Consider the following 122,830-nt stretch of genomic DNA (forward strand, 5'->3'; position numbering starts at 1 on the left):
CAGAAAAAGAAAATTTTAAAAATAAATTACACAACTATACTTTACGGGAGCATTAAAGTCCGTGCCGCGTCCCCGTCCCCCAATGTATACTACTCAGGGGGACGGAGGGAGTATTAATATAGCTGCTGACGCGATTTTCTTACACTCATATACACACTCTTTTTTGCAAAATATAATATTTGTGTGAAATTTTAGTTTGCAAGTATAATTTTGTGTTTGTTTTTGTAATTGCTGCTCTTTTAAAGTAAAAAAGCTTGCCGCTCTTTAGGGTAAAAGTTTTAGGAAGAGCATGAGTCTCTGATTTTAAGATAAAAATTATTAGTTTTGTAGTACTAAGTTTAATTTCATAGACCTTGATGAGTGGATACTTGATTATTTAATAACTCTGTTATAGTATATATTATGATTTTTTTTACCTCAATTAACTTATAATTTATATTTATTAACAAAGTTATCTATACGAGCCTATTGATTTACAGAGATTTTTGTGGACAAATACTAATTTTTGTCTTCCATCGTAAGTAGCTCCCATATTCTTTTTATTTTGTGTGTGTTTGTTAGGGTACGTGGCCAACAAGTAGGAGGGTAGTGAAGGATTTGAAAAGAAAAGGAGAAAATGAATAATTTACTAGTGGTAAAATCTTGACTCTACATATGGTCTTTCTCTAGATATATAGAAAGTAAAATAATGGAAATATTTCTCATAAGATGAGCCCAAAATTTTATTGTCGAACACATTGAATTTTCTATGCCAAATCCCCACGGCATACATCTCTGATATCTTTAAATTAGTTTATGATAGATTTTTTTTAGCATAATTCACCTACCATATTCTTTCATATTCATCATCTAACATCTATTAATGAAATACTTGAAGCAAATAATGAAGAAAATACTCCAAAAATGATTGAGATTCATATGTCCATGAGTCTGTGACATTGACAAATATCTTAAGGTAATATTATTTTACTTTCATAGAAAAATTATTCCATGTTAATTGATTATGAATTTATGTTGAGAGTTAATATGTTTATGCTATTTAAAAAAAATCACTTATACATGTTGTTGGGTGCAAAACTTGAATAATAAAAAATAAAAAAAACTTTTTGATAGGTTTGATTATATGTTTTTTGTTTTTGCTTACATATATGGGGTTAGGGAGATGAGCTCTGTAAAGAAAGAGCAAAAGATTATGCATGATAACGGTAAAAATCTTGGAGCTAGATACAATCATTTTCTAGTGTTATTTGAATGCATAGGTTTGTGATTCCTAACATGCATTCTCCCTTGAATTTCTCTACATTGTTATGGACCTCATGTACATGAGCACCACTAGTAAAATGCCTAACATTTTTAAACTGAAGGTCATACTTATATACATATAGTTTTAGGATAATTAAGATAAAAACTTCATAATAACAAAAAATATGTCATATGTGCACATGATAAACAACAATTCTAAGCTAAAGATGCTTGAAAAGTAGAGCTTCTGACCTCTGCCACGATATTATGAGGTCCCCATAAAGCAAGCCCTAGTGTGGTATTTCGTCCCAAGTACTTGTCGAATGCTCTTCCCATGGTTTCACTCGGATAATCGAAAGTGAGAAGTTAGATAGGATCATGCAGTTAACTAAAACAGGATAGACAACCATTCAAAGCATAATTATTAAATCCCAATTAAACATTTATAATTAACAAAACAGGGTAGACAACCATTCAAAGCATAATTATTAAATCCCAATTAAACATTTATAATTAACGGCAATTATCTTATATTTAACATTCAATAATTTAAAATTCTAATTTTGGAATTGAAAAGGATATGTGAAGAAGCCCCAATTATCAATTACTCAAGAACCGTAATGCAAAACCAATTGCCGAAGAACCCTAGCTAACTCGGATCCACAGCAGTAGAATCGTTCCTTGAACCCGTTAATGAAGAATCCAAATTGATTCAATACCGTTGAAACCCCTTTTTACAACCCCTTGTACAATCTGTTGCTCGAGATCCCTAATTGAAACCCATTGGTTGAGAAGTGAGCAAGAGAGAGTTTTGAGCGAGAGAGTGTTGAGACAAAGCTGTGAGAGAGATTGGGAGAGAGATGTGCGAGAGAGATTGGGAGAGAGAGATGTGCGAGAGAGATTGGGAGAGAGAGATGTGCGAGAGAGAGCGGTTTGAGAGCGAGAGAGAGAGAGAGTTGTGAGACCGGGAGCGTGTTGTGAGTTAGTGGAAATTTTGTTTAACCCGCTACATTGAAAATTTTACCATTTTAATTATTAATCGCCTTAGAAAAAAGATTTATGTCCCACCGGTTTTTCATTAGTTTAGTTACACCGCTACGGCTACATAGAGTTTAGCATTTCCGTAGATATCAAATCATTTATACGGTAACATCTATTCATATTAATTGTAATGATAAAAAACAATGTAGCCATAGATTAATATGGCTTCCGGAATTCTACATACCGTAGTTTGAAGAATATAGCTAACACCATATTCTAACAAAATCTCCCGGGTAGTTTAATTTTAGTAAGTCTGAAACAAGAATACACCAATACGCAAAGATTAAATATCAATACTAAAACATAAATCAGTTGCGTAAGCATTTGGAAAACCGGTTCCATATTTGCTTGTGAAAATTACACTTTAGTTAATTTGTTATTTGTTTTTAAATACATTTTTTAGGTGTATTTTTAGCTTTGAATTAGTTATACTATGTTATTGGTTATATCTATAAATTAGTAGTTTGTAGATTTCTACAAGGTGTATATATGTATTCATAAATTGAACAGGGCTGCCCTTGAATATGTAAAGAAGATATTCATGTTGTCAACGATGAGATGACTCAGATTTTGGAGGAGAACATACGTTCTATGGAACGGGAAATTCCGAAACTTATGGCTGAAGTTGCTAATGCTGAGAAGATGGAAAGGGAAGCTGCAGCTCTTGCTGGTGAGTTATTTGCTAACATGTATTTGTATACTTGTTCTTATTTTCTAGTTATGCCTATGCATCATCAAGTGCTTTGAACATATGTAGGATTGCAAATGATAGATTATTTATTACTCTTTTGATGTTCGAATCATTCTTGTAGGATCTGTATATGCTTCTAGTATATGCTTCTGATGTGGGATATACTGCTAATTCTGCTGGTACATTGCAAGAAGAATATTAATGGACCTCAAAGGGAAACTTTCGATGATAGGAAGTTCTTATCTCTGATCTATGATCTCCGAGAGGTAAACCCTGATGAGGATGTTTTTATGCATGCCTTTGGCTTTAGAGCTGGAATATGTAACTGTTGTTGTTAGGGGTTTGCTTGAAGAATGGGAGCTGGTTGTCTACACACAGAGGAATGGTTCATTCAGACTATCTATCGAATTTCTCACATCAATCTCTGTATCTGAGCTCTGGGTACTTCGCAACAAAGTCAAGCGTTGCTCCAACTTAAATGAACTTCTTCGTGACAAACTGTTGGATTGTGCTGTTTTCAACAGTCCTCAGGTTGTTAAGAACCCATACTGTGTCAAGTTCGTTCACAAGGAAATCTTCTGCACTGTCTATCTAAACGAAGAGGCTTTGCCAAAGTACCCTGCCAAACGTCTGGCTCTAGCATCCACCTTACTAAAGACCAAGGGCTTTGCTTCTAAAGCCAAGTCTGATGCTAATGATGTAATCTCATCCTACTGCACCCGAAGAAATATTTCTCAATACTTTCGGAGGATGAAGGGTGTAACAAAATCTCAGCCATCTGATTTCCGTGAAGACCCTGTGGAACTGGAAGTACTTCACCAGCTGGCTCTGGCTCTTAAAAGCAAGCATATATAGTGCCTGTTTGGTCACCGATCTTTCAAAAAAAGAAGCCCTTATTTATTAAAAAATGCATTTTTTATAATTTTTTTTGGATATAAATGTTAAACAGGTGTCTCATATTCGTTATTTGACAAAAAAAGGTTTTTTTCATAAAAAAGTAGAATTTTATGTACTTCTCTCCGAAAATAAGTCCTTATTTATGAAAAATATGGTTAGCCAAACCGCCCCATAATTGACGGCGCTTCCACCTTCCCGAACTTCTACTGCAACTCCAGGTTGTTAAAAATAGATGATCCATTTTTTTACTGTTACACGTTGTATGTGTTCATAAACATCTGAACTATAAAAATAGATATTCATTTAAATATATGATAAAAGAGCACGGTTTGATAGCTCAGGTGATTAAGTGTTTATCCTCTACTGTCGTCTCACGTCCTGGATACTCAATTGTAAGGGTATAAGTCATACATATATATGTGTGTGTGTGTGTTAAAAAGAAGTTGAAAATGAGCCACAAATTTGCATATTCTCATTCACCTAGCAATCAAAGAGCATACCAATCTTTTAAAATGGCATGTCAGAAATTCTCTGAAGTTGCATATCATTTATAGTAAGAATTTGCATATAATAGGAATTCTCCAAAATTATTCTAAGTGCTAATATTGTGAAGGACTTCTCTACATCTTCTATTATGGACTTGTCGATAAGTTGATTTTTAGACTTATCAATAAGTCACTTTTCTTAAGTTTTCTCGACTTGTTGATAAAATTTCCACTCCTCAAATAGCATTTTAGACTTTGCTCGATGAGAGTTCACGATATAGCCTTATGACTTTGCTACATGTGACTTTTCGATGCAGATTTTAGGTGAAAATGCGTATTACACGACATCCTAGCATGTTTAGGATTTTTTCTAAGAACCTGTCGACTAGCTCCATAACCAACACAGGTATGTAATCGGACTAACCGAGCAATAAGGCCTAGCTAGTAAGTGGGAACTCCGTGCCATACATAGGGTTTGGGACCGGATTTCCTTTGATAAAATCTTCCCACTGTCTCTTCAACTGTGACCCTTTGGATCAAGGCAAGGCTTGAGTTCGTATGAGACTTCTATATGTAGTTCTTTAATTTCACTATATGAAACTTCTTTACTTGCTATTTCATTTGTCGTAAGAAGTGGACTTGGCAAGACTTAGACAGATCTCTAATTTTATAAAATTTATTCTCCCAAGTTTTAATTCTGTGTTACGAGTCATGAGGTATGAAAAATTTCATAAATTTCTTTCGAAAGTAGAGAAATTATTCTTACATTTCTTTAACTTATATCTCTAGAATCAAAAATTAGAGAATCTTTCGATCTTTACATGTATTACACACTTTACTCTGATCATATTTCGAAGTTCTCAACATTTAAATGGCATACGTGAATAAATCTCGATAAGTTCAAGATGACACTAATGCTTGTTATGATGTAGGAATGTCTTATACTTGGCAAATTTTATATTTAATATGTTTTAAATAAGTGCATAATATTTTAAACAGTAGCTTGATAGCAAGATATTCAAAATTTAAAATACTCTAGATTTTAAAGAGTAAGCTTCACAGTTGTGGCCAAACTTTACACCAAGTTACAAAAAATTGGTCAGGTTTTCAAATTCTCAAAAATGTGCCTAAATTTTATCTCCGCTTTTTAAAGGAGTGTCTCGTGTTAAAGTGCCGTTAAAAACTTGAGGTTAACTGATATAATTGGATTTTTTAAAGGGTATTTCTAAAATATTTATAAAAAATATATATTATGCGTAAAAAGAAAATTTGAACAAACTTTATCATTACCGAACACTAATTAAAAAGAGGAAGCGGTCAGTATGAATGAGAGGAACTTGATGGATACTATTGTTGTTGTTGCACATCATAGGAACCAATGTTATGAGAGGAATCTGAGTAATCTTGGGTCACCTACTTGTGGGTTTGAGAGGGTAATGCCATGTCTTCTTATCTAATGGGCTTCAGTTATTTTGTGTTTTTAACCGGTTAATGATTTGATTGTTACTTTTGCTGGCATGAGTAGTGGCCATAGATCTGTATATTTCATTGAAGCACGCGTGTTTGATAAAAGTACCTTAAGAATTAATTGATTTAGCAATCTTTGGGATCACTTATAAACACTGATATATTCATGATGAGAAGATTTCTAGTGTAGTAAGACCTTTCATACACACACATTTTATTTTCACTTTCTAAATCATATATGTATAAACAGATTAACATATGACTAGTGTGAACTTAATGATGACAAGGTTTAATATTAAAATCACATAGAGCATCCAAAATCACATGCAAATAATGACAATTAAAATTGAAACATGTCAAACGTGACAAGTTTTTACAATGAAACATCCCTCTAACAACTTAACCAAAGATGCCAATTAAAATTTAGGCTAGTCAAGAACGGACAGTTGTATCATGTGTAACGACATTCGTCCCACCAAACAAATGTTGTGTATTATTTTATTATTATATGTTTCGTGTTAATTACTTAATATGGACAAACCATTTTCATACCTATTAAATATAAAATAAGCATTCAATTTAGCCTTCTTTCTAAATCATGGATGATTTAGAAGAGTTACTATATAAACATACTATCACCACTCCTGTTTACCGAGTTCCCGAATTATATCATTTTCGACATCAAGATTGATTATTGCTTTAAAACTTTTAGGGATGGTGAATATAAAATACACATGATGCTCTTATAAAACAATTTTTTTTATTGAAACATAGATTTGTAAATACTACATGACCTAAAAACTATTTAGGCAACACCTTATTGTGCGCCGTGAGGTGTTTTATTTAAATGTTTTTGACTTCTTGGAACATATTTTCTCATCCAAACATGTTTACCATTAATGGTAAACTTAGCCTTCGGCAATCCATTGAGGATGGTATAAATTATGTCAACTCCAAAGAATACAATTCTTGCAAATAGTGATTGATCTCCGATCTTTCTCACTTCTTCCATGGAAAATTATTCAATGCAGTCTCCAAAATTTTGCACAAGAAATTCTCGAATTTCCCACTCGATCACTGGATAGCCTTTGGAAAATGTAGCAAACATAGTCCGATTTTCATGAGGCAAAACACTACTGCTAGAACCATTAGACAACATTAATTGCATGTAAAGTTGTTGTTGGCTCTCAGCTATGCGCCAAGCTTCATTTTGAAAAATAGTTTGTTGCATTAAATCACTAAAAACGTGCATACAAATTTGTGTTCGAACTATTTCCACTCCAAATATTGCAAGTGTTTGATTTTTTTGCAAATACTGGAGTGAAAATCCATGTATGAAGCTTTGTGTAAAATGAATTTCATTGACTTCATTAATGAGAGGTTGTTATGGGTTTTTGATAAAATTGAGGCATATTTTAGCCTCATCTACAAGCTCACTAATGAGTTGGATTGGTAAATGGATGATTCTTCTTATGATGCTTAGGAAACCCTCAAGCCACAACCAAAAGGACATGGTATTCATGGCATCCATGGGATCGCAGAAGAGTTCTGTCAAAAGGATCATGTATAACATGCGACCCATGGTGTGAAACACACGAAAATTTGCTTCGGAAATATGGACTTGCGTAGGCCAATTAGAGAAACCTTCCGTGACTGATGTGTAAGTGTGTTAAAAGTCTGCATTCAAAAATCAAAAAGGACAATGTATTAGTATTTAATCTAGCTTTTTTTAGTGTGTTATGGTGTCAAACCTTCTTGGAATCAATCCATTCTCAAGTGGTATACAACTATATTTGTTACTTATAAGATCTGTAAATATATAAAGAGAGGTATAGTAGGGCTTGAGATACATATTGTTGAATCAAACAAACATTGAGAAAATATATGTGGATATTAAAAAAAAAGAAAAAAAAACTTCATGAATGAATGAAAATAAGTTTTATTTTGATATCCTTATGAGTTGAGAAATATGTATGGTCAAGAGTGTAAAGAGATCTAAACAATAGAGATGAAAAGAATGCCAACTCAAAAAAAAAAAACAAAAAAAAAACAAGCTTACTAGTTTTGAGTAGAAGAGATGTTGATGCTTGTTATGAATAAAATGATAGCCCCTTTTATAGCAAATTGGTGTAGTGTTAGATGACTTCGAGAAATATTATAATAGAAAGATATTTACAATTTTCAAATATGTACAAAGATGCCATTAAGGCATTTACTACTATATTTTTATCATTGTTGTGAGCATGCACACACACACATATACACACAAAGACACACATATATATCCTCCTCCCTAGCCTAGTCTACTCACCGAACAAAATCATTATGTTAGTTTCTTATTTAATAATTAAATGTTAATTTTGGTAAACATCGTTGTAATCTTATAAATTTATATGTGTTAACACATCAAAGTTTTATAACATTTTCTAAATTGATGAAATTCCGTCATATATGTAACATAAATCATATCACGAAGATAAGTTATAGATAAAATACATGATAATACAAGGTATGAAAGTTATTTCACAAGAAAAGTTGCATAAATCACTACGGTAAAATATCTTATATTCACATATTATATAAAAACAAATATGTACATAGTTGAAAATATCACTTTATGCGTACGAGAGTCGAGACCGCTATTTAACTATTTTTTTTTTGAAATATACCAGCGGAAGTGAAGATCCAAATAGAAATAATATGAAAAAAAGTCATAGTTGGGGAAGTGGTGACATTTCTAGTTATTAATTATCAGTTTTCCTCTTGGTGTGTTCATGAGCACATGCTAAACCCTGAATTTTATAAATTTAACTTGTTTCGATTGGTTCATACTTTTTAATAATTAAATATATGACCTGAGTTTGAAATAATTTTTCTTATTTAATATTCTCCCACTTGTTCATTCTTCCTTTTTCATGTTTATAACCACTACGCCATAGATGGGCAAATAAGACACTTTTCTAATGTAATGCCAATTTTGTGTTACAGTAGCCATACTTTTTGGACCTACCGTAATATTAATCAATTCAATGTTACCTTACATCACTACCAATTGTTACTTTAGAGCGTTTGTGTTACAGCAGTATGCTGGTGTTACGTTATATCATACATGTTGTAACATATCCCGTTACTCTTATGCTTATATTTTAATTCATAATTATTTTCAGTGGTCCCCACAACTGTACACGTCAGCTCATGTGGGACCCACAGCTGTACACATCAGCATATGGGCTCCACTATTGCTGACGTGGCAGTGGTGGGTCCCACATCCTCCGACGTGGCAGTGGTGGGTCCCACATCCTCCGACGTGGCAGTGGTGGGTCCCACTACTGCTGATGTGGCGGTTGTGGGTCCCGCAACCGCTGACGTGGCAGTGGTGGGTCCCACATCCTCCGACGTGGCAGTGGTGGGTCCCACATCGGCTGACGTGGCGGTTGTGGGTCCCCCATCCGCTGACGTGGCAGTGGTGGGTCCCACCACTGCTGACGTGGTGGTTGTGGGTCCCACCACTGCCTGGGACCCACGGCTGCTGACGTGGCAGTGTTGGGTCCCATGGCTGCTGACGTGGCCGTGGTGGGCCCCACAGGCTGGGTCCCATCTTTGATTAAAAAGTTATCAACAAATTTTTGAAGGCCAAGGGAATCGAACCCTTGACCTCACACTTAACAAAACTCATTGCAAACCACTATAGCAACATTTCATTTGTTTAAAATTTTGCATTACTAGTTTATATCGGGTTCCTTTCTTTGCTGGGCTCTCACTTATCTAGCCCATTTCATCCATCACCGTGTTTCATCAATCTGGCCCATTTCTTTGCTTTTTGGTTTAAAAAAATCTTTGATTTGTTTAAAAAAATTATTTGCTTTGTTTAAAATAACCAGATTAATTTTTCAAAGTCTGCCATGATTTATTTTAAGAATAATTGTAATATAATTTGAAAAAACATATCAATTGGGTTTAATTTATTGAAGCATTGTAAAAATATTTTATGTATTTAAATATAATATATTGTAATATAATTATAAAAAACTTATCAATCGGATTTAATTTATTGAAGCATCGTAAAAATATTTTTTGTATTTAAAAATAATTGTAATATAATTTTAAAAAACATATCAATTGGGTTTAATGTATTTAAATATGCAGTGTTTAAATCAAAAAAATAATTGCCTTCAAACAAAAAAAAATAATGTTGCAAAAGAAACAAAGAGGCACCGAGTGTGATTAATGTGCCGTGTGTAATTGGTGATTGCACCACAGCCGAGGGGGTTTTTTTCACTGCCTTTATATAAACCCTCCAGCCGAGGGGGTCTTTTTTCATCTTTCTCAAGCAAAGTCGAGGGCCTCTTCATCTTCATCTTTCATTTTTCTCAAGCATCTAACTCGAGGGTTTAATTTCTCATCCTTTGAAAATGGCGTCTTCAAGGTAATCTTTCTTCATCTTCTACTTTATGCATGTTTCATTTTCGTTTCCTTTCATTTTTTTATCACTAATATTTTTTCTTTTTCATAGCAATCACTCTGCCTCCAACTCGGTAACACAGCAGCCCATATACACGGAGAATGTGGAGAAATCGTTGTGCAACCTGAACGGTCACTTGGCGACTCTCCGTGAACAGATGGTGGAGCTGAACCAGATGACTGCTACCCTGAACAAGATGGTGGAGATGCTCGGGGACGATCTGAAAGCTGTGATGGTGGAGCAGGCGGAACTGGTCCGGCGTCTGCGTCATGGGCGGGGATGATCAAAAGTCAGTTTGTTTGAAGACTTTTGATTATCAAAAGTATGAATCTTTTGATTTTATCGTTTTAAGTATGTTTGAATCTTTTGATTTAAGACTTTAAGTATGGTGGTTTAAGACTTTAAGTATTGTTTTAAGACTTTTGATTGAAGTTTGTATGGTGGTTTAAAGACTTCTGATCATTTTAAGGCAGTATGTTTTAAGTATGTGTGTTGATTTTAAGTATGTTGGTGATTTGATGATTTTAAGTATGTTTTAAGTATGGGTTTTAACTGACTTTTGTTGGGTGATTTGATGATTTTAAGTATGTTTTAAGTATGGGTTTTAAGCATCTAGTTTTAAGCATCTGGTTTTAGTATGGTTTTAAGCATCTGACTTTTGTTGTTTAGGTTTTGAGCATTTGGTTTTAGTATGGTCTTTTGTTTAGGTCTTTTGTTTCTCAGTTCTGTTGGCCAGTAAAAGCAAAAAGTGGGTTTTTTGGTTCATGTTGATTTAGACAGTAGCCATTTAGACCAAAAGGTGGGTTTTTACCAAAAATGACACACAACCCTCTCCAAAAATATAAACTCAACCCTCTCCAGTTAGTGTTTTCCATTTAGACACACAACCAAAAAGTGGGTTTTTACTAGCAACCTATTTTCCAGTAGTTAGTGTTTTCCAGTACAATTGGTAAGTTAGTAATGGTTTATATGGTTTGTAATGGTTATATGGTTAGTTTTCAATGAATTTCTTAAACAAGCTTTACACAATTTCACACATATTTCTTAAAAAACAACAGAACATAAATTAGCTTTACACACAAGCTTTTCAACACAAGCTTTACAACACAAGCTTTACACAAATTACAGCACTACTCAGTTTATGTGAATTCGAAGTAACATAAATTACAACACCTTCTCGACTTAACTCAATCAATTTATGCCAATTCGAATTCAAATTAGCACAAAAATTAAAATCGAATTCGAACAAAAGATTAGCACAAAAATCAATCAATCACAACTCTGAATAATTAGCACCTAAACTGAAATTAACTCAAAAATTAACTCTGAATTCGAAATGAAATTAGCACAAAAATTGAAATCGAAATAGAATGAATAATTAGCACCTAAACTCACATAGAATCGAATCGAATTCGAATAAATTGAAATAGAATCGAAATAGAACTGAAATTAGCACATAAAATTGAAATAGAATGAAATAGAATCGAATTCGAATAAATTGAAATCGAATTCAATTAGCACATAAATTGAAACTCACCTGGGCTCATGGTTTGGACCTCAAGACTCACCTGGTCAACTCTGATTTTTGAGCTTCGAGCTCCTCCATTCCAATCTAAGTTTTGAGCTTCGCTTAAACATCTGAGTTCCCCTGCAATAAATCTCAAACGAAGCAGTTATAATCAAATTCAAACATGAGAAAAAGAAATTCAAACATGAGAAAATGAATAAATTGGGAGAAGAAGCTCGGAAGTTCGGAAGAGTTGAAGGTCGGAAGGTCGGAAGCTCGGAAGCGAAGAGGGGAAAGAGAGGGAATGATAAAAGAAAATGAGAAAAGGAAATGATAAAAGAAGATGTGGCTCGGGGTGTGTGTTTTAACAAATGAGCAACGAAGATATTTATAGCGGAAGTGGGCCCCACATGTGCTGATGTGGCATGTGGTCCCCACATGTGGGTCCCACTTCTGCTGATGTGGCACTTGTGTCGGGGAAAAATAATCAAAAAAAAATAATGCCCGGATCGTAGTCGGATTGTAACATAAAATGTCGAATTATTTTCAAGTTAACGGGACGACTCACATATTTGTTGTTCGATTTTTTTAATCGATTTTCTTGACGATCCAACCGTATGGATGTGAATAAACGACCTTTTTAATGTTGGGAAAAAATAATCAAAAAATATAATGCCCGGATCTTAGTCGGATCGTAACTGTTTTCGTATGACATGATATGATTCTGTTAACGGGTCAACTCACATATTCACTTTCGATTTTTTTAGTCGATTTTTTGGACGATCCAACCGTACGGATGTTAATAAACGACCTTTTTAATGTTGGGAAAAAATAATCAAAAAATATAATGCCCGGATCGTAGTCGGATCGTAACTGTTTTCGTATGATAGGATATGATTCTGTTAACGGGTCAACTCACATATTCACTGTTCGATTTTTTTAGTCGATTTTTTGGACGATCCAACCGTACGGATGTTAATAAACGACCTTTTTAATGTTGGGAAAAAATAATCAAAAAATATAATGCCCGGATCGTAGTCGGATCGTAACTGTTTTCGTATGATAGGATATGATTCTGTTAACGGGTCAACTCACATATTCACTGTTCGATTTTTTTAGTCGATTTTTTGGACGATCCAACCGTACGGATGTTAATAAACGACCTTTTTAATGTTGGGAAAAAATAATCAAAAAATATAATGCCCGGATCGTAGTCGGATCGTAACTGTTTTCGTATGATAGGATATGATTCTGTTAACGGGTCAACTCACATATCCACTGTTCGATTTTTTTAGTCGATTTTTTGGACGATCCAACCGTACGGATGTTAATAAACGACCTTTTTAATGTTGGGAAAAAATAATCAAAAAATATAATGCCCGGATCTTAGTCGGATCGTAACATAAAATGTTGATTTATATTTAAATTTATTGAAAAATGTAAAAAATTGACACATTGTGTGTGAAAATATGGGCGGCATATTTTCCCCCCAAAATTGCTAAGTCTTATCTCAAAATTGACAAGTCTTGTCTCTCTCTCCCCGACACACCCTCTCCTCACCGCACCCCACTCTCACCTCACCCCACTCTCACCGCTCACCGCACCCCACTCTCACCGCACCCCACTCTCACCTCACCCTCACCCTCACCTCACCAAGTTCGGAATTAGGGTTAGAAATTAGGGTTTCAGAATTAGGGTTTTGGAATTAGGGTTTCGGAATTTGGGGGTTGGAGTTCAGAGCTTCAATTGGAGTTTAGGGTTCGATTGCGCACAATTAGGGTATCCTCTCTCCCCCCCGCTCTCTCTCTCTCTCCCTCTCTCTCTCTCTCTCTCTCTCTCTCTCTCCCTCCCCCCCCCTTCTGTCTCTCTCTCCTTCTGTCTCTCTCCCTCTCATATTTATTTGTATGTATGTATTGGATGATATGCTCTGTTTATAGTTATAGATTTACATGTAATTATTAATTATTAACTGGTCACTATGTGTATTATGTATTTTATCTGCAATTTGTCTGCAGTTTCAGTGTTTAAATATATAGGGTTATGTTAGAAATATCTTATACTCTGAGTATGCCTTTGAGTTTATACTGTGCGCATGCCTTTGGTTTAAGTTTTTCATCTTATGAGGCATATAAACTAGCTGCCCTATTAGTGTTTTCATCGCATTAGGGCAATCTAAGTATGCCTAGACTTATAATCTTTTAACTTGGCAGGCTATATCATTGAGTGTTATAATGGACGATGATTATTGTAGTTGGATAGAATTTCCGAAATCCAGTAAAGAGTATGTAGCAGGAATAAAGGCATTTTTGGAAAATGCATTTCCAATTTATGCTAAAGGACAAGAAATGAAGTGTCCCTGCAAAGTATGTGTGAACCGTTACTGGCACCTTCAAACTATTATCTATGATCATCTCATATGTAGTGGCCCATCTCCATTACATATGAAATGGATCTGTGAGGTTTCACATACCAAAGTAGACGGTAGTAATGACGTCATGGAGGGTTTTGAAGATAATTTAGGGGAAATGTTCAAGTGTACAGGTAAAAAGTTCCGAGATTTAGAAAATGACTATGAAAGTCTAACAAATGCAGAGGCTAGAAAGTTTTATCGCCATGTTAGGGAGGGTAAACAACCACTATATCCCGGTTGCACTAAATTCTCTCGGTTAAGTTTCCTTATTAAACTTTATCATTTAAAATGTGCTCACGGAATTTCCGAGTCTGCCTTTGGGGAACTACTAGAGTTAATAAAAGATGCATTTCCTGATGCACACCTACCTTTGTCTCTGAATGCCGCGAAAAACATGATCAAGGATTTAGGTCTACATTATGAAAAAATACATGCATGCCGAAACAGTTGCATGTTGTATTGGGGAGACAATAAAGACAAAGAAGAATGTGATAATTGCGGTGTTTCTAGGTGGGTGTTACCAGCAAAGAAAGGCAGTGATGCTAGTCATGCAGGGCAAGTTATCCGCAAAGTCCCAGCGAATGTGATGAGGTACTTCCCTCTGAAACCTAGATTGCAGAGGTTTTTCATGTGCAAGGACTATTCAAAACTAATGACATGGCATGACGTGGGACGACAAAAGGATGGGAAGCTAAGACATCCGGCTGATGCTCAGTCTTGGAAGACGATGGATGCCATCTATCCTGATTTTTCATCAGAAAATCGGAACATTAGTTTAGGGGTAGCCGCAGATGGATTCAACCCTTATCGTTCAATGAATCTAAGTCACAGTACTTGGCCAATTATATTGGTTAATTACAACCTCCCGCCTTGGTTATGCATGAAACCAGAAAATCTAATTCTCTCAACACTAATATCTGGTCCAGAATCACCACGTAATAGTATTGACGTGTATATGCAACCTTTAATTGCGGAGTTGAAAGAAATGTGGGAGGTCGGCGTCCAAACGTATGATGCCTTGGCTGATGAAGATTTTAATTTGCGTGCTAGAGTGCTATGGACTATTAGCGATTTTCCGGGATATGCTATGTTGTCCGGCTGGAGCACAAAAGGCAAACTAGCGTGTCCTGTCTGCCATTATGAAACTTCATCACATTATTTAAAACATAGCAAGAAGATGTGCTATATGAACCATAGGAAGTTTCTCGATCCTGCACACAAGTGGAGAATGGATACTAAAAGATTTGATGGCACAATTGAAAAGGGGCATACTCCTCCAATTTTAACTGGAACAGACATCGAAGAGTTGTTGTCTGGGTATGTAAACCAGTTTGGGCTGAAGAAGAAAAAGGGTAACAGTCAAAAAGGTTGCCCTTTCAAAAAAAAGTCAATCTTCTTCGATTTGCCCTATTGGAAGCATAATCCACTTCGACATAACCTTGACGCCATGCACATAGAGAAGAATGTGTGTGATAACATATTGGGTACTTTACTCAATATGAGTGGCAAGACAAAAGATCATGTTGCTGCTCGTAAAGACTTACAAGAAATGGGAATAAGAAAAACCCTTCATCCTGTTCTATCAGAAGACGGAACACACCATGAAATCAGAGCAGCAATTTTTGACTTGTCGAATAAAGAGAAGGATGTGTTCTGCTCAGTTCTGAAAAATACTAAACTGCCATACGGCTGTGCTTCTAACATTAGTCGATATGTGCACACAAAGGAGAGGAAAGTAGCGGGGTATAAGAGCCATGATGCTCATTTCATACTGCACTACATGTTGCAGTTTGCTGTCAAGAAAACCTTAAAGGCTGAGGTTGCAGTACCGTTGATGAGATTGAGTGCGTTCCTTAGAGCTCTATGGAGCAAGGTGATCGATTTGGAGGAGTTTAAAAAGTTGCAAACAAAAATCGTCGAGGTACTTTGTCAGTTTGAGATGATATTTCCATCTGCCTTCTTCGACATAATGGTGCACTTGCTTATTCATCTAACCAGCGAAGCTGAAGTTGGGGGACCTGAGCACGTTCGAAACATGTTCGGTATAGAGCGATATCTTGCGAAGTTAAAATCATACGTTCGTAACAGAAGTAAACCAGAAGGTTCTATTGCAGAGGGTTACATAGCCGAAGAATGTGTGACTTTTTGTTCGAGATTTTTGGGTGGTGATGAAACAACAAAAAACACCGTGTGCTCGACAGTTTTCGAAAGAGGGCCAACACAAGCGGAATATCACATCGGAACAAGAAGGAATAAAGATGGAATTATGATTCATTTGGAAGATGCTGATTGGAAGGCAGGTCCATCGCTATGTTTTGTTCAATAGTGGTAATAAAGAAGTGGAGAGGTTGCTCAAGTAAGTTCAGTAAGCTCTTTAAACAATTTAATTTCAGAATTTATAACCTTTAAGTGTCCTGGACTGTGTTAACTTGGTATTATTTTAGGGAACATCAAGCCTTAGTGGACAGTCACGCAAATACGAAAAGATACAAGAGGGCACGAATGCACACACAAGATTTTGGGGACTGGTTAAAAGAAGAGGTTCGGAAAATGGTGGAGGCTTCAAGTGAATTGGAGGTGCTTGCATTGGGGCCTAATCGAACAGCTAGAAGGTTTACAGGCTATGTTGTTAATGGTTATCGATTCCACACAAGTGATAGAGATTCTCGATGTACAACACAAAATAGTGGCGTATATTTGACTGCACAAACAACAAGTTTTGCTAATTCAAGAGACGAGAACCCGATAGTTGGAGATGTCAGCTACTACGGATCGATAGAAGAAATCATAGAACTTGATTACTGGGGAGAATTTACTGTCGTCCTGTTTAAGTGTCGCTGGTACCAACAAGAGAAAGATCCGCACGGTTTCAATCGAGTAAATTTCAATAGGATATGCCACAAATCTGATCCTCATGTCCTGGCTAAACAAGTGCAACAAGTGTTTTATGTGGAAGATCCAACTGAAAAGAATATACATTACGCAATTAACAAACTGCCGAGGGAGTGGTGTGATACCGGAAACGTGGATTCACATGAGGAAGATGTGAACGAGGCTGATTTACGTGACACAGAATTTGTTCATGGACTGCAAACTCATGTTGATGAATTGAGTTGGTGTAGAGATGATATCCCCACAACAAGAGTTCTCATTCCCGATAAATGAAGCAATCAAACTGCTTAAGTTTAATATTATTAAGTTTAATATTTGTTTACACCAGTAAAGTTATATTATGGATGTGTATATGTAAACCTGATTCTTGCCTTCTATGCCTTCTATACAATGATTTCTGATTTAAAATTGATTTTTCCCTTTTATGCCTTCTATTTTGATTGATAAATGCATATCTAATATGTTGATAAACTTGTTTATTTATAATGACTTGCCACTGATATGTTATTAAATTTGTGCAGGATGGGAGAAAAAAGTGTGAATATTGGATTGTACTACGGTGGGGAGTTTCGGAGGACAAATTACTGTGGCGGAGATTGTATACTTGTTTGCAATGAAGATGCTGATACATTTGCTTACAATGATCTGATGCAGGAGATTAAAGATCTCCTCAAACTAACCGAAATCGGAGGAGTTTTATGCAAAAGAAGGAAAGCATGGTGGTTGGAAGCTAATGACGAATGACCTGGACATCATTGAAGAGATAGAAAAATGCAATACTGGAGAAGAGGTAAATTTTATTGTGGACACGATTGTTTGACCCTTCAATTGAGCCGTGTATATCAAATGCAGCCACACGTGATTGTAAGGCAAGGAAAGCCTGTTTCACGGTATACACCTGTTAGCTAGAAAATATTTTTTTCTGCTTTCTCCATACTTCTTAAATCTATGATTTCTATATTTTTAAGTTTTAATATATTTTTCAGAAAGCTCCAATCTGATCCACATTACTTATGTTATATTTCTGAATAAAATACATCAAATTATTGTCACCCAAAATTGGTTGCATATTAGCAGACTTGATAATTGTTTGCCTTTGGATTATTTCGTGCATAATACAGTTTCACAAAGAAAATACAAAAGCGGAAATATATTACCACACGTGAAACTCCAGCAGCAGCAGCAAAATTCAAGGAAGACTGTGAAGAAGACACCTGAGGCCGGACAGAGGTATGCATTAAGATCATCGCCAACTCTGTTTCCTAGTCAACAAGATGCATCTCCTACGCAAGTGAAGGATAAAGGCTCTGCAAGAAGGAAACTGCAGTTACAAGAATCAATTATACCAGAGAAAGAGGTATTTTTTTCAATTTTCTCAAAAACATAAGTTATAATAGTTATTTTTGTGGTGTGCCAATTGAATCACTGACATTGTCTCATCAATTGTTGCAGTTGCTCCCACCACCACAGCCAACTGAAACCAAAGGGAACAAACCCCGCAAAATTCAAAAAAATGACAAAACGAAAGATCAGCCAGTTGGTGACGCTTCTCAAGTAAGATGTTCCCTTGTACTTGCTATACCTGAGACGGAGGTAGTTAATTAATTTTCTCAATTTTCATCATTTTTTCAAAAACAAGAGATTCACACGTAAAAATCACAAACACTCCTTTCAAATATTTAGGTACACTCCTTGTACTTGCTATACCTGAATCCTATCTTGATTTGTTGCATGTGCCCCCCCACCACCGCTGTCAGAATATGAACAAGAAAGAATCGCTCAAATGATGGAAAATGAAAGAAGGTGGAAGAACTTGGGATCAAAAACTTAGTTGTTAAGTTGAAGGACAAACGGCCATTATGCAGCAATCCAATAACAAAGACAAAGTTTCTCCGGATGGCGATGATGAATATATTCCGGAAAATGAGGACGAAGATGGTAGTGATGATACATCTGGCGATATCTTGCGAAGGTAAAATCATACGTTCGTAAAGAAGTAAACCGAAGGTTCTATTGCAGAGGGTTACATAGCCGAAGTGTGTGACTTTTTGTTCGAGATTTTTGGGTGGTGATGAAACAACAAAAAAACCCGTGTGCTCGACAGTTTTCGAAAGAGGGCCACACACAGCGGAATATCACATCGGAACAAGAAGGAATAAAGATGGAATTTGATTCATTTGGAAATGCTGTGATTGGAAGGCAGGTCATCGCTATGTGTTTGTTCAATAGTGTAATAACGAAGGGAGAGGTTGACTGGTCACTATGTGTATTATGTATTTTATCTGCAATTTGTCTGCAGTTTCAGTGTTTAAATATATAGGGTTATGTTAGAAATATCTTATACTCTGAGTATGCCTTTGAGTTTATACTGTGCGCATGCCTTTGGTTTAAGTTTTTCATCTTATGAGGCATATAAACTAGCTGCCCTATTAGTGTTTTCATCGCATTAGGGCAATCTAAGTATGCCTAGACTTATAATCTTTTAACTTGGCAGGCTATATCATTGAGTGTTATAATGGACGATGATTATTGTAGTTGGATAGAATTTCCGAAATCCAGTAAAGAGTATGTAGCAGGAATAAAGGCATTTTTGGAAAATGCATTTCCAATTTATGCTAAAGGACAAGAAATGAAGTGTCCCTGCAAAGTATGTGTGAACCGTTACTGGCACCTTCAAACTATTATCTATGATCATCTCATATGTAGTGGCCCATCTCCATTACATATGAAATGGATCTGTGAGGTTTCACATACCAAAGTAGACGGTAGTAATGACGTCATGGAGGGTTTTGAAGATAATTTAGGGGAAATGTTCAAGTGTACAGGTAAAAAGTTCCGAGATTTAGAAAATGACTATGAAAGTCTAACAAATGCAGAGGCTAGAAAGTTTTATCGCCATGTTAGGGAGGGTAAACAACCACTATATCCCGGTTGCACTAAATTCTCTCGGTTAAGTTTCCTTATTAAACTTTATCATTTAAAATGTGCTCACGGAATTTCCGAGTCTGCCTTTGGGGAACTACTAGAGTTAATAAAAGATGCATTTCCTGATGCACACCTACCTTTGTCTCTGAATGCCGCGAAAAACATGATCAAGGATTTAGGTCTACATTATGAAAAAATACATGCATGCCGAAACAGTTGCATGTTGTATTGGGGAGACAATAAAGACAAAGAAGAATGTGATAATTGCGGTGTTTCTAGGTGGGTGTTACCAGCAAAGAAAGGCAGTGATGCTAGTCATGCAGGGCAAGTTATCCGCAAAGTCCCAGCGAATGTGATGAGGTACTTCCCTCTGAAACCTAGATTGCAGAGGTTTTTCATGTGCAAGGACTATTCAAAACTAATGACATGGCATGACGTGGGACGACAAAAGGATGGGAAGCTAAGACATCCGGCTGATGCTCAGTCTTGGAAGACGATGGATGCCATCTATCCTGATTTTTCATCAGAAAATCGGAACATTAGTTTAGGGGTAGCCGCAGATGGATTCAACCCTTATCGTTCAATGAATCTAAGTCACAGTACTTGGCCAATTATATTGGTTAATTACAACCTCCCGCCTTGGTTATGCATGAAACCAGAAAATCTAATTCTCTCAACACTAATATCTGGTCCAGAATCACCACGTAATAGTATTGACGTGTATATGCAACCTTTAATTGCGGAGTTGAAAGAAATGTGGGAGGTCGGCGTCCAAACGTATGATGCCTTGGCTGATGAAGATTTTAATTTGCGTGCTAGAGTGCTATGGACTATTAGCGATTTTCCGGGATATGCTATGTTGTCCGGCTGGAGCACAAAAGGCAAACTAGCGTGTCCTGTCTGCCATTATGAAACTTCATCACATTATTTAAAACATAGCAAGAAGATGTGCTATATGAACCATAGGAAGTTTCTCGATCCTGCACACAAGTGGAGAATGGATACTAAAAGATTTGATGGCACAATTGAAAAGGGGCATACTCCTCCAATTTTAACTGGAACAGACATCGAAGAGTTGTTGTCTGGGTATGTAAACCAGTTTGGGCTGAAGAAGAAAAAGGGTAACAGTCAAAAAGGTTGCCCTTTCAAAAAAAAGTCAATCTTCTTCGATTTGCCCTATTGGAAGCATAATCCACTTCGACATAACCTTGACGCCATGCACATAGAGAAGAATGTGTGTGATAACATATTGGGTACTTTACTCAATATGAGTGGCAAGACAAAAGATCATGTTGCTGCTCGTAAAGACTTACAAGAAATGGGAATAAGAAAAACCCTTCATCCTGTTCTATCAGAAGACGGAACACACCATGAAATCAGAGCAGCAATTTTTGACTTGTCGAATAAAGAGAAGGATGTGTTCTGCTCAGTTCTGAAAAATACTAAACTGCCATACGGCTGTGCTTCTAACATTAGTCGATATGTGCACACAAAGGAGAGGAAAGTAGCGGGGTATAAGAGCCATGATGCTCATTTCATACTGCACTACATGTTGCAGTTTGCTGTCAAGAAAACCTTAAAGGCTGAGGTTGCAGTACCGTTGATGAGATTGAGTGCGTTCCTTAGAGCTCTATGGAGCAAGGTGATCGATTTGGAGGAGTTTAAAAAGTTGCAAACAAAAATCGTCGAGGTACTTTGTCAGTTTGAGATGATATTTCCATCTGCCTTCTTCGACATAATGGTGCACTTGCTTATTCATCTAACCAGCGAAGCTGAAGTTGGGGGACCTGAGCACGTTCGAAACATGTTCGGTATAGAGCGATATCTTGCGAAGTTAAAATCATACGTTCGTAACAGAAGTAAACCAGAAGGTTCTATTGCAGAGGGTTACATAGCCGAAGAATGTGTGACTTTTTGTTCGAGATTTTTGGGTGGTGATGAAACAACAAAAAACACCGTGTGCTCGACAGTTTTCGAAAGAGGGCCAACACAAGCGGAATATCACATCGGAACAAGAAGGAATAAAGATGGAATTATGATTCATTTGGAAGATGCTGATTGGAAGGCAGGTCATCGCTATGTTTTGTTCAATAGTGGTAATAAAGAAGTGGAGAGGTTGCTCAAGTAAGTTCAGTAAGCTCTTTAAACAATTTAATTTCAGAATTTATAACCTTTAAGTGTCCTGGACTGTGTTAACTTGGTATTATTTTAGGGAACATCAAGCCTTAGTGGACAGTCACGCAAATACGAAAAGATACAAGAGGGCACGAATGCACACACAAGATTTTGGGGACTGGTTAAAAGAAGAGGTTCGGAAAATGGTGGAGGCTTCAAGTGAATTGGAGGTGCTTGCATTGGGGCCTAATCGAACAGCTAGAAGGTTTACAGGCTATGTTGTTAATGGTTATCGATTCCACACAAGTGATAGAGATTCTCGATGTACAACACAAAATAGTGGCGTATATTTGACTGCACAAACAACAAGTTTTGCTAATTCAAGAGACGAGAACCCGATAGTTGGAGATGTCAGCTACTACGGATCGATAGAAGAAATCATAGAACTTGATTACTGGGGAGAATTTACTGTCGTCCTGTTTAAGTGTCGCTGGTACCAACAAGAGAAAGATCCGCACGGTTTCAATCGAGTAAATTTCAATAGGATATGCCACAAATCTGATCCTCATGTCCTGGCTAAACAAGTGCAACAAGTGTTTTATGTGGAAGATCCAACTGAAAAGAATATACATTACGCAATTAACAAACTGCCGAGGGAGTGGTGTGATACCGGAAACGTGGATTCACATGAGGAAGATGTGAACGAGGCTGATTTACGTGACACAGAATTTGTTCATGGACTGCAAACTCATGTTGATGAATTGAGTTGGTGTAGAGATGATATCCCCACAACAAGAGTTCTCATTCCCGATAAATGAAGCAATCAAACTGCTTAAGTTTAATATTATTAAGTTTAATATTTGTTTACACCAGTAAAGTTATATTATGGATGTGTATATGTAAACCTGATTCTTGCCTTCTATGCCTTCTATACAATGATTTCTGATTTAAAATTGATTTTTCCCTTTTATGCCTTCTATTTTGATTGATAAATGCATATCTAATATGTTGATAAACTTGTTTATTTATAATGACTTGCCACTGATATGTTTATTAAATTTGTGCAGGATGGGAGAAAAAAGTGTGAATATTGGATTGTACTACGGTGGGGAGTTTCGGAGGACAAATTACTGTGGCGGAGATTGTATACTTGTTTGCAATGAAGATGCTGATACATTTGCTTACAATGATCTGATGCAGGAGATTAAAGATCTCCTCAAACTAACCGAAATCGGAGGAGTTTATGCAAAAGAAGGAAAGCATGGTGGTTGGAAGCTAATGACGAATGACCTGGACATCATTGAAGAGATAGAAAAATGCAATACTGGAGAAGAGGTAAAATTTTATGTGGACACGATTGTTGACCCTTCAATTGAGCCGTTGTATCAAATGCAGCCACACGTGATTGTAAGGCCAAGGAAAAGCCTGTTTCAAGGTATACACTCTGTTAGCTAGAAAAATATTTTTTTCTGCTTTCTCCATACTTCTTAAATCTGATTTCTATATTTTTAAGTTTAATATATTTTTCAGAAATGCTCCATCTGATCCACATTACTTATGTTATATTTCTGAATAAAATACATCAAATTATTGTCACCCAAAATTGGTTGCATATTAGCAGACTTGATAATTGTTTGCCTTTGGATTATTTCGTGCATAAATACAGTTTCACCAAAGAAAATACAAAAGCGGAAATATATTACCACACGTGAACTCCAGCAGCAGCAGCAAAATTCAAGGAAGACTGTGAAGAAGACACCTGAGGCCGGACAGAGGTATGCATTAAGATCATCGCCAACTCTGTTTCCTAGTCAACAAGATGCATCTCCTACGCAAGTGAAGGATAAAGGCTCTGCAAGAAGGAAACTGCAGTTACAAGAATCAATTATACCAGAGAAAGAGGTATTTTTTTCAATTTTCTCAAAAACATAAGTTATAATAGTTATTTTTGTGGTGTGCCAATTGAATCACTGACATTGTCCTCATCAATTGTTGCAGTTGCTCCCACCACCACAGCCAACTGAAACCAAAGGGAACAAACCCCGCAAAATTCAAAAAAATGACAAAACGAAAGATCAGCCAGTTGGTGACGCTTCTCAAGTAAGATGTTCCCTTGTACTTGCTATACCTGAGACGGAGGTAGTTAATTAATTTTCTCAATTTTCATCATTTTTTCAAAAACAAGAGATTCACACGTAAAAATCACAAACACTCCTTTCAAATATTTAGGTACACTCCTTGTACTTGCTATACCTGAATCCTATCTTGATTTGTTGCAGGTGCCCCCCCACCACCGCTGTCAGAATATGAACAAGAAAGAATCGCTCAAATGATGGAAAATGAAAGAAGGTTGGAAGAACTTGGGATCAAAAACTTAGTTGTTAAGTTGAAAGGACAAACGGCCATTATGCAGCAATCCAATAACAAAGACAAAGTTTCTCCGGATGGCGATGATGAATATATTCCGGAAAATGAGGACGAAGATGGTAGTGATGATACATCTGAGGTATAGATGTATTTAAAAATCTCTCTATTTTTTTATTTATTGGTTTAATTAAATTAATATAGTAGTGATGTGGTATTTATTGTGATGATAATAGTGATGATAGTAGTATTTAATCTGAAGATAGTAGTGATGATAGCTGTTAAGTTTGATTGCTTCATTTATCGGGAAAGAGTGTTTGTGATGTAGTTTTTATTTATTGGTTTAATTAAATTAAGATATAATGATATATTAATAAAATATAAATGGTTGATGATGTATTAATCTGAACTGGTGTTAGTTATGTATATGTTACTCTCTATTTTATCCTTACTACTTTGGCATCACATTAAATTTGTCAACCTAATAATGAACTCCTAATAATTATAGAAAATGACTGTTGTGAAGAAAAAGAAGCTAATTCATGGCCCCCTTGGACCAAGAACTCGTTCGAGAGCTAATGTCACGGCTGAAACAGCTGCAACAGATAATGAACAACCGCAAGCTGGTAAAACATCTGGGAAGAAAATGACTAGTTCATTTAAGCCCCTGAAACCAACTTGCAGCAAAATTTTAAAATCAGCAAGCAATTCAGAACCATGTGGCACTGTAGCTTCTTATTTGGCACTGCGGGAACGTCAGAAGCAGGGTATCCCTCCTCCAACACCCGAGAATGTCGACACTTCTAATTTGGAAAATGTTGTTGAGGAAGAAACTGAATCAGGTAAAATAACGGGTAATTTAATATTTTCATGTCTAATTTGATGAAATTAATCATGTCTGTTTTCTGTTTGAGTTTTGAGATTTGTTGTGATGTGATTAGATTGAATTAGTTTTTGTCTTATTGGCCATCTGTTAATATCATGCATCGAATGTTAAATTAAGTTGGGTTTAATTTAGATTATGGAGCTTAGTGTGAAATTGTTGTTCAGTTGTTAACATCTGTAGGATCGGTGTGTTAGATATAATTAGATTATATGAAATTGTTGTTAAGTTGTTAAAATCAGTAGGCACATATATATTCTGTTTCATTATGTACTTTATTGATTAATTTCAAGATTAAAAAAATTAGTAATTTAATTTTGTTTTTACTGTGTGCATGTAATATGAAGTACCAAAGCCCAGAAAATGGAGAGGAAGGACAAAAATGGTTTCTGTTCACGCAAGGACACGTGATGAAAGACCTGTTATTTTTTTGAACAAAAAAAATGTACCTGTTGCGAGTAACCCAAAACTAACTAGAGAGCTGAGTAATTTTCTCGGGACACTTGCAAAGGACAATGTCTCGCTGACTTATGTCAACTGGAAAGTGGTTCCTGAACAACTGAAGAAGAAAATGTGGGACTATACTCGGGTAAATTCTATTGCCTAAAATCCTGACAAAAAAAATAATTCTATTGCCTAAACCTCATTTTCAATTATCTTTATGTCTACTCACTGAAATTATTGATTTTGAGTTAATTATATATTAGGACCATTACATTATTCCGAACGAAGCTGAGCATTGGGTTTACGAGACCATTAATAGATGTTGGAGAACTTACAAGTCTCGAATGAAGACCAAGCACTACACGCAGCATGCCACTGATAAGGAAAGGATGGAAAATAGACCCAAGGATATTCCGCTCGAGGATTTTGAAATGTTGGTGAAGTACTGGGGAGACGAGTCAGTTAAGGTACATTACATACATTTTTCTAACATGGTTTTTGTGATTTTAAAGATCACCAGAACTCGACTGTGCAATCTTTTTTTACAGGTATTAGCAGATGATAACAAAGATCACCGCTCTTCATTAACTGACCCACACACTCTAGGTGCCAACAGTAGTGCAGAAGTTGGAGAGAAGTTGGTATGTGTCTCTCCTTGTTTTTTTTATGGATTTCATCTGAGATGTTTTTTTGCCTTAGTGATCCTGATTATTTAATTGTGTAGTTAAAATGCCCTCAAAATAATAGGCTACTAACCTTTGTTATTGGATTTTGTGTATAACTATGAGCAAAGATAACCTTATCTTTTTTTTTTTTGCTTTATAATAGAAAAAAGGTGATCCCAATCTTGCCTCGCCATCAAAAGCTGATATATATCTGGAATCTCGTGAGCGAGAAGATGGCCGAAAATACAAGACTACAGCTGCATCGAAAAAAAGATGCGTAAGTACTTTATTTTTTTGTGGACAGTACAATAAATGCAAACCCAAATGCAAACCTGTAGACAGTTCTGTTGTATAATTCTATGGTAAACTTGATTAATATTTTACAAACTTTTTCTTGTAGAGAAAGAACAAGAAAGTGATGGAATCAGATTCGGCTCCTGCAGACACTTATTTGGATGATTTGACTACAAAGATCAGGGGAGAACTTGAGGCTGAATTGGAAGAAAAGGTTTCCAAGAAAGTCCAGGATAACTTGTCCATGATCCTCAAAAAAATAGCAGAGGCTAATCCCGGTCTGAATATGGACATTGGAGGAGTTGGTGCTACTATTGCAAGCGAGGATGATGAAAATGGTACACCATTCAGTGCCAGGACTGCCAGGACTGCCGGGACTTCCGGGACTGCTGGGACTTCCGGGACTGCCGGGACTTCCTGGACTGCCGGGACTTCCGGGACTGCCGGGACTTCCTAACTTTTTATGTAATTAGTATGGACGAATATTTGATCTTGCCTTTAAATTGTGGGTTTACAACTTTTGGTACTTAGTTAAAATGGGGTTGCGGTTGATGTTTTGGTTGGGATTGTGTGGATTTTGGATTTGTTTGGTTGTTGGTACTGTTTTGGGCGAAGTGAATGGTAGAATTATCCTGGTGAAATGGTGTATAAAGATTACTTTGGTTGGGGAAATTGTATTTTGGTTGGTGGATTTGTTGGGTTGTTGATGGAATTATGGAATTTATTGTATTATGAAAAGTGTATTTCAGAATTTTTTCTATTTACTGTTACATTAGCTTGTGTTATTACTGTTGCAGAAAACTAAATTGTGTCGCTGTTGCAAATTATAAGTGTTACATTAGACTAATAAAGTGTTACATTACCAACAAAAAAAATGTGAGTGGGTCCCGTTTGCTGATGTGGCATGTGGGACCCACAAACTCAATGACGTGGCTGGACCCACGTGCTGACGTGGCCGGGTCCCACATGATGACGTGCCTTGGTCCCACATGCTGACGTGGAAGGTCCCCACATGCCGACGTGGCTGGGCCCCACATGCTGACGTGGCTGGGCCCCACAATGCTGACGTGGCAGGCCCCACATGATGACGTGGCTGATACGTGGCGCGGACGTCACCTGTTGACCTGGCTTCCACTGTGGGTCCCACATTATGACGTGGTTGTCTACGTGGCAGTCTATTCATGTGGGCCCCAACTGAGAATCTCACAAGCTGATGTAACACTGAATAACTGTTACGTTTGTTTAATTAACTGTTACTCTATATCTCTAACGTATTGCTTTTGGGTGTGTTACACTTGATATAACAAGTATTACATTAGATAGCAATGGTAGCACTAGCGGATGAAATGGTAAATTTGCGTTACATTAGCCCTATTGTAACATAAAACGTGTCTAAGGTAACAGATTTTGAGTGTCTTATTTGCCCATCTATGGCGTAGTGAACTAAACTAATAACAATTCACTTTTATTTACTATATAAACAATTCAGTAATAAATTTTATGAATTCTAAATTTATTCTAAATTAGTTTTATTATAAATGATGTCTCATAGTTGCTTTGACATGAGTTTCCCAGGAACCGATGTGTTAAATTAGTTTTAAAACAGTTTAACCTACTTAATTAATCCCTATATCGTCCTCTTTAGCAATATTTTCCAAAATTTTCCCACAAGCCAAAATCAAAATATAAAAATTAAAGGGTTAATTATCAAGTTGGTCACTGAAGTGGGCTTAATGTATCAAGTTGGTCACTGAACTCAAAACGATATCAAGATGGTCACTGAAATGGCCATATATATCAAACAAGTACCTTGAAATATGAGTTCAAGCAGTAAAAATATTATTTATAAAGTTTTACACATTATTTTTGAATGTTACCGAAACCAAGTAAAAGGTTATGACTTCTAATATTTATGACAAAAAATTTAGATTTTATCAAGTTTATTTATTATTTATTTTTAATTAAAACAAAGAAATAACTATATAATAAAATATAAATAATAAATAAACTTGATAAAATATAAATATGTTATTTTAAATACTAGAAGTCATAACTTTTTAGTTGGTTGTGGTAACATTTAAAAATAATGTGTAAAACTTTATAAATAATATTTTTAGTGCTTGAACCCATATTCCAAGGTACTTGTTTGATATTTATGGCCACTTCAGTGACCATCTTGATATCGTTTTGAGTTCAGTGACCAACTTGATACATTAAGCCCACTTCAGTGACCAACTTGATAATTAACCCAAAAATTAAAAGATATATAATCAGATTTTAAAGTACGGACGTACAAAGAGAGAAAAAGACCCTTTGCTTGTTAGATTTGTCAACGGGTCGGATCGGATTGGATTTTTTGAGATCGAGACTCCATTCATTATATTCGGTTCGATTCGGGTCCCGGTTCGGATATCTAAAATGAAGGTCCAAATCCGATCCGTCATATATTTTTTGAGTTTCAGTTCAGGTTCGGGTTTAAGTCGAATACTTAAAAAATAATAAAATAATAATTATTATATATATATATCAAGAATGTGATTATTGATTTTTTTTTAAAATTTGGATATATGTAAAAAAAAAGGGTTTTACATGTTTCATTTAACACAATAAACACGTGAAATATGCTAATTTAATTATTTACACAATCATTCAAACTCAAGAACCCTATATTTTACCAAGGAAATTAGCTCTGATTCAAGTAGAGGTCAACACGTAATAGCTCAAATGAAGGTTAAAAAATCACAAATGAGGCTCCAATTTGTTCCCGGCGTTGTAAGCTCCCGTCTTTGAAAGCTCCGAATTGCAAACTCGATTTTACGCGATTGCTCATATAGCTTAACCACGGTTCAATTATAACTCATCATTGAATTAGATATGTCTGAAAGTAATTTATATCCATTTGATTTTTAGAATCTAAACTTTTTGTGCATGTTTAATTGGTCGTGTATGATTCCTTTTTGATGTCAAATGTAAATGTTAATTGATATCATTCCTTCTTTTAATCATAAATTACTTTTCTAAATTCAACTTTGGTCTTTACTTTTTGTTCATTTTTTTCCTTTTTAATAATTGTTAATGCTATTGTAATATTTGATTAAAGAATATTTGATTGAAAAAGAATATTTGATTGACAAAGAATATTTGATTCAGCTAGTTATAGATGAACCAGACAGTATCAGCTTCTCAGATTAAATATTCTGCATCAAACAAAAGTGGTCGTTCAATCAAGTCGAAAATCTTAAGTGTTTATTGAAGACCGAAGACCTGCTGCTGAAGGAAAGGGTTTAAATGATCTTTTAATTAATTATTTCACTTCTCAAATAATTATATTGGTTGTGTAATTTATTTTTTAAATTGATTCTATCTCGAATTATTTAATTTATGAATGTATGCAATTAATATAATTAAGTGAGTATTTGTTAGGAATCAATAATTTTTGATGATAACATAAACATTTTTGTAACATGTCTTACTTAGAATCTTTATCAAATTTCAGTTGTAATTGTTACATTTCTTGTCTTTGGGAATTATCAACGGATGGGTAGAATAGGATGGCTAATTGTAAATATCCAATGCCATGTAATTTTATCTAAGTGAAGGATATTCAACTGATGAGATGTAACTGTTCAACTGATAAAGACTGGATGATGTTTCAACTGATGAAAATCAAGCATTCAACTGAAGACAAAGTGTTCAACGGATAATGCTGAGGAATTCAACTGATAAGACTGGAACAGCATTCAACGGATGGAGTTTGTAATTCATTCAACTGATGAGCCAGGCATTCAACTGATAAAGTCAATAGCAGTTGAAAGCAACCAGAACCTTCAACTGATGAAGCAAAGAGCAGTTGAAAGTGACTAGAGCTTAAGTCTGACAAATCACATGGATCGAATTACACTAAAATAGACATGGAAGCCTAATTAGGAAAATAAAGAAGAAGCAGAAACATACTTATCTCATGCAGTGCAATCTGGATCAAATCAAGATGATGGTCAAAGATGAAGACATCTCAGAAAGCATGCATAAGACAAAGTTGTGCAGCATTGTTTTTAGATTAGAGTGCTTTTTGTAATCTAGCTAAAAGCTTTGTAAAACTTGGGGTATATAACCAAGTTAGTAGCATCAGTTGAACTTGTTCAAATTACTTGAGAGAAAAATCTGAGAGTTAGAACTTGTTGAGTGATGAACCAGCAGCTGTGCGAATTGTAAACAATCCACAGATTCTTCTATATAAAATCTCACGGGTGGATCATTCAATCCACCCGTATTTTTAATACTTGGTGTTTTTTTTTCTGTTTACTGTGTTCTTAGTGTACCATTCTTGAATCTTTTAAGTTTGTAAAAGATTGTATTCAACCCCCCCCTTCTACAATCTTTCTCATAGTTGGTGTAAAATAACAATTGGTATCAGAGCGAGGTTCCCAACAAACAGGGAAAAAGATCAACACTGCTAGAGAAAGATGGGAAAGAAGGATGCTGGAGTGAAGATTCCTGTTCTTGACAAAGACAACTATTTTCACTGGAAAGTGAGAATGCATCTGCATCTGTTGTCCATTGATGAAAGCTATGTGAACTGTATTGAAAAAGGACCTCATGTCCCCATGAAGGTCTGCACAAGTATGGGAGCTGATGGTGAAGACATGGTAGGTAAGATGATTCCAAAACCTATCCATGAATATTCTCAAGAAGATACTGAAGAAGTGCACAAGGACAAGAAAACCATGAATCTTCTGTTCAATGGTTTGGATCAAGAAATTATTGATAGTGTTATTAGCTGCACAAGTGCCAAAGAAGTTTGGGACACCATCAGGACCATCTGTGAAGGGAATGAGCAAGTTAGAGAAAACAAGATGCAGCTTCTGATTCAACAATATGAGTCATTCCATTTCAAGGCTGGTGAAAGTTTGAGTGATACATTTAACAGATTTCAAAAACTGTTAAATGGTCTAAAGCTCTTTGGAAGAGTATATCAAGTTAAGGATTCAAACTTGAAATTCTTAAGGGCTCTTCCCAAAGAATGGAAGCCCATGACAGTCTCTCTCAGAAATACACAAGAATTTAAAGATTATACTCTAGAGAGACTGTATGGAACCTTAAAAACTTATGAGCTTGAAATGGAGCAAGATGAAGAGATTGAGAAAAGCCAAAAGAAAGGGCATTCATCTGTGGCTCTAGTTGCATCTCTGGAGGATACTGTCAAGGACAAGGGAAAGTCTCAAGTTGAAGAAACTGAGAAGTTGGTCAAAGAGGAGAGCTCAGAGTCAAGCAAAGGAAGAAGAAAGGAGAAAGAAGTAGCTGATTCTGGTGAAGAAAGTGATGGAATTGATGAACATCTAGCCTTCCTGTCAAGAAGATTCTCCAAACTGAAATTCAAAAAGAATTTTAATTCTGCAAAATCTTTTAAAGGCAATCCCAAGTCTGATAGAAGCATGGTAGACAGATCAAAATTCAAGTGCTTCAACTGTGGGAATGCAGGTCACTTTGCAAATGAGTGCAGAAAGCCTAAAGTTGAGAAAAAGTCAAGTGAAAACATTGACTACAAAAAGAAATATTATGAACTTCTCAAACAAAAGGAAAGAGCATTCATCACAAAGGATGATTGGGCAGCTGGAGATGATTCTGATGAAGAGGAGGAGTTTGTCAATCTAGCTCTAATGGCCAACTCCACAGATCAAGAAGAAAACACTGGAAGCAGCAGTCAGGTATTCACTACAAACTTAGTTGAGTTAACTAAAGATGAATGCAATGCTACTATTAATGAAATGTCTACAGAATTGTATCATTTGCATGTTTCTTTAAAATCTCTCACTAAGGAAAATAGTAGGATTAAGGAAGCTAACACCTTTCTTAGTGATAGAAACAGTGTATTAGAAGCTCAATTTATTGAGTTTGAGAAGCTTAAAATTGAGTGTCAGACAGCCAAGGATGATCTCTTGGTTGTTCTGAAAAGAGAAGAGATCATAAGAAAGCAGCTTGATAAGGAACAAGAGATTATTGCCAAATGGAAGTCTGGTAGGGATGTTTCCACCAATATCATCAACATGCAAGGTAGAGAGACCTTTGTAGAAAATGAGTGGAAGAGGAATAAGAAAGTGCTTGAGAAATCTGAGAATAGTTCAGGTGATGAGAATACTGATGATGATCATCAGTTGAAGAACAAAGACTCAACTGATGAGAGTCATCAGTTGAACAAAAACTCATCAGTTGACAAGAGTGTTCTCAAGAAGCTTAACAAGAAATATGGTCCTGTTAAAAAGAATTTTGTTAAAGGTGAGAATAGTTCTTCTGAGACCAGTGATAGTGTTAATAACACTCTTCATTCTAGTAACAAGAACAAGAAGAATTTGGATACTAATGAGCATAAATCTGAGGAGACTAAAAAGAAGAAAGGAAATAGAAATGGCAAAATAGGAGTTAACAAGCACACCAATTACACTCCCAATGCTAGTGCTCTTAGGAAAACCTGCAGCAAGTGTGGTAGTGTAAATCATTTATCTTCTAATTGTAAAACTGTGGTTGCTCCTAATTTATCTTTGCCTATTCCCATGACATCTGTTCCTCACATGAATTTATCTGCTATAAACATGATGCCTGGTTTATTGCCTCACAATCCTTATTCTCAGCCTAACATGCCATATATGTTCAATCCTTATTTTAATGCCTTTAACATGCCTCAATTTCATTCAAATTTGCATGGAATGAACAATTTATGCATGTCTCAAAGGCCTGTGTTTGAAAACAGAGTTGATATTCCAACTTCTCAACCAAAACCAAAGATTGAACCAATTCAATCCAAGGAAAAGGTTGAGAAAGTGGAAAAGGCTGCTAAGACTAACAAATCTGGACCCAAAGCAATTTGGGTACCAAAATCAACTTGATCTGTTTGTGAAATGTGTGCAGGGAAACCACAAGAAGAATTTGTGGTACTTGGATAGTGGATGCTCCAGGCACATGACTGGTGATTCCTCCCTGCTCACAAAGTTTGTGGAGAAAGCTGGCCCTAGCATTACCTTTGGAGATGACAGCAAAGGATATACTATGGGATATGGCTTGATTGCAAAAGAGAATGTCATCATTGATGAAGTTGCATTGGTGTCTGGTCTTAAGCACAACTTGCTTAGCATCAGTCAGCTCTGTGACAAAGGTTACAAAGTTAATTTCACTCCTGCAGCCTGTGTTGTCACCAAAGGAGATGACAACAATGTGGTTCTGATTGGACAAAGGAAAGGAAATGTGTATGTAGCTGACTTTAATTCTGTAAAGTCTGAATCTATCACTTGCCTTCTCAGCAAAGCAAGCTCAGATGACAGTTGGCTATGGCATAAGAGACTGTCTCATCTAAATTTCAAAACCCTGAATGAGTTAGTAAAGAAGGACTTGGTAAGAGGTCTACCTAAGCTGGAATTCTCCAAAGATGGACTTTGTGGAGCTTGTCAGCTAGGAAAGCAAAAGAGAAGCTCTTTCAAAAGCAAAACTCTTTCATCAATTGTGAAGCCCCTTCAGCTCTTGCATATGGATTTGTTTGGACCAGTCAACATTATGTCCATTTCAAAGAAGAAATATTGCCTAGTGATTGTTGATGATTTTTCTAAATTCACTTGGACTTTCTTCCTGCATTCTAAGGATGAAGCTGGGAAAATCATCATCAATCATATCAAAGCATTAAACAACAATCCAGATGTCAAAGTTGGAAGGATAAGAAGTGACAATGGAACAGAATTCAAGAACTCTGTGATGAAAGAATTTTGTGAAGAAGAGGGAATTACTCATGAGTTCTCTGCACCAAGAACTCCACAACAAAATGGTGTTGTTGAAAGGAAGAATAGAACTCTTATTGAGGCTGCAAGAACCATGATTAATGAAGCTCAACTTCCAACCTATTTTTGGGCTGAAGCTGTGAACACTGCTTGCTTCACTCAAAACATTTCACTAATTACCAAACCTCATAATCTAACTCCCTTTCAACTCTTCAAAGGAAAGAAGCCAACAATTAGCTTTCTTCATGTATTTGGATGCAAGTGTTATGTTCTAAGAAATCAAGGTGAAAATCTTGGAAAATTTGAGGCCAAGGCAGATGAAGCTATTTTTGTTGGATACTCTGATGGAAAATCATTTAGAGTATATAATCTGAGAACCAACATTGTTATGGAATCAATCCATGTGGTTTTTGATGATAAGAAGATTCAAGGATTCTCAGATGAAGGATTTCATGATAATCTCAGATTTGAGAATGAAGGTGAAGGTGATCTGTATGACAGTGATGATGATGATGACATTATTCAAAATGTTGGAATTAATCCTGGAATTAATATTCCAACTGATGACTCTCTGGTGCAAGAAACAACTACAATTGGAAATTCAACTGAAGCATCAGTTGAAACTACATTGGAGGGATCAGTTGAAACACCTCAAGGATCATCAGTTGAAAGAATGTCTCAAAGTTTCAATCAGTCTAGAAATAATGAGATGTCAAATTTAGGGGGAGCTTTCCAACATGGAAACCTGAACTTCAACAATGAAGCCACATCATCAAGACAATCACTTCCCCCACAAAGAAAGTGGACAAGGGATCACCCTTTTGAGCTAATTATTGGAGATGCAAATGCATCTGTACAAACAAGAAGAGCAACTCAAGATGAGTGTTTGTACAGTGCATTCCTTTCACAGGATGAACCTAAAGTCATAGAAGATGCTCTCAAAGATGCTGATTGGGTTCTTGCTATGCAAGAAGAATTAAATCAATTTGAGAGAAACAATGTATGGAAGCTGGTACCCAAACCTAAAAACAGAACTATTGTAGGAACAAGGTGGGTATTCAGAAACAAGGTGGATGAGAATGGAGTTGTCACCAGAAACAAGGCAAGGCTTGTTGCTAAAGGGTACTCTCAATCTGAAGGAATTGATTTTGATGAGACCTTTGCACCAGTTGCAAGACTGGAAGCAATAAGAATCTTCCTGGCCTATGCTGCTCATGCAAATTTTAAAGTTTATCAAATGGATGTCAAGAGTGCTTTTCTAAATGGTGAACTGGAAGAGGAGGTATATGTCAGTCAGCCTCCTGGTTTTGAAGATCCAGAATTTCCAGAGTATGTTTACTTTTTATTAAAAGCACTCTATGGACTAAAGCAAGCACCAAGGGCATGGTATGACACTCTGTCTCAATTCTTGTTAGATAATCATTTTTCTAGAGGAACTGTGGATAAAACACTATTTTACAGGAATGTAAATGGTGCCTTTATTCTGGTTCAAATCTATGTAGATGACATAATTTTTGGTTCTACAGATGAGAAACTTTGCAAAAAGTTTGCTAATCTAATGAAAAGTCAGTATGAAATGAGCATGATGGGAGAGCTCACCTACTTTCTTGGTTTACAAGTTAAACAAGTAAAGGAAGGTATATTCATAAATCAAACTAAGTACATTTATGATCTACTTAAAAAGTTTGATTTATTGGATTGCAAAGAAGCTAAGACTCCCATGCCAACAGCCACTAAATTAGAATTAAGTCCTAATGAGAAATCTGTGGACATCTCTAATTATAGAGGCATGGTTGGTTCTCTTTTATATTTGACAGCTAGTAGACCAGATATTATGTTTTCTACATGTCTCTGTGCTAGATTTCAATCTGATCCTAAAGAATCACATCTTATTGCTATAAAAAGAATATTCAGATATCTTAAGGGAACACCAAATCTTGGTATTTGGTACCCTAAAGACTCTGGATTTGATCTAATTGGATATTCAGATGCTGATTTTGCAGGATGCAAAATTGATAGAAAAAGTACAACTGGCACTTGTCAATTTCTTGGTGACAGATTGATTTCTTGGTTTAGCAAAAAGCAAAACTCTGTATCAACCTCTACAGCTGAGGCTGAGTACATTGCAGCTGGAAGTTGTTGTGCACAATTATTGTGGATGAGAAATCAATTACTTGATTATGGATTAAATCTCTCAAAAATCCCAATATTTTGTGACAACACCAGTGCTATTGCTATAACTGAAAATCCAGTACAACACTCAAGAACCAAGCACATTGACATCAAATACCACTTCATAAGAGAACATGTGATGGCTGGTACTGTTGAAATGCATTTTGTTCCAAGTGAAGAACAGATTGCAGATATTTTCACAAAGCCTCTTGATGAATCCACATTCACAAGGTTGGTAAGTAAATTAGGTATGTTAAATTTCTCCTAATTTAGAGTGAATTTTTCTGTAATTTGGCAGCCAGAATTTGATTAATTTTGATTTATCAAAATTGAATTAATTATAATTCTGGATAAAGTCTATAATATTTCAACTGATGAACTAGTGAAATTGTTTCAACTGATGCTTGAAACAATATCCTCTTGCGTTGTTTTTCATTCAACTGATGACACCAGTTGAAGACGCCTTCAACTGATCTTCATCAGTTGAATAGGAAGTTTAAAGAGGCGCTTATCTCATCCGTTGAAAGCATTATCAGATCTGAGCCGTTGAAATTTCTTTTGTCTCTCACTTACTTTATACACACGATCGTGTGTGTAATTTTTGTAGAGATAAATAAGAGTAATTTCTTCTCAACGATAATTTCTCAGCCAATCACAGCAATTTTCTGAGAAAGTATTTAAGTGTTTTAATCTATTTTCATTTCTTTTCATCTTACTCTTTCGAATTCTCAAAGCTCTCTTCTCTCTCTGTGCAAAAACAAGTTCTAATTTCTCTTCAAGCTTTCTCTGTAACTGCAATGGCACCAATGAAGAAGTACACTGCACCAAGTGGGTTTATCTATGAGAAGAACAACTTTGCGTCATTTGTGGATACCAAGGCTGTGGAGGAGAAGGAGTATCACAGGATGATGGAGTTCATCAAGTCAAGCCAGCTCTCTTATGCTATGACTGAAGCTCCCATCATCTACCATGAAATAGTTGAGGAAATGTGGACCTCTGCAGAGTTTAATAGTGAGCATGAAACTCTAACTTTCTCTGTCAATAATAAAACTCACTCTGTCAATGCTGATGTTATGAAAGCATGCTTTAAGATTCCTGAAAATACTGTTTTATCTTTGCCTAGTGATAATCAGTTGGTTAATTTACTTTATGCCATGAATTATGTTTTGCCAACTGATGCCTTAGGTAAAATAGAAAGAAGGGGTCTTAGGAGAGAATGGAGTTACTTATGTGATGCATTTATTAAAGCATTTTCTGGTAAAATTAGTAATTTTAATGCCCTTACTTCCCAGATCTTACAAATGCTTTACATGTACCTGACTAATGAATATTTCAACTTTGGTGGTTTGATGATCCAAGAAATTGGGGAGAAACTAGGTGATAAAACTGATAGACCTAGGAATATATATTATGTCAGATTTCTTATGATGCTAGCTAATCATCTCAATGATAAGCTAGTTATTACTAACAAGGAAGCCAAGCTTCCCAGTTTTGTGCAGGAAAAGAGAGTCTTTAAAGACCTCTTTAGGATGAATTTATACCCCTCCTTGGAGGTAGTGTACCTGCCAACAATGGAGGCTGGAAAGCACAAAGAGGTACATGGCTTTCCTACTACTCTTTCTCAACCCTCACCTTCTTTGCTTTCTGCCATCAGGGCTGTTGAAGAGGCCCATCAACAGTCCACACAAGTGGCAAAACCTTCTAAAAACAAATCTTCTAAACCAACCTCAGATGCCTCCCAAAAGGCACCTGTTGTAAAAACCAAAAGAAACAAACCTGAGGGGAGTGTGACTGGAGGTTGTGAGGGGGAGGGAAAGGGTGAACATCAAAGAAGCCCTAAGCATAAGGATGGAGAGGTGTGTGTTAACCAGCCTGGCCACTCTGCAGTCTCCCAAAAGACTGTAGATGTTAATATGGAATCAAACTCATCCCTAGCAGCATCCTCCCAAAAGGATGTTGCTATTGAAAATAGTCCCCAACCAGGGACACGGTTAAAAAGGGGGAGGGACACCACTTCTTCACCAATAAAAGCCTATGGGAGAAAGAAGCTAAGAAGTGACAAACTGAAGCACTCTGCACACACACAGGCATCCATTCTGGATTTTATGCCTTTAACTTCTCAAAGTCAGATTGATGTGACTCCAATAAATGTGGAGTCACAGCCCCCTTCTTCATCTCAACCAATCACCCATATTTATGATCTTACCATTTCTACTACTCAAACACAATCCCCAACCTCTTCTGTGGATGTGGAATTAATTCACACCACACTTGTAAATTCTCCATCTTTGGATTTCATGGAGAAGCCCCCTTCTGAGATTGATCATCATCATTTTGATGATTTGTTGGATCTTTCTCTTCCATTTCCTTCTTCTGTGACAGTGTGTTCTGTGGATTTTCCTTTAAAATCAATCACCACAGACTCAACTATTACAGCCTCTAAACCTATTTCTTCATTTTCTTCAACTGATCTCCCTCATCAGTTGACAAGTGTTTGTCCTTCAACTGATCTGCTTAACAGCTCTCATCAGTTGAATGCCTCATCTACTAATGTCTCAACTGATGTCTCTCATCAGTTGACAGCTGCTGCTACTTCAATTACTTTACCTCTTTCTACAGCAGTTGATCACATGGTAGCACAAACACTTCTAGGATTGAGTGGAGTGAGCTATGGAGTGGAGAGGCAGCCTAGTGAGCTGGCAAAAGGAGAGGGTGTGGAGAGTCTGGCATTTTCTTCTAGCCAGGAAAAAGGAGAGGATAAGAGTGACCCTTTAGTAAGGGTAAGTGAGGGAGAGGTGAGTTGTGTGGTGAGCCAAGGGGAGCCCTTGATGCAAGAAAAGAGAGATAATGAGAGAAATGCAGGTGTCAATGAAGGGTTTAGTGAACAAGAGATTCAAGCTGAATATAGATCCATATTGGATAGTGTTTCACTAGACCCTGAGACTTTTACTCATGGAATGTCTTCCATTCAAGATTTTGCCAGATTGGATAATCAAGCAGCTGAGAGGCACCTTAATCTGATTCACACTACATCTTCTATGCTTAGAGCAAAGGAGGCATTTACAGCTCTGCCTGCCAATGCTGGAGATGATTTTCATTATGATGATAGTGATGAAGACCTCAATGATGCTCTTGAGGAATCCCTTGGTGAACAACCTACAACTTCTCTACCTTCATGGCTCTCCATGCAGTCTGCCAATGCAATTGTTGTTAGCATGGAGCTGGAAAGGCAAGCCTCCACTCTTCTTCAATCACAACCTGGAAGCTCATCCTCCTCTCAAGCCATCTCTGCCACCATTGCCAGTCAAGCTCTGGAAAACCTCAAGCTTCACAAATATCAATCTCTCCACTTTCAGAAAGAGATAGAGCATCTCAATTCTCTCATTGCCTCTGTTAAGACTGATCTGACCAAACAAATTGATGAAAAGCTTCCAGCTCAGGTCAAATCAGCTCTTTCTGGTTCTGAGCAAAAACAACTGCAATTGGAAAAGCAAGTAGAAGCTCTGGAAGGCAATGTCTATATCTTAAACTCTAGAATGGATGAGATGTTGCAGCATCAAAGAATTCAGACTGGACTCCTTCAACATCTTCTTCTTGCCTCTGGTGCTTCTCTTCCCAGTCCATCCCTTACACTTGCTGCTAACAAAAAGGGGGAGAAAGAATTACCAACTCCTGCAGAATTAATCAGTCAAATTCCTCCTCCTTTCCACACTGAAAGGGAAAAGCAAAAGATTGAAAGGATGAAAGAATTGGACTCCATTGCAAAGAGAGTGGCTCAACTGGGCAAGAAATCATCCACATCTTCTACAGTCACCACAGCTCAAATCTCTTTTCCAACCACAACCACAATTCTCAGGGTAATTACACCTGAGATTGTTATTCCCTCCAAGACAGAAAAGGGTGAGCCATCATTTTTGAATGAGTTCAAGCCAATTCTGTTTCCAAACAATTGTGGTTACTCCAGGCCTGGAAAAGACTCAAGCTCAATCTACTTTCCACTAGCCAGGCCTGACAAAAATGAATACAAGCTTTTGGGCCAAGAAATCAAAAGTTATAAAGATTGTGCAGATGTGGCCTTAAAGGCTCATTTTGCCATCATCCACAGAGAAGGCCAGAAGCTGTTTATTGGAACTGGCCATCCTCACTACTCATTTGCAAAAGCTGAAGAGGTGGCCAGAGAATGTGAAAAAGAGGAGTTTGAATCCCAACTCTCTTTGAACCAAATAGAGGTGGATGAAAGGTATGCTATTGAGCTGGAAGAGGAGTTGGCAGCTGAGTTTTTAAATGAGAAAGGATTGCCTCTTGAATCTTCTCCCAAGAAAAAGAGAGTCAAATCTAAAACTAAGATGCCTGAGGCAGCCAAGAGAAGAGAAGAAGTGCCAGAAAAGCCTATCTCAAAGCCTTCTTCTCCAATCAAGGATACCACAGTAGTACATCCAGATGTCAACTTCCATGATGAGCCAATAATGCCAAAGGAGGAGCCAATTGACTTGGAAGATATTCCAATTCCAGCTTTTCTTGTCCAAGAATCTTCCAAGCCAAAGAAGAAAGTCAAATCTGTGGCTAAAAGGATGGCTAACCCTCCTAAACCTCCAAAAGAACCTGAGAACCCTGATGACTATCTCATCATTGCTAACATTGAAGAAATTTCTGAGTTGGATCTGGAGCTGGATGATCTTCAAGAAGTAAGAGGAATAGAAGCAACTTCAAAGTTACCTGAAAGATTGGTATTCTCTTACAAAAACAAGGGTGATGTCATCTGGCCTCTTCACAGAGTTCTGAATTCTGAGGGATTCAGTTCTCTAACAAAAATATATGGATCTATGAAGAGGACTGGAGGATTTACACCACCTGCAAAGCAAATGGTACTAAAGAGAATCCTTGAGATCAGGAAGGAATGGAATTCAGATGCTAGTCTACAAAGAAGGCTGAAAATTCCCTACACTGGAAAGAAAATTCATCATGAACCTACTCCAGTCATGGAATTTAGGGACAATCAAGGTGTTAGGAGATTTTTCAGACCTAAAGATCAACTCAAGGTTGCTAGCTTGAATACTCTGAAGACTCTCCAATCCAAGCTCAACAGACAGGATAGTGATGAAGAATGGTTCTACAGGATCTTTCAGAAGCAGATTAATATTCTTGAAGAAAAACTTAAGTCCAGAAGAAGAAGATCTTCTAGGAACAAGTAACTGCTCAGTCTAGAGGAGCATAATCATCTGTAATCTTTTCTAACTCTTGTATTTAAATTCTGCATTTTATTTTATTAATGTTTTGTTATCATCAAGTGTAGAATTTATGTCTGCATCTTCTCCAGTCATAAATTGGGGGAGATTGTTAGGAATCAATAATTTTTGATGATAACATAAACATTTTTGTAACATGTCTTACTTAGAATCTTTATCAAATTTCAGTTGTAATTGTTACATTTCTTGTCTTTGGGAATTATCAACGGATGGGTAGAATAGGATGGCTAATTGTAAATATCCAATGCCATGTAATTTTATCTAAGTGAAGGATATTCAACTGATGAGATGTAACTGTTCAACTGATAAAGACTGGATGATGTTTCAACTGATGAAAATCAAGCATTCAACTGAAGACAAAGTGTTCAACGGATAATGCTGAGGAATTCAACTGATAAGACTGGAACAGCATTCAACGGATGGAGTTTGTAATTCATTCAACTGATGAGCCAGGCATTCAACTGATAAAGTCAATAGCAGTTGAAAGCAACCAGAACCTTCAACTGATGAAGCAAAGAGCAGTTGAAAGTGACTAGAGCTTAAGTCTGACAAATCACATGGATCGAATTACACTAAAATAGACATGGAAGCCTAATTAGGAAAATAAAGAAGAAGCAGAAACATACTTATCTCATGCAGTGCAATCTGGATCAAATCAAGATGATGGTCAAAGATGAAGACATCTCAGAAAGCATGCATAAGACAAAGTTGTGCAGCATTGTTTTTAGATTAGAGTGCTTTTTGTAATCTAGCTAAAAGCTTTGTAAAACTTGGGGTATATAACCAAGTTAGTAGCATCAGTTGAACTTGTTCAAATTACTTGAGAGAAAAATCTGAGAGTTAGAACTTGTTGAGTGATGAACCAGCAGCTGTGCGAATTGTAAACAATCCACAGATTCTTCTATATAAAATCTCACGGGTGGATCATTCAATCCACCCGTATTTTTAATACTTGGTGTTTTTTTTTCTGTTTACTGTGTTCTTAGTGTACCATTCTTGAATCTTTTAAGTTTGTAAAAGATTGTATTCAACCCCCCCCTTCTACAATCTTTCTCATAGTTGGTGTAAAATAACAGTATTAATTGATTAATTATTTAATAGAAAAACAATTGTCTTATTCATTATAAACTCGGCAAGACAATCCAAAGGATTGTCTTCCCGAGCTAAGTCCCCCTTTTCATCACACGGTAAGACAATTTAAGAGATTGCCTTGCCGATCCCTGTATTGTCTTAGCCAAATGGTTTGAAAAGACAATGCTAGAGATTGTCTTGCCGAATGAAGCTTGCGGATTAAATAATAAAAACGAATTTTTATTATTTACTTAATAACTAAGTCATACTGAATTATTATGGGCAAAAGCATTCCCTTTAATTCGAATTTATATTATCTAAATTAAGTCTCACTTAATTATAATAAAATTGAAATAATCATCAGTTAATTTAAATCAATAATTTAAATTAACTATTCCATTAAGTGCTCTATTTGTGTGATCCTATAAGCTATCATTTAATCGACAATAATTTTATTCTCTAATAAAATTATAAACAATGAGCGGTATCTAGTAATACATCATTGTTACCCAATTAAACAATAATTAAATCGTGATTAGATAAAACCTTTCGTGACTAATGTTTTTCGTGTAATATAATCCCTTTAACCATACATATTATAGATTAAACTCGAGGCATGTATTTAGTCATCCTCTTCAACATTTAATCCGAGTTTACTTGATCCATGAGTAGACTATCAAGACAAATCATTATTTGAGCATGGCCATGCTTTTATAGTCTTACTCAATCAAGAGGCCAATAATATCTCTCCTCTTTAGAGGAGGGTTAAATCCTTTATCTATCATTCATATTTCTCATACGACTCATGATATACCCGATGTCAACTTTTATCATCACCCGGTCAAAGGTAACTTTTAATGTAGTCAAAGTATATTAATCCTCGCATTGAAATATAATGATTTCAAGTCAAATGATCTTTACACCATTATCACTGTGAGTCTTTCTTATGACTTTATTAAACATGAGGAATCTCACTGTGGGTCTGTCCAGTACCATGTACTCTTAAATGTACCTATGTATTGACTTTAGTATTCCCATACTTATAACCAATGAGATGTGGTTATCTTGTCAAACAACATAGTAGTCTATCTATGTATTATTATCGTCCTATATAATGATACTCGACTAGGGACCTTTAAGAATATGATATATTATATAATCTCGAGTTCAAGTCATGTACTTAAACTATATAATGTGTATCATGATTCTAAGGACATTTATTATGCTAACAAAATATCGTAATAATTTAGATCATAATAAATACATTTATTGAATGAACTGACATAAAAGTTTAAAAGAATAATGTATTGCCTCTAGGGCACCTACACTAACAATCTCCCACTTGCACTAGAGCCAATCACCCATATATCTAATACCCAAGGAACTAGTGTGACCATCATGCTTCAGTTGCGACAAGCCTTTGGTAAGTGGGTCTGCAATGTTATCATTTGTGTCCACTTTACATATGTGTATATCACCCCTTTCATTAATCTCTCGAATAAGGTGAAATATCCTGAGTATATGTTTGGCCCGGGAGTGTGATCTAGGTTCTTTAGCCTGTGCAATGGCTCCATTATTATCGTAGTATAGATCAATGGGATCTGCGATCGATGGAACCACTCCCAAATCAGAAATGAACTTTCGAATCTAAACGGCCTCCTTAGCTGCTTCACAAGCTGCAATGTACTCAGCTTCCATTGTAGAATCAGCTACTGTTTCTTGCTTTGAACTCTTCCAGCTTACAGCACCTCCGTTTAGACAAAACACAAAACCAGACTATGATACAGTATCATCTCTGTCTGTTTGGAAACTTGTGTCGGTGTAACCTTTTACAAAGAGTTTCTCCTCTCCTCTATACACCAAGAATGAATCTTTAGTTCTTTTCAGGTACTTAAGAATATTCTTGACTGTTGTCCAGTGACCTTCACCTGGATTAGACTGGTATCTGCTCGTCACGCTCAAAGCATATGACACATCAGGGCGAGTACATACCATTGCGTACATGATAGATCCTATTGCTGAAGCATATGGAACTTTATTCATGCGGTCCTTCTCATCCAATGATTTCGGACACTGGTCCTTAGAGATCGTTATCCCTTGAGACACGGGGACATATCCCCTTTTTGCATTTTGCATTCCAAAACTGTTAGGTCCAGATACGATTGTAGAAGGGGAGGGTTGAATACAATCGATACCAAATAATCACGGAAGTGAATCTGATTGGAATATGACTTGTTAATCAGATTATAATTAATTAATATAACAATGTTTTAAGTCGTTATATAATTAATATGGTTCAGATTTAATGTCCACTAGTGTTTGTAGAATAAATTCGACAGGGTATATTCTAGATTAGTGATTAAAACAACCGGGTTATCAAAGCACAGAAAACTGTGGATATAACGATCAAGCAAGTTACGAACAACTTGAAAGCTTTAGAAATGCTTTGATTTACAAAGTGATGAACACTTAGAAATGAAGAAACTATGCCATATTTATAGGCAAAGCTTTGAACTTGTAAGACAATGCAAAGGAAAGACAATTACAAGGTTGCAAAGACAAAACAAGAAGGGCAAGACAATTTAAGCTTGAGCAAGACAAATACAAGGTAAGGGAAGACAATTCAGGGTTGCCTAACAAGCCTTCACTTCGCCAGAAAGACAATTCCTAGAAGGGCAAGACAATCAACTCAAGTGGCAAGACAAACGCATGAGAGGGCAAGACAAAACAGGGCAGAAAGACAATTGAATTGTCTTGGCTACACTCCAGGATTCGGTAGGACATTCTATGGAATGTCTTCCTGACCCTCACTTCATTTCGGCAAGACAAAACGCAAAAGGAGAGATTGTCTTGGCAGTTTGCTTCACATTCGGTCAGACAATTGATTGTCTTGCTGGAATCTTTATCATTCGGTAAGACAAAACCATTTGTCTTGCTTGTGGCTTTATCATTTGGTCAGACAATTCATTGTCTTGGCAGTTAGTGAATCACTCGGCAAGACAATCTTAGATTGTCTTGCTGAGTTGATTTAGGTGATTAATAAAGTAATACGTAGTTTATATTTAATTGAAAATTATCCACTTGATTAAGTTAATCATATAAATTCATAAATTAAATTAATTCGAGAGCGAATTAATTTAATAAATAAATTACATAATTGATATAATTATTTGAGAAGTGAAATAATAGTCTATTAAATAATTAATCACCCAATCTTTAGTAGAACTGCTTCCTGTCTTCTTTAAACTTTAATAACTTCTTCTTTATTTGTCGATCGATCGAACTGCCACTTCTTCTTGACTTCAAATATTTAATTTGAGTAACTGATACACAGATGTATAGTCTGGTTCATCTGTATCAAGTTAAATCAAATATTCTTCGTCAAATAAACAATATGAATTTGGTTTGTTTGCCGAGTCTTCGCGAGAAACAAAAACAAATTAATTTGAAGAGTCATTTTGAATTTTCGCTTAAATTTTGATAAACCTCTTTTCGCTTTCAGCAATTCATGGAAGAATAAATCGGAAAAAAACCTATGACTGCACCAGCTACACGAAATGACCTTATGATAGTCAATATGGGTCCTCAGCACCCATCAATGCACGGTGTTCTTCGACTCATTGTTACTCTAGATGGTGAAGATGTTATTGACTGTGAACCAATATTGGGTTATTTACATAGAGGGATGGAACGAGCAGCCGTTGACGTTTTCCTAGAATTTTACGCAGACCTCTCTGAGATAATTAGTCTTTTTTGTGCAATTCCACATGTGAAGTAAGTTTACGTATCCTATTGGTGAAACTCACTACTTGAAATTCAACAGATGTTTTTTTTGATCCAAAAAAGGATTCCTTCTTTTTATGTTCTTCTTGTTACAGAATACTGGATTTTTATCCACACTATTTAGATTCTTTGAGTTTTGTAAGTTCTTCTTCATTAAATGGAATCTTCTGAATAAATAAAGTATAGAAACTTTATACCTTCTGAACTCCTGGACGTGCCACAAAAGATTATTTGTGCACTGAGGCTTGAACATATTAATGAACTTCTTTCAGTGGTGTGCAGCAGCATCCTGGAATTCTTCTGACATATAATTCCCATAAATCATTTGACGTTCTTAGTACGGATTCCGATAATTTGCTATTTACTGAGCTTTCTTATCTGAGTTGAGTTGTACCTCTTTAAATACAAATAAGTTGAACATATGCCTTTCAAAAACGATGCAAAACCTTATCAATGTATGTGCTCTGACTTAGACCGATCATTCTGCTACATCTTTCTCTATACATCCTCATTCCTAGAATGTAGGAAGCATCTCCTAAGTCTTTCATAGAGAAATTGCTCCCTAACCAAGTCTTAACAGCCTTTAGAGAAGGTATGTCATTCCCCATTAGTAGTATGTCATCAACATACAATACTATGAATGCCACATGGCTCCCACTAACCTTCTTGTAAACACATGGTTCTTCTTCATTTTGAACAAAGCCATATTCTGTGACTATTTCATCAAAACGGATATTCCATCTCCTAGAGGATTGCTTCAATCCATATATGGATCGACGCAATTTACATACCTTGCCAACATTTCTTGGATCGACAAAACCCTCAGGTTGTGTCATGTACACATCCTCTTCAAGGCTTCCATTAAGGAAGGCTGTTTTGACATCCATTTGCCAGATTTCATAATCATGGAATGCTGCAATTGCAAGCAAAATCCTTATAGACTTGACCATAGCCACTGGTGAGAAAGTTTCATCATAGTCAATACCATGAATTTGTTTGAAACCGTTTGCAACCAGCCTAGCTTTATAGGTCTGAACATTTCCATCCATGTCTCTTTTCTTCTTAAAAACCCATCTGCACCCTATGGGTTTTACCCCTTCAGGTGGATCAACCAAAGTCCATACTTGGTTTTCATATATGGAATCTATTTCGGATTTCATGGCTTCAAGCCATCTCTTAGAGTCTGGACTGTTCATAGCATCTTGGTATGCGAGAGGCTCATCTTCATCTATGAGCATCAAATCACCACACTGAGTCAAAAGAAATCCATATCTCTCTGGCTCGTGGCGAATTCTACCAGATCTACGAACAACCTGTGTTTGTTGAGCATTATCATTACTGTGCTCTTGTTCCACTTCAGGTTCAATGCTATTTTATGGTTCTCGATCTTTATCGAGATCTATAGTTCTCCCACTATTTCTTTTGGAAACAAAATCTCTTTCCATGAAGACAACATCTCGAGCAATAAACACTTTCTGCTCAGAAGGACTATAAAAATAATACGCCTTTGTTTCATTAGGGTATCTCACAAAAACGAACTCTTCGGATTTAGGTCCAAGCTTGTCAGATGCTTGACGTTTCACAAACGCCTTACATCCCCAAAATTTCATAAAGTTCATGCCTGACCGTTTCTCCTTCCATATCTCATATGGGGTCTTTTGAACCTTCTTAGTAGGAACACGGTTAAGTGTGAAAGCCGCCGTTTCTAGAGCGTAACCCCAGAAACTTATTGGAAGATCTGCATGACTCATCATCGATCGCACCATGTCCAACAAGGTGCGATTTCTCCTCTCTAAAACTCCATTCCATTGAGGTGTACCTGGCGGAGTGAGTTGTGATACAATACCACACTCTTTCAAATACTCTTTAAATTCGGTGCTTAAGTATTCACCCCCACGATCGGATTGTAAGATCTTAATATTTGCACCTCCGCCAATTTGCTTCTCTACTTCAACCTTGTATCCTTTAAATTTTTCAAAAGAATCAGATTTGTTCTTCATAAGATATACATATCCATATCTACTGAAATCATCAGTAAATGTTATGAAGTAGTAGTAGCCTCTTCTAGCCATCACACGCATTGGGCCACATACATCACTATGTATTAGCTCCAGACGTTTAGTGGCCCTTTGACCCATACCAGTGAAAGGGGCTTTAGTCATCTTACCAAGCAAACAAGATTCGCAATATTCTTGGTATGATTCAAAAATCAAACTTATCAAAGTATCCATCCTTATGTAATTTGGATATGCGTTTCTCATTTATGTGGCCTAGACGACAATGCCAGAGGTATGTTTGATTTGAGTCATTCAGTTTAAGTCGTTTGTTTTCTATGTTATAGACAGAATTATCTAAATCAAGAACATATAAACCATTAAATAAACGGGCAACATCATAGGTTAAATCATTTAAAGCAAAAGAGCAACTGTTGTTCTTTATTGTAAACGAAAAACCTTTCTTGTCCAAACAAGAAACAAAAATAATGTTTTTGCGAATCGCAGGCACGTAATAACAGTCATCTAGTTCTAAAACAAGCCCAGAGGGCATAGATAAATAATAAGTCCCTACAGCTAAAGCAGCAACTTTTGCTCCATTGCCTACTCTTAGGTCCACTTCTCCCTTAGCCAAAGTCCTACTTCTCTGCAGGCCCTGCATATTTATACAAATGTGAGAAGCACATCCAGTATCAAATACCTAAGATGTAGAAATAAACAAATTGACTTCTATAACATAAATACCTGATCCAGAAATCTGAACTGCCTTCATTTTATTTAGATCCTTTAAATAAGTTGGACAGTTTCTCTTCCAGTGACCAGCTTTCTTGCAGTAGTGACATTCACCCTTGGCAACACCACCTTTAGGCTTTAAAGCCTGTTTGGGACCAGACTTTGGCTTGAGTGTAGAATCAGATCCAATCTTCTTCTTACCCTTCCACTTGCCCTTCCCTTTGGCCTTACCTTTATTTCCCACCAGCAGTATGGGAGCAGGTTCAGCTATCTTCATGTTGGTCTCATATGTTCTCAACATATGCAACAATTCAGTAGGTGTTTTGTCAAATTCATTCATATTATAGTTCACAACAAAGTGAGTGAATTTGTTGTTCAAAGAATTTATGATTAGATCAATACCAGTTTCCGGACTAATCGGGAAACCCAAAGTTTCAAGGTACTCAATGTAACCAATCATCTTCAGAACATGTGGGCCAACTGGTTCACTTGCCCCTTTTTTGAAATTAAAAAGTGACTTACTCGTGTTGAACCTTTCTTGACGAGTTTGTCTTGCAAACATGCTTTGCAAGTGCTCATTGATAGTATATGTATCCATATGCACATGCTGTCTTTGAAGCTCAACACTCATAGTTGCCAACATAAGACATGCAACATCATTTGCATCATTCTCATCCCTTGTGTGTGCTGCTCGTTCATCAGCAGTAGCACCCTCAGGGAGGGGGCCTGGAGGAGGAATATCAATGACATGAAGCTTGCGCTCCTGCCTGAGGACAATCCTCAAATTCCTCTACCAGTCTAGGAAGTTGTTTCCTCCTGTCAATTTTTCCTTCTCAAGGACTGATCGTACGGATAGTGTGTTTGTGTTGTTTGCCATTATTCAGTATCTACAATGATAAAAGTGCAAAATAAACATTAGATTGTCTGAGTTAAATATTTATGTGCATATGATATATTCATAATATATCTCCCACTATTTTTAGCAAATTAATAGCCCTAACTATTAATTTGGAAAGTATATCCCATAAATCTTTCTAGTGAGCCAAGATCCATATTTCGTCATGTCCTAAGTCAACCACTGGTAGTCCTTAAAACATGATTATTTAGGTAGACAACAGTTGTCAATTATATCATATATAATTCTTGGATAGTTTAGTGAACAACAATTGATCTTATCTATCTAATAGATTTTTAACCAAACTCTATGCTTTTAAGTTCATAATAGTTGAATATAACCGTTTATATTCACCTTATTATTATAACTTAGTTAAGTTAGACCCAGTGATACAACGTCCGAATATAATGGTATATATTCGTCGCATTTCACCATGATAGATAGGAGTCCCCTGCCACTGACAGCCCTTCCCCGTATCGATCTAAAATTCAATGAGTGTTCATTCATTGGAAAGCATCTGACTAAAACTTAATATTTTACTTGGGGATTTTAATTAAGAACGATCATGATCCCATCATAAAGAGATTCTCAGTTTTTTTCCTTGAATTAAATATTTCAAATCAATACTCTTTGATTGGTTGAAAACCCGACTTGAGGTGTTGGCACAACGGCTATACTTAAAAACCCCAAATCCGATGGAATCTTCCTCTCATTGAATACCAAAAATCCATAATTAATTCCGTGTTTCATAAACACAAGATTCTCATGATCATGGTAATTTTAAAATCTTAAATCGTTACAGATTTTATCTTGTTTAGCAGGCATGGCATGGGTGTCGTATCTAATACATTCATCCTTAATCTAATTAAGCATGCATAACTATCACTACTCTACACATACATTCATCACATGGCATATATATGTAAAGTGCAATAAAGTAAATGTGTTTGGTTATGGGCCCCATCCTATGTGATCTTTATCAAGCTCATGATAAAGATCAAGGTCATCTAATGTGGTGATGGAAATATATAAAACTACTTATTACATAAGTCTTCTTCTTTGATCAGACTCCTTGTATGTCTCAACTTCTTCTTTGTTGGGACTCCTTGTATGTCTCAACTTCTTCTTTGTTGGGTCACCTCCATAAAATCTTCAATTACATCACATTATCAAAAAACAAAAATGATCTAATGAACTTACAAGATAACTCGAGTTACATTCGAGATTTATGATTACAAAGATTGACGACATGCAAGTCGTATTTAAAAGCAAAACACTAAGGTCGAAGGGCCATAACCAAACATAATGCTAATATAACAATTAAAGAACATGTAAAATCATATCAAGTATATGTCATAAGCACAAATTAAAACAAAGCCCTAAACACGCGGAAATTTTTGCAAAATCAAGTATCAGAATACTAGCAAAACGTGTATCAGAATACAATTCCAGAAGCATGTATCAGTATACACACAACCCATATCCCGGTTACCAGAAACATGTATCAGTACACATATTATAAGAGATCGCATACATATGAGTTATGGCAGATCTTAAACATACTAGTATCATCATACCAGATCATCAACAGATTCATCATACATGCATACTCGTAAAACTACAGTAAACACGTAACCAAATCAGCCCCTAATACAAGTAGCTTTGATGCCATTGTTGGGTTCCGAGGCATAAAACACAGCGGATATAAGTAAATTAAAACGAGAATTTTCGAAACCCAAGAACAGGATCCATGTATAATTATGGGCAGATTATGGAGATAACGAATCATACCTTTCAAAAGCTTGACTTTCACGAACTCAACGGAGATCCTAGATATCACGCTTTGTGTCTACCTCTCGGAAAACACCTCTATGGTATCCACACGAGCACCGACGGAATGGACGTACTAGCCTCCTTCTCGACTATTGGAACTGCCTCTACCTCACTTTGCTGCTAGGGTTTTTCTCAAAACGTAATGACCTCCTTCACCATCATTATGTATTTAAAATGACTGATTGAAAGGCCCGAAACAGCAAAGCTTCCCTAGTAGGTATAGGATTAAATAATAAAAACGAATTTCTATTATTTAATTAATAACTAAGTCATACTTAATTATTATGGGCAAAAGCATTCCTTTTAATTCGAATTTATATTATCTAAATTAAGTCTCACCTAATTATAATAAAATTCAAATAATCATCAGTTAATTTAAATCAATAATTTAAATTAACTATTCCATTAAGTGTTCTATTTGTGTGACCCTATAGGCTATCATTTAATCGGCAATAATTTTATTCTCTAATAAAATTATAAACAATGAGCGGTATCTAGTAATACATCATTGTTACCCAATTAAATAATAATTAAATCGTGATTAGATAAAACTTTTCGTGTCTAATGTTTTTCGTGTAATATAATCCCTTTAACCATACATATTATAGATTAAACTCGAGGCATGTATTTAGTGATCCTCTTCAACATTTAATCCGGGTTTACTTGATCCATGAGTAGACTATCAAGACAAATCATTATTTGAGCATGGCCATGCTTTTATAGTCTTACTCAATCAAGAGGAGGGTTAAATCCTATATCTATCATTCAAATTTCTCATACAACTCATGATATACCCGATGTCCACTTTTATCATCACCCGGTCAAAGGTAACTTTTAATGTAGTCAAAGTATATTAATCCTCGCATTGAAATATGATGATTTCAAGTCAAAGGATCTTTACACCATTATCATTGTGAGTCTTTCTTATGACTTTATTAAACATGAAGAATCTCACTGTGGGTCTGTCCAGTACCATGTACTCTTACATGTATCTATGTATTGACTTTAGTATCCCCATACTTATAACCAATGAGATGTGGTTATCTTGTCAAACAACATACTAGTCTACCTATGTATTATTATCGTCCTATATAATGACACTCGACTAGGGACCTTTAAGAATATGATATATTATATAATCTCAAGTTCAAGTCATGTACTTAAACTATATAATGTGTATCATGATCCTAAGGACATTTATTATGCTAACAAAATATCGCAATAATTTAGATCATAATAAATACATTTATTGAATGAACAACTGACATAAAAGTTTAAAAAAATAATGTATTGCCTCTAGGGCACCTACACTAACAAGACTTATGTCATAATAGCGAGATTACTTAAGATATTCTGTTGACTTCTTTGAAAAACAGATTTGTCAAGTATTATGTGGTCTCCAAATGACTCTATGATACTTTAAAGCCTGTCATGAATTCGGTGACAAGGCACTCTCGCGAGTAATATCAAATATATAATTTGCCCTTAATATTCTTTTGTATACTGCTCACTAATTTTTACTCTATAATCTTTCCATATCATACTAATATGCTTTTGGTCCATCTTTTTATTATGGGTGTGATTATCACTTAGGTCACTTGCGTCATTTCAATGTATCAAGTGGATCATCGATAAATTTTTGGTCGCATTTGCACCATCCATTTCAAATTAAATTACATCTTGATAAATTTTTGGGCTTTTTTTAAACATAACCAAGTTTTAAAAAAAATCAAAAATACTATCACTTTTTGAAACAAATTGCAAAAATACTATATTCCTGAAAATATTTGCAAAAATATGATGGTTGCATATGCAACCATATCTGCAACCGCTAGCAACCTTCCGCAACCAAAAATGCAACTTTGGGAAAAAAATTGAAAATTACATTTATTTGCATAATAAGTTGCAACGGGTTTCAAAAGGCAGAAAAACGGCCCTGCGGGCCGTGGGACCAATTCTAATATTAACATTGCAAACTAAAAAATAACTAAAACAACAAACTAAAAATCCCAATTACTTATGAGTTTGGTAGCTAAGACGCTGTTTGGATACATGATCTTCTGGTTATCATACCTCAAAAATATTGTAGTCGATATATTCATCTCGTCAATAACCATCTAAATAAAATCAGAGAGAAAATGAGTTACGAACTCAAACATCTAAGCCATGTTGTTGTGTAATGTACAAATACTGCATATCATCACATTACCTGAACAACATCCACTTCACAACCGTATTTTTGTATTTTTTGGATTGAGTGTTGTTGGCGAGGAGTTCGCCGAGCTTAGAGACGACGAAGGCGGCGGTGGAGCCGGTACCGAGGACCATGCCGGATTTGACGTAGTCGATGGCCTTGTCGGCGGCGAGTTTTTTGAGGTCGTCTTGGGAGAGAGTTGGGGGAGATGGGGAGGGAGCGGAGAAGGTGATGAAGGAGGGAGAGGGGGTTGTGTGGGGTCGGAGAGAGGTGGGGGTCGTCTTACAGTGGAGAGATGAGAGAGAGAGAGAGAAAGTGGCCATGGGAAGGGGAGAGAGAGATATTGGGTGAGTAATTATATAAGAGGGTACTATATTTACAAATAAGATTCAAAAGATAGTATATTTGCGAGATTTTAGAGAATGTAGTATATTTGCAAATAGGATTCAAAAATTAGTATACTTGGTAAATTCCCTAAATTTTTTGAAGTTAGGTTAAAATAAATATTTTTTGATAAATTATATGACATGAATTTAACTGGGGTTTGACGGGAAGACGAGTACATGTTTGGTTAGAAAAAGCAAAGTAGTAAAAAAGATGGATATACTTATCCAAATTTTTGCATTTATAATTTTTTTTAAAAATTAATAGAATGTATACTCTATTTTAAATTAGTGGTGCAAACGAGGCCAAAAATTTGCTAGTGACCCACTTGATATATTTGAACGAAACAAATGACCTAATTGATAATTAACCCAATGAGTAGAGCCTCTCACTCTTTAACTTATTTTTCATTACATTCAATTGTCTGAATGATATTTTCTTTGTCTTGGATTTCTCTACGGTGTTATATACGTATAGCCGCTGAGGGACCGACAAACCATGGCCAGTGTGGTATTTTTTCCAAGTACTTGTCGAATCTTCTTCTCATGGTTTCACTCGAAGAATCAAAAGTGGGAAAATAGATAAAACGAGCTATATAGCTTTTGGAGTTCGATATACGGTATTTTATACCTTGAGAAAGGTTCTGTTGTTTACGGTGCTAGACACAAAGGTGATATTGGTGGGAGGAGCTCTTTTTCAAGGGCACACATGTTGATCACCGGTGTAATGATTTAAGCTTTCTTGTTAATTCACAAGAGCTGATTTAGTGATATTGCTTAGGGGTGTTCATCAAACCGTCCACACCGCATAAACCGCCCGCATCGCTCCACACCACACCATAAAATGCGGTTTTTCTTTTTCGTGGTGCGGTTGCGGGTTGAAATTTTAACAAACCGCGCGGTGCGGTGCGGGTTGCGGTTTGACGTTATACAAATGCGGTTCAAACCGCACCGCACCGCTATTTTCAAATATTAAAAAATATAATACATATAATTACAAATATTTATATTATATGGATAGATTATTTATTATGATGTTATCTCTTATGTGTGTATATATATGTTCAATTTACTCAACTTAATTTTAATAATTTTACAATACAAATTAAGATTGGCTTTAAGACGACAAATTAAATATTATAATTATATTTGCTTTCTATAAAATAACTTGTTATTGTTGAAATCTTTTCATCTCCGTCATTATCATACTCATATTTTGGTTTATATTTTTTTTGATGAGTATCGTAACTCTAAATTTATATATATATAATTATTTTTAAATACGTATAGTTTAAAATTATATTTATATTGTCATTCAAAAGTATAAATTTTTTGAATGTATAAACCACGCAAACCGCATGAACCGCACCACACCGCACCGCAATTTTGTGGTGTGGTTTACGTGATTTTTATATTACGCGGTGCGGTTGCGGTTTACGAATTTTCTCAAACCGCATGCGCGGATTGGTTCGTGATTTTAGGAAAAAACCGCATCACCCGCACCGCGAACATTGCTTAATTAATACAGATGTCCTCTCTATCACAATGGACAGTTTCTAGAAAAATTGACATGATACTTATACAACCGGTACCCTAGGGGTGAGCAAAAAACCGAATGAATCCGAAACCGAATCCGAAACCGCTAAAAACCGATAAAAACCGAACCGCATAAAACCGAACCGAAACCGAAACCGAAAACTTAAAAACCGAAACCGATTGTTCGGTTCCGGTTATAACTAGGAACCAATCCGAAAAAAACCGAACCGATCCGATTTTAAAATAAATATTATATATATTATATTTATAATATATATGTATATATATTATATTTATAATATATATAAATTTCAAATTTTAAAAATAAGATTTGTTATAATAAGTTGGGCCTAACTGCGTTAATAAGTTTAGTTGGGCTTTCTCCAGACCAACTAAGTAATACACAAATGCAATACGAGTAAATCGACTACTGGCCTTGAGAGTTGGGGCAATCTAAAATTCTAGGTAAACATTGAGCACTGAGCAGTGGATGAGGGAGTGAAATACATGACCTAATTTCTAATCTCAGGAGCGACTAGCGAGATACAGCACTAGCAGACTATCACATTCACAGACTTTGCCGACTTTGCCGCATCATGGATGATGGTTTGCCGACTTTGCCGCATCAAGAATCTGAAAATCTCCCTGCTGATGAAGTGGTAAGATTCAGTTTATTAATTACAATTGTTCTGTTTTTGTTGTAATATGCTAATGCTCTGCTTGAGATTAGTATACTCCTGTTATGTATTAGTAATTTAGTAGTCTTGTTATTGTTTGTAGATACATGTTAATTTGTCAAATGAGGGAGTACAAACTGATGATAAACAAGAAGAGATACGCGATGAGAAAACTAAAAAGAGTTCGCCGGCTTGGGATTATTTTGTTAAAATGGAAGGTTGTCCAGTTGGTAAAGAAAAAGCCAAATGCCGGTTGTGTAACGTGATAATTGGATGCTTTTCACGAAATGGTACATCGGCAATGATGAATCATTTGAAAACGGTATGTCCTAAATCACCACTTCGTACTAATCTTGATAAATTGCAAAAGACATTGCGGTTTGAAAAAATATCAAAGGAAGATAAATTTCACACGGTTAAAGCACACACCTTTAATCAAGAAAGGTTAAGAAAGAAACTTGCCTTGATGTGTATCAAAGACAATCAACCCTTTAAGATTGTGGAACACGAAGGATTTAGAGAGTTATTAAAGGATGCCGAACCAAAATTTAAGATGCCAAGTAGGTGGACGGTTGCTAGGGATTGTCTAAAAATATATGGTGAGGAACTAGTAAAATTGAAAAAGAGCTTGGCCACTCAAAGAGTTTCCTTTACCACGGATACTTGGACATCGGTTCAAAACATTAATTATATGTGCCTAGCTCATTGGATTAATGATGATTGGAAGATGTGTAAAAGAATCTTAAATTTCCCACAAATTGGAAGTCACCAAGGGGATGCAATAGGAAAAATGCTACTTGATTTATTTGCACAATGGGGGATAGATCGTGTATTTACTATCACATTAGATAATGCTTCCTCGAATGATAAGGCCATTTCATATTTAAAGAAATTTTTTAGAGGACCGGAGGCTATATTGGAGAATAAATTTTTACATATGCGATGTTGTGCTCACATATTGAATTTGGTGGTGAAAGATGGTTTGATTGAACAACATGATTCAATTGCTAGAATTCGTAATGCAACTAGATATGTGAGGTCTTCTTCGGCAAGACTTGAAAAATTTAGAAAGTGTGTTGAAAGAGAGAAAATTAAATGTGATAAAATGGTATGCCTTGATGTAGATACTAGATGCAATTCAACTTTCATCATGTTGGAGGTTGCGGTTAAATATGAGGGGGCAAATTGTCAATGTTGTAGTTTTTTATTTATTTTTTTATTGGAATATGTTGGTGCTATTAGACTTTTATTTGGCAATGTATTTTATAAATCAAATAAAAAGATCAATCACAAACACTTTTATGAGATGTACTTTAATTATTATGTATTTATTTTGTTTTCATGATATTTGAAATTCATCCAATTATACTGAAGTAATCTTAGCTGCTAAACTAGTTTTTTTTTTATGAATTGGATTTAGTATTATCTAATTTATATTGCATTAATGAACATTTTATGAATATAATCTATAACATTGGCGGGAGAAAAATAGTTACCGTAAATTACCAAAAAAATGAAAATTAATTAACCTTTATTGCTGGCATAGAAGTAATACAAGTATAGCACTTTTGCAAAGGGCTATACAAAAAAAAAATTGCTTGGAAAACACTAACTTGCATGGCACTTTAGAAAGCCTTATCTATTTAAGATAAAAAAATAATTTTGACTATATTTTATAATTATTATATCCATCTAAAAAGTAATATCACTATATTTTATGATTAGTTGATAAAAATTTTCTGAATAAGTATATTCATCTTTCTTACTAATTTGCTTTTTCAAACAAAACATGTACTCGTCTCCCTTTTCAATTGAGCTCGACCTTTATTTGTGTAAATTTCTCTGATCTATTTTTTAAATATTTATCATCACATTATCTTGTGTAAAAGTTTACGTCAAACCCCGGTTAAACTTATGTCATATAATTTATAAAAAAATGCTTATTTTGACCCAACTTCAAATTATCAAGATGTAATTTATTTTGAAATGAGTGGTGCGAATGACATCAAAAAAATTTATCGGTGATCCATCTGAAGCAAGCGACCTAATTGATAATTAAACCGACAAATTTTATTTAAGGCAAATTTTCCAATTTATTTTAAATCTTTATCTAGGCTATCATTTCAGCCAAACAAGAGATAACTACTTTCAGACCTTTCAATTATGACAAGGGTGCCCATTTACATTGTACAATATGCGGCCCATATATCAAAGAGCATTATTTTAATATGGGATTTTCTAGTATATGCGGGAAATTTTTAGACAAGTGTGACGCCTGTGTGCACAAAAATTCATATCAATTTAAAAATGATTGTTAGTGTGCGTGCACAGTAAAAATACCCTTTTTATATTTATCCATCTCACTGATCTACCTCAATGTCTATCTAAATAGTTTTTTTTTTTTTGTCAGGTAAATAGTTTATTTTTTATTTAAAGATTTATTCTTTTTTACACACGTATATAAATGTTCATTTCTATGTATTTTTACATAAAGGTAATTGCATATCACACCTCTTAACTATCGTTCAAAAACGATATTATACCCATATTTAAGGAAACTCAACTCGCATCCTCTATATTTATATTTCAAGAACGATACCCACCCCTCCGTTAAATTCCGTTAACTTCCGTGAAAATACTCCATCCGTCTCAATTTACATGTCTCTTTTGTTTTTCGAGAAGTCAAATTGACTAATATTTAACCAACTATTAGAAAAAATATTTTTTTTAAACTGAAAAAATATTTATTTATTATTTTAGGAAATAGAAAGTTACATATTAAAATAGACTAGATTTACTTTTTGAAGATATTTTTTTTAAAATTTTTGTTTAATTAAGTTATCCCCAAGTCAAATGATTAAACAAAAATAAGTAAATTTAGTGTATTTTAATATGTAACTTTCTAGTTCTTAAAATAATAAATAAATATTTTTTAATAGTTGGTCAAAATTTAATTAATTTGACTCCTCTAAAAGCAAAAAGGGCATGTAAATTGAGACGGAGGGAGTATTTTAACGGAATTTAACGGACGGGGTGCATATATTGTTCTTGAAATGTAAAAATAGAGAGTGCAGAGTAAAATATAGGTACAATATCATTTTTGAAAGATAGGGTGTATGTATTTAAGAAGATACCAGAAGCATGTCTTGTCTGCTGCCACAGTTCAAGTGTTTGCCTGATTCTTTCTCTATTCATTTCAAAACCCATCTTCAATCTTTCCCTTCTCAGCCCTGTAAGTATCTTTTTTATATATCATATAATACATATAGTTTGTGGTTATGCGTGTGTTTCTTTTTATTCACAGTGTAAAGTTTGAATTTTGATGATTGCTAATGTGTTATGGATTGAGATGAATGATGGGTCTATTTGGTTTTCGAGAATTATGTTATCGAGTGTATTGCATTGGTGATATGTGATGAATGTGAATAGAATTAGAGTTAATCTAATTTTAATTATTGTTTCCATGGAATGAACTCTAATGGCGAAAATGGTATCTTTAGGAAATTTGGCACATATTGATAGAGGCAGAACTCGTGTTTGATTCAATCACTTCCTCCTTTTTTTTTTTGCTAAAGATTTTTTTGCATTAAAGAAAAGAAATAATTACAAACATAGGAGAATTAAAAGAGAGTGTTGTACAACCACAACCACTCAAGCAGAATACCAGAATGAATAGACTAAATTAATCTAGGAGACTAAACATACTAATACCAAATATTGTCATCATGGGCAAACAAAAAGGCAACCTGCCAGAGGGAAAAACTAGTTATCAAGACTCCATACAGAAAGAGAAGTGGTGCGGAGGCTCTCAACAGCAAACCAAGTAGAAGAATGAAGCCGACACTTAATTAAATGGAGGCAGTTCGAAGCAAGCTTAGCAGGAGATGAATATTCCTCGCTGAAAAATCTACTATTGCGTTCACGCCAAACAGAATAAATAATGACTTGATAGGCCAGAATAGAAATACAGCATAGCACAGCGATGAGAAAAAACCAACTGGATGATACATTGAGTAAAGGGACATTCAAGAAACAAATGGTGGTTCGACTCCGTACCATTAATACAGAAAAAGCATGCATCAGAAGAGGTGACACCACGATTAACCAGTTTATCAGCAGTGCTAACTCAGTTAAGCATAAGGAGCCAATGGTGAAAAGAGAACCTAGGAACTCCTAATTTATGCCAAACAAAAGGAGCCCAGATTGTATTATTCCCCCGACGCCGGATAGAATCCCAAAGATGAGTAACACGAATCTTGCTCCCACAGATATTATCCCAGCAAATTTTGTCACGTTGAGCAAGATCAAAATGAGTGCTAAAATCGAATTGATTTTTCCAAACGACAAGCTCATGGAAATTAGAATGAGGAAGCATCCAACCTCCAGGGGAAATGATATCGGCAACAACAGCCTCCTTGCCTAGTCCAGATAGACTAATTAGTTGATTATCATAAGAAGAACAGATGGGTTGCCTATTAAACCAAGGTGCAAACCAAAGAGAAACATCTCGACCATTTCCGATGGAGTAAGAGATGTGTTGCAAGGCAATATCTCTGAGCAAAAAAATTTGCTTAATAATCCAAGAAGCATTATAAGGGCATTGCATAGACCATAACGACCCCTTAATGATAGTTTTTTTCACCCAGGAAGCCCAAAGAGAGGTGGTCCCACTTCCTTGGGCCCTTAGACACCAATTCACTCATGCTTGATTCAATCACTTTGATTACATTATGTGCTTAGAGTTTCTAAAGCACGCAGTTACAAAATTTTCAACTATTGCCGGCTGTTAAATTTTTTAAATATTTATTTTATTAATTCAACTGTTTGGATGTGAATGTCATAAAAAAATAAGCGAGTTCCCAAATTTTTGTGTTCCGGATAGGCCAGCTTTTTTTATATTTATTATTTTGGGCACTTGCCCGCTATTTTGGGAATTGCGCCTGGGAATGAGCACACAAAATTGGATTGAGTTATTTGGTTGGACAAGTAACTGCATATGCTAGATATTGTACTCTTTAGGCTGTTTTAAAATCATGAACTCTGTGCAGTTATTACTCCCTCCGTCCCATTTTAGTTGTCACATTTCTATTTTTGTTGGTCAAATTGACTAAATTTTGACCAAAGATTATGAATCACTCTTTCAATATTTTAAAAAACTGAAAATTACATCTTAAAATAGATTGAAAGTTATTTCCTATGATATTTTTTTTTAATTTTATCAATTAATAAAATATTAATAAATTTCAGTCAAACTTTAGTCAATTTGACCGGCACAAAACCAAATGTGACAACTAAAATGGGACGGAGGGAGTATTATCGAAGGTTTGCCCACATTCTTTTCAATTTCAGCTTTTCCCAAAATAGCTTGATCAATAATGTAGAGGAAATAATTATTTTAAAATTTTCCTCAGTTCTCATATTAACCTTTTATCTCCGACGATGTACACATATCTTCACTTGTTTTTTCATCAAAAAAAATGCCTTTTTTTTGTGAACTATACGCTTTTTAACAAGTATCGGTTCAATTTCCACCCTATTGGAAATCTCGGTAGCTTCAACCATAACTTACTGAAATCCAACTGATAGGGTATATATTTACATATATTCTAGATGATTTTATTCTCATATTTAATTGTATTTTGCATTGAATTGGATATTTATTTAATAGATTTTAATGTTTTATTGCAGGAAGCAAGGAGTTCCTAAACTTGGAGGAAATTGGAATAAAAAGCTTAATTTGAAGATTAATTAGAAGGAAATTCGGATTTGTTGAATTGCTTGCACTTGAATCACTGTTTGGGCCATATCTTGAGTTCTAGAAGTCAGAATTGGGTGATCTTACAGCCCACGCGAAGCTTAGAGAATTTTCTTTAATTCAGAGGTGGTCCAATATCCAAAATCCAACAGAATCAGCCCAGAAACAGGACAGAATAATCTGCTGCGAATTTTCTTTGGAGAATCCAATTCCGTTTGGGGAAACTGTTTTGTATTTCCTTGTAAGCATTAAAATCATATATATTTATAGGGATAGACATTAGAGAGGAAAAAGATATAGTATTGTATAATTAGGTTAGGTTTAAAACACTTTTGTCTCTTCTTCTTCAAGACTTGGAGGTTGAAGAATCCATTGTATAATCCATCTTTGCTTTTCTTTTATATTATTATGTTAGAGTAGATTTTATTCTAGAGTTAAGTTGAACCCTAGTCGTGGTTGATGCATGATTTTTGATGATCTCTGGTTGATTATGATGTTTGCTCTTGCTTATTGAGTTGTGCTAATTAACAATTACAGGTCAGACGTGATTTTGTGTATTGTTTGAACCGATATCTATCTACCATCGGAAGTTGGATTTAGATGGTTGTGATCTATCCAATAAGGACATGAACTTCTCCATGGAAATAGGTAGAAGGAATTGTTTGGAAGTTAGGATGCTGTGTTTAATGTCTCTAAACTGCATGATACCATGGAAATAGGCTTGATTGTATTTTAGAGAAGCCATTAATACTCGGAAGAGGTTATTGGTATTTTGTAGGGCGCATCTTTCCTCTTGGGTAATTTATCTGATTAATTGGGGGAGAAAATCATAATTGCATTGATTCATGCTAGTGGGGATACTTGATTCTAGATATTTTTAGTTAATTGTTTTCTAGATTTTACTTGTATTAGTTTAATAATCTTTCAATATATTTATTGTGTTACTTGTTAGTTGGATTGAATCGGGAATAACTAGTGTTTGATACGTTTGTCTCTGTGGGAACGACTCTGACTTACCCTACTACATAGTTAGAAGGTTTGGTTAGATATTTTATTATTTGATAGGCACGCGACAGCCTTGTCAAATTTTTGGCGCCGCTGCCGGGGACAAAGCGGTATTAGATTAGTTTGTTTTTGATAAGATCCGACTAATTTTTTTTATTATTATTATTGCTTCGGCTATTATTCTTGTTCCGTTTAATCCTTCACTTGTGGTTTTTCTTGTGTTTGCAATATTTGTGTTTCAGGTTTCTACGATAAGAAAATAAGCGAGTGAATGGAGGAGGAAGAAGAAAGCATGGAAGCACTGACTAAGGCTATGCATTCATTATCTCGGACAATCGATGAAATCAAGTCTATACCTTCATATTTGGTTACTACTTGTGAAGTTTGTGGTATGCGGGGACACCATCGAAATTTTTGCCAATTCAACACCCCTTATTATCCAAACCAAGCACCTTATTGGGATGGTAATTTCGATTACACTACCAATTACAACTCTAACCAAATACCACAGTACAATCCATATCCTAGCACATACAACTCTGGTGGGGAATATTATCCTAATTTTTCCTACCAAAACCACTCACATCCACCACAAAAATCTAGCTTGGAAACTGCCTTGGAAACTTTTATCTCCGAATTTTCTCAAAGTCAACCATTTAATCCTCAGTTTGACGAGATACAAGTTAGTCCATGCCAAGCTCAATTACCTGAAATCATTTACCCTCAACCACCACAAAACTCCAACTTGGAAATTCTTTTGCAAGAATTTATTTCATCACAAGAGAAAAAGAATGAAGAGTTTAAGACACATCTCAATAAGATGCAAGCTCATATGGCGCAAATGACTCAACAGGTAACTCAACTCGTAGAGATGCGCACTCAAACGGATAGAGAACCTACGAGTCAAATTAATGATGCAACTTTGTGGAATGGTGGGGAGGTCAAAGAGTCTACAAACGAGGTTAGTAAAAGTAAGATAATTTTTGATTACTTTGATGATGAAGATGATGATGATTTTGAAAATCTTACCCTTGTTGATCCTTGTGTTTCTCAAGAAATTAACTTATGTGAAAAATCTTGTGATAACAATGATGTTGATTTCTTAGATGACTCTTTATACATGCTATTTGATGAGAGTGATAATATATCTGTGGTGGAAATTAATGCGGATAAGGATATTGTGAATTCAATTTTGGTAGATGAGATAGAATCAATTTTGGATGAGATTGACTCAATTGATGTTAAGATTGAGAATATGTATATGCCTTTTGTCGATCTGATTTGGGAGGAATTTGTGAAAAGTAACTATAAACCTGTTAGTGATAATTTCTCTAAATACTTTCACATTCCCAAATTTATTGAGCATCATATATGTCTTATATGCCAATTTATATATCTCCTTCGTAATTTAATTGTTGCTCAAATGAATAGATTAATTGAAATTAGGAGATATGTACATTTGTTTGCTTTTTCACCCCATTGATAGATATTAATTATTTAAATAAGTCGAGCTAATGACAATAAACAAGCGCTTCTTGGGAGGCAACCCATGATTTTTAAGGTTAGTCATTTTTTATTTTAATTTTTGTTTTTTTTAGATTAGAAATTTTTATATTTACTCCCTCAAATTGCCTTGATAATTTTTGTGAAGTGTTTCAGAAAAGAAAAGAAAGCTCAAGATTTGAAGAGAAAGAAAAAAAAAAGGTAAAAAAAAAAAATGGATCACAGGAGATTTCAGTTCTTTGATTGGCGGAACAGTGCTCCAATACGCCCGTCTTCGTTTTCAAGAACGGCCGTCTTTGTCTTCTGTTTTCTGCGCTCACAATAGCTACCGTTTCAGCCCATTTCTGGCCCAGCCCGCTACATTAGATTGAGTCTGCTTCATCTGTTGCTGGTCAATTTCACGTCTGCTTGGGCCCATTTTACTGTTCCAGTTCATTACACCTTGCAAGCCCAGTCCGCGATCAAATCCATTCGAGTGCAGCTAAGATTTTGAGCCCAGTTGACAAGCCCAAACTGAGTAGTAAAAATATTTGCTCAAGGTGGGGATTGAACCCCGTACCTCCATAATAAAAGACCAACACTTCAACCATGTGCTTTCTGAAAATTTATGCTGTCACTCAAGATAGAACACTTCAGGGGAGTTTCTTTTTCTAATTTCTTTTTCTTTCTTTTCTTCTTTTCTTATTATTATATTATATATTACATATTTATATATTATTCATTGAGGACAATGAACCATTTAAGTGTGGGGATGAGTTCTTAATGAATGAAAAAAATCAAAAAAATATTATATATGATTAAAATTAAAAAAAATTAGAAAATTAGAAAAAAATTGCCTTGTCTTAAATTTAGGAAATTCATGTAGTTGCATTAGATTAGAGCATGTAGTTTTTTTAGTAGTTATTTGTTTATTTTGTTTTCTTATTAGTTTGCATTTGCATAATTCATGGAAGTATATAATACCGAGTTAATTTCTCGTGATGATTTTATTTGCACAAATTCTTGGCTAGTAGTCTTGATCATATGTGATGTCTTGCATGCTTAGAAATTGTTTGTGCGGAATTTTAATTACACTAAAAAATGCTCTAGAGATGAGACTTAGGCTAACTTAATTCTTGAGTTTTTGCTATGAGTCGAGCGTAGAATTTTGACTATTCTCTTTTGAGCTTAGAGTATGTAAATCTTAAGTTTGGGGAAGCTGTGGGATGTATATGCCTTTCTTGAAAAAAAATAGAATATTAAAATAAAGTATCGAGTACTCCTTTGAGATCAGTGGGTGACAATTTAATGTCATGTGAAGGGGACGATCCATGTACCTGTGCTGGTATTAAGTGCAATGGTATTAGAAATAAAAATTTCTTGGTGACTTTTCACAAACCTTGGTTACTGGAGAATTACTCGACTTCAAAAAAAAAATGAGAAAAATAACGAGCTTGCGAAGTCTTATAGTGGTCGTAACTCACTTACCCTGAGAAGCGTCCCAACCTTAGACCGAGTATGCGAAAAAAAAAAAAGAAAAAAAAATATATGTATAAGAAAAATAAGAAGAGAGGCATAGAAGTTCCTTTGTGACCCTGAGCTATAGTTGACTCTAATGGAACGAAGTGTTTAAGCCTTATTCTGATTAACGGCTCATGGTTAAGACTCTGTTGAAGTTTGTTGGTCTCTGTTTTATTTTATTAGAGAGCATGTGAGCACACATGATGCACTCCGTACTTGCAGTGGAAAAGTTGCATGACTAATATGTGAGATAGATGAATGCCTTGATTGTTGCATATTCTGAAGATTATATATTGACAAAGTTAATGCTTTCATGATTATATAGGCATATTCATTTAGATTGCATTCATATTAGTTGCATGTTTGAGACTTGGCAGAAAAAAATTGGATTTTGTGGGTATATCTTCTATAAACCCTCACGAGACAAAACTCGTCCTACTAGGGCTGCCTAGGGGTTTAACGGCTTGTTGCATGCGCTCAATGCAATCGTGTCATCTACGAAAACGGTGTTAGGTAGTTAGTATAGATATTTTTATTTCTTTTATTTGCCCGAGGACGTGCAAAAGTTAAGTGTGGCGGATGTTTGATAGGGTATATATTTACATATATTCTAGATGATTTTATTCTCATATTTAATTGTATTTTGCATTGAATTGGATATTTATTTAATAGATTTTAATGTTTTATTGCAGGAAGCAAGGAGTTCCTAAACTTGGAGGAAATTGGAATAAAAAGCTTAATTTGAAGATTAATTAGAAGGAAATTCGGATTTGTTGAATTGCTTGCACTTGAATCACTGTTTGGGCCATATCTTGAGTTCTAGAAGTCAGAATTGGGTGATCTTACAGCCCACGCGAAGCTTAGAGAATTTTCTTTAATTCAGAGGTGGTCCAATATCCAAAATCCAACAGAATCAGCCCAGAAACAGGACAGAATAATCTGCTGCGAATTTTCTTTGGAGAATCCAATTCCGTTTGGGGAAACTGTTTTGTATTTCCTTGTAAGCATTAAAATCATATATATTTATAGGGATAGACATTAGAGAGGAAAAAGATATAGTATTGTATAATTAGGTTAGGTTTAAAACACTTTTGTCTCTTCTTCTTCAAGACTTGGAGGTTGAAGAATCCATTGTATAATCCATCTTTGCTTTTCTTTTATATTATTATGTTAGAGTAGATTTTATTCTAGAGTTAAGTTGAACCCTAGTCGTGGTTGATGCATGATTTTTGATGATCTCTGGTTGATTATGATGTTTGCTCTTGCTTATTGAGTTGTGCTAATTAACAATTACAGGTCAGACGTGATTTTGTGTATTGTTTGAACCGATATCTATCTACCATCGGAAGTTGGATTTAGATGGTTGTGATTTATCCAATAAGGACATGAACTTCTCCATGGAAATAGGTAGAAGGAATTGTTTGGAAGTTAGGATGCTGTGTTTAATGTCTCTAAACTGCATGATACCATGGAAATAGGCTTGATTGTATTTTAGAGAAGCCATTAATACTCGGAAGAGGTTATTGGTATTTTGTAGGGCGCATCTTTCCTCTTGGGTAATTTATCTGATTAATTGGGGGAGAAAATCATAATTGCATTGATTCATGCTAGTGGGGATACTTGATTCTAGATATTTTTAGTTAATTGTTTTCTAGATTTTACTTGTATTAGTTTAATAATCTTTCAATATATTTATTGTGTTACTTGTTAGTTGGATTGAATCGGGAATAACTAGTGTTTGATACGTTTGTCTCTGTGGGAACGACTCTGACTTACCCTACTACATAGTTAGAAGGTTTGGTTAGATATTTTATTATTTGATAGGCACGCGACAGCCTTGTCACCAACCTCTCTATAATTTTAAAGAAACGAAAAGAGACCTTTTAATTCTTTGATAGCAACATCAATTTGCATGTAGGAGTCCCCATCACCTAAGTTTTCTTTCTTCTTCTCACTTCCACTATAATCTTCTATCCCACTAGAATTTTAATTTTCAATCTCATTCACATTTTGATTCCCATTTTCATCATTAACAAATTGATTTTCAACTAAAGTAGCATTATTTAAATCACCTTTAATACTATGTTCAATATCCCTTTCATCAACAATTCAACCACGTTCTCTACTGTTTTTATTGGAAATACGTGTTTAGAGAGCCTACTTGAGTCCTTTGAATAGCTTCTCCTCTCTTTTTCTCCAATCTCTTCTCACTTCCGCTCTTGTATTTTCTTATAGGAGCCATTGTTCTGTTTTTCCGGTACGTGAAAATGGAACAAGTACAATGTATTTTATACATTCTGACGCAGTGATGATATAAATAAGAAACCTAAGAGAAAAATTACCTCTCTTTTTCTTAATCCGGCCTTTAATTTGACTGAATGAATCTGAAAGTGGCACTGCTCTAGGTTTTCTCATTCTCTCTTGTAGAGTATCACACCCTTTCAATTTTCCCGTCCTTTATTTCTAAGTTCTGACCTTACCCTTTTAGCACTTGTTTAATTTAATAAAACAAAAGTTATGAAATTAATTGGATGTTCAATTAGAAGGAAAAATTAAATAAATTAAAAGCTTAAAATAGTAAAGCCATAAATATTAAATGCTCAATAAATAAAAAATAAGTATAAAAATAATAAAAACACAGATATATGCACATACCTATAAAAAAATATAGGGCCCCTGTATTTTTGGGGCCTACGGCAGGACTACTCCGCCTATAGTCGGGGTCAGCCCCTGGAGTCAAGCTAAGCATATAAGAACGAGAATAATACTTATATGCGTTATTATATAATTCTTATAAAAAAGAATCTTGAATTATTGCTCTTTGAAACAAATTTTTTAACAGTAATGTGCAACGGAGAAAGAAAATATGAAAATCAGTCATTTGTTTATTTTTCTTATCTGTTTCAGAATCAGTCGTGTCGTACTAAAAAATCAATTTTTCCATTTTATCTCTGAAACTAAAAGTGTTCTGTTTTTTGTTTGGATAGGACTTGAAACAAATAATGGGCAGACTTGCAGTTGCTGTAATTGTTAGCTGCTGGGTTATTCCCATCTCTATCTCTGTCAATCGAATCGTCCCTGACCCTTACATGGTACCCCATATCATTAACAATTATATATATTGACAATTATATATACGTTTAATTTAATATTTGTGTAGCTGATATATGTATTGAATTGTATGGTATATGTGCAGGATGAGATATTTCATGTTCCCCAAGCACAACAGTACTGCAAGGGAAATTTCACTAGCTGGGACCCCATGATTACTACTCCCCCTGGCCTGTGAATCCTTTTATTGCATATGCTAACTTAACTGTAACTCCTATTAAATGAGTGGTAATAGCAACTTTCAGGATTATGATTCATGACTTGCCAGCTAATCTCGTTTAGAAAATATGTGTTAAATCCTTTTACCGTATTGAGAAGATGTTCAAGTCAGTGAAGTAGCTAAATGTGACCAACTTTCATTTCTAATTGAGTATTATCTATCTTTAATTTTTGCCAAGTGTCATTGTTAGTCACATGGATATGTCATTTGTTAAGATATGTTTCCAATGTTGCGGAAGTTGTTTGTTCTGGCTGCCAATTATGCTAGCGGACTATGCTCGTTTAGACGAAATGTGTTAAATCCTTTTCCCATACTGAGAAGATGTTCAAGTCATTAAAGTAGCTTCTAGCTAGGTCAATATGACCAACATGCATTTGTAATTGAGTATTATCTTTCTGTATTTTGTTAAGTGATCCAAGTGTCATGTTAAGTGATCCAAGTGTCATTATTAGGCACATCAAGACGTCATTTTTTAAGATATATTTCTAATGTTCTGGAAGTTGTTTGTTCGGGTTGCTAGATCTTTGTTTTATTACAGGTTTAGTGTTGTTATATCTTAGTCTATGTCTTTCAGTGGTTTGTCTAACTTAGTGTTTGGGGGTATATAAATTAATAATTACTTTTACATATTGGATAATTTACAACTTATGGATAGTAATTTGTGGATGATCTTCTGAATTTTATGAGTTCATTAGCTTCTTAAATGTAAATATGTGTTATTTGACAGACTACAGAGGAGATGGACTGTCATACTATTAATTATTGATAATAGACCGTATTGTTCTTTCACATTACTTGAGAATGGAAAAGCTCTTCACAAAACCCTAAAGAATATAAAAGGTTACGGGGGAAGTGTTAACATTTACTTGAATCAATATTTTGCAGGTATTTTCTTTCACTTGCCCATGTTGCTTCTTTTTTTCCAGGCATGCTATGCATACAAGCAGTATCATCATTCTTTGATGCCTGCTCAACTGTAGCGCTGCGCTCCACCAACGGTGTCCTGGCTGTAATTTGCAGCATTGTGGTTTATGAAATAATTTCCCAGTTGCGGCCAGAACTAAATAAAAGAAGAGCCACTCTTTATACAGTTGTTCTAGCTCTATATCCCCTCCACTGGTTCTTCACGTATCTTTATTATACAGATGTGGCATCACTTACTGCAGTGCTCACTTCATATCTTATGTGCATGAAGAAGAACTACCCATTGAGTGCAGTGGTAATGGGGTACTCTTTAGTTACTGATATCTGATTGTGGAAGCATGTGAACTACCCGTGTTTGTTTTACCAGATTATAATCCCAGAAGTATTAAGTTATTTTCTCTAGATCTAAAGGACCATTATGCTATAAATCTACATATTCATCATCTTTTTAGTTTATATTAATGGGATTATAATACCTAGTGAGAGGAGGTATTACAATCCTATATAAATGAATCAAATAGATGTTGAAATCTTATTCTAAGATGTTGATCCTTTAAAGTTAAAAAAAAAACAAGGTAATAGTTTACGGATAAAAATCCCTTTAAAAAAACATGGGCCTAATGTCTTAACTCTTATGTGATAGGTTGATGTCAACTGTGAGCCATAAATTACTTTTTTTTTCTCCCTTTTGTTATATATATTTTTGAGAACCTGTTCCTCAAAACAAACTAATTAGTTACCAAGGTAATGCTTACATTAGAGTCATAATAACCGAATATTCTACATTTTATCTAGTAGATACGTATGCAAAAAGAATTCAAACAACAGTTGTCATAAATGTTGACAAAAATGATCCATGTCTTCGCTAACTATTGTCTGGAGCATGGTTGTCATGTCGGTCGACTAGTCGCGACTAGTCGACGACTAGTCGACTAAGCGGTGAATAGATGTCGACTCAACATGTCGACTAGGTGAATGTCAATATTTCGGTCGCTTGGTCGACTAAGCGGTCGACTAGTCAACGACTAGTCGACTAGTCGAGTTTGGGCCACCGACTAGTCGACTGTTTTTCTACAATTTGTATTCTGCATAATTAATTCTGCATTATTTTGTTATTTGTTTACTGTACTGCCACATCACATCACATCAGTATCACATAATTGATATTTATCGATTGTTAGCTTGATACATATTTTACTTGATCGTGTGTAGTTTGCTTTGTTGTTAACTATTTTCGTTTTTCCATCATTCTCTTTAAGTATCCGATTCTTAATTCCTTAGAATCTGAAATAAAATTTTATGGAAGGTACATAATACAAATATATGTATGTGTTTATATGTATATAATATATTTTAATTTATAATAAATATATATATTTTTTAGCGACTAGTCTACGACTAGTCCACGACTAGTCGACTAGTCGACTAGCGGGAGGTCTATCGACTCGCCTCGACTCATCGACGTGACAACCATGGTCTGGAGTGAATATACCAGTCAGAAAACATATTGTAGTCCTTGGTAACGTTGTTCTGCCGAGTTTAGTCAGCTTGTAGATTAGCACTGAATGTGAAGTATCTTTTGTGGTAGTCTGCTAATGCTTTAAAGAGAACTTAGGGTCTACTTATAATGTGATGTTTTGCGTAGTTCAGCACTAGAAAATTCTGTTTATTTTTTTAATAACAAAAAATGCTGTTTATTTTATTTAGGTTTCTGTAGTTTGTGTTTCTAGTTTTCCGTATACAAAGTTGACATCAGGCGGTCAAATTTATTTCAGGATTGATCTGTTGGGGTTTGTCTGCTATCCAAGTGCTAACTTCTGCTCGTTAATTAATATCCGCAGCTTGGCGCTTTGGCTGTTCTTGTACGACAAACAAATATTGTATGGATTCTATTTGTTGGATGCTCTGGCATTATTAATTATACCCTTGGCTTTCAAAAAGATAAACATAGTGAGCAACTAGATGACTCTAGTGTATTGGATCAAAAAGATGGTTGGTTAGTTTCGGGAAAAACTGCTGCTACTGGGTCAAACTTGAGAAGGCGAAGGTTGAGCAGTACTGTAGATTCTTCTGACCATTCAACTCCCAAAAATTTCTCTTCTTCGTCTAATTCATCAGGTGTCCCTTCTTTATATAATTCTTTTTGTCTTGTTAGTATTACGAGTGTCGTAACATAGTAAATGAAACATAACATGTATAGTTTTGTTCGTTTAAATCGATAAGGGACCACATCTTGTAGCAGGGTGCCCATTTTATATTTCCTATGAACTGGAGTTGGCAGTTCACGGAAGCAGTTATCCTAATCTGGTTGTACATTATTTGTTGAACTTCAAATAATGTGGTTAAATGTGTGCTTAACATGACGATGAGTAAAAAGAGATTGCGGGAGGCAAAGACCTAGAGTAATATGTTTCAGCTGCAGAATCACATTATATGAACTAAGCTGTAAATTATTTTTCAATAATTGTTATCTTTAAATATGTTCATCACAAATTGAGTTGATGAAGGATTTCTTAAATGAATTGAACTTGGTCTTGACAAGAATAATCCCCACATATATTTGTGTGTCGGTCCGAATGCTAAACCCAAATTTCTCTTGGCTATGCTGATTGCAGATTTGATTGATGATATTAAGGAAATACTGGTAACTTCTTGGTATATCAAGTGGCGACTCTTACTTTTATTTAGCCCTTACGTTATGCTGTTGGTGGCGTTTGTTGGATTTGTTTACTGGAATGGGAGCATAGTTCTTGGTACTTACCATCTTGAATTTTAGTTCAACTGTTTTGTTGTTGTTTCTCTAAATTTAATATCAGATTCAAATTGCCCTGACTTATGACATTGCAGGAGCTAAAGAAGGACATGCTGTTTCTCCACATTTTGCACAGCTTATGTACTTTGGCCTACTTTCTGCTTTGCTCATGGTTCCTGTTCACTTCACGTTAAGTCAAACTGCAGTCTTGTACCAATCGTTGCGCAAGTTGAGGGTGCTGGGTATTGTGCTGTGCTTGACGGGTTTTACTACTGCATTCCTTTCAGTGAACTTTTTCAGGTTAGATCATTTTAAATGCCATGTAGTTCCAAATTTCGCAAAACAACCCCCCCCCCCCCCCCCCCCCCCCCCCCTTCCCCCTCCCCTTTATTCACTGGAGATGCATATGCTTGAAATGACTGGATGACATATGGCTTGCAACAGATATCTTTACCACTACCGAGATAGCACAAGTTTGCATGAGTTTATTACGCTATCGGGCATTTATATAATAGTTAGCTGTAGAGATGTCATTATTACTTGACGCAACACAGTACCAACAGTTTGTGAATGTCTGTCAAGATGCTTTGAGTATTGTTTTATGACCTTTTGCTTTTGTTGAATCAATTCCTTTCTCATCAAACACCTAATGGATGGAGACAGTTTTCTGTTCATAAACTTCAGAATTACAATGTATCTATACTATTGGGTGAGAAATGCGTAACAATATCGTGACCCCATAGTTGGTTATTGCAGCATTGCTCATCCATATCTTCTTGCTGACAATCGGCACTATACATTTTACATATGGAGAAAGATCATCAACTTCCATTGGTCGACAAAGTACCTTATGGTTCCGCTCTATGTTTATTCATGGTTTTCCATCTTCAGCATACTAGGTGAGTGTTTAAATATTATCCCTATATATCTGTTTGTTTATTTATTTTAATATCTGTGAATATAATACATAACATGTTCATATTTCCAATTCCAGCTAAATTTTAGAAGAAAGTATGGGTGCTGGTATATTTCCTGGCATGCGCCGCTGTTCTAATTCCTTCTCCATTGATAGAGTTCAGATACTACACCATACCTTTCTTTTTCCTGGTTCTTCATTCCCATGTCAACAGCGACAGAAATTGGGTGCTCATGGGTATCCTCTATACTGTTATCAACATCTTCACAATGGTTATGTTTCTGTTTAAGCCATTTAGTTGGCCCCATGAAGCCGGCATCCAAAGGTTTATATGGTAGTTAGATGCTGAAGAAGGCAGTACATACCCAGTGTTGTTATTATAGTGATTGAGTTTTATAAATTTCTCCACAACACCACCACAGTTGGTTTTTCACTCTAAAATTTGCAAGGAGTTGAAATCCAAAAGATGTCTAATATCACATGAATTTTCAATTTTCCATCAGCCAACACTGCGTATCTGAAGGACCCCTAGTTTAAGTTCGAATATTGGAATCCATGGTTGAAATGCCCCATCTGCCATCTGACATTCATTTCTTACTTTACAAAACACGACCTGTAAACTAGTTTTAGAGCCTGCTTAGGCCCGGCTTTAAGTCGGGGGCTTAAACGTGTTTCTGACTTTAAACTGAAAATTGTTTATTTGTATAATAAGTCAAAAACTGATTTAAAATCGGAAATAAGTCACAGATTGATTTAAAACTATAAGTTAGTTTGAGGCAATTTTTCCCATCGTCAGGAACCATAAAGGCAAGGTGTTACAGGCTAGCTCAAAGTGTTCTATGGGCAACATAGCATCAGAAAATGCAGAGGCAACGAGAGTGCATGAAGCCCTGAGCTGGATCAAAGACAGCAACACAACAATGTAGTGGTAGAGACGGACTGTGATTAATGAAATCATTCTCTTTCCGGCCAAAAAAAATCATCAAAATATCACAGATAATAAATTCTAAACAAGATAGCAACCACCTGGGGTGACTCATTAGTGTTTATGAATTTGTTTATTTTTTTAAGATAAGTTATATCTACCTTGACATTATAGCATTCATGATTTGATATTTCGATCTAAATAATATAACACAAATTTGATGGTTTTTTGATTCATAATATTTGACTTGAGTAATAACTTGTAAACAATCGCGGTTCCAACTATAAAATAACATGGCAATACATGTCACTATATCGAACAATGTAGAATGACATCAGTTTAATATTTAACTTCTATTTTGAATCAACTTGAAATGATAAATATTCATTTCCGATTTTATGAATGTTACAAAATAAGGGAAAATATATTTTTTCGCCACCCAACTTATTGTTTGTTTAGAAATTTGCTACCGAACTATAAATTTTTTCTATTTTGTCACTAATGTTAGGTTCGGACTTTTTTTGGTCACTAACGTTAGGTTCGGATTTGATTATTAACATTATATTATTCTTTTTAGCATTATTGAAATATAATGGTAGTCCGCAATATTATGGTGATCTGATATATGTCTATATCGTTATATGTCGTACTCCATATGTGCGCTAGGTAGTTTACCTTAGAAGACGAGAATTTGACACGTTTTTTGAAACTTCTAAAGATTTAGTTTCATTAATTATTTTAATTTTTTTCTGAATAAAAATTTAACATTTGAATTTTTATACACAAAAAAGAAAATCTCAAAATTAAATTATGGAACTATATTTTATAAGAAGTAGGAACCTTAAAATACATGCCAAACAGTGGAAAAGAACTATAAAAAAATGAGGACGGAGGGAGTAATAATAGCATAAATGAGCGGTAAAATCGGGAATAATTGTATATCGTCTACTTTTTTTTATATAGTATTCGTCCTTATTTTTGTACAATAGTATAGATGATTGTAGATGGCATCTAACCTTGATTTTTATGAAACTATATATAATATAGACAATAGACAACAGACAATCATAACTTTTATTTAATAAAAAAATTAAAATAATTTATGAAACTAAATATTTTAGGAGTCTTAAAATACATGTCAAGCTCTCGTCCCCCAAGGTGAACTATCCAGGAGACATATGAAGTAATATATACAAAAATAAAGATATAGATATACATCAGATCTTCATATAATATATTGCAGACTATCATTATATATATATATATTGCAGACTATCATTATATATACACGTAGATGAATTGTATTGAAATACAATAAATCGCATCTGGGATATCTTTCTTTCAAGAAAGTTTATCATCTAACCGAAAGTCATGCAAGCACAACTCCGAACGCTTAGACAATAAAGCTTAGGTGAATTAGAAAAAAATACCCATGAAGGAAGTTACGGACACCTCGCTTCCAAAGTATCCTGAAAAAAGAAACAAACCAAACAAAACATAAATCAATATACAAGAAATATATAATTTCAAAAACGAGGATAAGTCACTAATTTGGACCTAAGGATCCACAATTTGGCAGATAGATGTAACTTTGATAGAAAAATTATTTTAACTATTTGGGCCTAACGATTCAGAATTTAGAAAAAAAATTCACTATTTCATTTTTGTAGTTTCAAAAAAACATAATTTAGGCATTGGTATATAGAATCAATTCCGGTTTTGAACAAAAATGTAATAGTCAAAAGAATATTATATAATGTATTAACAAAAAAATACTAACAAAAACTTTTGATTTCCTTTTTAATATGTATGTTCGATGGAATGGGAATTTCTAATAAGTATGTTCGATGGAACGGGAACTTTCACAATTTGTTTTGAAAATAATCTAATATACTTATTTGGGCATGAGGATCCACAGTGTGGCAATCAAAGTAACATTTGATAACAAATTGTTTTATTTATTTGAGCCTAAGGATCAAGAATTTATAATATTTTTTTTGCTATTTCATATTTTGGATTTCATAAAAAAAATTTGACATGGCGACCTATAATCATTTCAGGTTCTAAAAATAAATGTAATAGTCAAAACTATATTATATAATATATTTTCAAAAAAAACACCAAGCACTTATGATTTAGTTTTTTAATAAGTATGATCAATAAATGTGTTGTCAAAAAAAAATTTGGACAAAAATTGAATTTTCGTTATGAATATGAACACCTTAATATACAAAATTATCTTAATAATTAGATTATTATATACTTCAATAATATTATTAAATGAAAAAATCATCGATTTCCGATGGGTAGGGGCATAAAATACTAGTGTAGATAAGACAGAGAACCAACACAATTAATCCAAAACAATACTTAACGAATGATCATCAAAATCCCTAACAAGGTTCATTTTCTTAAAATTTCTTCACACTTCACTACAATTTTACTAATTCATATAGTTAAAACCTCAATATATGAATTTAGAGATACAAGCCACACACAAACACAGATATAGATATTGAAATAGGCTGTTCATATATTAATTCATCGAGATTATTCATTTATCGAGTTTCGACATAAAGAGAAGTTAGAGGGAGAAGTAAACCTCGCGGTTGGAGAGATGAGATGAAGCAACAGTGGGAGAAGAAGGTTTCGAAGTTTCGTCATCGTCACCGGAGGAGGTCGGCGAGTGAGCTACCGGAATGAGAAGTTCTCGATCTCTATTATCACCTCTCGCCATCATTATCGAACTCAATGTGTCATCTCCCATCGCACACACTCTCTCTCGAATTCTAATAAACATGTTTGTTTAGTGTGATATCAAATGTGGAGTACAGTTTGACTATCATTATATTTTAAGTGACTAAGAAAAATCCGAACCTAACTACAAAAAAAAAAAATTATAATTCGGTGGCAAATTTCTAAGGGTCTGTTTGGGAGTGCTGTTAAAAATTGCTGTGCTGTCAGAAAAAGTGCTGGTAAAATAAGTGCTGTTGTAGAAATCAGATAACTGTTTGGTAATTTTTTGATATTACTTATTTTGAGTTATAAATTAAAAAAAAATAATGTTTTTGGTGAGGTTTTATAATGAAATCTATAACAGCTTTCTGCAAAAGCTGAAAAGCAGCTTTTTCCAAAAGCATGGGAGGACCTGCTTTTTCTAACAGCAGCTTTTCGGCTAAAAACTGCTGTTCAGAAAAGCTGCTTTTTGATTTACCAAACAGTTTTTCACCTGCTTTTCAGCAAAAAGCTGTTGTTGCTGTCTGCAAAAGCAACCCCAAACAGTACCTAAATAAACAATAAACTAAGGGTTTGCAGTTTTGAGAGTCGACTTCCAAAATTCTAGCCGCCACTTCTCCGCTCTTCATCCTTCATCCCTCTTTCTGATTAATCATCTTCGATCTTCCATCTTCTCTTATATTTATCAGTTTTTTCAATAAAACCAAGATCTAATCCTTTTGGGTGAGTTCTTGTTGAGTACCTTGTCATCAAGGTTGTGCCCATCTTTTTGGGATGTTTGTGTTTGTTTTGATGTTTTTGTGTGTCTTGTTATGGGTTTCGGTAACGTTTTCAAGAAGGTGTTACATGATATTTTGGGTGATCCGTATGGCTTGTATCAAATATGGCATGGTGGTAAATATCGCAAGAGCTCACCTTTCACGACATAATATTGTTCATGTTTTTGGGTCATTTTTTGATCCAATATCAGTGGATGTAACTGATAATTCTGAACATTGGGTTACAGATGCTGCTGCTTATGTGAAGGTCGATTGTGATGCTACTATGTTCACAACTGATGTAGGTTGGATTGTTCAAGATTTGATTGTAATTCTTTTTGGTTCAAAGAATTTAAATATTCTACTTGTTAAACGATCTGAAAACAAAGCGGCTATATGTTTAGCTCGTTTTTTGTTTCTTAATCAGGTTGTAATTGACAGTTTGAGGGTTTGTCTCGGCTGGGTTTCAATTATTTATTAAATTCTTCGCATTTCGTCAAAAAAAAAAAAAATAAACAATAAACTGGGTGACGAAAAAATCTATTTTCCCTCAAAATAATTATCAGCAATACTTTCAGAACTTTCACTTGTGACCGGAGCAAATCGAATGGGCCTAAAGTAGCCCATTTACACAGCCCAAGTAGCAAAATAGGCCCATAGTCCAAATAGCTGAGAAAGGCCTAATTGTCAACCTCTCAAGTCTCAACCTCAAGCAAAGCTTTCTCTTATCCTCCAATACATACACATTCATATATCTCTATCCATCCCACTGTTCCCCCTCCTTCATCTCTATCTATCTATCTAGATTCTTTTTTATTCAAAGATTCATTCTTTTTACAGACACACCCACATGTTTATTTCTATGTATTTTAACATATGTATGTAAGAAGATACCAGAAGCATGTCTTGTCTGCTGCCACAGTTCAAGTGTTTGCCTGATTCTTTCTCTATTCATTTCAAAACCCATCTTCAATCTTTCCCTTCTCAACCCTGTAAGTATCTTTATCTGTATATTATATATAGTACATATAGTATGTGCTTATGTGTGTGTGTCACTGTGTGTTTCTGTTTATTAACAATGTAAAGTTTGAATTATGATGGTTGCTAATGTGTTGTGAATTGAGATGAATAATGGGTCTATATGGTTTTCGAGAATTATGATGTCAAGTGTATTGCATTGGTGATCTGTCTTGAATGTGAACAGATATATAGAAACATCACCGGAATTTGTTAAATTAATTTTAAATGCTGGTTTGATGGAATGAACTTGTAATGGCGAAAATGGTATCCTTAGGAAATTTGGCACGTATTGAAAAAGGCAGGACACGTGCGGCAAATGCATTGATCATGACTCCCTCCTTCCTACTTATTTGGCCCTTTAGACACCAATTCACTTATGTTTTATTTAATCACATTAATCACATTATGTGCTTATAGTTTCTAAAGCACGCAATAGAAAAATTTTCAACTAGTGCGAGCTTTAAATTTTTGTAAATGTTTTTTAATAGTTCAACTGTTCGGGTGCGAATGTCATAAAAAAGTAAGTGAGTTTGCTAATTTTGTGTTGTATAGTGGCTTAAATTGATGATGTAAGAATTATTATATGATTGTAGATAGCAAAACGAAATAAAATTGTTAGAAAGGTGATAATATGCTATTTAGGGTTATCTAAATTTGCATACAGTATCATTTCGGGGAGATGATGGAAGAACTAAAAAAACACATAATTTAAGGTGCAATAATAGAGAACATCTCTGTTGTGGATACTCTTTTTCTTATTGTGATATTAGTTTATAACAATATATTTTCAATTCTTAAAGTTACAATTGATTAAGATTTTAGGTGTACATCTAATTAATGTGTTCAAGTTTATTAAATGAATCAAAATATTCAATTTACCATAAGAGTGAATGTGGCGAAACATTTTGAAATAAGTGGAATGTGAAAGGGGCCACAATAAGTGAGACTGAGAGAGTACAGCCTTTCTTTACACCAAGACACATAAAAATGTTATTTAGCCAAAGAAATGCATTTAAACTTCTGGGCTGCTAAAGAGGCCAAGTTGTTCAGATTTACTATTTTGGGACTTGCACAGTTGCACGCTATTTTGGGAATTCTGCCATGAAATGAGCACATGAAACTGGATTGAGTTATGTGGTTGGATAAGTTAGTACATTTGCTAGAGATTGTACCCTTTAGGCTGTTTCAATCCTAATTTCAGTGTACTTATTATTATCGTTTGTATCATTTTGTTAAGCTTGACTGCTTGAGGACTTAACGTTTAAGGTTTAAGTATGTATTTGTAATGCATTAGATTTGAAGAGAGGATATATATATAGGCCTTAGCCACAATGAAGAGACTTTGAGGGAGAGCAATGAGATAGAAACTTGGGTAAAAGATACACGGCCTGAGATCAGTTCATAAGTGTCATAATGTTAAGTTTTAAGATAATATAAGAATATTTGCTGACAGTGATGTAGAAATTATTCTTTATTGAAGGGCACAGATAGTTGAAAAGATTGTTATTTACACATATACTAAGTTATCTATAATGCATCACAAGAAGTTCAAATGTGGTATTGAGTTATAATTTCGAAAGACTTGTCCAAATTATCTATTTAAGACTCGTGGAAACTAGATAGTAAAATTTTGTAGGGGACTCTGCTTTAGTACGTGTCTTAGAATTGTTCGCGCTCATATTCATAGAGGACTACCTAAACCCTTATCACATACATTTTAGTTAAGATCTATGATGAAGTTTCTGTTTGTTCATCATATCCATGGTCTACAGATATCTTATTTTATGACTCTTTTAATTTCAGTAAAGTATAGGGAGACTATCTACTCTCGAGTGCAATGCTCAGCAACAGTGACAACCGTGCTTGATACACCATCTTTAGAAGCTCATTCAAATTCAGTTGCTGCGAACAGATCATGGTCCGAATCAACATCAAATGCAGTGCTCGATTTGGAAAAGCTACATTTAGCATCTTTAGAAGTTCATTCTAATTCTGTTGCTACAGACAGACCATGGACACATATCAGTGACATGGACCCTCCATCTGAGGTCAGTAATCTTCTAGACTTAAAATCACAAAAACAATATATGTATAGATTTGAGCGGGCCAAAAAAGAAAAGGGTCACAGGGTCCCTGGGTCCTTTGCCTCAACTTTGTCATGAAATTTGTGCTTTCTTTTATTGTATTAGGAGTTCGTACAATCTATGTACTGGATAAAGTCTCTATTACGTTATAATATAGATATTACTTCTAATAAATGGAATAGTTAGGCTTTTATATAAATTTGGTCACCACAACTATCAGCTCATCCCGGCAGGCAAAAGGTTGTTGCAGATGTATAACTTTATGGGTATTGTAAAGAATATGTTGCTATATATTTCTTTTTCTTTCTACATCTAAGTTGTGATTTATTGGACGTCATACTTATTTTTTATCACTTTATAGTTTACATTTTGGTCAACAGAATGTAAGTAGTCTTTAAGTAAGAAGGTTCTGTTACATTTATAGTCCTTAAAACATAAAGTCTTACTTGCTCAGTGGAATATGTTTTTTACATTGTTGAAGACGAATTCTACCAAAATAATTATTTTATTCAGTAATTGATTCAATATACATGTGTAGTTGTTTGTGAGCACCAAGTTCTAAAATTATGTACAATAAGAAGTTTGGTAACATTTGAAGTAAGCTTTGTCCTTTGCCGTCTACAGATGTAATTTTTTCCTACATTCAGCACTCCTTCCAATTTTATCTCCTTCTGGCAAAAATGATATTTTTGTCTAGAGCATGTCTAATGGTCAGACCAGAGCAATATCATGATTAACCTTAGGCCCTAGTTTTGTGTTTGTACCATATTGGTTGTCGCGCTAATCGTGGAATGCGCAGTCACACCACTTTCCTTTCATCTCAGAACAGGATAGGCATTTTTTGAGGTCTTTATGCATATTCTGATTGGTTCAGATGCGTTATTGGAGAAGGAATTTTCTTGAACCTGAACTTGTGAATGGGCTTGCCATATAGTATGCAAGCTGCCTTTATATATAAGATCACTCCACAGCTGAAGCATTTAAGATGTATAACTAATTAACTATAAGTTCGTACTCGATCGAACACTTGAGCAAAAAACAGAAAATGTGGTCATTTGGTTAGATTACTTCACTCTCCAAATTAGATCTCGAAGTCCTTACAGGAGCTGCTATTTTTGAACAGGCAACTTTGCCTATGGAAAATCTTCTTACAAGTGAAGAGGCTGTCATAGCTGCTGCAGCTTCGGAAGCAGTGGCTCTAGCGAGGGCAGCTGCAAAATCTGCAAAGGATGCTGCGATGATAAATAGCCATAAGAACTCAACAAAGATAGATGTAAAACCTACAGCACTCACATATGAAGCTGTAGATTCTTTATCCGAGAGGCCTGAGCTGACTCAATTGGGTGTAGCAGGAGTGTCCCAAATATCTCAATCTGAGGGCAGATCTGATGTTGAGGAGCCAACAGTTGAAGAACTTCAAATTCTGCAGGAAGAACTTGGAAAAAGTATTGCTGTAAGATCGAGTCGTCAACCAGAACGAAAAGCCAGACGAGCAAGAGCAGCTGAGAAGGCTTCGGCCACTGTAGTTTCTGTTAAATCTGGTTCCATGAGCAAGAAAAAGCGTGCTTCCCAAGAAATAGACCACTCTGACCCACTGCGGTACTTGAGGCAAACCACAAGTTCTTCTAAACTTCTTACTGCAACTGAAGAACAAGAGTTGTCAGAAGGGATACAGGTTCTTTAACATCTATATACTCACCAATGTATATTTTTGGAATATTATTCTCATTATCACAATGCGTCTACCAACTGACCAACATTACATTGTGGAGGTGAATGACACGCCTGTTCTTAATGCAACTATGTATCATATTTCAAACACGTAGTTTATTGAACTTTTATTAATTTTACTAAATATCTTCTTATATGTATCATCTTTAATTAAATTATAGATTGCTTGAGACAGAATATAATAGTAAGCTACTTCTCGGAAATCTTAGTTATGATATATGATATTCTAGATTTTAGCCCTTTGCCAAGTCGATAATTTGACTTTGTAATATGAAACTATTATTTTCTGAAACTATATATTCCCAATTTGTATAAAAGATAAATGTATTACAATAAAAATATATTATATGTATTTTCCTGATACAAGAAGTACTTGAGCAAATTACTAACTCTTATGGAAGTGCAATTTTGTAGATAGAGGAAATATCTCATATTTTTAATATTAGCTTATCTATGGTGAAGATCTTGATTACTCTCTTCTGAAAGCAATTTTTTATTTGTGAAATTCAGGCTCTGTTAAGACTGGAAAAAATTTATAAGGAGCTTAGTGAACGTTATGGGGGTGAGCCTAGTTTCATTCAGTGGGCTTCCGCAGCTGGTGTTGATCAAATTACTTTGAGGAGACAAATAAATTATGGCAAGTTCTGCAAAGACAAAATGATTAAGAGCAATGTGCGGCTTGTTATTTCAATTGCCAAAAATTATCTTAAATCAGGCATGAATTTACAAGATCTTGTTCAGGTGCCAACCCAATATACAATTATACAGTTATAAGTTTTGTATTTCATTTGATGGATTATTGTACCTCTTACGCTTTTCATCCAACGAAATGACACTGAACTGATTTTAATACTGTGGTGGTTTATACCTTCAATTCTCAGGAAGGGTGTCGAGGGCTTGTAAGAGGAGCTGAGAAGTTTGATGCTTCGAAAGGGTTCAAATTTTCAACCTATGCTCATTGGTGGATAAAACAAGCAGTTCGAAAGTTTCTCTCTGATCAGTCAAGAACTATTCGTTTACCTGTAAGCCTATCATCCAGAAATTATATATGCTCAAATATTTTAATACATGTAGTGCATATGTATCTTTTTGCCAATTATGTGTGAATGTGTGTGCTTTGTGCTCTGAAAGGTTTAGATGCCCTTTTTCAGAAATGTCACAAAGAAGACTAGTTTTCAGAAAATGTGTGTTCCTGTATTGTAGTTAACTATGGAAAGTTGAGTAACATTTTGGGAGCCACTGATTAAACTTGTCAAATTTCTGCTCTACTTTGCATGCTTCTAACTTACTAATTTCTTTTTCATGCATCAACAGATATACATGGTAGAGGCGGGCTACAGGGTCAAGGAAGCAAGACAAAATCTGTACAATAAAAATGGAAGGCAAGCTAGTCATGAAGAACTTGCAGAGGCAACAGGGCTCACCATGAGCAGACTGTCTAATGTCTTACTAGCACCTAAACCTCCACGATCTCTTGACCAGAAGATCGGGTTTGACCTTGATCTTAAACCTTCGGTGGGTCCCATATTCTTTAACGCTAACAACAACATTCTTTTCTCAACCTCTAAGGCTAACTCTTTTGCTATCTCCTTCCATAGGATGTGATCGCAGACCCTGAAGCAGAAACTTCAGAAGAATTACTTATCAAAGAATTAATGAGACAGGACCTGAACAAGGTGTTGGATACATTAAAGCCCCGTGAGAAACAGGTGGTCAGATGGCGGTTTGGACTAGACGATGGGAGGATGAAGACACTGCAAGAGATTGGGGAGATCATGGGTGTAAGCAGAGAAAGAATACGGCAAATTGAATTATGCGCATTTAGAAAGTTGAAGAACAAGAGGAGAACGAAAAGTTTGCAGCAATACATAATTGGGTAACTTCCTACTGTAAATCAGAAAAATATATGAGCAGATAGACCCAGCCACAACCAATTCTTGAGGGACAGTGGATGTAATATGTTTCTTACTTTAACTATCTGTAGTACATCTTCCTTTTGGCCATAACTGTAGAATTTAATCTTGTATAGAAACAAAGAAGTTTTGGATAAGAGCATCTCCAAATCATTCTGTGTAAGCTGCTAGAAAAAGATGAGATATCTTTTTGAGTTGTTATATATTTTATATCTTAGACATTTGATTTCATTTTTAGATAATTGAGTAATAAGTTGACTCTGGACGATGTAGAAAATCTATGTTTCAAATAACTTTCTGGGGTTTTCTCGGAAATAATCAAATTGCAAACTATTGGAATGGCAACGGATAAGGTCTGGATCTGGGTCGGGTTTCTTGAGATCCATACCCGATCCATTAGATTTCGCATTAGATTTCGGGTTAGTTAGGCTCGGATCTAGGTATTTAAAATGAAGATTCAAGTCTGATCTGTCGGGTTTTTTCGGGTTTCGGTTTGGGTTCGATTTTAATTTGAATACTTAATAAAATAAAATTAAATAAAAATTAAAAATTATATACTTATAAAAATATGTGATGATTTTTTTTTAATTTAGGGATATTAAAAAGGGGTCTCACATGTTTCATTTAGTACAATAAATATGTAAAACATGCTAATTTAATTGTTTACAATCATTCAACTTATCTTTTATATTTTTACTATATTTTGATTATTTAATGCATAATAATTAAGAAAAATACAATATTGATAGAATGATACAATAAAATAAAGTATTAATATACATAACTAATAATTCATAATAATTCAATATACACACACATAATATATTGTGTCGGGTTTAATCGGGCGGTTCATGAAACATGGACGGGACAATAAAAATTTGAAACACATTACTCCCTCTGTCCCTCTCATTTCTTTACAGTTACTATTTTGGGATGTCCCTCTCATTTCTTTATATTACCATAAATAGTAAGTTTTTTCAATCATTACACCCACTATCTTCTCCCACTATCTCATATTTAACAATAAAAACTACTATTACCCCCACTACCTTCCTCCACTATCTCAAATCTATTATTAAATATTGATGGGTCCCACCACTTTACCCACTTTTCATCTAACTTTACTCATTTTTCATACATTGTCTTGGTCTCCGTGTCCCCTCGAATGTAAACAATTGAGGGGGACGGAGGGAGTATGAAAAAAAAAAAATTGAAACAAGTTCACGGTAATCGAGGAGGAGTGAGTGTTGGGGTTAAATGTCCATAGTACTACTGTACTCTCCTCCAAACAAAAATGCTTTCCGACGACAAGTCCGCGAACAGGCCTTCTGTGAAACGCAAACTCGCCATGGGCTCGCCGCGATCAACTCGGAAGAAGGTTTGTTACGATGAGACCTCTACTCGCATCTGGAGCGACGAAGACGTGCTCGTGCTTCTCCAATCCATCCTCGACTATCGCATCGCTTATAACAAGGAGCCTAACGCTGATTACTCGGCGTTTCTTCATTTTGTGAAGGATAAGCTTAATATGAATGACTTGTCCGTGAGACAATTGGGCGGTAAGGTTCGAAAGCTCAAGTATAGATACTCTGAGTCTTTGAAGAAAGGAGAGAAAGACGTGGGTGATGACAAGGTGTTTGAGCTTTTGCACAAGGTTTGGGGGAGGACTAATGACAAGGATGAGGTTGTTGTAACTGAAAATGAGGGGGATGAGGTTGTTGTAACTGAAAATGAGGGGAAGGGGGAGGATCAGGGTTCGGGTTTCGAGGAGACTTACCCGTACTTGAGTGAGGCGTGGGGGTCTAAATTTGATTTACCGCAGCATTTGAAGGAGCTTGCAGTTGCCAATTTTATGATGATTGGAGGTGAAAAGCTGAGGGCATTGGAATGTGAGTGGAAGGGAGTGTCTGTCGAGGAGTTGAAGTTGGATGTCAAGAAGCTGGAATGGCGGGCCAAGGTTGTGAAAGCGGTGTTGGATGAGATGGAAGGTTCGGGGGATTGATTGTTTTGGCTTTGCCTGGAGAGGCCAACTCGTTGGAAGGTCTTGACATATGTATATTATTAGTATTGCATATATTGCTTACATTTTGCACTGCAAGTATCGGTGACTAGGTTAACCGTGTTAGATGTGGGGTATTTTGTGGCTTTTGAATTGTTTTGGCAAATCTTATTAATCCCCCCTTTATGCTTTGGATTATGTGTCGGATTCTAGCTATAATGTTAATATTGACGGTATTTTCAAGCTTAATATCTTTATGTGGCAGCTGCTTTGATTTTAACATGTAATTTCCCTTATATAATTTGCTTGTTTTACTAAAAATTAGCTATTCCAGCTTTGATTTCTATATCCAAAAGTATGTTTGTGAGTTTGGAAAGTAGAATGTTGAAGTTTATGGTGATTACATTGATGATGCATATGTTTGTGTAAAATTTCATTCAGTATTGTGTTTGCTTTTATATCGGAAATACAATGTATGTACTGATTATTTAATTGTGATTTTGATTTCGTAACTATTACTAACACTTAGGAACACGCCTTCTGTAAATGTATAGTGCAATTTTTGCCTCTAGATATATGCAAGTTTTTCATCGACTGAAGCAACTAAAGCTGCCTGCTTACTCTTTCTGCTGCCATACTGTTATATCGTCATTTTGTACTTGGATGTTCATAAGAGGAAAAGAGTCTGGAAGGATATTAGTATCTATTAGACTGAATAACTTACAATTGGGAGGCTAATAAACCGTACATTGTATGACTACTTTAATACAGGCAATGAAAAGGTTCAAAGCTAAACTGATGAAGTTATTACTTGCTATATTAAATTTATATTTAAATATATTATACAATATTTATAATTTATGTTCAATTGTAGATGCATTTAATTTTAATTGATAGATAGAGAAAGCCATAATGATGTGTGTGTGAGTGTCTGTGTGTGTATTATCTACTGCATTGAAATGTTTAGGGCTGAATACATTGGAGAAGGTCAATGGTAATGTTAGGCCATGTTGTTGTGGTGAAAGTTTACTGGATGGGATAGGGTTGGGGGCAGGTAAACTGCCCTCAGTAGTGATATGATGCATTCATTATACATATATCAGGCCAATAGATGTTTGTTTTGTTTTTCATTTCTTCCGGCTTTACGTTCCTAGGCGAATTCAAGACTACCAACATGAAGGTTCAAGGCTATAGGATGTAATCTGTACTTGCTTTCAAATTTATTATACTTTATTTTCAATTCTAAATGCATTTGGGAGAGTCCATTTTGTGCAAGTGTTTATGTGTTTATCATATGCTTAGCATCTAGATCCTTAGAGATAAACACCTTAGGACAGGTCCGGGGCAATGTTAGGCCACGTCGACATGGTGAAAGTTTACCAAAATGGTATTGCTTTCAGACATTCCCCAGGATAAAGCCATGATATCTTTTTTTTTTTTTTATGAATACTTCAGAGATGTCAGGATTTCAACCTTTTTTGGGATTGACACAGACATGGTAAGGCTTTTGGTTCTTCAGAATTCATCAAGACATTGGGGCCGTTTGGCCAAGCTTAAAAAAATTGACTTCTTCCTTAAAGTAAAGAAGTGGAATAGAAGTGAGAAGTAGATAAGTTAATAATGTGTTTTGAAAATAAGCAGAAGCTAGGACTAGGAGAGAGAAGCTAGCATTCTCAGCTTTTTAAAAGTGCTTCTACTTCTTTACACAAACGGGTCGAAGAAGCTAGAAGCAGTTTGTGGATCCTAAACTTATAATTTGATTGGTTAGCCATGACAGGCATATGGACATCTTAAGAGGATATAGCATTGTCTGACCGGTAACCATTCTCTTGAATATATGCCTTTGCCTGTGGACAGCTCAAGCTCGTTGCAAGGTCTTAATATATACTAGTATTGCATATATTGCTTGTGTTTTGCACTGCAAGTACAGGTAACTAGGTTACACTGACGATACCTACATCTGTGTAAAAATTTCATTTTCTTTTGTGTTTTTCAACCCAAAACCAGCGGTTTGGGTTTGGTTTTTTAAACTTTGGATTTCAATTCAATTCGGTTCAGGTTCAGTTTTGGGAAAAAATAATTCGGTTCAGGTTTGGTTTTTGTCAAAACCGAATCATAATGACCGATTGTCATCCTAGATAGGAACATTTTCTTAACAATCTGCCCTAGATTTTTACCAGATTCGGTTTTTTATTTCTCTTCACCACCACAAACATTTCATGATTTGTTTGTAGACATGTAAACAGGAAATTCTAATGTAAGTTCTTATAAGATGAGAAAATAACAGGTTGACAAAAATTGTGGAGGAGGAGATTGGGGTAGAACAGGAGTATGGAAGATCATGTTGCATGGTAGAATTTGCGAGATAGCGATAAGCTAGGTCGCAATTCGATTTCCATACTAGCAGGCCCTGCTCAGTACTTTTGGATGCCCCAAAACTATTATTAATTTTTTAAGTGTAAAATTATTAATTTTAAGTATATTAATAGTCAAAATATAATATAATATATAATTTATGATTAGAAATAAAAATTATATATTAATTATCTACTAAGAATACTTGACAAATTGATACAAAATACTTAAACAATAATTTAAATAATAATAATTAAATTCAAAATAAAACACCAAACACAAGAATGTATATCAACATACATGTAATGATAATATTAAGAGTTAATTACACTTTGTAACCATTAAATTTGCTACAAACGCAATTTAGTACCTGAACTTTAAAATGTGCCAATACCTACTCTACACTTAACATTTCCGTGCAAGTTGTAACTCTTAGTCACTATTATGTTCAGATCTGCGGTTAACTTTAACTATTTGAAAAGTAACCGTGTGTATATTAGTTTCCAACAACTATTTTACCCTCGTGACCCCTCAAAGTTTATGTATTATATTTTGAAATTATTTCTGAACACACACAATGATGTAAAAAAATTTAAAAGTGTTTGGATACTCATGACTTCTTTTGTTATAATAAACTCCAAACTTAAAAAAAGCTAAGTTTCCTAACTTTTTTTTTTTCGGCTTTTAAACCTCATTTTAAGTACTTCTCTTAAGTTGCCAAACGCTACATAAATAAATTGAAGTAACTTCTCTTCCAAATAAGCAATAACTTAAGTTTGCCACACACCCATGTGATATAGGGCTACTTACACATATTATTTATCGCAATGTATACTAAGCCCGATTTCCATCCTCGTAATTATTCATCGATGTAATTAGACCATTTCCAATATGACATGAAAATGATGGGATTTTAACACCATTTTGATACGAAAACTTCAGCATCTCAAAAATTCACTCCAACTCATCATCACATTATTCTACGTCAAAAAAATCTTTTACACATAAAATATTCTCTCTTTATTAATTATTTTTATCAATATACAATTTGTATTTGAATTTAAGGTTAGTCACTTTAATGTATCATAAATTTTATTCATTAAGCACTTCAATTTTTTTTGGCTGAACGATACACAAGAAAATGAAGAAGCTTAAAATACTAAAATAAACACTTGTAACTCTAGCCGAAGATATCCTGTATATATCGATTTTTCTCTAAAACCAAGTGACAGCTGTGATAGACTGATAGTGATGCAACTTGAAACCGAGTAAATCAATAATTTGGGCCCCAACACGCCATGACACTTTCAAACTTATTCCATGGATTTTCACTTCCATGCACCAAAGTCTATACCAAAAAAAATATATAATCCTTCATTTTATAGTCTGGCTTTCTTATATTTAATCATCACAATTCACAATAAAAGAATCCCAACACGAAGCTCAGACCATCTTCTGAAATGAAAAAGAACAAGGCAGAAAAATACAGCAGCAGTGAAATTTTCCTGGAGCGCAAGACCAAGGTTTTACAGGAATTCCCTTTCGGTTTTTCGACATTTATCTGTACTTGTTATCACAATTTATTTTATGATATTTTTTTCCGTTTCAAGAGGCTGGAGTGAAACTCAGTTTGTTAATTGTGTGAATGCAGAAAAAATGGGTGGACAAAATTTCGGGTGAATATTGCTTCATGTTGTATCCGAGATCACTCTTTATAACCAACATGGAGGACAGGTACTGGGATTGGAAATGCTTCAAGGAAACCAGGTGGGTGATCTTTATCCGTTTCTCATGTTCTTTCGGATACAATCTTATTAATTTCGCCTACAAGCTAATATTTTTTAGTTTGGCGGTGTTCTAGTGTTCTTGGTGCACTTCAGGACTATGACTAGCGGTTTATAAATTTTGTAGGATTATAAATTTGTAGTGGAATTTATTCTACTGTTGTTGGTGCACTTTAGTACTATGACTAACGGTTTGTAGATTTTGTAGGATTATAAATTTGTAGTGAAACGTGATTTACTGATTTGTGAAATTTAGCGGTTTCTAGATTTTGTATGTTATAAATTGGTAGTGGAATGTGATTGGTGAAATTTAGCCTTAAATGATGGGCGCAGTATTGTTTCTTGATGTGATTTTGTAGGATTATAATTTTTTTAGAATATTATTCGTGAAATTTAGCCTTAAATGATGGGCGCTAATGAGTATTGCTTCGTCTGAGATGCAGCGAGGATAATGTTGAAGTCGTCAAATTGCTTACTGTCTGCTGGCTGGATGTGAGAGGTAAGTTCAAGATGTCTGACCTGACTCCTGGAATCACTTACAACGTTTCGTACGTTGTTAAGTTGACACAAAGCTCGTCGGGGTGGGAGCTCCCAATGACATTAAAACTCGGAGTTCCTGGCAGGACTGAGCAACGACGCCAAGTTAGTCTCCTGAAAAAGCCAAAAGGCGAATGGTTTGAGCTCAACTTGGGGAATGTATATGCAGTTGATAATGAAAATGGAGAGGTCTATTTCGACATCTATGAGCATGGAGGCCACTGGAAGACAGGACTGCTGATTAAGGGTGTCATCATTAAGCCAATAGTCTTGACCCCTGACTTGAGTTCATCCTCTTCTTGATCCTGTGTTGATCATTCTATAACTAGCTTATTATTTACAAAGCTGATAACTTTTGTCTTGCTTCTACCAATGGATGCATCAGTTCACTATTTTCTGGACTTGCTATGTAATACAATCATGATTATGGTTTCAGATTCCAGCCTTATTTTTCTATCATTTGTTGCATTGCTCATTGATATCTATTTTCTTCAAAACACAATCGGAATCGTGCAACACTTAACTCTGATACCATGTTGAGAACCAGTCCATCTAAATTCTTAAAGTGTTTAATATCCCAAATGGATCTTATGTTAAATTTCAACATTAGATACATAAAACCGAAAAAGAAAAGGCTGATATGATACTTCTTTGTGTCATAACTTTAGTTCAGAAGTAGCTGCAATCTCACTTTGAGTACTCAGCATCATTTTTTAAACTTTTCTTCCTAAGGCTAAGTGGCAAACCAGCTCTCAGACACAATGAAATCACTGAAACTAAATAGTAAATCAGAATAAATCTATCAATACTAAATTATAATAAGTAAACCAGAATAATTTGTTTGTATCATTCTTAAATTACCATTTTCTCTATCTCTTTTAGAAAATAAATAAAAACTCTTATATAAATAATGAGAGACAGCCTAATATTTAGTCTTTTTTTTAATAATAGTGTATTGTACTCAGAATACAACACGAATTATGATGTAATTTTTCTTAACTATAATGTGTTGCAAGAGAAAGCAAGTCAATGTAACATATATAATATTTTTCTTCTTACAAGTAAAGAGTTAAAAAAATATGACTTAAAATTAATCAAAAATCATATTAACACATATTAATATTAGGGAAATATTTATAGGTAGATGATGAAAATGTTTCTTATTAATACTACAAATTAATTGACGATTTATAAAGAATATTGTAAAATTTAAATTTCTAAAAGAAAATATAATCAATGCGGTTATTAATAGTCCATAGAATGTCAATTATGATGTTCAAAATTAAATTATAAATAACAAATTTCGAAGTATATACTCGCCTTGAGGCTAGTGGTTGTGGGTGTAACACATAAATAAATAAAATTGTACATAGATCATGATGCTAAGTTTTTAAAATCTACAAATTCGTTATAATTTTAGTGTCAGAAGTAGAGAAGACTCGTCTTAGAGGCCGTTTGGCTCAACTTATTTATCATAAATAAAGTACATTAAAGTCTATTTGTTTCTAAAATAAACTCTTGTTTTTTTCCCGGTAATGAATATTAAAAACCTTCTTTAACATTAATATTCAAAAACATTATAAAAATACACATTTAAAAAAAAATAAGTCCTTGATAAGCCCTTTAGTACCGAAAGATTCAGCAGCAGAAGAAGAAAGATGGTTTTATTGTTTCTGTAAACGAAAACTGTACATGAGACATTATTTCCGTGTTGCATCACCATGGAAACTTCCTTTGTAGGTGCATCAACTAGGTTTGCGTAGAACTGAGAATCGTTCGTGGTTTGGTGTATTTTCATGCAGAACTGAGAATCGTTCGTAATTTCGTGTATTTTCTTGTTTCGTGTCACATTATTCAGTAGTTGGTTGCCGCGTTTGGTAAAGTGCTTTGAGAAATTAGCCATAGGCCCTAGCAACACGAAAAGATTATGAATGCATAGTAGATTTGGGGTCATATTGTTCCAAAGTTGATGCGCAAGACAGAATGTTTCCGCGTTGAAAAGTCGAAAGAGCCAGAGAGGAGGGATGAATTTTAACGGGCCCTAGTGTTTATACTCCACACATTCTACGAATTAATACTTCAGCAGGTGCATCAACTAGGTTTTGAGCAAGTAGTTGGGTGACGCGTTTAGTTAAGTGCTTTGAAAAATTAGCCATAGGCCCTAATGAAAAGATTATCAATGCATAGTAGATTTGGGGTTATATTTTTCCAACGTTAATGTGTAAGCAAGAATGTTTTCGTGTTAAAAAAGTTTACAGACAAGAACAAAGGGTCGAAACTACCTGTAGATTAAGCAAGAATGTTTCCGTGTGAAAAAAGTTTATAGACAAAGAACAAAGGGTCGGAACTACCTGTAGATTAAGCAAGAATGTTTCCGTGTTAAAAAAGTTTACAGACAAGAACAAAAGGTCTAAACTACCTGTAGATTACGGAAAGAGGATCCAACATGTTAGACTATTTTTTTAGCCGTGTTGTGGAAAATGCATAGAAATTCACATAAGGGTCCTATTTCACCAACTGAAATAATACCTTGTACAGGCAGGCACTATATAAATTTATTAACTCAAGAACAGAAAACCAAAACAAAAATTCCAGTGAACATTGGTTTTTGTAAGAAAAATTTCTATTGCCTGTTGTTGAGTCACTGAATTTAGTCTTGCTTTCATTTGGCTATTCTACAAGTCACTGAATCGGAAAAGACAGCTATGGCTGAGATACTAGTATCAGTGATTGCAGAACCCATAGTGGGGAAAGTCATTGATCTTGCAGCTTCCTTCATAGCAAGTCAGATTGATCTGCTGCGGCATCTCAAAGGTGATGTAGGGAAGCTCAAAAGTAAGCTGACCATGATTCATAATGTGCTGAAAGATGCTGAGGAGAAGCAAACAGGGTCTCATCAGCTGAGAGATTGGCTCCAAAAGCTTCAAGAAGCATCTTATGATGCAGAGGACTTGCTGGAAATGTTTGAAACTGAAGCCCTGTTGTTGCAGAAGAAAAAGGAGGCAACAAAGCTGCCACTTATTCCCAGGGAAGCTTTCTGGAAACATAGTTCTGCAGGAAAGATCAAGAAGCTTTTATCAAGGTTGGAAGATATTGCAAGAGAGAAAAATGACTTCGGCCTTGAAAATATTCATGCTGATGTTCCTTCTTATGATAGAACAACGACTTCGTTTGTGAACGAAACTGATGTTGTTGGTAGAGAAGAGGACATGAAAAAAATCAGTGACATGCTTTTATCTGAGGAACTCAACAGCCAAGGAGGAATATCCGTGATTCCCATAATTGCAATGGGAGGGATGGGGAAGACAACTCTTGCTCAATCAATCTACAACAATGAAACAATTCAAAGCCATTTTAAGGTTGTGATGTGGGCGTGTGTTGGCTACAAGTTTGACATTAAAAGCGTACTAAAAGAGATGATAGAAACTCATTCCAAGATGAAGGTAGCTGAATTAGATGAGTTACCTCTTCACCTGTTGGAGTCTCGCTTGCTTAATGTTATCTCAACAAATTGCATTCTGGTAGTTTTAGATGATGTCTGGTCTGTGAATTACGATGACTATGAGAAGCTAGAGAGGCTGCTAAAAAGTGCAGGGAAAGGTTCTAGAGTTTTGATTACAAGTCGAGACAGTGGGGTTTTCTCTCTCAACTCTTCACAACCTGATTTTAAGATGCCAAGTAGGAGATCGTGAGTCACAGTTGTCCAGACACGAATGTAGAAATGATATACAATTAAAGGTTCATTAAAAAATTTTCTGACCAAAGTAGTCTTACCTAGTCCAACCATGCCAATTGCCAACAACTGAAACAAAATGAAACTGATTTATCCCTCCCATAAGTTGCTCAACCAGTTTCCTTGCATCATCCTCAAAACCAACCACAGTTTGGCTTCCTGCATCATTTTGACTCATCACCTTCTGTATATTGCATTCCGAAGGTTCCATTTTCAGATGTTATGCATATCTGATTGGTAATAACCTTCTCTTCTGCGTGTATTTTGGGTATTCGACTTGATCAGGATCCAAAAAAAATCTGATCGAATTGCCTGCCTTGCTTACTCAGTGTCTCTTGGCAAAAGGTGCATCAGGCGTGCTTCCTATGTTGTCTTTTCTGGTGTTGTATCCACTTTCTTGTGTTAAATTTGATTCTATTTTAATCTTCCAGATTTATATAAAGGGTAAAAGAATTTACGGTAAAGAACTTCTCTAGCAGACTAATCTCATAAAATTTATAAATTTAACAATCTCTACATAATTTCATTCACGGATGAAAAGATCACGAAAATATAAGTAAAGTAGTATACAAAATTTCATTACTTGAAGAAAATTATTCCATAGTATTACGTTATCCTGAATAAAAATATCAAACTCAAAATTCTAGTTAGGATTCTTGTATAAATTTTTGTAATTCTGATAGTTGTACTTTGAAATTAATATTAGATGAATTTAGCATACAATACATGGCTATCTATCCTGAAAATAAAACTATTGAGAATTAATATTAGTGAAATTTAAATTCTCACCAGCATCAGCAGTCCAGCAAGTAGCTCTAGGAACAGCAGGAATAGCAGCTTGAACCCCTGTTCCACTAAGCATCAGGAATTTGGCTGCTCCCCTGATTAGTTCCGCCAAGAGCAGGAGTGGAGTAATCTGCATAATCAGATAATGTCAAATACCTACTCACTGAAATACACCTAATCAAGCCAACACAATAAACTATCTAATCACTCTATATCCTACTAATATCAACACAGATATACAACACATTTAACCAGTATCAACACAGATATAGAATGAAACTAATTATGCATACTTCACGGGAGTAATAAACAACATATATCCGTAAACAGAAACCAAAAGTTAAATTTGGAGCCAACAATTTTTTCATTTATTAAAATTATTCATTTACCGAGATTAAAATTTCAATTTGAGCACAACATACCAAATATGTTTGGTTTAGTTTTGATTTATACAACGGATATAAGAAAGTGAAAAAACCAAAATGTGATGCAAAAAATGCCATCGTTACAACGGTTGCTTCAGTTCAGAGAGGAAATCTGCGGGGATAAAACCTGATTGATGCAATTCATATCAATTCTTACCCTAAATAGCTTTCAAGTAAGCAAACAAAAATATTTGTAACCAACAAACAATAAGTTGGGAAAATAAAGAGTTAATTATTTTAAACAAAAGCAAAAATCAGCAAAATATAGAATTGCTAGAAAAAAGAAAATTAGAAGGAAAATTTTGAGAGATGCCACATCATTTCCTGATATCCTCCTTTATATAAACCATGAACTATTAAAGAATCACTCAATCGTAAATCAAGAATGTGACAATAAAAAAGACAGCATATGACTAATGAGTATGGTAACTCAATCCCAGTTATGACCTCTAGAAGAACCAAGTGCAAGACAAAATGACAAGAGCAAAGGTACCAATAAAGGGTGTCATATCTGCAAAGCTTAGCATAGTGGATACCTCTTTTGGTGGCAAGAGATTAATGATTTAAGCGTCCACAGAGATTTGTGTGAGACTAAAAGTAGCAGGAAGTTACATTGAATGGCCGAATCAGATCAAGAGCATGATCATAGTATGGAACTTGGTTGCTTAAACCGCATAAATTAAAATCATCCTGAATATAATCCTCATCAACTTTACAAAAGAATTCATTTCCCCGCAAACTGCAAAAGCTAGAAATCCATGATGAGTCTACCCCATTAGAACCGCTAACACCTGATTCCTCGCTGTTGGTTTCAGATTCCTCTAATGTACATGTACTGTAAATGAATACTTTAATTGTTGGAAACATTTCTAAAATATCACATTTCTAAAATATCCGAAAATGAAAAGGCTGCAAACATACAAACGCCATCATAACAACAAAGAAAGTGCGCAATTAGATTCTTCAAAAGAAATTAAAAAGACCAAAATAAACATGTATCACATAACAGATTCAGTCATTATCACAATAAACTCTCAAATTAGCACAGTTTTCAGGCTAAGTACACGATTTAAGCAGACCGAAAGATAGATGACCAAGCCAAGGTTTTTATATAAAGCATCAAATAATTTTGTTTCAAAATATGAATATTTCTCAACTTTCTTGTGAGTAGCGAAATTTGAACTCCAAAATGGACCCCAATTACTCCCACACAACTCAAGAAGTCATTCATAATCTCCTAATATATAAAATTAAACTAAAAAATGAATGTTGATAAAAAAAAAAATGACTGCCTACATAAATATAGATCAAAACACCAACATTAATTGGGCATCAAAACAGAGTTCGATAAACTAATTTTACCGTAACCTCTTAATAGTGATGCATGTCTTATAAGTTATATCCATCAGATTGAACACAAAAACTATAATATTTAATTTTATTGGTGAATTCATACATACTTTTCCGGAGCATTGTAAGCATCTGAATCAGTACAAAACGCTTTAACTAATCAAAATGATTCCTAATCCAAAAAATAAAAATTGAAAAAAATACGATCCCACAATAAAAGATTAAGGTGGCACGTTCGATGATTGATTGGCATACTGTAAATTTCTTCAAATTCTATACATGTAATTAAACAATTTATCCGATAAGTAATGGGCAATCAAAAATATATGTATCTTACCTCCTACAAAAGATGAACGTGGCAGTAAAAGTTGATATATTCAGAAACCACAATCTTTAGAAAGAAGGCCCTCATCCTCAAAAAATAGGCAATAATGGACAAAATAACGTTATTGCAGAAAAAGGGCCCCATTAACATTTAGTGACGTTTTTCTAGTTTCGTTATTCTATTTAACTGGAAAGCTACACGATGTTCCGTTTAAGTTTTTATATTAAAAAAACTAGGTGAGAAAACGCGCTTCGCGCGTTTGTGAAATATTTTTTAAAAATATTTACAAGAAAAAGAATAAAATATACAAAACACATGATCAGAGTAAATACAAAACTCAATGCCAAGATTAGAAGCAACTCAATTTTTGAATATGTATGAACATACGTCAAAGAATAGATTTTGCCAATAAACTTATTATTGATCGGCAGGAGAAGTTAATACACAAAAGCTGATAAATTTTTTACGAATATGTCATTCCATTTTCAATATCTTAATCCATCAAATCACAATTTCAAAGGCATAATAAGTTACAGAGAAATAAAAATGGTGATTTTAACCTATTTCTTTTCCCACCAAGATTAATTAGAATGAATTGCAGAATAGAATCCCGTTGAGTGGGAGAATGTTATGGTAATTCCAGAAAAGAAAAGGGAAAAAGATAGCAACATATCTAGTTGATACTCAACATTTGGAGCAGATAGTTGCAAGCCTTAGCAGCAGCGGCAATCAACTCATCCGCTGCTTAGTTCCATTTCAAGGTCTCCAGATTACCTTCCATTTTTCCTTTTGCTGACATTCTTATTCGGCACATATTTTCTTGTTGAGGATCCTGAAGAAATTGATAGTACAACATAATCGGGTGATCTTCTTGCAGTCAAACCTCCGGACTTGAGAGAAGGCACGAAGTTAAACAGATATTCGGATTCACTTGTGTCCCTGTAATAATAAATGATCCGCCTGACATCACTATAGAGTTTCGAAGAACAAAAGTCTTGAATCATCTGATCAAGTCCAAGACAACTAAGAAGCTCAATAGCTCTTTCACACTTTTCATCACTTACTCCAAAACTCCCTTGGCAAAATCTAGATCCCCATCTGCCTAACTATGGCCTTCCATATGTTGTGCAATACTGTGAAGCAACCGTAGATCCATATCTCCCATTGACGGAAAGAAGATGCCCGAAACCATTACAATGAATCAACCCATATAAAAGATGAGTGATGAACGAAAAATAAACAAACCAAATAATCCATGGTTGAAAATGAAATACGAAGATGATGAAACACTATAAATTTTTAAGAATCTATATCTATCTATATACCTATATAAAGGAAAATCCTAGGCGGCTGACGTGGCATAGCAAATTACTCCTGAATCATTATTAAAAATAAAAAGAATCCTAGCTACCAGGAGATCATAACTAAAGTTAATGATTGAACTTAATGATGATCGTTTGGAATTCTCAGAAGGTTTTAACGGGAGCTTTTAATTAGAGTGCGAGTAATTGTTTGATAACACAGTAGAGGGGCTCAAAAAACAGAGAAATGAGTTAGAAGAGTGCGAGTAATTTGCTATGCCATGTCAGCCGCCTAGGATTTTCCTTCTATATCTTTATATCTTTATATTTATTTAAAGGAGGTTCTCAGCAGGATGACATGGCATGCTTGAGAGTCCTTCCTTCAAATTCTCCTTTTTTCTGGACTTTTGCATTTTATTAATTAAATCTTTTTCTTAAAACTGAGAGCTATAAAGATCTAACGAAAAGTTAATGACCTCTTTTTACATTTGTGTCTTTTTAGTGTCTTTCTTTGCGCCCGAGATAGCTTTTTCACTTGCAGAGCTCCCATCTCAATATCAGCCGGAGCTTCCGCCATGCATGTAGGTATTTTTTAATCATTTTTTGTATTTATCATCCATCCATAATGCTGATAAATTACTCAGTAATTTTTTGGGTGTTTTTTAAAGGCCATCTGAGTTGTTGTTTGTGAATACGTCGCAGCACGGAGTCGGCCAGACCTCTAATCGCACCTTCGCTCGCCGTCTCGCCCCTTCTGAGGTATCTCGATAATTTGATGGAATAATGTATTTTAGAGTTGCATTGTTGGTTTTGATAAATTGATTAAAGTGTACTTGTAGCGTCCTGTGAATGTGAGTTGTGATTAATTGTTTTGCATTTATATTTCAGTGATGAATGTTCGACTTGATTATGATTTAAACCTCTAAGATTGTGTATACTTGTGTTTTTACTTATTAGTTTGCGTTTAATTAACCACAGTTTGGTGTGTGGTTTGTCTATTTAGTCCTTCTCTTTGGGAAATGTTAGAATGTTATTTTTGTTGTTTTAATGTCAAGAAGTTGTGAATTAATGTTTCCCGGTCATTGAGAGGTTCCATGTGTTACTAATACTGTTTTTTTGGTTACAGGGGAATTTTAATTATTGGAGGCTACTGTTTTTTCACTCTGATACATACTTTCAAGCCGAAATGACCTTCGTTTGGCAGATGGAAATCATTTTGGACAGCTGTCACGGAAAAGGCTCATTTAGTGGATTAGAGGTGAGAAAGATGATTATGTGACTTATCTGCAACATGTTAGATTCTGTTACTTATAGTGCCAAATATGAAGCTACAGGTGAGCTTAATCATGTTAAAGAGATCATTGAGTGGGGAACTGATTATTTTCCCAAGACTTCTAATTCTACCGGTCACAGCATATACCGAACTGCGGCACAGGTAAGTAATATCTGTATATTGGTTTATTCAGTTACTACCTTATGAATAATTGATGATAGACTACTCTTTCATGCTTGAAGTAATTGTGGATGTCAGATTATGTAGAAATAATCTATGAGGAATCAAATAAAAACATTTCTTTCTCTATTAGACAAGTAGGATCGGGTCAAATCTCAGCTGGAAGTACAATAGCTACTCAGACCTTGCTGCCCACATTGCAGCTGCTTTGGCTTCTGGAACAATTATTTTCAAGCACAATAAAGCTTATTACAAATCAAACATTTAGTTATAAATATAATTCGCTGATTATTAAATTATAATGGCATGTTTGCAGAAGAGGGGATTTGGGTTTTTCATGCTGCTTGAGGCCATCTTCTGACTTGTGAGAAACCAGTGACAAAGAAGAGCGATGGTAGAGATTCTTGAGAGGATGACGTGGAATCTTTCAAGCCTTTCCACCTAATTTTCCTATTTTTGTAATTTAATTAATTAACTCTTTATTTTTCCAGCAGCTTATTAATTGTGATATGCATTGGTTGACTTAGAGTGCTTTACAGTGGTTTTTGGTGCCATCTGCATAGCAATCGGGTGTGCTATGATTCTCTGTTTTAACATGGTGTCGTCCGCAAGGGGAGGCATGGTCTTACATGCGACATCTGTTATACTGCAATAGTATGTGTTGTGTTAAAATGGATTTAGATGGTATGTGTTTAGTGCCTCGGCTGGGATCGGGTTCTGGTTTGCACACATGGCTGGAATTTACTGTCAGATTTTCCCCGATCCCATGGTTACAGTGTTATTTCTGGTCAACAGGTCTGCTATCTTTTGGATCTTTGTGTGATGCAAATGGTGCTGCAAAGTTCTTTTCAGGCCTGGGGGATGGTTGCGAGGTTAGTGCATCTTTATGCATATTTTTCCTTAATTTTAAAATTATATGAGGTGTCACTCTCATTTACTCAAAAACTAAGTCAATTAAATTAAAAAATAGCTAAATGTTTATTCACTCTCATGCTCAGAAACAAACCTGCTGGAAAAAACTGCATCGGAGCCTTTGGACTCGATCATGAAACAGTTAGTGGAAAGTAATGGTCGATTGCATGATGCAGAATTTGAAATTGTTTCTCTTAAAGAAAAAGTGGGATTACTGGAAATATCAATAGAATCACAGAGAGGTGATCTTGAGATTTCAGAGCGTAGTCTTAATATGGCCAATGATCAAGCTTCTGAGATGGAAAAGAAGGTTGAACCTCTTAAGTATGAGTGTGGTACTTTGAAGTATGAAAAAATCCAGGCTTTAAACAATGATAAATTATTAGAAGACCTAGGAAATTCTCATCATAAGGCATTTTTACTTGCTAACTAAGCCCTCGTTGATCAGTGCACTGTCTATGACTTCTGTGGAACAACAGCTTTGAATACTTTGGTATCAATTTAATAGAATTTTTTTTACATAGTTTTAGTAGAAGATAGTTATAAATATTAACAACCGGTCTTGCTATATTGAGCCAATTTTTAAAATTTCAGGCTAGGACTGGAAATATTACTCTTTAATTGGCTTTGTTTTTAAAATTCTGATGCTTCAATCAATAGTGGTTGTAAATAGGAACAAAGATATATGGCTTGACAAGAACAAACATAACTACATCTGCTCCGCAGTTTTATATTATTATAAGCATCATATCTATGTGCAATTGAGTGACTATGGTTGCAGTGTGGTGAGTTCTGCAACATGATAGTACTTGTAAATTATATTGTGCACCTCAACCTCTACAGATCATCTCTGTGGACTTTGACGCCGACTAAATCATTACTATCATTTTCAAGGCATTTAAGCGTACACTGATTACATTACTGATGTCAATTATAATTATATACTCTTTATTTCCAAAATCCTTACTCCTTTATTGATAGGTCAACCAGAGTTTATAGAGGAAGCAAATAGTTGAGATTAAACTAGATGAGCAAATTCATCTAATGCAGCGGATATTCATAATTAAAGTGGAAGATCAAAGAATGATCTGCTTGCAGCAATCAGAAGGCAAAGCAAAAGCTACGTAGATTCACTTGGTTTAGTTCTGGTTGAACTTTAATTTATGATGACAAATCTAAAGTATAGAAAGAGGTGGTACATGGGTATAAGAAGGAATTCAAGATTTAGAAAAACAAAAAATTGTGTGCACTAGTCTTGCCCAAGCGGGGCTTTACTTTCATAGTTTTTACATGTGGTTTAGATTCTGTTTATTTGCTTCTCTTTTTTTTGGGTGTTCCAAAGAAGGTGTTTGTTTTGTTTTAATTTGCATTTCCTAAAAAGGAATCAATTAAATTGCAATATAACTAAATGTTTGAGTCAATCTTACACTCTTTATAACTATCAATATCTTTTTATATTCTCACAACAAACACAAAATAAAAAGACTTGGATATTATAGATCATAAGGATGTTTAAAATATTTTATATTTTATATTTTTTTCACTCGCGCGAAGCGCATTTTTTTTACTAGTACCTATATAAAGGAAAATCCTAGGCGGCTGACGTGGCATAGCAAATTACTTCTAAATCATTATTAAAAATAAAAAGAATCCTAGCTACTAGGAGATCATAACTAAAGTTAATGATTGAACTTAATGATGATCGTTTGGAATTCTCAGAAGGTTTTAACAGGAGCTTTTAATTAGAGTGCGAGTAATTGTTTGATAACACAGTAGAGGGGCTCAAAAAACAGAGAAATGAGTTAGAAGAGTGCGAGTAATTTGCTATGCCACGTCAGCCGCCTAGGATTTTCCTTTATATAGGTATATAGATATAGATATAGATATATAGATATACACCGAACGTTACACAAATTAACGTTTTTCTGACACAAAATAAAAGCAATTTCATTAACCAAAACATAATACAGTTGGGACAAACTCACAACTGACCATACAACCAGATTGGAAAACAAATAACATATTAAAAACAATTAGCTGATTTGTTTCCTGATCGTTTGACACATAGAATTTAAAATTTCTTAAAGCTAAAAATGAAATCAAAGATCTTCCAACATCCAAATTGCACCAACATCACAGAATACAGCAACATCACAATTGACCTTATCACATAAAAGTCATTGTTAGAACAGTGTTTAAAAACCCTAATCTCATAAACACTCCAAAAGGAGAGATAAACCAAACACAGTCCAAAAAGAGAGACACACAAATTCCCAAAAAAATGGGTTTTATTGAAAGAAAATCAACGAAGATGAAAGAAAACAAAGGGGTTGGGGCTTTGCACCGGAGAAGAAATCATGGGAAGCCCCTCAACTAGCTTGAAAGAGACGGCGGCTTTCTAAACCCTGATTTTTGTGAGAGAGGAATTTACGTTTTATTAGATATTAAAAAATATATAAACCCAAAACGAAACACGAAGTAACGTTTTTACGTTTTTGTAAACCCTCGAGCCTAAACCCAAATTAGTTCGAGGCCCTCAAGTCGAGTAACCAGTTTAATAAGGTACTGTCTGGGGTTGCTGTTGCAGACAGCAACATCAGGTTTTTGCTGAAAAGCAGGTGAAAAACTATTTGATAAATCTAAAAGCAGCTTTTAGCTGAAAAGCTGCTGTTAGAAAAAGCAGGTCCTCCCATGCTTTTGGAAAAAGCTGCTTTTCAACTTTTGCAGAATACTGTTATAAATTTCATTATAAAATCTCACCAAAAACATTTTTTTTATATTATAACTCAAAATAAGTAAATATCAAAAAATTACCAAACAGTTATATGATTTCTACAATAGCACTTATTTTACCAACACTTTTTCTGACAGCACAGCAATTTTTAACAGCACTCCCAAACAGACCCTAAATAAATTAACAATCGTTAATATTTAGGTTTTATATTTGGGTTTTAAAATGATTAATTTGTACTTGAAATTAAATTGACCGACGGTTAGTGTTTAGGATTGAGGTTTAGGCTCGTGTTTAGGATTGAGGTTTTAGGGCGAGCCTAAATCCTAATTAATTAGAGACTTCAGGGTCGCAAGGCCCTAAAGCCGAGTAACCATTTTAATAATATAATTTCACAATCGTTAACATTTAGTGTTTATATTTGAGTTTTAGAATCATTAAATTTACTTGAAATTAAATTGACCGACGTTTAGGGTTTAGGATCTAAATCCTAATTATTTTGAGTCTTTAGGGGCGCCAAGGAACCATATTAATAAAGTAAATTAATAATATAGGAACGCTAATCTACGTGGCGTTTTGGTTGAAATTAAATAAGAAAAATGAAAACGCCATAAACGCTGCTGCGTCTTGAATTTGTGGATATAAACACACTGCCCACGACCAGCACCCCTAACCCTAAATCTAGCCTTAAACACTACATTGAGTAGCGTTTCATATTTTTACAAAAATATTAAACGCTACATAATGTAATGTTTTGGATAAAAATGAAAACGCTACAAGGTGAGGCGTGACGAATTTCAACGCCATATATTCGGTATGTTGATATTTGAGGCATTAATCCTCCAAATTTTAATATTTAGGGCCAACACCCAATTAACTAATAGTCTTAACATATATACTCCCTTTTTGAAATGGGCTTCATTTTTTTAGCTTTTCATTTCCCTTCTCTTTTGGATGAATGAGGTGGTTTAGAAGGCGCTTTCCGATCTACGGTCCCAAGAACTACGAGATCATTCCTTTCATTCTGAGGAGGGGGCTCTTCTTCAGTCTGGGCCGATGCCCGAGCGGTTAATGGGGACGGACTGTAAATTCGTTGAAGAGTGGAATTTCGTGTGTAGGGGTGAAATCCGGAGATCTACGAAGGAATCCCTCACTTAGCCCTACCAAATCCGTCAAGGTTGCCCTACTTCTACCTGCAAAAGGAAATCCAATTGGAAAAATTATTTTTTAACACAAGGAATATTTCGCCAAGCGTGAGGGAATGCTAGATGTTTGGTAATTTCTCCTCCGGCTAAGATAAAAGATGCCATGGACCTCTTCCAATGCCTATTTCGCAGCAAGCCGGCCCGGCTGCGAGGAAGCAAGATAATTTGTTAGGGATCGGCCAGATGAAATACATTGCTTTATAGTCAAGAAAGATGAAAAACCTAACTAACCATAACGATACCTTCTACAGGTTGGCCCGCAGCAATACCTTGACCAACTCCAGGTCCAATAGAAACAAGCCCTACAGCCAATCCAGCAGCAATAACGGAAGCGGCGTCCCTTCCATTTATTATCAAATGGGTTGGTCACGGAGGTTAAAAACTATGTATAAAGTAGTGGAAAAGAGAAAGAAAAACGGGTGAAGTGGTGGGGACCCATTGATGTTTAATGTATAAAAAGACAAATAATAGAGCAAAAGTAGTGTGAAAATGTAAGAAAAAGTGGAGAAGTGGTAGGATCCATTAACAATTTTTATAAGTTTTGAAAAATAAAAAATTGAATGGTACATCCCAAGAAGAAAAGTACATAGAAATGGTCGGGGAGGGAGTATATAAATATCTTCAAATTTTACGCAATTTATCCAATTTAGTAAATCAATTTTAGCTCTTAATTTCAGAACCATGCTTGACTGACAGTATATATTTGTTTATAAAATATTTGCAAAAGATAATAGGGTAACGGTCCACAGCAGCCGGCTGCTGTGGACGCGTTAAACAACACCCAGTTTTTGGGCCGTTGGATGCATATCCAGCGGCCAGGATCATACTACAATTTTAATATGTCCAGCGCTTTTTTAGCGCCGTCCAGCGCTTTTTTAGCGCTGGACGGGGGAATCCCTGTCCAGCGCTAAAAAACCGCTGGACACATTAAAGTTTTAATAAGATCCTGGCCGCTGGATATGCATCCAACGGCCAGGAAATGGGCTGTTGGTTAACCAGGCCGTATGCCAGGGACCTGGTCCCAAGATAATAATACTGCGCATAAAACAACACTTCAGAGTTAAGACTGTCTATATACACAACTAGAAATTAGAATACGCATTTACATACAGAAAAGTTACAGGGATTTTACGGCGAGATAGTCGCCGGACACCGTACAACGCCGCCTGAATCTCCCTCTACGACCACCAACACCATGAACACCACTGAATCCATCAATTCCGGCGTGGCGGCGCCGGAAATCGACGAAATTAGAAGCGAAATCGACGATGACGAGAGAGAAAATGAAGATATTGACAATGAATTTGGTGAGTTGAACTCACAGGATGGAGAAGAAGACGATGAAGAAGCTGAACTAAGCCCTAAGCTTGCTGAAGGCTTCTACGAAATCGAAACTGTTCGTCGAAAGCGAGTTCGAAAGGTGCTTTATATAATTATGTATAGTTAGTTCTTTAGTTGTTCTATAACAAAATTCTAAGATTATCAAAAAGTGCAGAACAATTGTTCTCGCGTGTTTTTAAAATAAAACTGTTCTCCACTGAACGCGAGCGAGCTTAGTGTTTATATATACGTGTGTTATTATGTCACTGTTTGCTAAAATTGGGGCTTTTTTGTTTATGTGGCATGGAAATTTGACAAATGCTGGTTATTAAAGGGGCAAGTTCAGTATCTAATTAAGTGGTAAGTGATTCAAGATTTGTTTTTTATTCTATTCGTGTTATTATTACTAGTGTTTTAGTTGCCTAATTGGAAGTGTGTTTTTGTTATTAAATTTTTTTCTTTTTTTGGAGTGGTTTAACAGTTAAGGTATATTTATTGATGTGTTTAATGATGGTGTTTGATTATGGTGCTAAGATTTATGTGCTGTTTGTGATAGGCGGGGATGGCCGGAGACGGCGAACACTTGGGAGCCGTATGAGAATCTTGTATCGTGTTTCGATGTTATTGAAGCATTTGAAGAGGGGTATTTTTTTTGTGTTGCTTATGTTGATTTCGGAGAATGTGGTTGGGATGGTTTTGATTTATTTATATTTTGATTTTTTTGGTGTGTTTTGATTGAAGCTTGCGGTCAGGGAAGCATAGATCACGCAAGCGTAAACGGAGGTCTACTGGCTTGGTGCCTCAAGGTAAGAAGAAGACACAGGGTACTCCTGGTGCGTCTACTTCTAGTCCAGTAACTGCTGGGAAGGTTAAGTTTGATGAGGGAAACTTTATCATTCCTTTTGTTGGTGATGTGAGTCACGAAGATGGTGGTTGGTCGGAAATGGGAGGTATCATTAATGATGATGCAATAGGGCAAGGTAATGGAAATGGATCTGTTGGCATTCCTCCACATGTTGAAGAAGAGAAAGATGGGTATGAAAAGGATGTAAACGTTGGTGAATCTACTGGCACACAATTGACCAATAGGGGCTCAGGTTTGTTGGACATAAATAATCTGGAGTCGCAAATTTGCTTTGAAAATGGACATCAAAGAGATGACAGTGAGGGACTAGACCAAGCTAACGTCCGCCTGAGGAAAAGAAGGAAGGCTGCATCTGTGAAAAGGTTTAGCCAAGAACAAACCGCACAACCCGCACTTATAACAAATTATGCTGCAATAGATCAAGGAAATGGAAAGAAATCTGTTGATATTCGTCAACAAGTTGATGAGGGAAGAAATCACTATGACATGGATGTAAACCATGGTGAATATGCTGGCACACCATTGATTAATTGGAGCTCTAACAGGGTTGCCGTAGATATTTTGGAGTTGAAGACATCAGAGGCAGTTTGCTTTGAAAATGGACATCAAAAGTTTGATGGGGTGGGACAAGTCCAAGCTAACGTCCGCTTGAGGAAAAGAAGGAAGGTTGCATCTTTGGAACGGTTCAGCCCAGAACAAACTCCGCAAACCACACGTGTAACAAGTTATGCTACAATAGAGCAAGGAAATGGAAATAAATCTGTTGATATTCCTCTACAAGTTGAAGAAGGAAGAGATAATTATGAAATGGATGTAAACCCTGGTGAATATGCTGGCACAACATTGATTAATTGGGGCTCAGGTAGGATTGGCGTAGATGTTTTGGAGTCGAATACTTCAGAAACAATTTGCTTTGAAAAAGGACATCAGAAGGTTAATGGGGAGGGATTAGTTCAAGCCAATGGCCGCTTGAGAAATAGAAGGAAGGCTACATCTGTTAAAAGGTTTAGCCAAGAACAAACCCCGCGTGTAACATATTATGCTGCAACAGGGCAAGGAAATGGAAATGAATCCATTGATATTCCTCTACAAGTTGAAGGAAAAGATCACTATGAAATGGATGTAAACCCTGGTGGATATGCTGGCACCCCAGTGATCAATGGGGACTCGAGCAGGATGGCAGCAGATATTTTGGAGTCAAGGACATCAGAAGCATTTTTCTTTGAAAATGGACATCAAAAGGTTGACGGGGAGGGACTAGTTCAAGCTAATGGCCGCTTGAGGAATAGAAGGAAGGCTGCGTCTGTGAAACGGTTTAACCAAGAACAAACCCCGTGTGTAACAAATTATGCTGCACAAGATCTGACAACAAAAAACACTCGTGCTGGTGGTATAGCTGGACAAAACTGGGATAAAAATTCTGTTCACAGGAGCACGTCTGACAATAGTGCAGATACATTTTCTATCACCGAGATTATCAAGCCAATAAGCTTTTCATCTTCAGGATCTATAGCGGACATCTTAGTGACCTTTATGGCCAAGAGGTTTGTGACTTACCTTTGACTTCAGAAAATTCTTTTCTTGTTCTAACTGGCCTAACAAGAATTTATTGAGCATCATTGATCTGTTAGGTGCTATGCGTTTAGAACATATATGGTGAAAAATGAAATTATGACATGCTTTAGCTTTACTTGATTACCTGTATCTTGTATTTCATTTCCATGAATCAGTGACACCTATAATATAAGAGCTACTCTTTCTAGAAATCTTGATATAACTTTGGAAGAAACGTTTGAAGTGTGCAAACAAGTTGAGTGTATGAAGTCAGGACATTGTCTTGGACTTTCCGTAGTCTCTGAAGTATGGGCACAACTGTGCTCCTTAATTTAGGATATGATATATTGGGGGACACATTGTCTTGGACTTTCCGTAGTCTCTGAAGTATGGGCATTAGTGGCCTTGTTCGCCACTCCAACTTTGTCTTCAATGACGAAAGGGTTCTCTTGCAGGAACTCATCTCATTTTCGTGTTTTTTCTTTGGTTTCTTCTGCCTATTTATGTGGTAATTATGTGGTTGAGGGATTCATGATCAGAGCAAAGGACAATTTTTTATGAATTATATAGTGATGCCAATGCCAAAGTGCTTGCACTACCGTGTAATATTCCTTCTCATATGTAGTGTACCTTGACTTTGCATCGTTAAGCTTCTGATTGAGAAATGCTATAGGTTGGCCTTCTTGGCTAAGGATCAGTCCAGTATATACATATAATAAGCTCTATTAGTATGGTTCCGTTATTTGGCCTGTATATTTTATTAAAAGGAATTCAAAACCAATCGATTTTTGTATAATGAAAACCAAAATCAAACTGAGAAAGAACCGTAAATTTCAGTTTGGCTGGTTTATTCAGTTTTGGGAAAAATCGCTTAGCCCTATAGGCTATGTCACATATAATGATATTCTGTTCAATACATTATGCACTGAGTGTCTGAGTGGCTATTTGGACTTCAGGAACATCGACAATTACTAAATCTTGTGTGTAAATGGTGGTTAGTGGTTACAAATAACTAATACGGAGAATGAACTGTACCTTAGCAACAAACAAATTTTAATTGGTCTTTCAACTTAGCAGATTTTCCAATTATAGCTTCAAAAGAGGTTTGTGAATTTAAGTGTGATGGAAGCTGTTTAAGCTTAAGGATAAGTTGGATCTTTATTGATTAAGCTGTAAAACACCTCAAGTACTTTATTAGTTGCGTTACAACTTGTTTGGTACTCCATGGCTATTTGAACTTTCAGAAGATCTTGTCTCTTATATTCTTATGCAGTTCACTGGTATCCTGAGAGTAATATTTCCCAATTATAACTAATTTTGTGTTATTTGGCATACAGATCCGATGGAAAAGAAGTGATGGTTGATAATAAATACCTCAAGGCTAATTATCCTCTTCTGGTGATTACATCTCTACTAATATTTCATGTTTTGTTTCCTCTTTCATCTTGCTATATTTTTTAATTTAACATCTATGTTAATTTCTAAGACCTGTCCAATGATATGTCTATAATTTCATGCCAGTTGATCAATTACTACGAGCAACATCTGAACTATAATGCTACAGCAGGACCGGACAGATCTGGGAGAGAATATTTGACCGGATAATTACAAATGTAGTCTTTCTCATTTTGTTGTACTGTTGCTTGAGACATTAGTGCAGTCAATTTTTAGTGCTTGAACTATGTATTAATACTGAAGATTTGTGATCGTGACTTGTTCCTAGGGTCTTGTGAAACGTATACCTTGTTACTATTATATGACCCTGTCTGTATCCTTTTAGTTGAGAAACATATTTTTCACAGGCTATATTTTAATTCAAAGAAGCCTTTCTTCATGTAGAGACATGGGAAAGAACACCAGTTCTTGGAAGATTCTAATAGAACTTACCTTCAGGGCAGTTCTACTTACTTTTCGTGATGTTGACATGGCCTATTTTTTAGGATCAATATTGTGATTTTTATAATTATCATAGATCATATCTCCTCTTAAAGTTATCGCAAAGCTGACTCATGCCATTTTTAATTAGTATCTATGATTGTGATACTTTTAAACTTGTCTGTAAACAGCTTAACTTATTATTGTTTAATTTCACTAAGCAGGTTTGGTTGATATGAAAAGCGACATAATTTTGAATATGTGTGAGTTGCATGCATGTATGACTGTGATTGTATCTATAATTATGCATATGTTTATGTATATTTTGATGGATATAACCACAGTTGAGCATCTACATTGGTTTACCAGCTACAACTGCCATCAGTCTTCTATATCATTGTGCTCTCCAACACTTTCATCTGATCGGAGACAAACGAGTGAATTCAGATGGGAAACAGAGGGCCATCACCCGTGGTTCCATTTCTGATGGTTGGAGTTCTTAGTCTGATCATCTTCGGGCCGACTTTACTGTACTTATCTGAATTCATAATACCTCTATTTCTAGGAGATGAGGAAAGTGGCCTTTTTTCCTTCTTGATGTTGCTTCTCCCTATTGTTTTATTAGCTATAATACACTTGATTACTCTGTGCTTTCCTACTCGGAGATACGGAGCTGGAAATGTTCAGAGTTTGAGTTCTGGCTACGATTCTGACGGGTTTGGAGTCGGAACTTTGCTCCTAGTTGTTCTTTTCTTTATTCTGTATAATTTAGTTTAACCTTATTCCTCTCAGCTGGTTCTACCAATATGTATTGCTGCTGTGCAATGTGTTAATAAGGTTCATGTTTTTGCTATTTCTATCTGCATGCTACATTGACTTAAGAAATGGCCCAGATATTTACGACACTTTTATGATTCAACCTGAACCCTATGTGCGGTAATGTTAGACAGAAAGTTTATAAGAAATTACAGGGCAAAAGAAGACTTTGGCCCTGTTTGTTTGACAGAAGCAGAAGTTGCTTCTGTCTTCTGCTTCTCTTGACCCGTTTGTGTAAAAAAGTAGAAGTACTTTTAAAAAGCTGAGAATGCTAGCTTCTCTCTCACAGCTTCTGCTTCTTTTCCAAACATTTTATTAACTAATTTACTTCTCATTTCTGCTCCACTTCTCTAATTTAAGTAAGAAGTCAGTTCTTTTAAGCTTGCCCAAACGGCCCCTTTGACATGTCTTATAATTCATTTCATCTCTGTGGTGTAACTTGTAAGCTATTTTATAAGGTGTTCGGTTAAGCAAGGTAAACGCTAGTACAATTTTATTCTGGTTGTTAGTGAATTATGTAACATTTTAAGCAAGGTAAACGCTAGTACAATTTTAAGCAAGGTAAGCCTGTTGGTGCCTTTGCTGGACCACAATTGTATAGTGGATTATGTTGCACTACATTTATAATCAAAGATTAAAGAACGAAGCATCAGTTAAATTGTTATAATTTTGCAAAATTTATCGAAGGAGAGATGCTAAAATACTTTACACACCGAGGAATCATTTCATTTGAATACAAAGAGATTTGGCTCGGGAATTGTACATGATTCATTATTGGCAGGCAATATGTACTAATGGAAAATTGGTATTTCCATTGTCCCATTTAATTATTTTTTATTTCTATTATTTTAGAGCAACTTCAAGACTATCCTCTATTAGGTAAAAGTGCTCAGATGGCATTGAAAAATAAAGAAGTGCTCAGATGGCATTGAAAAAAAAAGAAATAGCCGTTTTCTCTTTAAAATTACTGCTGCAACAACCGTTCTCATCTTTTAGCTAAAAATTTAGATATTCACAGCTCCGACCGTTCTTATCTTCAAATGATATTCAATTCAGATTATTTTAAATTTATTAAAATTAAATTGTATTCAAAAGCTGATGGATATTTTTGGACTTTTTAATAGATTTTATGAGATTTTTTAGTGTATTTTATTTTATTTTGAAATTTCACCAAATTTTATAAAATTTCAAAGTATTGTACTTAAATCCTAAAAACTGTACATCAACTCTACCACATTTTATCTAGAATATGTATAAAATCAAAATCAAATACAATTTATTAAAATTTATAGATAATATATAATTCATTAAAATTTCAATTAAATACATCGTCTAAGTTGTGTTCACTTAAATGGAATGGTATAAAGGGAAAATGGAAGAAAATTTATACTCTGAATTTGGAGTTTTAGAGAAAACGTCATAATTTCATTTCTTCGTTCATTTCATTTCAGACCATTTGAAATTGAAATTTTAACCCATCTATACTATACTATAATAAGCCAACATGGGTATAATTTGTAGTCCAAGGTTTTAGTTATATTTTTTGGTTTGGTACTCTCCTTTTGGTACTACAAATCTACAAATCTAGAGTCTATTAGTATTATATTGTTAAACAGTTTCAAATCCTAAAAACACTCATAACAATCCATTATCATATAATGTTTCATTAAAACAATTATAATGATGTTATAAATAAAATTATAAATATACAATTTTGAATATCTTCTTTTAACAAGAACTTTCATATAACTCTTTTTAACTTTAACATGTTTTATCTCAATATAAACACGAACCAATATAAAACCCTTTCCAAATCTAATCTTAAAAGTTATTGTTGTCAAAAAACCAAAATTACAAAATTATGTTGAAATTCGACTAATTTACTAAATCTTTCAAAGGTATTACACGACGGCTATGTTCGGAAAAAATTTAAATTTTCTGATTTTTTATTTTTAAATCTACGTTACTAAATTCGGATTAAATGTACTAAAATCCTGTGTGTGTATTAGGGTTTGTCCATTTTCAAGTAATCGGGTGAAAATATAGTCAGTTGAATAATATAATTTAATTAAAATTCAATCCGTTAATACTAAAATACTAATAAAATGATATTAAAATTTAAATTATAAATAATAAATTACGAATTATATACCCGCCCCGTGCTTCGCACGGGTTAAAGGCTAATATATTTTGAAAAGAATGTTCATTCAACTTAATCATCACACACACATACCATCTTCGTCACTGAAAATCTAGTCTCACTTATATTTAATCAGAATTTTATCATTTCTTTTTCTTTTTATATAAAACTCTTTCACAATTTTCCATTTAAATCCATCAAGGTGACCGCGATTTCTGATATATAATTTTTACAAAAAAACATAAAAAGGTTTTATAATTTTGACGAGCCTCCGGAAAATTGATTGAAATCAGGGCCGACTACTACGATTTGCAAACAACCCAATAACACTGGGCTCCAAATTTTTCAGGGCCCCAAATTTAAAATCACATCAATCATCAATATATCAATATATATATATAAACAAGTGCTCAAATACAAACTCCTTACAGTACAAATATACAAACAATCACTAAATGTGTTGAACATAATCACTAAATGTTTGAATAGAATCACTAAATCTACCAGGCGGGTCTGATGGAGAGATAAGAGGAGGGAAAAGGGGAGGGAAGCACTTACGGGGCGGAGTAGCCGCGTGGTGATGCAGCGCGGCCAGCAGCAGCCGCGACGCCAACACAGCTGGTGCTAGAAACACGATTGAGGGAGAGGAGAAAAGCAGTGGTGATATCGTGTGCGTGTATAGCACTGCTCAGTGAAGACAAACAACCAGAGAGAGAGCTGCTGGCATTGGTGGTGGTGGTGGGTGGTTGAGAGAGAAAGAGAGAGTGTGTGTGGCGTTAGTGGGCGGTGGTGGTGATTCGAGGTGACTGTGGTGGTGATGATGATGGATATATGTATGTATTTGTTAAATTAAAAACTGTTAATCACTAAATATTATTGTCATAATCACTGGTTTGTACGTTTGTATAGTAAGGAGTTTGTACTGGAGTAGGACCCTATATAAGTTGTTCGATTCAATATTCTGATTTTTCTTAAATTTCGGATTGGAAATATAATTATAATTCAAAAATTCATGTTTAAGAATTCTAAAGGTAATACAATTCTTTTTTTATTGGATTCTAAAAGTAATACAATTCTAAACTAAAAGAAAACTTCAATAAAAAAATAAGGGTTTGCAGTTTTGAGAGTCGACTTCCAAAATTCTAGCCGCCACTTCTCCGCTCTTCATCCTTCATCCCTCTTTCTGATTAATCATCTTCGATCTTCCATCTTCTCTTATATTTATCAGTTTTTTCAATAAAACCAAGATCTAATCCTTTTGGGTGAGTTCTTGTTGAGTACCTTGTCATCAAGGTTGTGCCCATCTTTTTGGGATGTTTGTGTTTGTTTTGATGTTTTTGTGTGTCTTGTTATGGGTTTCGGTAACGTTTTCAAGAAGGTGTTACATGATATTTTGGGTGATCCGTATGGCTTGTATCAAATATGGCATGGTGGTAAATATCGCAAGAGCTCACCTTTCACGACATAATATTGTTCATGTTTTGGGGTCATTTTTTGATCCAATATCAGTGGATGTAACTGATAATTCTGAACATTGGGCTACAGATGCTGCTGCTTATGTGAAGGTCGATTGTGATGCTACTATGTTCACAACTGATGTAGGTTGGATTGTTCGAGATTTGATTGTAATTCTTATTGGTTCAAAGAATTTAAATATTCTACTTGTTAAACGATCTGAAAACAAAGCGGCTATATGTTTAGCTCGTTTTTTGTTTCTTAATCAGGTTGTAATTGACAGTTCGAGGGTTTGTCTCGGCTGGGTTTCAGTTATTTATTAAATTCTTCGCATTTCGTCAAAAAAAAAAAAGTAATACAATTCTTAAATTTTTATATTATTTAATAATGATATGTTTAACAGAAACATGATTTAAAATAACTTTTATGCAATTAAAATATTAATTCATTTCAAAATTTATAAAATATCCATAACGCCGCCGCGAAGCGCAACTTTATTCGCTAGTTATATTGTATAAAGGACATTGATATCGAGAAGAAAAAAACTCACAAGAAATACTGCTCTAAAAAAATGTATAATTGTCTGTAATATTCATCCTAAATTGAAAATGACGGCGTACTTTCAGGACAAAATATTTTAATAATATTATGAGGTTGTTTGGCCTGACTTAGAAGTCCAATTTCCGAATTTCTACTTAATATGCAGTCCCTGGACCTAAACTAAAATATGTTTATAATATATGAAAGAAGAGCCTATCTCATTGATATTCAATGCTAGACGATTTTAGTCACATTACTCCATTGTGTTATCTCTCTCTTTTGTTGGTAAAAATTATTTAATATTTTCATTAGGTTAATACACTTAATTATTTAATTTCCAAATAATTTTTTTATTTTTTTTTGCAGTCAAAAATGTTATTTATTTTGATTTCAGGTTCATATTAAAATTAATTAAAGAAAATAATTGATTTTAGATTAGAAACTTGTTGAAATTTAAATTTGTGATCTTTATAAAAATAATTTTTAAATGTATGACTCATAATATTTATTTGAGTATTAGTATTGTTTATGTCGACTATATTTGATTATTAATATTTTATTTTGATAATTTTTATTTCTCTTCAACTATTTTTGTTGAGAAAATAAGGAGAGATCTTGATCGTGACACATACACAAATTATTAATATATTATTTTAATATTCTTTTAGCACAGGACTCCATTTTGCTTGAGCGATTGAGCCGGGTCCGATTGAAATGCTAAACCCTAATTTTGAAGATATAAACTTCCTTGAAACCCAATTCGAAAAGCTCGCAGGTCATGTTATTACGGAAACTGACTACGTCCATGTTCTAAAAACAATACTCCCTCTGTCCCGGTCAATAGTATACATTGGGGACGGGGCCGCGGCACGGACTTTAATGCTTTCAATATAGTATAATTCTGTAAATTATTTTTAAAATTTTCTTTTTCTGTATAAAAGTATAATATTTATACTTTTATACAAAAAAAGAAAATCTTAAAAATAAATTGTACAACTATGTTTTATAAGTGTCTTAAAAAGCGTGTGGAGCAGTGAAAAAGAAACGTATACAATTGACTGGGACAGAGGGAGTATTTATTTTTTCGGTAAGCAGATATAAATCCTTCTGGGAAGCTGACGCAGTATTTAAGTTAATTATATACTCGTACCAAATGTTTGTAAACATTTTGACATTATAAAATATAATTTTATAAATTATCTTTATTTGAATAAATAATTAATATTTAAATTTAGGTCAGAACTTTTTAAAGAAAATATAAATCATACTTGATGAAAATTTTAAAATTGGTGTCAAACAATGTAATAAAAATTAAATCTCACTAGTATTGACACAACACGACAAATAAACACAAAATGATACAAAAATTTTGTATTCAAGTTTGGATTTTGTGTACACAACGCGAAAACTACATGAACAAGAAATACACGATATAATATATATATATATATATATATATATATATATTAAATATGTGAAAATATTTCATTCAAAAAAAAATTAACAAGCACACACATAAAATAATTAGTTGAGTAATAAAAGACCGCGAGATTGGAATCACAAATCACAAGCCTATTTAGAATGATGATTTTTATTTTTCAATAAATAAGTTTTATGGTGTTTAAGATTGAATTTTTAATACATATAACATTTTTTATTTTTTAAATTTTGTATAATTTTCGTATTCATTTTCGTTTCATACCGTGTCATATCATATACATAAATATGAAAAATCTCGTGTCATTTTTGACTCGTGTCTGGATTTAGGCATGACTTGAATTTATGGCATTTTCATGTCAAATATTCAGGTTCACGAAATATAAAAATACATGACACAAACGATTTGTTATATTAAGAAAACTCTAAAAAAATTAGGAAGACGAATAGGGTAACTCACTAGCCAGGAAGTGCGAGTCATCAATTTGAAGGAGAATGTAAATTGCGAGTCATCAATTTGAAGGAGAATGTAAATTGCTTGCCCAAGGATAATTCATTGGTCAGGAACCGCGGGCGATCAATTTGAAGGAGAATGTAAATTGTTTGCACAAGTTTATCTCGAAAGTAATTTTAGCATTTGAATTGAAGTATATATATATTACTTTTGAAATAATGAAATTCGCACTTGGAAGCAGAATACTAGAGTTTTGCATGCACTTGTTTGCTGTTTCCTGCAAGCATCAAGTTAAGGAAACTTTTAAGCTGAGGATTAATTTCAAGTTAAAAGTGGCTTCATTAGTAACCCCCTACACTTAAATTGACTTAATTTCGAGGGCATCTTAACTCAATTTGTCCACTTGATGAATCATAAATAACAATGGTCATGTACTCATATCCTCCACCTATACACACGTACACACGTGCACCGATTCTCACCATTTGGACCACCTTACCATACGTACATGTACAGTTAGTCAGCAGAATCACCATTCGAAATGATTCAGAGCTAAAAATAATGTAATAATTATAAAATAAAAAATTGTCATGATTAACGGGTGTTCGAATCAAAATCAAACAAAACATATTTACTATAATTTTTCAGTTCATCCGGAACTTGGTCACGAGACACTTCCTGATTCCGTCACTGTTTACAAATACATGGATTATGAGAATAATGTGCAAGCCTATGTGGTGTAGAAGCGTGGATAGAATTGACAAGGGGGAGTGGGGGACCTGGTGAGGTTCACAGGTTCAAGTATAGGGAAACTTGGAGACAAAAGCAATTATAGTGGAGCTTGGCATAGAGCTAGCAGACATGGAGCTCAAAAAGATTGTACTCTTTTTTTTTTTTCCATATCAATAAAAATTGCAAGAAGGCTTAGCATGTTACTTCATATTAATACAATGAAAAGGGGTTGCAGCTGAGTTAAATAGACAAAAGTGTCGTTACTGATGTAATATGATATATTTACCTCATTTCTATTAACAACATTATAGAGATTTGATGAAAGAAATATTTACCTCATTTCTATTAACAACGTTATAGAGATTTGATGAAAGAACACAATCTGTGACGAGTTTTGAACTGTGGTATTGTATGTGATTGAAAAGATATATCTGAGTAGATTTAGTGATGGGACAGAAAAGAAAAAGGATGAGCTTAAACTAATAAGAACTCTTTCTAAAAAACGTCATTTCGCATGGTCCTGATTAGCCGTAGACCCACGATCTTCCGATAAAAATTCATCGTCAATCTGATTGAATATTGTAGAGATATGAAGATCTGTGGTGTGAACTACTCTAGTTCTATCAGACTTGTTTGTAATATATAATATATATATATATACACACATATATATATATATATATATATATATAACTTTATTAGAAACATTTAATAATATTAACATTTTTATATTAGCTAAATAATAAATATAAACTTATTTGTCTTGATAAATTCTTCATAATTATATTAACCAAATTTTGACTGAGTTTTTATATATTATGAGATTTATATTTATATTATATTAAAAGATATTTTTCATTGTTTGATATCCTACCTAAAATCTAATATTAAAGTTAAAATACAAAAATTTGTTTGTTTATAACCCGATATAGTGCATTATGACCGTTAAATCACTTAATCAAATTGATTAGAACACTAGATTGAATTGCATATCTCTATCGAAGATGTTATTAAAAGTTTAAGGTTGGAGTCCTATCAAGAGTATATTAAAATATTTATATTATATTTGTCATACCTAGATTTAAGATATGAGGATATAAGAATGGATCTTAGAAACACATAACATTTAGAAACACGTAATATATATGGGAGTAAAGCGAAATAAGATCTCACACATATACATGCACATATACATATAGAGTAAAATTGAAGAACACGAAGTATGCTAACAGTCACACGGTCGTAACTAGTGATTTACACGATGAAAATACGTGTTTAGGAGACGAAAACAAACCTTAGAGTGGGGAGAAGTAATTGGCAATGGCTAAATTTGTAATACGGTGCTGAAACGACTTGAAATTGTTTAGAAAAAATCGGCGGCGACGAAGATTTTTTGCACTGGGTAACCGTTATAAAATGGGGAAGAAAAAGAATCCGTGGTATTTATACTTCTAGAAAATGAAAATATTATTGATAAAAACAAATAAGAAAATTGATTGGTAATGCGTGACATCTGTTACCCATTGAGAAGTTGAATGGTCAGAGGCTCGGAGCAAGACGCGTCTCCATATTGGACGCGCCACATGTTAAAGAATGTATATGTACACTAGTGCGTGCTAACAAATTCTTAAGAGAGATCGCATCAAGGCGCGTCTTGTGCGTTTCTCAAGATAAGGGCTTGAATTTTGAAGATTTACAGAGTAGTTGTTATATCCAAAATTCACTACAGACTGATTTACATGGACCGGATTCATATAAAAGGTTGAAGACATGTTCATGCCCCTCTATATGGGCCAAGTATGGTTGCGAAGATAGAGGATGCGCCCTCTGTACATGCTGGGCGCGCCCATAAAGAATGAATAAAGAATGTCAAACATCCACAATGATAAAAATGCACCATTAATAAGTTTGAAGGATGAAAGAGAATACTTTGTGCCTAAAGGGACATCCTTAAGTGTGAGTGAACTCAATCGTTAGTAAGTGAAGACATGTTTTGCATTCTGATGGGCTATCCTGATTAGGATGTATTGAATGAAGACTCAGGAAGCCTTGCTCTATATTCTGGCGGGTTTTTCTCATCAGGGAGCTTGTGGAATCTTCTCGAATACATAACATGGAAGGCTCCATCTCTGTAGTTTGTTGAGTAGTCCTTATTGGTGAGTAGAGACGCACCTTTGTATTTGTGGTAAATCATGGAGCGGCGGTTGCATTGAGTTGGGGAAAATCCTAATCCGAGTGAGGATCGATAAGTCCTGAGTCAATCAACATGCTTTGAGGCCCATATCTAGGCCTCATCATATTGGGCCCCTTTTAGGAAGGCGACAGAAGGGGAAATCGAATCCGAGTAGATTTCTTAGGCGACTAGAACTATGTATAATTTGATCCCCTATGAAAAGGGGTACGTAGGCGCATTATTGTAGGCATTGACAATTCTTGAGAGCGAGAGACTTGTAGAGAAAATCCTAGTTCTCTTTGCAATCACGAACCCTAGTCTACAGTCTCAGCCACCACTATATACATCACCAGCCCCAGTTCTGACGAGAAGTCGTCAGTATAGATCTTGATTTCTCCGTTAACAACCTCAATCTTTTTAACTCCTAGATTTCTCCTTTAACAATAGTATCCATCAAAAATATTATTCCTTTCGTCATTCTCTATTCTTTACCGTTTTTTTCAACTGTTTGACACACATTTTATGGTATTTATAAAATATAATTTCATAAATTAATTGTAAAATTTTCTTTATTTGTATAAATATTTAAATATTATATTTTTATTCAGATTTTTTTTAATATTTATGAAACTATATCTAAAATACGTGCCGAATCCTTCG

At 35.0% G+C, this 122,830-nt stretch overlaps 8 protein-coding genes and 1 long non-coding RNA gene across 25 annotated transcripts; 8 read left to right on the forward strand and 1 right to left on the reverse strand.

Annotated features, from left to right (window-relative positions):
* Positions 1–14,023: 14,023 nt before the first annotated feature.
* LOC135152268 (uncharacterized) lies at positions 14,024–16,528 on the forward strand. The gene has a single exon (XM_064092126.1). It carries the CDS (start codon positions 14,024–14,026, stop codon positions 16,526–16,528), a length of 2,505 nt encoding a protein of 834 aa, XP_063948196.1.
* A 42,250-nt stretch (positions 16,529–58,778) lies between these two features.
* LOC108218658 (dol-P-Glc:Glc(2)Man(9)GlcNAc(2)-PP-Dol alpha-1,2-glucosyltransferase) lies at positions 58,779–75,253 on the forward strand. 8 transcript variants are annotated; one of them, XM_017391701.2, is made up of 9 exons: positions 58,779–60,292; positions 69,811–69,915; positions 70,020–70,108; positions 71,040–71,373; positions 72,920–73,196; positions 73,694–73,831; positions 73,926–74,130; positions 74,587–74,729; positions 74,825–75,253. In XM_017391701.2, exons 2-9 carry the CDS (start codon positions 69,826–69,828, stop codon positions 74,833–74,835), a joined length of 1,287 nt encoding a protein of 428 aa, XP_017247190.1. In that variant the 5' UTR covers positions 58,779–60,292; positions 69,811–69,825; the 3' UTR covers positions 74,836–75,253. The 8 variants fall into 8 exon arrangements, with proteins under 8 accessions (XP_017247190.1, XP_063947526.1, XP_063947527.1 ...); XM_064091459.1 differs by lacking the exon at positions 70,020–70,108 and adding an exon at positions 70,882–70,994 and having other exon boundaries at positions 60,257–60,292; positions 71,081–71,373; XM_064091458.1 differs by lacking the exon at positions 70,020–70,108 and having other exon boundaries at positions 60,257–60,292; positions 70,882–71,373.
* Positions 75,254–76,728: 1,475 nt separating this feature from the next.
* On the reverse strand, positions 76,729–78,489 carry LOC108218659 (uncharacterized). Its single transcript, XR_001806470.2, has 2 exons — positions 78,274–78,489; positions 76,729–77,140 (listed from the first exon to the last, which is right to left on the reverse strand). It is a non-coding gene; the product is annotated as an uncharacterized LOC108218659 (long non-coding RNA).
* Positions 78,490–79,870: 1,381 nt separating this feature from the next.
* Positions 79,871–86,134, forward strand: LOC108217066 (RNA polymerase sigma factor sigB). Its single transcript, XM_017389916.2, has 7 exons — positions 79,871–80,157; positions 81,989–82,233; positions 83,393–83,944; positions 84,511–84,741; positions 84,882–85,022; positions 85,315–85,515; positions 85,599–86,134. The coding sequence occupies exons 1-7, from the start codon at positions 80,067–80,069 to the stop codon at positions 85,878–85,880; spliced, it is 1,743 nt and encodes a 580-aa protein (XP_017245405.2). The 5' UTR covers positions 79,871–80,066; the 3' UTR covers positions 85,881–86,134.
* Positions 86,135–87,207: 1,073 nt separating this feature from the next.
* LOC108217715 (STOREKEEPER protein) lies at positions 87,208–87,915 on the forward strand. Its single transcript, XM_017390594.2, has one exon. The coding sequence runs from the start codon at positions 87,208–87,210 to the stop codon at positions 87,913–87,915; it is 708 nt and encodes a 235-aa protein (XP_017246083.1).
* Positions 87,916–91,615: 3,700 nt separating this feature from the next.
* On the forward strand, positions 91,616–93,023 carry LOC108217717 (lectin). Its single transcript, XM_017390597.2, has 3 exons — positions 91,616–91,790; positions 91,919–92,034; positions 92,495–93,023. Exons 1-3 carry the CDS (start codon positions 91,728–91,730, stop codon positions 92,889–92,891), a joined length of 576 nt encoding a protein of 191 aa, XP_017246086.1. The 5' UTR covers positions 91,616–91,727; the 3' UTR covers positions 92,892–93,023.
* Positions 93,024–95,121: 2,098 nt separating this feature from the next.
* Positions 95,122–96,751, forward strand: LOC108219280 (disease resistance protein RGA2). The gene has a single exon (XM_017392643.2). The coding sequence runs from the start codon at positions 95,294–95,296 to the stop codon at positions 96,278–96,280; it is 987 nt and encodes a 328-aa protein (XP_017248132.1). The 5' UTR covers positions 95,122–95,293; the 3' UTR covers positions 96,281–96,751.
* A 2,915-nt stretch (positions 96,752–99,666) lies between these two features.
* LOC108219281 (uncharacterized) lies at positions 99,667–104,294 on the forward strand. Of its 10 annotated transcripts, XM_064092635.1 has the most exons (8): positions 100,841–101,089; positions 101,177–101,267; positions 101,635–101,766; positions 101,843–101,943; positions 102,278–102,419; positions 102,501–102,615; positions 102,757–102,833; positions 102,960–103,392. In XM_064092635.1, exons 1-5 carry the CDS (start codon positions 100,980–100,982, stop codon positions 102,327–102,329), a joined length of 486 nt encoding a protein of 161 aa, XP_063948705.1. In that variant the 5' UTR covers positions 100,841–100,979; the 3' UTR covers positions 102,330–102,419; positions 102,501–102,615; positions 102,757–102,833; positions 102,960–103,392. The 10 variants fall into 10 exon arrangements, 8 of the variants coding, with proteins under 8 accessions (XP_063948701.1, XP_017248133.1, XP_063948703.1 ...); XM_064092631.1 differs by having other exon boundaries at positions 99,667–101,089; positions 102,095–102,615; XM_064092634.1 differs by having other exon boundaries at positions 102,278–102,615.
* Positions 104,295–107,860: 3,566 nt separating this feature from the next.
* On the forward strand, positions 107,861–112,417 carry LOC108219110 (uncharacterized). Its single transcript, XM_017392396.2, has 6 exons — positions 107,861–108,229; positions 108,464–108,489; positions 108,686–108,772; positions 108,871–110,538; positions 111,886–111,946; positions 112,070–112,417. The coding sequence occupies exons 1-6, from the start codon at positions 108,005–108,007 to the stop codon at positions 112,151–112,153; spliced, it is 2,151 nt and encodes a 716-aa protein (XP_017247885.1). The 5' UTR covers positions 107,861–108,004; the 3' UTR covers positions 112,154–112,417.
* The last annotated feature ends 10,413 nt before the right edge of the window (positions 112,418–122,830 follow it).

Source organism: Daucus carota, chromosome 4 (assembly GCF_001625215.2).
Source record: "Daucus carota subsp. sativus chromosome 4, DH1 v3.0, whole genome shotgun sequence".
Taxonomy (NCBI): Eukaryota; Viridiplantae; Streptophyta; class Magnoliopsida; order Apiales; family Apiaceae; genus Daucus; species Daucus carota.

Bases quoted from the DNA above. Each gene is read 5' to 3' on its own strand.
- LOC108217066 (XM_017389916.2), top strand. From the start codon at position 80,067: ATGTCTTGTCTGCTGCCACAGTTCAAGTGTTTGCCTGATTCTTTCTCT. The intron at 82,234-83,392 runs GTCAGTAATCTT...ATTTTTGAACAG, and splicing joins ACATGGACCCTCCATCTGAG to GCAACTTTGCCTATGGAAAA. The intron at 84,742-84,881 runs GTGCCAACCCAA...TTCAATTCTCAG, and splicing joins ATTTACAAGATCTTGTTCAG to GAAGGGTGTCGAGGGCTTGT.
- LOC108219281 (XM_017392644.2), top strand. From the start codon at position 100,980: ATGACCTCTTTTTACATTTGTGTCTTTTTAGTGTCTTTCTTTGCGCCC. The intron at 101,090-101,176 runs GTAGGTATTTTT...TGTTTTTTAAAG, and splicing joins CCGGAGCTTCCGCCATGCAT to GCCATCTGAGTTGTTGTTTG. The intron at 101,268-101,634 runs GTATCTCGATAA...TTTTGGTTACAG, and splicing joins GCCGTCTCGCCCCTTCTGAG to GGGAATTTTAATTATTGGAG.
- LOC108219110 (XM_017392396.2), top strand. From the start codon at position 108,005: ATGAACACCACTGAATCCATCAATTCCGGCGTGGCGGCGCCGGAAATC. The intron at 110,539-111,885 runs GTTTGTGACTTA...TTTGGCATACAG, and splicing joins GTGACCTTTATGGCCAAGAG to ATCCGATGGAAAAGAAGTGA. The intron at 111,947-112,069 runs GTGATTACATCT...ATTTCATGCCAG, and splicing joins AGGCTAATTATCCTCTTCTG to TTGATCAATTACTACGAGCA.
- LOC108217715 (XM_017390594.2), top strand. From the start codon at position 87,208: ATGCTTTCCGACGACAAGTCCGCGAACAGGCCTTCTGTGAAACGCAAA.
- LOC108217717 (XM_017390597.2), top strand. From the start codon at position 91,728: ATGAAAAAGAACAAGGCAGAAAAATACAGCAGCAGTGAAATTTTCCTG. The intron at 91,791-91,918 runs GTTTTACAGGAA...GTGTGAATGCAG, and splicing joins TCCTGGAGCGCAAGACCAAG to AAAAAATGGGTGGACAAAAT. The intron at 92,035-92,494 runs GTGGGTGATCTT...TCTGAGATGCAG, and splicing joins AAATGCTTCAAGGAAACCAG to CGAGGATAATGTTGAAGTCG.
- LOC108218658 (XM_017391701.2), top strand. From the start codon at position 69,826: ATGGGCAGACTTGCAGTTGCTGTAATTGTTAGCTGCTGGGTTATTCCC. The intron at 70,109-71,039 runs GTGAATCCTTTT...AATATTTTGCAG, and splicing joins ATTACTACTCCCCCTGGCCT to GTATTTTCTTTCACTTGCCC. The intron at 73,197-73,693 runs GTGTCCCTTCTT...TGCTGATTGCAG, and splicing joins TTCTTCGTCTAATTCATCAG to ATTTGATTGATGATATTAAG.
- LOC108219280 (XM_017392643.2), top strand. From the start codon at position 95,294: ATGGCTGAGATACTAGTATCAGTGATTGCAGAACCCATAGTGGGGAAA.
- LOC135152268 (XM_064092126.1), top strand. From the start codon at position 14,024: ATGGACGATGATTATTGTAGTTGGATAGAATTTCCGAAATCCAGTAAA.